Source organism: Phalacrocorax carbo, unplaced genomic scaffold (genome assembly GCF_963921805.1).
Source record: "Phalacrocorax carbo unplaced genomic scaffold, bPhaCar2.1 SCAFFOLD_36, whole genome shotgun sequence".
Taxonomy (NCBI): domain Eukaryota; kingdom Metazoa; phylum Chordata; class Aves; order Suliformes; family Phalacrocoracidae; genus Phalacrocorax; species Phalacrocorax carbo.
This window is the reverse complement of record NW_026990495.1, coordinates 2,066,537-2,194,000: the sequence shown is the minus strand read 5'-3', so window position 1 is coordinate 2,194,000 and position 127,464 is coordinate 2,066,537. Positions and strand designations below refer to the sequence as shown.

Genomic DNA, 127,464 nt, shown 5'->3' with positions numbered 1-127,464 from the left:
GCAGGGGTCCGGGGGGGTTTGGGGGGGTACGCAGGGGTCGGGGGGGGCTGGGGGGTTACGCAGGGGTCCGGGGGGGCTGTGGGGGTACCCAGGGGTCCGGGAGGGGGCTGGGGGATTACGCAGAGGTCCGGGGGGGGGCTGTGGGGGTACCCAGGGGTCCGGGGGGGGCTGGGTGTACGCAGGGGTCCGGGGGGGGGCTGTGGGGGTACCCAGGGGTCCGGGGGGTTTGGGGGGGTACGCAGGGGTCCGGGGGGGCTGTGGGGGTACCCAGGGGTCCGGGGGGGGCTGGGGGTACGCAGGGGTCCGGGGGGTTTGGGGGGGTACGCAGGGGTCCGGGGGGGCTGTGGGGTACCCAGGGGTCCGGGGGGGGCTGGGGGTACGCAGGGGTCCGGGGGGGCTGTGGGGGTACCCAGGGGTCTGGGGGGGGCTGGGGGTACGCAGGGGTCCGGGGGGGCTGTGGGGGGGTACCCAGGGGTCCGGGGGAGGCTGGGGGTACGCAGGGGTCCGGGGGGGCTGTGGGGGTACCCAGGGGTCTGGGGGGGGCTGGGGGTACGCAGGGGTCCGGGGGAGGCTGGGGGTACGCAGGGGTCCGGGGGGGCTGTGGGGGTACCCAGGGGTCCGGGGGGGTTTGGGGGGGTACGCAGGGGTCCGGGGGGGCTGTGGGGGTACCCAGGGGTCCGGGGGGGTTTGGGGGGGTACGCAGGGGTCCGGGGGGGCTGTGGGGGTACCCAGGGGTCCGGGGGGGGGCTGGGGGTACGCAGGGGTCCGGGGGGGCTCACCCAGGGTCTGGCGCACGGCAGCCAAATCCTTCTGGAGCTGCTCCTGCTGCCGCTGCACGTCGGCCAGGGCCTGATCCAGGCTCCCTGGGGGGGCCGGGGTGCTCAGACCCCTGGGGGGGCTTGGACCCCCCCCAGACGGGCTCAGACCCCCTAAAATGGGGCTCAGACCCCCCAAGGGGATTTGACACCCCCAGGAAAGGGCACAGACCTGCAAAAATGGGCCCCAGCTCCCTCCCCAAAATGGGGCTAGACCCGCCCCAAAGGGGCTCAGCCCCCCCCCCCCAGTTGGGACCAGAGGACCCAGAAATGAGGCTCCAACCCCCCAAAGTAGGGCTCAGACTCCCCCAAATAGGGTTTGACACCCCCCCCCCCCAAAATGGGGCTCAGAAAGCCCCAAACGGGGCTTAGTCCCCCCCAAAATGGGGCTCAGACTCCCAACAATGGAGCTCAGACCCACCTAATGAGGCTCAGACCCCCCAAAATAGGGCTCAGACCCCCCCCAATGGGACTCAACCCCCCCCAATGGGGCTCATCCCCCCAAAATAGGGCTCAGACCGCCCAAAATGGGGCTCAGACCCTCCCCCAATGGGACTCAACCCCCCCCAAATGGGGCTCAGTGCCTGTAAACCAGGCCAGGACTTGGGGGGTCCCACAGGGCCTTCGCACAGGGGGTTGGGGAGGGGGTGTCTTGCAAGAGGGGGTGTCACTTGCGGGGGGGTCTCATTTGGGGGGGGGTCTCGCAGGGCCCCCCACTCACGTGTGCCCAGGCCGATGCCGAGGGCGCCGGCGGCCGCCAGGACCCCCAAGGCCACGGCCACGCCCAGCAGCCACCGCCCCGGGGGGGTCCCCCCGCCCCCCGCCTCCTGGGGGGGCACAGCGGGGGGTGGGCTGGGGGGGGGGACCTGCCGTGGGGAGGGGAGACCGGGTAAATAACCCCCCTCAGGGCGGAAACACCCCCCCCCGGGGTAATTCCCCCCCTCCCTCAGGGCAACCCCCCCGCTGGGGCAAATAATCCCCCCATGGGGAAAAGGCCCCCCCGGGCAAATCCCCCCCCCTTGAAGCAAATGCCCCCCCTTGGGGGACCCCCCCATGGGGCAAATAAATCCCCCCCACTCCCCCCTGCTACAAGTGACCCCCCCCCCATGGGGCAAATCCGCCCCCGGGGTAACTCGCCCCCCCCCATAACTCCCCCCCCATACCTGTGCCCCTGCCGTGGGGCGCGCACGGGGGGGGCTGGGGGGGCCCTAGGGCCTTGAGGGGCAGGTGGGGGGGCAGGGGGGGCAGCACGTTCTCATAGTCCTCGAGGTCCTCGGACGGGTGCCCTGGGGGGGGAGGGGAGCCCCAAAACTGCCCCGAATTGCCCCAAACCCTGCCCCCAGACTGCCCAGACCCCGCCCCTTCCCCTTAACCCCGCCCCTTCCCCTAACCCCGCCCCTTCCCGTTAACCACGCCCCTTTCCCTTAACCACGCCCACAAACTGCAAAGACCGCCCCTTCCCTTTAACAGCACCCTCCTCCTTAACCCCACCCCTTTATCTTAACCACGCCCCTTTCCCTTAGCCCCGCCCCTTTCACTTAACCCCGCCCCTTCCCCTTAAGCCCGCCCTTTCCCTTAACCCCGCCCCTTTCTTGATCCCTGACTCCTCCCCTCTAGCAGCCTTTCCCTTTAGCATCACCCACTGCCCTTAACTCCGCCCCAAATGCCCCACCTCCCTTTAACCCCGCCCCTCCCGGTAACCCCGCCCCTTCTATAGCCCCACCCTCTCAACCTTGCCCCATAGCCCCTCCCATAGCCACGCCCCTGTACAAAGCCCCTCCTGTGTCCACGCCCCCTTCCAAAACTCCACCCCATCCAATAGCCCCGCCCCGTGGCCCCGCCCCGTGGCCCCGCCCCGTGGCCCCGCCCCCAGTACCTCGGGGCTTCATGGCGGGGGCAGGGCTGTAGGGGGGAGGGGCTGGAACAGGGAGAGGAGGATGGGGGGGGGTTTGGGGGCGGAACCCCTGGCCACCATCTTGTCCCCGGGTCCCCCAGCGGTGTCACCAGTGACATCACGCGGTGAGGGCATGTCCCCAAGTGCCCCCCTGTGACCCCCCCGTGTCCCCCAGTGCCACCCCCTGTGACCCCCCCGTGTCCCCAAGTGCCACCCTGTGACCCCCCCGTGTCCCCAAGTGCCCCCCCGTGACACCCCCCGTGTCCCCAAGGGCCACCCCCTGTGACCTCCCCGTGTCCCCAAGTGCCACCCTGTGACCCCCCCGTGTCCCCCAGTGCCACCCCCTGTGACACCCCCTGTGTCCCCAAGTGCCACCCTGTGACCCCCCCCGTGTCCCCAAGTGCCCCCCCGTGACACCCCCCGTGTCCCCAAGGGCCACCCTGTGACCCCCCCGTGTCCCCCAGTGCCACCCCCTGTGACACCCCCTGTGTCCCCAAGTGCCACTTCCCCCCATGACCCCGTGTCCCCAAGTGCCACCCTGTGACCCCCCCGTGTCCCCCAGTGCCACCCCCTGTGACACCCCCTGTGTCCCCAAGTGCCACTTCCCCCCATGACCCCGTGTCCCCCGGTGCCACCCCCTGTGAGGACCGTGTCGCTGCCCCCCCCGCCCCATCCCTGTCCCCACCCCGTGTCCCTTCCCCAGTCTTGGGTCCTCATGTCCCCTTCCCCCCCTGGTGTCCCCCCCTGGTGTCCCCATCCCATGTCCCCGTCCCCCCCCGTCCCCCCCCGTCCCCCCATCCCGTGTCCCCCCCCGGTGTCCCCATCCCATGTCCCCATCCCTCCCCCGGTGTCCCCCCCCGGTGTCCCCATCCCATGTCCCCATCCCTCCCCCGGTGTCCCCCCCCGGTGTTCCCATCCCATGTCCCCATCCCTCCCCCGGTGTCCCCCCCCGGTGTCCCCATCCCATGTCCCCATGTCCCCCCATGTCCCCCCCCATGTCCCCCCCGGTGTCCCCCCCCCCCAGTGCCCCGTCCCCACCTTGGCCCCGTCCCTGCCAGGTCCTGCCACCCTCCCGTCACCGGCCGCCACGTCCCTGCCACGGGCCACCGCAACCCCCGCCCTGTCCCCAGGGTCCCCCCGGGTGGAACCGAAACCGCCCCCGGGCGCCGGGGCGGTGACACAGCTGTCCCCAACGCCCCGGGGTGCCAACGGCCTCTGCGGGTGCCCCTGAGGGTCCCCAGATGTCCCCAAACACCCACCGATGCCCAGCGGCCTCCCCAGTGTCCCCAAAGGTCCCCAAAGGTCCCCAAGGGTCCCCGACACCTCCAAGTGTCCCCAAAGGTCCCCAAGGTCCCCAAGGGTCCCCGACACCTCCAAGTGTCCCCAAAGGTCCCCAAGGTCCCCAAGGGTCCCCAACACCTCCAAGTGTCCCCAAAGGTCCCCAAGGTCCCCAAGGGTCCCCGACACCTCCAAGTGTCCCCAAAGGTCCCCAAGGTCCCCAAGGGTCCCCGACACCTCCAAGTGTCCCCAAAGGTCCCCAAAGGTCCCCAAGGGTCCCCGACACCTCCAAGTGTCCCCAAAGGTCCCCAAGTGTCCCCAAGGGTCCCCGACACCCCGAAGTGTCCCCAAAGGTCCCCAAAGGTCCTTGATGGTCCTGATGCCCCCTGTGTCCCCAAATGTCCCCAAGTGTCCCCAAAGGTCCCTGACAGCTCCAAGTGTCCCCAACACCCCGACCCTCCCCGTGCCCCCCCCATGTCCCTCGTGGTTCCAAAACATCCCCGACCCCCCCTCAGGGTCCCCACGAGGGTCCCCACGAAGGTCCCCACGAGGGTCCCCAGAGGTCCCCGGCCCCGCCCGGGAAGGGGAGGGGGAGGGCCCCGCCCTGGCACCCATGGGTGACGGAAGGAAGGGGGGACACGCTCGGGTGCCGTCTGCAGCCAGGCTGCGGGGGGGGTGGGGGGTGACACCTGGGGACGTGGGGACAATGTCCCCACCCCCCAACACCCCCAGTCACCTTTGCCCTCCCAAACCCTCCAGCACCCCCAAGCACCCCAAAACCCACCCAACACCCCCAAACCCCATGAGCTCCCCAGCACCCCAACCCCCACCCCACCCCCTGATGACACCCAATCCCCCCCATCTACCCCCCTGTGCCCTGGGGGCCCCCAGCACCCCAAACCTCCCCCACCCCCTGATGACACCCCCAGCACCCCCCAACCCCCCATGAACCCCCCAGCCCCCTCCAGCACCCCAAACCCCTCCTGCACCCCTAACCCCCCATGAGCCCCCTGGCCCCCCAGCACCCCAACCTCCTGATGACACCCAATCCCCCCCCACCCCTCCCTGTGCCCTGGAGCCCCCCAGCACCCCAACCCTCCCCCCCAATAACACCCCATCACCCCCACCCCCCCCATACCCCCAACCCCCCAACCTTCCCCTGGATCCCCACCCCCCCATGAACCCCCCGGCCCCCCCAGCACCCCAACCTCCCGATGACACCCAATCCCCCCAACCCCCCCCGCACCCTGGAGCCCCCCCAGCACCCCAACACCCCCCCACACCCCCGATGCACCCCTTCCCTCCCAACACTCCCCTGGCCCCCCAACCCCCCCAAGCCGCCCTGGCCCCCCCCAACCCCCCCAATGTCACCCCAGATCACCCTTGGCCAGTTTGCAGATGGCGCCCAATGGGGCGGGGGCGTCGCTCTGCCCGAGGGTCTGCGGGGGGATCGGGCCGATGGGCTGAGCTCAGCTGGGTGAGGCTTAACAAGGCCGGGTCCTGCCCTTGGGTCACCCCAACCCCAGGCAGCGCCCCAGGCCCGGGGCAGAGGGGCTGGGAAGTGCCCGGCGGAGAAGGCCCTGGGGGGGCTGGCTGACAGCCGGCTGGGCATGAGCCAGCAGTGCCCGGGTGGCCAAGGAGGCCACCAGCCCCCGGGCTTGTGTCAGCGATGGTGTGGCCAGCAGGAGCCGGGCAGGGATGGGGCCCCTGTGCTGGGCCCTGGGGAGGCCCCACCTCGAATGCTGGGCTCAGGTTTGGGCCCCTCGGGACAAGAAGGGCCTGGAGGGGCTGGAGCGTGTCCAGAGAAGGGCAGCGGGGCTGGGGCAGGGTCTGGAGCACAAGTGTGCTGGGGGGCGGCTGGGGAGGCTGGGGGGGTTTAGCCTGGAGAAGAGGGGGCTGAGGGGAGCCCTTCTCGCTCTCTGCAGCCCCCTGAGAGGGGCTGGAGTGAGGGGGGGTCGGTCTCTGCCCCCAAGGAACGAGCGATGGGACGAGAGGGAACGGCCTCGAGCTGCGTCAGGGCAGGTTTAGGTTGGGTGTGAGGGGAAATGTCTCCCCTGCCAGAGCGGTCAGGGAGTGGCACAGGCTGCCCCGAGAGGTGGGGGAGTCGCCGTCCCTGGGGGGGTCAGACACCGCCCAGACGCGGCCCCTGGGGACGTGGTTTTGGGGGGGGGGTTGGGGCTGGATTTGATGACCCTCGAGGTCTTTTCCAACCTCAGTGATTCCGGGATTCCATGGCACCCCCAAACCCCAACCCTCCGCCCCACAAGGCGGCGCTAGAGGCGGAAGCGCCGCTCCGCTGCCGCCTCGATGGTAGGGGGCGGGTCGGCGCCACTTCCGGTTCCGGCGGGTCGCCGCGCCGCGGGTCCGTGCGCGCAGCGCTCCCGGTGCGGACGGTCCGTGTGTGGCGGCGGGGCCGGGCCGGGCCATGGGCGCTCACCTGGTGCGGCGCTACCTGGGCGAGGCGGAGACGGAGCCCGACCCGCTGCAGCTGCCGACCTTCCCCGCCCAGCTGGGGCTCTCCGACCGGCCCCCCCGCGGTCAGTCCCGCACCGCGGCTGGGGCACGGGGAGTGGGGGGCACTGGGGGAGGGCGGGCGCACCGGAGGGGGGCACCGGGAGGGCGCTGACCCCGCTCGGGCCCCGGTCCCGCCCCGCAGGACCCGTCCCGGTGTGTCCTTGGAATGTCCCCCGGGACCGGACCCTCGCGTGACCCCTGTGTGTCCCCCCGCCGTGTGTCCCCCCCCTTCCCCGGTGTCCCCGCAGGCCCTGACCCGTGACCCCGCGGTGCCCCCCCCCCCTTTTCGATATCCCCCGGTGTTTCCCCTTGCCCGGGTCCCGGCGGGCGCTGACCCGTGACCCCGGTGTCCCCCCCGTTCCCCAGTGTCCCTGCAGGCCCTGACCCGTGACCCCTCCGGTGTCCCCCCTTTTCCCGGTGTCCCCCCTTTCCCGGATCCCGGCGGGCGCTGACGCGTGCCCCCGGCTCCCCCCCCCCCCTTTCCCGGCTCCCCCCCCCCCCCCCTTTCCCGGCTCCCCCCCCCCCTTTCCCGGCTCCCCCCCCCCCCTTTCCCGGCTCCCCCCCCCCCTTTCCCGGCTCCCCCCCCCCCTTTCCCGGCTCCCCCCCCCCCCCTCGCCCGGCGCCCCCCCTTGCCGGGCCCCGGCGGGCGCTGACGCGTCCCGTGCCCCCCGGGACAGCGATGGTGGCCACGGCGCAGCAGCTGGCGGGGGGCCGGGTGCCGCTGGAGCAGCGGGATTACTGCGCCCACCACCTGCTGCGGCTGCTGCGCTGCCACCGCGACGCCTTCCCCGTGCCCTGGCACTGCCGCCACCTGCGCCACGCCTGGGACGCCTGCCAGCACCGCGAGTACGGCGGGGGGACACGGGGGATACGGGGGATACGAGGGATGTGGGATACAGGGGGATACGGGATATGAGGGGGACAGGGGGGACGGGGGGACACGGGGGATACGAGGGACGTGGGATACAGGGGGATACGGGATATGAGGGGACGGGGGGACATGGGGACACGGGGGATACGAGGGACGTGGGATACAGGGGGATATGGGATATGAGGGGACGGGGGACAGGGGGGACATGGGGACACGGGGGATATGAGGGACGTGGGATACAGGGGGATATGGGATATGAGGGGACGGGGGGACAGGGGGGACGGGGGGACACGGGGGATACGAGGGACGTGGGATACAGGGGGATACGGGATATGAGGGGACGGGGGGACAGGGGGACATGGGGACACGGGGGATACGAGGGACGTGGGATACAGGGGGACATGGGATATGAGGGGGACGGGGGACAGGGGGGACGGGGGGACACGGGGGATACGAGGGACGTGGGATACAGGAGGATACGGGATATGAGGGGACGGGGGGACGGGGGGACACGGGGGATACGAGGGACGTGGGATACAGGAGGATATGGGATATGAGGGGGACAGGGGGGACATGGGGACACGGGGGATACGAGGGACGTGGGATACAGGGGGATACGGGATATGAGGGGACGGGGGACGGGGGGACGGGGGGACACGGGGGATACGAGGGATGTGGGATACAGGGGGATACGGGATATGAGGGGACGGGGGACGGGGGGACGGGGGGACACGGGGGATACGAGGGACGTGGGATACAGGGGGATACGGGATATGAGGGGACGGGGGGACGGGGGGACACGGGGGATACGAGGGACGTGGGATACAGGGGGATACGGGATATGAGGGGACGGGGGACGGGGGGACACGGGGGATACGAGGGACGTGGGATACAGGGGGATACGGGATATGAGGGGACGGGGGACGGGGGGACACGGGGGATACGAGGGACGTGGGATACAGGGGGATATGGGATATGAGGGGACGGGGGACGGGGGGGACACGGGGGATACGAGGGACGTGGGATACAGGGGGATACGGGATATGAGGGGGACGGGGGGACACGGGGGATACGAGGGACGTGGGATACAGGGGGATACGGGATATGAGGGGACGGGGGACGGGGGGACACGGGGGATACGAGGGACGTGGGATACAGGGGGATACGGGATATGAGGGGGACAGGGGGACAGGGGGGATACGGGATATGAGGGGGACGGGGGGACGGGGGGACACGGGGGATACGAGGGACGTGGGATACAGGGGGATACGGGATATGAGGGGGACAGGGGGGACATGGGGACACGGGGGATACGAGGGACGTGGGATACAGGGGGATACGGGATATGAGGGGACGGGGGACGGGGGGACGGGGGGACACGGGGGATACGAGGGACGTGGGATACGGGATATGAGGGGGACAGGGGGGACATGGGGACACGGGGGATACGAGGGACGTGGGATACAGGGGGATACGGGATATGAGGGGGACGGGGGACATTGGGAACGGGGGGGACGGGGGTACATGGGGGGGACACGGGATATGGGATACGAGGGGGACGGGGGACATGGGGACACGGGAATGCGGAGGACGGGAGTCACGGTGGACACAGGGGATATGGGATATGAGGGGGATGGGGGACATCAGGGACGGGGGACATGGGAACGTGGGGGTCAGGGGTCTCACAGGGGACATCAGGGACGGGGGGACATGGGAACATGGGGGTCAGGGGTCTCACAGGGGACATCGGGGACATGGGAACATGGGGGTCAGGGGTCTCACGGGATATTGGGGACATGGGAACATGGGGGTCAGGGGTCTCACAGGGGACATCAGGGACAGGGGGGACATGGGAACGTGGGGGTCAGGGGTCTCACAGGGGATACAGGGACGGGGGGACATGGGGGAATGCGGGAGGTGGGACTCACAGGATACAGGGGGATGGGGGGGACATGGGGGGGACACGGGATATGGGATATGAGGGGGATGGGGGGACACGGGATATGGGATATGAGGGGGATGGGGGGGGACGTGGGGGGATGGGGATATGGGGACACGGAGGATATGGGATGTGATGGGGACGGGACATGGGGGATGGGGGATGCGGGGGATGGGGACACACGGGATACGGGGGGATGGGGGGACACGGGGGACATGGGAGGATGGGATACAGGGGGGATGCAGGGATGGGGACGGGGGGACATGGATACGGGGGGATGGGGGGGACATGGGGGACACAGGGAGACATGGGATGAAGATGTGCAGGGGTGGGGGGACAGGAGGGGACGTGGGGGGACACCGGGATGGGGTGGGGGGGGGAGGGGGGAGATGGGGACAGCAGGATACAGGGGGGCTGTGGGGACAGTGGGACATGGTGGGGACACGGGTACGGGGACACTGGGATTTGGGGGGGATGTGAGGACACTGGGACATGGCAGAGGGAAACTGGGATGGGGGGCAAGGGGACACCAAGACATGGGGGGGGACATGGGGACACCAGGCTACTGGGGGCATGTGGGGACAGCAGAACACAGGGGGGGTGACAGGGACACCGTGAGCGAGGGGACAGGGCAGGGGGATGGCGCTGGGGACACCGCAGTGACCTCTGGGGCTCCCTGTCCCCGCGGCGGCTGCGGTGACGCGCGGGTGACGCGCGGGTGACGCGCCTGTCCCCAGCTACGTCATGCGCATGAAGGAGTTTGAGCGCGAGCGGCGGCTGCTCCAGCGCCAGAAGCGGATCCAGCAGCGGGAGGCGGCCGCTGCCACCAGCAAGTGACGGTGACACGGAGCGACGGTGACACGGGAACACCCGGTGACACCTGCCACCCAATAAACCTGCGGAGGTGACGCTGCGCTGGCCTGTCGCTGCGCTCGGGGACGCCGGGGACGCCGCAGTGGCTTGTGCCGGGGGTGGCTGTGACCCCCCCACCACCGTGTCCCCTCTGGTGTGACAATGACAGGCCACGTGTAGGGCGGGTGACATGATTTATTGCCGCCTGTAGGGATGGAGGGGACGCACACACACGCGCCAACAGGTCACGTGTGGGTGACGCACGTCGTTCCCGGCCACCGCGGGTGACACGGGCCACGGTCACGCGTGGGTGACAGCCGTTTGTCACCGCCGGCGCCAGCCCCACAGGTGACAGTGTCGCTGGGAGGGGGGATGGGGGCGGGACCCTGCGGGTGACAAGGGACAGCAGGGCCACGTCCCCGGGGGAGGACCAGCGGCTGGTGTCCCCTGCCCCGACCGCCGGCGCAGGGCGATGGCAGGGTGTCCCCACGCGGTCCCCAAGGCTCGGTGCAGGCGGGGGGGGGGCGAGGGGCGGGTGTGTGACGAGGTCGGGGTGTTGCGGGGGTGTCCCCGCGGGGTGTCACAGCAGGAAGGGGACGATGGGGGAGCGCAGCGGGGGGTAGTCGCGGAACTCGCGCAGGTAGCTGCGGTGCTTGCCCTGCGCCCAGATGGCCATCTGCACGAAGCCCACCAGCGAGAAGAGGGCCACTGTGGGGCCACCGTCACCGGGGGGGCAGTGGGTGGGGGGGGGCCACTGACCCCCCCCCCCCCACCAGTAGGACAGAGCCACAGGGGACATGGGGACAGCCCAGGGTGACACTCCCCCCACTACTGGGGTGGCCCCGCCCCCCCATCGGGGAGCAGCCCCCCCAAGAGTGACATGCCCCCCCAGCCCCCCATCAGGGTTCCCCCATCAAAATGGCCCCATCACAATGTCCCACCCCCAAAAGGGCACCCTCCCCCCCCGTGGGGTGTCCCCTGCCCCCCATGCCAACCTCCCCCCCCAGGGTCTCTCCCCAACCCCCCCAGGTGACTCCCCACCCCAGGGTCTCCCCCCAACCCCCCCAGGTGACACCCTGCCCCCCCTAGGGTGAACCCCCCCAGGTGACCCCCCCCCCCCCCCCCCAGGGTCTCCCCCCCAGGCGCCCCCCCCCTCACCGGGCAGACACTGTGTCATGATGGTGAAGCCGATCCATGACCCAACCTGGGGGGTGGGGGGCAGCACCCATTAAGGGGGGGGGCAGCACCCCCCCAGGGTGGCTGCCCCCCCCCACCCCAATGCCACCCCTGGAGGCTGCCTTGTTGCGGTGCCCCCCCCCCTCCAGCGCAGCAGTGACACCCCCCCCCCCCACACCCAGTACACCGACCCCAGCAGCCCCCCCCAAACCCAGGGCAGGGGAACCCCTACAGCACTGCCAGCCCCCCCCCCCCCCCCAATTGCCCCCCCCCGGCGGTGCCCCCCCACCTCGTAGGTGTAGTTGGGGCAGGAGACGAGGAGGAAGAGCCAGGTGAAGGGGTTGCGGGTGGGGTAGGGGATCTTCCGTGTCTTGGAGCCTGCGCAGCACACGCGTGTCACCCCCCACACGCATGTGTGACACCCCCCCACACATAACCCCCCCACGCATGTGTGACACCCCCCACGTGCGTGTGACACCTCCCCACACACATAACCCCCCCACGCGTGTGACACCCCCACACACATAACCCCCCCACGTGTGTGACACCTCCCACACATGTGACACCCCCCACACATAACCCCCCCACGCATGTGTGACACCCCCCACACGCGTGTGACACCCCCCACACGCGTGTGACACCTCCCCACACGTGTGACGCCCCCCCCACATATAACCCCCCCCACGTGTGTGACACCTCCCACACATAACCCCCCCACGCATGTGTGACACCCCCCACGTGCGTGTGACACCTCCCCACACACATAACCCCCCCACGCGTGTGACACCCCCACACACAACCCCCCCACACGTGTGTGACACCCCCCCACACAACCCCCCCCACGTGTGACACCCCCCCACACGTGTGTGACACTCCACACACGTGTGACACCCCCACACACGTGACACCCCCACACACATAACCCCCCACACGTGTGGGACACCCCCCACACGCGTGACACCCCACACTCACATAACCCCCCACATGCGTGACACCCCCCACATGCACAACACCCCCCCACACGTGTGCGACACCACACACACACGTGACACCTTTCCACACGTGCGACACCCCCCCACGCGTGACACCCCACACACACGACACCCCCACACGTGTGTGACACCTGTCCACACGCGTGACACCCCCACACACGCAACACCCCTACACGTGTGTGACACCCCCCACGCGTGACACCCCCAACGCACGACGCCCCCCCACGCACGTGACACCCCCCATGTGCGACACCCCCCCCCCGCGCGTGCGACACCCCCGTATGTGGGCGCCCCCCACGGCGCACGCGTGTGCGCCAGCCCCGGCGCGTGCCCGCCGCGTGCCCCCGGCCCCCCCCGCACACGCGCGCCCCCCCGCGCCCCCTCACCGGCCGGGCGCAGGTTCCGCAGGGCCACGTGGATGGAGAAGTTCCCGAGTTGGCAGAACTGGGGGGGGGGGGACAGGGATGGGGGGGCCCCTGAGCTGTGGATGGCAGCCGGGCCACCCCCCACCTGCCCCCCCCCCGCGCCTAACTGCTCCCCCCAGCACCCACTGGGACCATCCTGCACCCAACTGCCCCCCCCCCGTGCCCACCTGCTCCCCCCAGCACCCACTGGGACCATCCTGCACCCAACTGCTCCCCCCAGCCCCCACCTGCCCCCCCCCGGCACCCCAAAGCCCCCCCGTGCCCCCCCAGAACCACCCCCAGCCCCCCAGAACACCCCCGTGCCCCCCCAGAACCACCCCCAGCCCCCCAGAACACCCCTGTGACCCCCCAGAAGCACCCCCAGCACCCCAGAGCCCCCCCGTGCCCCCCCAGCACCCACCAGGAAGACGGCCAGTGCCAGCTTCACCTGCTCGTCACCGTAGGCTGGGGGACACAGTGGGGGTCAGGGACAGCCGCCCCCACCCCAGATGACATCGGGGGGGTCAGGGACAGCCGCCCCCCACCCCAGGTGACATCGGGGGGGTTCAGGGACAGCCGCCCCCCACCCCAGGTGACATCGGGGGGGTTCAGGGACAGCCGCCCCCCACCCCAGGTGACATCGGGGGGGTTCAGGGACAGCCGCCCCCCACCCCAGGTGACATCGGGGGGGTTCAGGGACAGCCGCCCCCCACCCTGGGTGACATCGGGGGGGTCAGGGACAGCCGCCCCCCACCCCGGGTGACATCGGGGGGGTCAGGGACACTGACCCCTCCTGTCACAGTGTCCCCATGGGTGACAGGGGATGTGGGAGGACCCGAGTGGGGACAGGGGGGTGACAGGGGACAGGGTAGGTGACAGTGACACTCACCGGGGGGGGTGACAGCGGGTGACTGATGCAATGGGTGACGGGACAGGGACAGTGACACCGGGGGGGTGACAGTGGGTGACTGATGTGCTGGGTGACGGGACAGGGACAGTGACACCGGGGGGGTGACAGTGGGTGACTGATGTGCTGGGTGACGGGACAGGGACAGTGACACCGGGGGGGTGACAGCGGGTGACTGATGCGATGGGTGACAGGGCACAGGGACAGTGACACTGGGAGGGTGACAGCAGGTGACTGATGTGATGGGTGACAGGGCACAGGGACTGTGACACCGGGGGGGTGACAGCGGGTGACTGATGTGCTGGGTGATGGGACAGGGACAGTGACACCGGGGGGGTGACAGCGGGTGACTGATGTGCTGGGTGACGGGACAGGGACAGTGACACCGGGGGGGTGACAGCGGGTGACTGATGTGCTGGGTGACGGGACAGGGACAGTGACACCGGGGGGGTGACAGCGGGTGACTGATGTGATGGGTGACGGGACAGGGACAGTGACACCGGGGGGGTGACAGCGGGTGACTGATGTGATGGGTGACGGGACAGGGACAGTGACACCGGGGGGGTGACAGCGGGTGACTGATGTGATGGGTGACGGGACAGGGACAGTGACACCGGGGGGGTGACAGCGGGTGACTGATGTGATGGGTGACGGGACAGGGACAGTGACACCGGGGGGGTGACAGCGGGTGACTGATGTGATGGGTGACGGGACAGGGACAGTGACACCGGGGGGTGACAGCGGGTGACTGATGTGATGGGTGACAGGGCGCAGGGACAGTGACACCGGGGGGGTGACAGCGGGTGACTGATGTGCTGGGTGACGGGACAGGGACAGTGACACCGGGGGGTGACAGCGGGTGACTGATGCGATGGGTGACGGGACAGGGACAGTGACACCGGGGGGGTGACAGCGGGTGACTGATGTGCTGGGTGACGGGACAGGGACAGTGACACCAGGAGGGTGACAGCGGGTGACTGATGTGATGGGTGACGGGACAGGGACAGTGACACCGGGGGGTGACAGCGGGTGACTGATGCGATGGGTGACGGGACAGGGACAGTGACACCGGGGGGGTGACAGCGGGTGACTGATGTGCTGGGTGACGGGACAGGGACAGTGACACCGGGGGGTGACAGCGGGTGACTGATGCGATGGGTGACGGGACAGGGACAGTGACACCGGGGGGTGACAGCGGGTGACTGATGCGATGGGTGACGGGACAGGGACAGTGACACCGGGGGGGTGACAGCGGGTGACTGATGTGCTGGGTGACGGGACGGTGACGGTGACACTCACCGGGGGGGGTGTACAGCGGGTGGTTGATGTAATAGGCCATCCAGGCGGCGAAGCCCCAGTAGTAGGTGCAGTTCTGGGGGGAAGCGGTTGGGGACACGTTGGGGACACACACACGCAGCGGCCGGGTGACACCGGGGGACACCCGAACGCCAGCGCCCCGGCGTTCCCGCGTGGGTGCTGGGGGTGGGGGGGACGTGGAGAGGGGGTGCTGGGGGGTGGCCCGGCCACGGTGGGGAGAGGGAGGGGACAGCGGGGGACACACGCGGGTGTCACCTTGAAGATGTTGCGCAGAGGCATGGTGCCGTGGGAGAAGCGGTGGACGAAGAGCGTCTCCAACAGGCGCTTGATGTAGTGGAAGGAGTGACAGCCGCACGCCAGGCTGGGGGGGACACGGTGGGGGGGACATGGGGACACGTCCTGGGGGGGGGGACACGGGCCCCGGGCCCCCCACACCCCCCTGTCCCCAGCTACGCTGGTGATTGTCCCCCTGAGACCCCCCAGTGCCATCCCTGGGGGTGCAGGACCCACCCCCCTCCAGCCCCCAGAGCCCCCCCCCGGACTGTAGGACCCCACCATGCAGCCCCCCAAAGTCTCTAAACTCCAGAGGGCAGCCCCCCACCCCCCCGAGCAGCCCCCCCCCCCAACCCGAATTCAGCCCCCCCGGGCCCCCCAGAGCAGCCCCCCCCAGCCTCACGACCCCCAATTCAGCCCCCCTGGCCCCCCCAGAGCAGCCCCCCCAGCCTCACAACCCCCAATTCAGCCCCCCTGGCCCCCCCAGAGCAGCCCCCCCAGGCCTCACGACCCCCAATTCAGCCCCACTGGCCCCCCCAGGCCTCCTGACCCCCAATTCAGCCCCCCCGGGCCCCCAGAGCAGCCCCCCCAGCCTTACGACCCCCAATTCAGTCCCCCCCGGCCCCCCCAGAGCAGCCCCCCCGAGCAGCCCCCCCCAGGCCTCACGACCCCCAATTCAGTCCCCCCCGGCCCCCCCAGAGCAGCCCCCCAGAGCAGCCCCCCCAGGCCTCACGACCCCCAATTCAGCCCCCCTGGCCCCCCCAGAGCAGCCCCGCCCAGCCTCACGACCCCCAGTTCAGCCCCCCTGGCCCCCCCGGCCCCCCCAGAGCAGCCCCCCCAGCCTTACAACCCCCAATTCAGCCCCACTGGTCCCCCCAGGCCTCACGACCCCCAATTCAGCCCCACTGGCCCCCCCAGGCCTCACGACCCCCAATTCAGCCCCACTGGCCCCCCCAGGCCTCCTGACCCCCAATTCAGCCCCCCCGGGCCCCCAGAGCAGCCCCCCCCAGCCTCATGACCCCCAATTCAGTCCCCCCCGGCCCCCCCAGAGCAGCCCCCCCGAGCAGCCCCCCCCAGGCCTCACGACCCCCAATTCAGCCCCCCCCGGCCCCCCCAGAGCAGCCCCCCAGAGCAGCCCCCCCCAGGCCTCCTGACCCCCAGTTCAGCCCCCCGCCATGTGCTATGACCCCCAAATCAGCCTCCCGGTCCCGAAGCAGGCCGCCCGCCCCCCCCCGGCCCCCCCGTGCCCCCCGAGTCCCCACGGACTGGACGACGGGGTGGCGGCTGGCGGTGAAGTCGTAGCGGGGCCCGTAGAGGAAGGGGACGCGGAAGTAGAAGAGCAGGTAGATGAGCAGCGGCCCCGTGTACTCCGTCAGGAAGACCTGCGGACGGACGGATGGACGGACGGATGGACGGATGGAGGGGCACACAGAGGGACGGGGGGACGCGCGGAGGGACAAGGGACGGGCAGAGGGACGCCGGGACGCGCAGAGGGAGGCAGGGAGGGACTCACGGACAGAGGGATGGGCGGGTTGAGGGACCGACGGACGGACAGAGGGACGCGGGGAGGCACGGAGGGATGAGGGACATGCAGAGGGAGGCAAGGGTGGGCACACGGACAGAGGGACAGACAGAAGGACACGGGTGCACAGAGGGAGGCAGGGACAGACACACGGACAGAGGGGTGGGGGCTTGAGGGACAGAGAGACACAGGACAGGGACGGACAGATGGACAGAGGAATGAAGAGACAGACAAACAGACGGACAGAAGAACACAGACACAGAGGAGCAGATGGAGGAACGGACAGAGGGAAAGACACGGATGCAGGGAAGGACAGAGGGGACGGAAGGATGGATGGAGGGACAGAGGGACATGGATGGATGGAGGGCGGGAGGGACAGACGGACAGATGGAGGGCTGGAGGTGCCCAGGGACAGAAAAGCAGATGGAGGGAGGAACAGAGGGACACAGGGAGGGACAATGGGGTGGACAGAGGGACAGGCAGGAGCAGACAGACAGAGGGACAGAGAGACAATGGAGGGCTCAGCCAAGGGACACAGGGCTGGACAGACAAGCGGAATGACATGGGGAGACGGACAGACAGACAGAGGTCATAAGCAGGGGGGGCAGAGGGATGGACGGACAGCGGACGGGCTGGGGCGGCAGAGGGGTAAACAGCGGGATGGCGAGAGGGAGGGACGGAAGGACGGGTGGACAGAGAGATGGGCGGAGGGATGGACAGACGGACACCTCACCGTCACCCAGCTGATCTGGGCCCCCAGGTCGCGGAAGTAGAAGGTGGCGGTGGTGCCCACGGGGAGGCTCTGCAGCACGTCCTCGTCCTTCAGCGACCTGCCCTCTGCAGGGGACACGCGCCCTGGTGACCGACCCCACCCCCCCAACGGCGTCGGGGAACCCCCGGGGACCCCCAGGGACCCCCCCCAGGGACACACACCCCCACCCCCCCTCGCGGTGGCACTCACTGGGGTCCAGGCGCAGCGACTGTCTGGCCGGGTACCACTGGGGGTCTGCGGGAGAGAAGGGATGGTGACGGTGGCGCTGGGGTGACACGGCCATGGCGGGGCCAGCGATGGCACCAGGACGGGGTCCTTGTCATGAGGGGGGTCCTCGGGGTGCCACGACAGGTCCCTGGTGACAACGGGGGTCCCCAGGGCCCCCGCAATGGGTCCCTGGTCACTATGGGGACCACAATGTCCCAATGACGGGTCCCCAGCCACAGCGGGGACCTCCACAGGCCCGTGAGGGGTCCCTGGTCACAGTGGGGGTCCCCACATCCCCATGGAGGGTCCCTGGCCATGACAGGGGTCCCCACCCATGACACGGGTCTCCATGGCCCCACGATGGGTCCCTGACCATGACAGGGGTCCCCGTGGCCCTGTGGAGGGTCCCCAGCCATGACAGGGGTCCCCACGGCCCTGTGGAGGGTCCCCAGTAATGACGGGGACCACGATGGCCCCATGGAAGGTCCCCACCCATGACAGGGGTCCCCACGGCCCTGTGACAGGTCCCTGGTGACAACGGGGGTCCCCAGGGCCCCGCGATGGGTCCCCGGTCACTATGGGGACCACAATGTCCCCACGGCCACAGGACAGGTCCCAGCCACAAGGGAGGTCACCACGGCCCTGGGATGGGTCCCCACGTGCGGCGGGGGTCCCCAAGGCCCCCTGACAGGTCCCTGGTCGCTATGGGGGTCCCCACAGCCTCATGACAGGTCCCCCAGCCACCACAGGGACCATGACCGCCATGAGATGGGCCCTCGGTCACGACGGTGACCTCAGTGGCCCCGTGACAGGTCCTCAGCTGCAACGAGGGTCCTCGAGGCCCCACGACAGGGACCTCCGTGACCTCGTGACAGGTCCCCAGCTGCAACGAGGGTCCCCGAGGCCCCACTACGGGGGTCTCCGTGGCTCCGTGACAGGTCCCCAGCCACGACGAGGATCCCCACGGCCCTGTGAAGGCTCCCTGGTCATGATGGTAACTGTGATGGCCCTGTGATGGGTCCCCAGCTGCAATGAGGGTCCCCACAGCTCCATGACGGGTCCCCACCACCCTAGGAAGGGTCCCCAACTGCCACGAGGGTCCCCAGTGGGACCCGTCCCCATCCGTACTTACGGGCCTTGGTGAAGAGGCTCTTGATCTCAGCGACGGTGGCGTTGGGCTCCACCTGCGGGCAACCGAGAGGCCGTCAGGGGGCTGCCGGGGAGCCCGCGCCTCAGTTTCCCCTTCCCCCAGCCCCCCACCCAGGGGGACAGGGGACAAGGGGGAGGGGACACGTCATCCCCCCCCTCCTCCACGTACCTTATCGAGGAAGCAGAGCTTCTCCCGTGTCCGGGCATCCAGGATCTCCACCTCAAAAAAGAGAACGGCTTTCTTCGTTTTCTTGATGGGGGGAGCCTGGCGCCACAGCCCCAGGATGGGGGACGGGGACACCTGGCCCCCCTCGCGGGGCAACCCCACTCCCTCCATGTCACCGGCACCGTGGACGCCACGGGGACGCCGCCGGCGCACCCAGCCGAAATCTGATCGGTCCCCGGGGAGCTGCTAAATATAAACCTCCCCCGCCCCCGGGGTGGCTCTTGGCCCTGGTGGCCCTGAAGGTGGCCCCGGAGGTGGCCACGGGAGGGACAGAGTCACCCGGCGCTTGGGGAGGGACGGGGACCAGCGGCTGGTGGGGACTGGAGCGCGGCATGGGTGGGAGGTAAGGCTGGACCCCCCTCCCCAACACCCCCAGGTTCTTGAGGCCCTCCGTGGCACGAGGGTGGGGACAGACCTGGCCAGAGCGCGGCCACACGATGGGGTGTCACCACTGGGTCACCCTGGGGGGGACGGGTCTACCCCGCCCTGTGACATCGAGAGGGGGACAGGGGGCTGTCACTCCTGGGGACACTGCGATGGGGACGGAGGTCTGACACGCTGAGACACCCTGACGGGGGTCTGTCACCCTGTGAAACCCTCTCAGGGACTGGGGTACGTCACCTCGGGGTCACCCCCACAGGGTCAGGGGTCTGTCACCCTGTGACACCCCTTCAGGGACAGAGTCTGTCACCTCAGGGTCACCCCCACGTGGTTAGGGGTCTGTCACCCTGCGACCCCCCCTCAGGGACAGGGGTATGTCACCTCGGGGACACCCCAACGGGGTCAGGGGTCTGTCTCCTTGGGGACACCCTGACGGGGGTCTGTTACCTTGTGACACCCCCTCAGCGACAGGGGGTATGTCACCTCTGGGTGTCACCCTGATGGGGTCAGGGTCTGTCACCCTGGGGCCGCCCCGGGAGGAGGTGGGGGCGTGACAACCCCGAGGGCTACCCTGGACGTGCCTGACGAGGCGCGAGGGTGCCCCAGGCATGGTGACGGCGACGGAGCCGGGGGGGTGGGGGGAAGGTTTATTTTGGCTCTTCCCCCTCCCCGCCGGGGGGCCGCGTCCCGCCCGCGGCAGCGGCACCGTCACCGCCGAGCTATGAGAGGCATCCGCCCGCGGCCCCGGCCCCTCCCGCCGCCTCCGCCGGGGCCAGCGCGGGGGTCCCACCTGGCACCCCACCTCGGGCGGGGGTGTGGGGGCCCTGGGGCTGTGACAGCGCCACAGCCGGCCCCCGGGGGGATGGGAGGGGGATCCCGGGCGGGGGGACACACACACCGTGCCGGGACCCGCGCTCCCAGTCCCCACCGGCCGCTGGTCCGCCCCGGGGGGGCGAACAGGTGGGTCCTGCCGGGGCCGGGCTCTCCCCGCCGGGGCCGGGCAGGGACCCCCAAGGAGCCCCCGCCACCCCGCGAGTGGCACCTCGCCCGCCTTCCCACGCGGGACGGGCCGTGGGCGGCCGCCGCACCCGTCGGCATCACCGCTGCCGTCACGGCTGCCGTCACCCCCTCGCGGTTGTTGCGACACGGGGCGAGCGGCGCCGGCGGGGCGAGGCGAGGCGCGGCCGCGACAGGCCCAGGCACTGCCCGGCGGGACGAGCCCCACCGGCGGAGCCAGGCCGCGCCTGGGCCCCGCCCCCGCCCCTGCGCATGCGCGCCCTCGCCACCGCCCTGCCACGCATGCGCGCCCCCCGCCCGTCCTGCTGCGCACGCGCAGCGGCCCCCGCCCAGGGCCGCCCTAGAGCGCATGCACGCACCGATACCCCCTCCGAGCCGCCGCACGCATGCGCGCTGACGCGCCGCCGCCGTACGCAGGCGCAGTGGCGCGGCTCCGGAGCCCGGCGCATGCGCCGACGGGTCGCGGCGGCCCGCAGGGAGCAGAGAGGGGTCGACGGGGCCGGGCCGTGAGGGGGAGCCGGGGCCGCGGCCGGGGCCGGGGCCGGGGACGGGGCGGGTGGCCCCGCCTCACCTCGTAGTGCTTCATGGCCGCCGCTGCTCCGTCGCCGCCGCTCCCGCCGGTCGCCCGCTCCCCCCACGTGATCCGCCCGCTTCACCTGGCGGGCGGGGCCCGCACCGCCGCCAATCGCCGCGTCGCGTGTCGTGGCAAGCAGCCAATCAGGGCCTGGGGGCCCGGCGGCCCCGCCCCCGCCCACTTCTCTTCCCGCCCCGCTAGTTTCCGGGGCAACAGGAACGCCTGACAGCGCCGCGGCCAATAGGAGGCGTAGGCGCTGCGAAGAGTGACCGTTGCGGCAGCCAATGGACTTTGCGGCGGAGGCCAGCGGCGTCGCGGTGGGGAGGGGAACACCTCTGCGTGGGGCCGGGGGGGCGGGGCCTCGGGGAGGAAGGCGGGGCTTGCGGCATGGGGTGAAATGGAGGCGGGGCTTCGGCAGGGCCTGTGGGGGGTGGCTGGGGGGGTCACGGGGTGCTGGGGGTGTCATGGGGGGCCTCTGCCCCAGCGACCCCGTGTCCCCTGTCCCTCCATCCCCCTGTCCCCATGGCAACGTGTCCCCCTGTCCCTGTGTCCCCACACACCCCAGACACCCTGGCAGCCCGCCGGGGGTTGCCCAGGGGTGTCTGTGCCCCGGGTGTCACCTGAACCAGGGACCCCCACGGGGACACGGTTAGGGGACACACGGGGGAAGGGAGGCCCCTGGCGGTGTCACGGCGGTGACACCCTGCGGCTGTCACGGCCAGGGACGGGGGCTGGGGATGGTGGGGTGGGGCCGTCACCCTGGTGACAAGGTACTGTGGGTGACAGAGATGGGCTGTCACTGGCTGACAGTCACTGTGGGTGGCAGGAGGTGTGGCTGTCACCAAGAGTGATGAGGGCAATGGGTGACATGGGACAGGCTACTGGTGTGGGTGACAATGTCTGGGGGTAACAAAGACTGTCATCCTGGTGACAATGGCCACGGGTGACAGTGGCCACGGGTGACAGTGGCCACGGGTGACAGGACAGGGTGTCACTGTGGGTCATGGTTGTCGTGGGTGACAGGCTGTCTTTCAGGGTGACAGTGGTCCTGGGCGACAAGGACAGGTTTTCACCGTGGGTGAGACTGGCTGCGGGTGACAGGGACAGGCTGTCTCTTAGGCTGATGATTGCCTCCTGTGGTGCCAGTTGCTGTGGGTGACGGGGACAGGCTGTCTCTCAGGGTGACAGAGACAGGTTATCACTGTGAGTGGTGGTTGCTGTGGGAGACAGGCTGTCTTTCAGGGTGACAGTAGCTGTGGGTGACAGGAGCAGGGTGTTGCTGTGGGGGACAGTGGCCGTGGGTCACAGGGACAGGCTGTCTCTCAGGGCGACAGTGGCTGCGGGTGCAGGGACAGGCTGTCGCTGCGGGTGGTTGTTGCCGTGGATGACAGGCTGCCTCTCAGGGTGACGATGGCCTCCCGCGGTACCGGTTGCCATGGTGACGGCGACAGTCCCTCCCGTTCCCCCGGCAACAGCCGGCGGGAGACGGGAAGGGGGCGGGGCGCAACGCCACCTCCCGCCCGTCCTCCCGCCCCGCCGTGGCGCCGCGCGCGCGGATTGGCGGAGGGGCGCGGGGGCGGGGCGAGGCGGGCGGCGGGCTCTGGAAGGTTCCGCCATCGCCTCAGAGGAGCGGCGGCGGCGGCGGGGGGCGGCGGGATGGGGAAGGACTATTACCGCACGCTGGGGCTGTCCCGCGGCGCCTCGGGGGAGGACGTGCGGCGGGCCTACCGCCGGCAGGCCCTGCGCTTCCACCCCGACAAGAACAAGGAGCCGGGGGCCGAGGAGCGCTTCAAGGAGGTGGCCGAGGCCTACGACGTCCTCAGCGATCCCAAGAAGCGGGAGATCTTCGACAAGTACGGGGAGGAGGGTGAGCGGCGGCCCCGGGGGGCGCGGGGCGGGCCTGGGGGGGGTCGGGGGGAAGGTGGGGTTGGGGGTCTGGGAGGGGAAAGACGAGGGGCGGGTGTCTGAGAGATGGCAGGGGGCTTGGAGGGGCAGGCAGGGAGGGTGGGGGTTCGGGGTCTGGGAGAAGGTGTGGGGGGTCTGGGGAGGACAGGGAGGGTGGGGGTCGGGGGGGAGGGGAGGTGGGGATTTGGGGGGGCCGGGGTGGGTCTAGGGGAGTCAGGCAGGGAGGGTGGAGGGCTTGGGGTGAAGGTGGGGTGGGGGTCTGGGAGAGGGCAGGGAGGGGTGAGGGTCTGGGAGAGGGCAGGGGGAGTCTGGGGGGCAAGCAGAAAGGGTGGGGGTCAGGGTGAAAGTAAGTGGGGGTCGGGGAGAAGGAGGAGTGGGGGTCAAGGTGAAGGCGGGGGGTTTGGGGGGCACAGGCTGGCGGGGCGTTTGGGGGGCTGGGGCGAAGGCAGGCTGTGGGTGATGGGGGTTTTGGGGGACAGTGGGTGTGGTGGGTCTCGGGGGGTAAAGGCAGACAGGGTGACATGGGACCGGGGGGTCAGCGTGAAGGCTGACAGGGTGACAGGTCTGGGGGAGGGGGGTCACGATGAAGGCAGGCAGCAAGGTTTGGGGGGGGACAGGCCGTGGGAACGGGGGGCCGGTGTGGTGGGGCGGCCAGGCAGGGGGTGCCGAGCGTGGCGGGGCCCGGGGGGTGCTGGGAGCCGCGCTGGGGTGTGCCGGGGGGTGGTGATGGAGCCGGCTGGGCCTGTTGGGGCCTGGCCGGGGCCGTCAGCGGCGTCTGTCTGTGCCGCGTCCTCCGGCGCCCGAGCAGAACCGGTTCCTGCTCCCGGCGCTGGGGCTGTGCCAGACCGCCGCCACCCACCCACCTGCCCCACGCCCTCGCCTGCGTCTCACCCCACACCCTGCCCCGGCTGGTGACGCGCTGGGGTGCTTCAGCGACCTGCCGGGGCCACCTCTGGCATGCGGCGGGGCTGACGGGCGCCTCCCCCCCACCCCTCTCTAGGCCTGAAAGGGGGAGCCCCAACCTCTGGCCCGGGGGGTTCCAATGGACCCACGTTCACCTACACCTTCCGGGGCGACCCCCACGCCATGTTCGCCGAATTCTTCGACGGTCGCAACCCCTTCGACACTTTCTTCGTCCAACGCAACGGGGATGATGAGGACGGTGACGATACCTTCACCACCTTCCATGTGGGAGGTTTCAGTAGCGTCGGCTTCCCCCGGGGTCGCGGGGGGCCGGAAGGCACCTGCCGTAAGCAAGACCCCCCGGTCCTCTACGACCTGAAGGTCTCCCTGGAGGAGATCTACACCGGTTGTACCAAGAAGATGAAGATCTCCCACAAGCGTCTCAACCCTGACGGGAAGACGGTGCGTAACGAGGACAAGATCCTCACCATCGAGGTGAAGCGGGGTTGGAAGGAGGGCACCAAGATCACCTTCCCCAAGGAGGGCGACCAGACCCCCAACAACATCCCCGCCGATGTCGTCTTCGTTCTCAAAGACAAACCCCACGGCGTCTTCCGCCGGGAGGGCTCGGACATTGTCTACCCAGCAAAGATCAGCCTCCGTGAGGTGGGTGGGCCGTCAGAACGGGTGGGTTGGTCTCGGTGGCGGCGGTGGGGACGTGACGGGTGCTTGGTTTGGGTGGTGGGGACCAAGGGTGGTTGTCTAGGTGGTTGGTCTTGGTGTAGAAGTGAGAGGTGGTTGGTCTTGGTGGTTGTCTGGGCTGTTGGCCTTGGTAGTGGGTGGTGGAGATGTGGTGGGTGGTTGTCTGGGTGGTTGGGACCAAGGGTGGCTGTACAGGCTGTTGGTCTTGGTGGGTTGGACGTGGTGGGTGGCAGGAATGTGATGGGTGGGTGTCGGGGTGGTGGAGATGTGACGGGGGTTGGGTGGTTGGTGGGGACGTGATGGGTGCTAGATCTTGGTGATGAGGACTAAGGGTGGTTGGGTCTGGGTGGTAGGTGGTGGTGGTGAAGACCAAGGGCGGGTAGTTGGGACGTGATGGGTGGTGGTAGATGGTGGTGGGTCTGGGTGGTTGGTTGGGTGGTGGAGACGTGATGGGTGGTAGATGGTGGTGAGGACCAACGGTCACTGGTTGGGTGGTGGGTCTGGGTGGTTGGGTGGGTGGCGGGTGACAGCGGGGTGCCACGCCCTCTTCCCCCAGGCCCTCTGCGGCTGCACGGTCAACGCCCCCACGCTGGACGGCCGCACCATCCCCATGGTCTTCAAGGATGTGCTGAAGCCGGGGGTGAAGCGGCGCATCCCGGGCGAGGGGCTGCCCTACCCCCGCACCCCCGACCAGCGCGGGGACCTCATCATCGAGTTCGAGGTCAAGTTCCCTGACAGGATCCCCCCCTCCTCCAAGACCCTCCTGGAACAGATCCTGCCCGTCTAGCCCCCGCCAAACCCAGTCTGGGGGGGCTTGGGGGCAGGGTCACATCTTTTGGGGACCACAGCGGGGGGGTGGGGGCCTGCACGTGGTCTGCTGGGCTGAGGCAGCCCCCCCCCAAACATCTCTGGGCTTGGAGGGGGTGTGTCTTGGTGTCCTCACCCCCCCAATCTTGGGGGTCATGGGGTGTCCTTGGTGCACCCCCACCCCATCTTGGGGGGGGGTCTGGGGGCGGTGAGGTGCCCTCATCCCCCTGTCTGAGAGCTTGGAGGAGTCATGGGGTGTCTGTGATATGTGTGCCCCCACCCATCTTAGGGGTCATGGGGTGTCTGTGATGTGTCCCCCTCCTCATCTTGGGGGTCATGGGGTGTCCTTGGTGCCCCCCCCACCTCATCTTGGGGGTCCAGGGGTGTCTGTGTCCCCCCCACCATCTTGGAGCTCTAGGGGCCCCAGGATGTCCTCATCTCCGCAGCCCATCTTGGGGGTCCTGGGGTGTCCTCACCCCCCATCTCTGTGCTCTGGGGGGTTTTGGGGTTCCTCACCCCCCCATTTTGGGGCTCTGGGTGTCCTTGTCCCCCCATCTCTGTGCTCTGGTGGCCCTGGGGTGTCCTTGTTTCCCCCCCCCATCTTGGGGCTCCCAGTGTCCTTGTGCATCCCCCCCATCTGGGGGTTCTGGGGTTCGTGGTGTCCTTGTCTGTGTGTCCCCCCCATATTCTGGGGGTCCCTGGGTGTCCTTTCCCCCCCCCCCAACCCCCCATGCTCTGTGGGTCCTGGGGTGTCCTCGCTCCCCTTGTTTTGGGGCTCCCCCTGTCCTTGCTCTCCCCATTTTGGGGAGGGGTCCCCTTCTGGTGGCTGGGGGGGTCCCGGGGTGCCCTCATCCCTCCCCAGTCCCCCCCCCATGGACAGCAGGGACCCCTCCCGGGGTTGGGAGGGTGGGGTGGGGTTTGGGGTCCGGGGGGGCCGCGGGCGGCTCAGGGTGGGGCCGGGCGGGGCCCCTTTTATCCTTTGGGATAAAACCACCCAGAAAAGGGTCTGTTCCTGCAACAGGAGCGCACGTGTACGGCTTTGTATAAAGCGCTGAAACCTCTGCCCGCCTCCGCCGATTTGTGGGGGGGTGGGGGGGTGGGCGCGCCTTGGGGCCCCCCCCAAATCGGCGCCGTGGGAACGGGGGTGGGTGGGTGATCCCCTCCCTCATGGGGTGTGCTCGCCCCGCGTGGTGCCCGTCCCGTGTCCCATCCCCCAAATGCGGGCTGTGTCTGTCCGTGTCGTTCGTTCACCCGTCCGTGTGTCCCCGCCCCCCCCCCCCCCCCCCAGCCCACCCGTGGGGACCCCGGGGGGGGGGGGGGTGGGTGTCCCCTCTCGTCGCTCTGCCCCGCCCCTCCGCCGGCTCCCTTCGCCCCGCCCCCCGCCGCCTGCGCTCGCCCGACCCCGCCCCCAGCCGGGCCCCGCCCCGACTCGCAGTCCTCGCCGCTGATTGGCTGCGGCCAGCCCCACCCGCGCGGGGGTGCGGGGCCGGACGCACCCATCGCCCGGGGGGGGGGTTGGGCCGGAGCCCTTTCCTGCCCTCGAGCCCCTCCCTCCCCTCCGCCGCGCGTCCCATTGGTCGGCAGGGCGGGGGGGTGGCCATGATTGGTTCGAGGGGGTTTAGCCCCGCCTTCCCGGAAGTGTCGCTCCGGCAGCAGCGCCCGGCGGGAGGGTCCGGCCGGTGAGCGGGGGCGTCCCGGGGGGGGGTGGGGGTGGGGGTGGGTTGTGTGTGTGTCTGGGGGGGGGGGGGGGTCGCGGGGCCGGGGTGGGGGTGTGTGTGTGTGTTCCGAGGGCTGTCGCGGGGCCGGGACCCGCGTCGTTGCTTTCCGGGGGAGGGGGTCCGGTACTGGGTGTCCCCCGGGCCCTGTCCTGGGGGGGGCGGGGAGCTCGGTCCCCCCGTGCCTCAGTTTCCCCGTCTCATTCCAGCGCGCAGCGAAGCCCCGCAGGACCCCCCTCCTCGGGGAGGGGGCGCGTACCCCCCCCCCTCCATGCCGCTGGGCCTGGGCCGCCGCAAGAAGCCCCCGCCGCTGGTGGAGAACGAGGAGGCGGCGGGGGGTCGCGGCGGAGCTGCCGGCGAAGCCCCGGGGGTCGCGGCGGGGGCTCCTGGGGGGCCGCCTACCCCGGGGCTGCCGCCGCCGCCCGCCGCCCTCCGGCCGCGCCTGGTGTTCCACACGCAGCTGGCGCACGGCAGCCCCACCGGCCGCGTCGAGGGCTTCACCAACGTCCGGGAGCTCTACGGCAAGATCGCCGAGGCCTTCCGCATCCCCCCGGCGGAGGTGGGGCACCCCGGGGGGCGGGGAGCACCGGGGGGGGCCTGGGGGCACCCCTGGGGGCGGGGGGGGGTGAGCACCGGGGGGGTTGGGGGCACCCCGGGGGGCGGGGGGGGGTGAGCATCTGGGGGGTTAGGGGTACTCCGGGGGGTGGGGAGCACTGGGGGGGGCTTGGGGGCACCCCTGGGTGCTGGGGGGGTGAGCACCGGGGGGGTTGGGGGCACCCCTGGGGGTGGGGGGGTGAGCACCGGGGGGGTTGGGGGCACCCCGGGGGGCGGGGGGGGGTGAGCACCGGGGGGGTTGGGGGCACCCCTGGGGGTGGGTGTGAGCACGGGGTGGGGTTTAGGGGCACCCCTGGGGGTGGGGATGAGCACCTGGGGGGTTGGGGCCACCCCTGGGTGCTGGGGGGGGTGAGCACCTGGGGGGTTGGGGGCACCTCGGGGGTGGGTGTGAGCACCAGGCAGGGTTTGGGGGCACCCCGGGGGGTGGGGAGCACTGGGGGGGGCTTGGGGGCACCCCTGGGTGCTGGGGGGGTGAGCACCTGGGGGGTTGGGGGAACCCCTGGGGGTGGGGGGGGTGAGCACCTGGGGGGTTGGGGATACCCCTGGGGGTGGGTGTGAGCACCGGGTGGGGTTTAGGGGCACCCCTGGGGGTGGGGGTGAGCACCTGGGGGGTTGGGGCCACCCCTGGGTGCTGAGGGGGGTGAGCACCAGGCAGGGTTTGGGGGCACCCCTGGGGGTGGCGGATGAGCACCAGGTGGGGTTTGGGGGCACCTGTGGGTGCTGGGGGGGCGGGGGGTGAGCACCTGGCAGGGGTTTGGGGCACCCCTGGGGGTGGGTGTGAGCACCAGGCAGGGTTTGGGGGCACCCCTGGGGGTGGCGGATGAGCACCAGGTGGGGTTTGGGGGCACCTGGGGGGGCGGGGGGTGAGCACCTGGCAGGGGTTTGGGGCACCCCTGGGGGTGGGGGTGCGTGAGCACTGGGCGGAGCATGGGGGCACCCCTGGGTGCTGTGGGCACAGGGAGCACCTGGGTGGGTTTGGGGGCTTCCGTGGGGTGGGGCGCACCAGGCGGGGCTTGGGCCACCCTTGGGTGCTCGGGAAGCAGGGTGTGAGCACCTGCGAGGGTTGGGTGGCACCCGTGGGAGTGGGTGTGAGCACCAGGCAGGGTTTGGGGGCACCCCTTGGGGCGGGGGGTGAGCACCAGGTAGGGCTTGGGGGCACCCCTGGGTGCTGAAAGAGAATATGGGGTGGGGGGGCTGAGGGACAGGGCACCTGCAGAGGGATTTTGGGGCACCCCTGGGTGCTGGGAGTTTTAGGGGGCTGAGAGACAGGGCACCCACAGAGGTTTGGGGGCACTCGTGGGTGCTGGGGGATGTGGGGGGCTGAGGAACAGGGCACCCACAGAGGTTTGGGGGCACTCATGGGTGCTGGGGGATGTGGGGGGCTGAGGCATATGGGGAGCTGGAAGGGGTTGGGGGGGTCACTGGGGCCCCCTGCGGGGGAGGGGACAAGGAGAGGGGCCCCCCAGGCTGGGACAGAGCTGGGAGGGATATGGGGAAGGCTTGGAATTGGGGTGGGGGGACCCCAGGGGTGTACGGAGGGGTCCCACATGTCCCTTAAGAGCATTCTGGGTGCTCTCAACGGGGGTGGGGCGGTGTCCCATGTGTCCCCAGGGGGGTCCCGTGTGCCCTCACGAAGCGAGGGAGGGGGACCCTCGGTGTCCCCCCGTGAGGGTCCCACTTGTCCCCGGGGTCCTTTCCACCGTCGTGTCCCTGAGGGGACGTTGGCGCTGGGGGTGGGTGGGGGGGTGTCCCCTTGGTGTCCCCCTGGTGTCCCCCCCGGGGCTCTGACACCGCTGCCCCCCCCCCAGGTGATGTTCTGCACCCTCAACACGCACAAGGTGGACATGGAGAAGCTCCTGGGGGGCCAGATCGGCCTCGAGGACTTCATCTTCGCCCACACCAAGGGCCAGCGCAAGGAGGTCGAGGTCTTCAAGTCCGAGGAGGCCTTGGGGCTCACCATCACCGACAACGGCGCCGGCTACGCCTTCATCAAGGTGCCACCCCCCGGGGGGGGGGGGACACACACGCCGTCAGCGGGCAGGGAGAGACGGGGGTGCTCGGAGAGGGTCCTGAGCCACCCTGGGGTTGTGGGGGGGGTGGCTACGGGGACGGCCCGGGTGGTGGCCGGGTCAAGGTGGGGATGGGGAAGGGGGACGCCAAGGGGCATCCCTGATCGTTGTGGGGGGGGACGTGGGGGCTCCTGGGTGGGCCCTGGGCTTGAAGGTGATGTCTCTGACTGGGGGGGGCCACATGGGAACTCCTTGGGTGGTCCCTGAGCTGCCCTGGGATTGAAGGTGACATCTCTGACCATGGGAGGGGGGCACATGGGGATCCCTTGGGTGGTCCCTGAGCTGCCCTGGGCTCGAAGGTGACATCTCTGACCATGGGAGGGGCTCATGGGGACCCCTTGGGTGGTCCCTGTGCTGCCCTGGGCTTGAAGGTGACGTCTCTGACCATGGGTGGGGGGCACATGGGGACCCCTTGGGTGGTCCTTGCACTGACCTGGGATTGAAGGTGACATCTTTGACCATTGGGGGGGCACATGGGGACCCCTTGGGTGGTCCCTGCGCTGCCCTGGGCTCGAAGGTGACGTCTCTGACCATGGCGGGGGGCACACGGGGAGACTTTGGGTGGTCCCTGGGCTGCCCTGGGATTGAAGGTGACATCTCTGACCATGGCGGGGGGCCATAGGGGGACCCCTTGGGTGGTCCCTGCGCTGCCCTGGGCTCGAAGGTGACATCTCTGACCATGGCGGGGGGCACACGGGGAGACTTTGGGTGGTCCCTGGGCTGCCCTGGGATTGAAGGTGACATCTCTGACCATGGCGGGGGGCCATAGGGGGACCCCTTGGGTGGTCCCTGCGCTGCCCTGGGCTCGAAGGTGACATCTTTGACCATGGGGGGGGGCTCATGGGGACCCCTTGGGTGGTCCCTGCGCTGCCCTGGGCTCGAAGGTGACATCTCTGACCATGGGTGGGGGGCACATGGGGACCCCTTGGGTGGTCCTTGCACTGACCTGGGATTGAAGGTGACATCTTTGACCATTGGGGGGGCACATGGGGACCCCTTGGGTGGTCCCTGCGCTGCCCTGGGCTCGAAGGTGACGTCTCTGACCATGGCGGGGGGCACACGGGGAGACTTTGGGTGGTCCCTGGGCTGCCCTGGGATTGAAGGTGACATCTCTGACCATGGCGGGGGGCCATAGGGGGACCCCTTGGGTGGTCCCTGCGCTGCCCTGGGCTCGAAGGTGACATCTTTGACCATGGGGGGGGGCTCATGGGGACCCCTTGGGTGGTCCCTGCGCTGCCCTGGGCTCGAAGGTGACATCTCTGACCGTGGAGGGGGGCACACGGGGACCCCTTGGGTGGTCCCTGCACTGCCCTGGCACTGGGGGGGCACAGGGACAGCCCAGTCAGTCTCCAAGTCAACATGGGGGTGGGGAAGAGGAACACCAGGGCTCATCCTGGGTTATTTTGGGGGGACGTGGGGACTCCCTGGGTGGTCCCTGAGCCATCGGGGGCTGGGGAGGGGGGACATGGAGACATCCCAGATGGAGCCCAGGTCACCGTGGGGACGGGGAAGGAGAACACCAAGGGTCATCCCAGACCATCGTGGGACCCTCTGGGGGGTCCCCACACTGTCCTGGGGCTGGGGGTCACCAGGAACACCCATGACCATTCTGGGGGGATGGGGGGTGGCCCTTGGGTGGTCCCTGAACCACCCTGGGACTGGGGGGGACACACTCACGGGGACATCGCAGATGGAGCCCAGGTCACCGTGGGGATGGGGAAGGAGGACACCAAGGATGTCATGGCTTGTTTTGGGGTGACACGGGGACCCCCGGGGGGGGGTCCTCAGCTCCCCTGGGCTTGAAGGGGACATCTCTGACCATGGTGGGGGGACATGGGGACCCTCGGGTGGTCCCTGAGCTGCCCGGGGAGGGGGGGGGGAACACGGGGTTCCCAAATCAGCATGGGGACGGGAAAGAGGACACGGAGGGACATCCCGGATTACGGTGGTGTTGGTGGGGGGGGACACGGGGACTCCGGGGCTGGGGGAGACCTGGGGGCACCCCGACTGTGCTGACCCCCCGCCCCGTGGTGATCGTGTCCCCGCAGCGGATCCGCGAGGGCAGCGTCATCGACCGCATCCCGGTGATCGGCGTCGGGGACATGATCGAGGCCATCGACGGGCGCAGCCTGGTGGGCGCCCGCCACTACGAGGTGGCCAAGATGCTGAAGGAGCTGCCGCGGGGACGCACCTTCGCCCTCCAGCTCACCGAGCCCCGCAAGGCCTTCGGTCAGCCCCAACTGGGAGCACTGGGAGCCCACGGGGGTCCCCATGGCCCCCCCTCCACCGTGGGGCTGGGGGTGGGGGTGACCCCAGGTGTTGTCCGGGGCTTTGCTGTCCCCATCCTAGGCTGGAGGGTGGTGCCCTGGAATACTGGGAGCACTGGGAGCCCTTCCAGTAAGTGTGGGGGGGGGCCCCCCAGGCGTCTGGTGATATTCGGGGACCCCCACCACCCCCAGGGTGGGGACAGCCCCACTGCTGGGAACCCCAAAACCTGGGGAGATGGAGGGGGAACCCCAGAACCCCCCAAAACAGAGGGGGGGCCCCATAGCCCTGAGTGGATCCCTGAGATCCAAGGGGGGGGCGGGCTGGCGCAGAGCCAGTAGCCTGGGGGAACCCCAAAACCTTGGGGGAGGACTAATGGGGAACTGTAGTGCTGGGGGGGAACCCCAAAAGGCAAAAGGAGGCTGATGGGGACCCCATAACTCTGGGGCAGGCTGGTGGGGATTTATGGCGCTTGGGGGGGGGCACCCCAAAATCCAAGTGAGGGGTGGTGGAGACCCACAGTGCTGGGGGGAACCCTAAAATCCGAGGGAGGGTTGATGGGGAGCTGTAGTGTTTCGGGGGACCCCAAAACCTGGCGGGGGGACTGTTGGGACCTATCATGCTGGGGGGAACCCCAAAACCCAAGGGGAGGATGATGGGGGCTCCAAAACCTTGGAGGGGGCTTATGGGGACTTGTAGCACTGGGGGGTGTCGTGGGGGAACCCCAAAACCCAGGAAGGGGGGCTGTATCCCTGGGGGCATTCCCCAAACCAAGGGGCAGCTGAGGGGTCCCCCATATCCCTGGGGGGGGATGGAGGGACCCCAATATCTGAACAAGGAGGTGGTGGGGACCCCGTACCTTGGAGGATGCAGATGGGGGGGCCTCCCAAGACTGATGGGGGGACACTATAGAGCCCCCCCCAAACCTTCCTCCTCCCACCCCTTGGGTCCTGGGGGGGGTGTCTGTGGTTGGCTTGGAGCCCCCCATCCATGCTGAGGTGGGGGGGGTGCCCCAATAATTCGCAGCCCCCCTAACCTCCCCCCCCCCGTTGCCTTTCAGACATGATCGGGCCGCGGGGCGGGGGGGGGCCGCGGCGGGGGCACCCAGCTGGGCACCGGCCGGGGCACCCTGCGCCTCCGCGCCCGGGGACCCGCCACCGTCGAGGAGCAGGTAGGGGACCCCGCGAGGGGTTGATGGGGGGGGGTGGGGATGATGTGGGGGCCCCCCCCCCATCCCCCTGACCCCCCCCCGATGCCCCCCCCCAGCCCTCCGCCTTCGAGGAGCGGGCCGTGGCCAAGGTGGACAATCTGCTGGAGAGCTACATGGGCATCCGGGACAGCGAGCTGGGTGAGCCGGGGCTGGGAACCCCTCCGGGGCGAGGGGACCCCCCCCGGGCCAAGGGACCCCCCCCCGCGGTGCTGGGGACCCTTCTGACCCACCCCCTGCAGGTTTTCCCTCCACCCCCACCAGGGTGCTGAGGAGACCTGTCCCACTGCAGGTTGCCTCTCTTGGGGTGCTGGGGACCAACTTGGGGACCCCCCTGGGGTGTTGGGGACCCCCCCTCACCCTGCCCTATTGCAGGAGCCCACCCAGGGGTGCTGGGAGACCCCACCCCTAGGCCACTCTCAGGGTGCTGGGGACCCCTCTGGGCACCCCTGGTGTACTGGGCACCCTGCTGCACTGCGGGACCCCCCCTCAGGGAATGCTGAGGGGGGTCTCACTCCCCCCAGGGGTGCTGGGGACCCCCCCAGGCCCCTCCCAGGGTGCTGGAGACCCCACCCCAGGACCCCTGGTGTACTGAGGAACCTGCTCAGGAGTATTGGTGACCCCCTATAGCTCCCCCTGGGGGTGCTGGGGACCCCCCCCCCACTGCAGGGCCCCCCTCAGGGTGCTGGGGACACCCCTAAGCCCCTCTCCAGGGAGCTGAGATCCCCCAACCCACTGCAAGGCCCCCCTCCCCCAGGGCGCTGGAGACCCCCACCCTACCCCAGCCCAGGCCTTATCCCCCTGCCCCCAGGGGAGCTGGGGACCCCCCTGGACACCCCCCCGCCCCCCCCCCCCCCCCCACCGAGGCGCCGGCCGCCCCCTGAGCGTCCCCAACGTCCCCGCAGCCGCCACCATGGTGGAGCTGGGCCGGGACGCGCGGGACCCCGACGCGCTGGCCCAGGCCCTCGACTCGCAGCTCGGCGACTTCGCGTTCCCCGACGAGTTCGTCTTCGACGTCTGGGGGGCCATCGGCGACGCCAAGGTGGGGCGCTGCTAGGGGGGGGCCACCCCCCACCCCCCTGCCAGGACCGGGAACCCCCCCCCGGGATTGGGGGATCCCTCCCGCACACCCACCCACTGACGGACCGCCACGGATTGGGCCCCCCCCACCCCCCTGGCTCTGTCCCATGACTGGGGACACCCCCCATTTGCAAATGGGGCCTCCCCCCAAAGCTGGACCCCCCCCCAAAGCTGGACCCCCCCCAAAAGATCAGCTGGAGATGAGGGACCCTCTGGCATCCCCTGAGGATCGTGGTGCCCTCAACCCCACTGGGGAGCCCCCACCCCCAAAGTCCCCCCACCCCAGACCTACCAATAGACCTGGGTGCCCCCACCCCAACTCCAGACCACCCCCCCCCCCCAAATGCCTGCCCCATCCCTTCTCTGCTAGAGCCCCCCCCCAGCCTGGGACCACCACTACATCCTGGGACCCCTCCCTGCAAGGAACCTGGGTGCCCCCCCCCTCGACCCCCCCCCCAAATTACCAGCCTCACCCCAACCTGGGACCATCACTACATACTGGGACCCCCAAAGGACCTGGGTGCCCCCCCTGCCCTGCCCCATTACACCCCCCCCATTCTCAGCCAGGGCCCCCCCCAACATGGGACCACCACTACATCCTGGGACACCCCCACCTCCCCTTGATAGCCCCCCCCCCCCCCCCAAGTGGCCTGGGACCCCCAACAGAGGTGAGCGGCACCCTTGATTTCCTGGGACCCCCCCTCTGTGGGCCAGGGTGCCCCCCCCCCCCCCCAAACACCCCTGGCTCAAAAGACCCCCCCAATCCCCACCCCCTTACCCAGGGCTGTACCCCACTACTGGGGGGTGCCCCAGCACCCCCCCACCCTTGGGTGACCCTCAGTGCGCCCCATAACACTAGTGCCCGCCCCATAACACTAGTGCCCCCCCCACAGGGTGTGGTATGAGGGTCCCCCACTCCCCCCCCCCCCCAAGGGGTTTTTGGGGAGGGACCGGAGCAGCCCTGTGTCCCCCCAAAATATGAGACACCCCCCCGGTGCCAATCTGAGCCTGTCACACACTGTCACCCCCCACCCCCACCCCCCCAAAACATGCTGTCCCCTCCCCATCGCACTGACTACCTCGGGGGGGGGACACAGCACAGCCCCCCCCCCCCACCCGTCACCCTGTCCTGTGTCACTTGGGGGGTCCCTGGAGCTGGGGAGGGGTCGTAGGGGGCTCCCCCCCACCCCCACCTGGGGCATATTTTTGTATTTGACACGTAAAGTGATTTTAACATAAAATAGAGAGAAATTGGGAGTGGTGGCTGCTGGGGGGGGGGGGATGGGGGGGGCTCGCCTCAGGGGCGGCTGAGCTGGGCCTCGCACACCCCCTTGCACACCCCTTCCTGCCCTTGCACGGCCCTCGCTGGCCTTGCACGCTCGCACGCCCCCCGCCCCCTCCCCCGCCCCACGCGGGGCCCGGCAGGGTGTGAATGTGGGGGCTGGGGGGGGAATTTGCACACCTGTGTGCCCCCCCCCATTTGCACGTGTGAGGCTGCGTGGGGTCCCGGATGCCTCGTTCCCCCCCCCCGGGGGGGAGGGGCGGGGGTCCCGGACGCCTGGGTCCCCGGTGGGGGGGAGGGGCGGGGGTCCCGGATGCCTCGTTCCCCCCCCCGGGGGGGAGGGGTGGGGGTCCCGGACGCCTGGGTCCCCGGTGGGGGGGAGGGGCGGGGGTCCCGGATGCCTCGTTCCCCCCCCGGGGGGGAGGGGCGGGGGTCCCAGACGCCTGGGTCCCCGGTGGGGGGGAGGGGCGGGGGTCCCGGATGCCGGGCTCCCCCGGGGGGGAAGGGGGTGCTGCGGCTCCGCGGCGGGGGGGTGGGGGTCGATGGGGGACACTAACCCCGGAGGGGGGTCGGGGTCAGGGTTAGGGACGGGTTTAGGGGGAGGGTTAGGGTTAGTGCTGAGATTAGGACTAGAATTAGGGTCAGGCTTTGGGTTAGGGTCAGGTTTTGCATTTGGGTTAGGGCTGGGGTTGGGGGTTAGCGTTAGGACTAGGATTAGGGTCAGGATTAGGGTTCGGGTTAGGGCGTAGGGTTGTAGGATTAGGACTAACATTAGGATTAGGGTTTGGGTTAGGGTTTACATTAGGGTTAGGTTTAGGACTAACATTAGGGGTTGGGCTAGATTTTGGCTTTGTGTTAGCGTTAGCTTTAAGGTTAGGTTTACTGTTAGAGGTAGGCTGAAATCTAAGATTAGGGTTTGGGTTAGGGTCAGAATTAAGTTTAGGACTGGGATTAGGGCTTGGTTTACTGTTTGGATAAGGGCTAGGCTTTGGGTTTGGGTTGGGATTAGGTTTAGGCTTAGGTCGTGCCCCAGGAGACCCTCCCTCCAGCAGGGTCGGGCCCCTCCAGCTCTCCCCGAGGGCCGGCGGCTCCCCAGGCCCCCGTCACCGGCCTGGGGGTCCCCAGGGCCTCCCCCCTCCTCCCGGACCCCTCCTCCCGCCCCAGTGCCTGCGGGACCCCTCGTGCCCCCCTGCGCCCCCTCCCATCCTCATCGGCGTCTCCGCGGTGCCGGAAGGTCCCTCGGGGGGGGTGTGTGTGTGTGTGCGTGTCCACGACACCCCCGCATTCGTGGACCCGCAAAACGGGGGTGCAAAAAGGCTGGGGGAATTTGGGCCGGGGGCTGGGCGGGGGGTGGGGGTGGGCACCGGGATAAGCCACAGCTCCTCGCGCAGGCGCTGGAAACGGGGCGAGAGAGGGCAGGAATGGTCGGGGGGCGGCGCTGCTGGGGGGGGGCTTTACCTGCTAACAGTTAGGAGAGAGTCGGAGAACGCCCTGAGCCGGGAGGGACCCGCAGGGACCACCGAGCCCAGCTCCTGCCCCTGCACAGGACACCCCAAATTCACACCGTGTCTCTGAGGGCCGTGTCCAAGTGCTCCTTGAATATCGCTGGGCTGGTGCTGCGATGCCTCCCTGGGGAGCCTGTTCCAGGGCTCCACCACCCTCTGGGGGAAGAGCCTTCTCCTAAACCCAGCCTAACCCTCCCCTGGCACATCTCCCTGCCGTTCCCTCGGGGCCTGGCGTTGGGCACCAGAGAGCAGAGACCAGCCCTGCCCCTCCTCCTGCCCTCGGGAGGGAGCTGCAGAGCGCCATGAGGCTGCCCTGAGCCTCCTTCTCTACAGGCTGAACAAACCCAGGGACTTCAGCCGCTCCTTGTACCCTTGTACGCTTCCCCAACCCCGTGTCCCTCCTCTGGACGCTCTCCAGTCGCTTTACACCCGTTATATTCACTATATCCTTTATAGATCATTGACATCCCACACCCTGCGGCGCCCAAACCTGCCCCACAGTCGCGGTGAGGTCCCCCCTAAGGAGAAGGGCGGGGGACTTGGAGGCATCCCTTACAATTCCATGATCCCAGAGGGGCAGAGCTGATCCCTCGGAACCGAAGCCCAGCCGCCCCCGGCCCCCGCCGGTACCTGAGGACCGGCCGGATCTCAAGGGGGGTTTATTTTCTGCCAAATTTATATATTAATGCAATGGAGTGACAAAATGATTCGCCTCTTCGTGGCCCTGTAAGAAAACGCAGATTTGGGCCGCGGGAATCGGGCACGAATGCGGTGCATTTTCCCACTCCTGCCTAGGGCTTCCCAGGCATTTAAACCTCCGGTTTAGGCCCGGCTCATGGGCACAGAACCCACAGAGCGTAGTTTGGCCGTGAGGGCTGCCCCTGTTCTCCGTGGGAACTGGTCCCTGTGACCCGCAGGCGTGGGGTGTCGCCCCTCAGTGGCCCCGTAGGACAAAAGGCAGGAAATTTTGCATTCCTGTAAGTCCCCTTGTAAGGGCTCACGGCCCCCCCGCGGCTGCCGTTCCCTTTCCCCGGGTACCCAAAGGTGGGTGCGGGCGAAGGGGCCTCTCTCTGCCACACCCGTTACTCCTACCGTATTTTGACGGTTTGCTGCCGAACTCCGAAGCCTGTGGCTTATTTAAACCACTGATCTGGGCCCCTGTGTCAGCTCCCGATTCCACACTTATTCTCCGGACCCACAGGAATGTGTGAGTGAGGTTCCTCACCAGTGGGTGACCTGGGGGGGCTCAGGCTCCCGGGGCAGGGAGGGGCCATCGCGGGGGAGGCTTGTGACAGGTCCGAGGGACCCTCCCGTTCCCACCGGACCCTCTGGTTCCCACCGGACCCTCCCATTCCCGCCGGGCCCTCCCATTCCCGCTGGACCCTCCTGTTCCCACCACACCCTCCCACTCATATTTAAGTGGAATTTCTTGAGTTCCAGCTTGTGCCCGTGGCCCCTCGGCCTGGCGTTGGGCACTGCTGGAAAGAGCCCGGCCCCATCCCCCTGACACCCACCCTTCAGATATTTATAAGCACTGATGAGACCCCCCTCAGCCTTCTCTTCTCCAGGCTGAACAAGCCCAGGTCTCTCAGCCTTTCCTCCCACGGGAGATGCTCCAGCCCCTGACCATCTCCGTAGCTCTCCGCTGGCCTCTCCCCAGCAGTTCCCTCTCCTCCTTGACCTGGGGGGCCCAGAGCTGGGCGCAGCCCCCCAGATGTGGCCTCAGCGGGGCAGAGCAGAGGGGGAGGAGAACCTCCCTCGCCCTGCCGCCCACACGCCTTTCCGTGCCCCCCAGGTACCGCTGGCCCCCTCGGCCCCACGGGCCCGGTGCTGGCTCGGGGTCACCTCGCTGCCCCCCAGCACCCCCAGCACCCCCAGCCCAGCCGCTCTCCAGCAGGTCCCCCAGCCTGTGCCGGTGCGGGGGGTCGCCCCTCCCCAGGGCAGGACCCCACGCTTGCTCTCGCTGCGGTCCCTGAGGCTCCCCCGGGCCCAGCTCTCCAGCCTGTCCCGCTCTCGCTGGGGGCCGGCACAGCCCCCCGCCGCATCAGCCGCCCCTCCCGGCTTGGGACCGCCAGCGAGGATGATGAGGGGACGCTCCGCCCCTTCGTCCAGGGCACCGATGGATGCGTTGACCGGGGCTGGAGCCAGCGCAGACCCCTGGGGGGCACCGCTAGTGAGGGGCCTCCAGCCAGACCCTGCCCCGTCGCTCAGGACCCTCGGAGCTCGGCGGTTCAGCCAGGCCTGAACCCCCCTCGCTGCCCTCCCACCCAGCCGCCGCTTCCTTGGCCGCGAGGGTGCCCCGGGAGACGGTGCCGAGCGCCCCGCCGAAGCGGTTCCTTATCTCTCAGCTCCCCCCGCCGGCCGCCAGGTCCTCTTTGGCAGCGCCCGCGGGGTTCCGTGCTGTCACTTAGCGGGAAACGCCGTATTTTCTGCAGGGTAGCATTTCCCGCCCCTCCTTTGAGACTATGAGCCCGTTCCCATGAGGCTCATAAGGCTCACGCCTTTCCATCAGCGGTCTGTAATTCCCCGTAACCGCGTCACTACCGCGCTGTTAATCCACCCAGCCAACGCGGAAGCAAAGCCCTAATTACGGCTTTGTACCAAGCTGGGCGGCCACCCCGCCGGGCAGAATCCAAGCGTGTGCAGCATTTTCTTTAACCGCCCCACCTCCGTTAAAGCCCTCGGGTCCTGCCTTGACCTTGCCCCTTGTTTTATTTTGCCGAATTGGTCGCCTGGAGTTTCAGTCGTGGCTGCGGTGTGAACACAAGGATCCCGATCGCCTGCGTTTATACGCCCGCAAGCCCCACGACCGCGCAAGGACGTCCGAAGGCGATCGCTTTCCCTCCTGCTACTGGAGACGGGGCGTTGCGGAACGATGAGCTGTTGAGTTTTGAAAGGTTCGATTTACGCTGGAGCTAAGGTCCCCCGGTGTGGGGGGGTTGCGGCGCACTTTGGGAGCGGCAGACATGCGGGCGTGCGGTCGGACTGCTGCTGCTGTGGGTCCTGCCGAGGGACTGGCTCAGCCGTGAGATTAAGTGTCCTTTACGGGCAAGAAACACCGAATGGACGACTATAATATTTCCAGTTTTCACCTTGGCACAGTTAGATGAACAACGCTTTCCGCGGGGGCTCTGTAACTGTCCCCGTGGGGAAAACAGGCGTTTAAGCTCGAACTAGGCAAGGCCTGTGTCCTAAGCACGGTTCGCCGAGGGTCTTCCTGGAGAAGTTTCTTCCTTAGCAGCTGGGTCCCGGTTTTGGTTCGATCTTTATCAGAGCCACGTCCTTGGCTCGTCCCGGCGTTCCCGACGACCGCACCGTGGGTATTACCGTACCTAATCCTTCCTCCGGAATAGTTCCTTCTCCTGCAGGATCCTTCTCGGCTGGCAGGCATGTCTGGGCTCTCCGTGCGTTCTCGGGGGGGATATGTAATGGGACAGGACCTTCAGGGGAGGTTAACGGCGCGTTTGATGTACAGGGTAAATCCCGTCCAAGCCATGGTAAAGGCCACTCTGGCATACGCAGGACTTTGCGTGTAATTTCGTATCCCCAGTGGTGAGCTCCATAGGCTGTAGAAAGAGCCCAAAAGGCCTCTTCCCGGTAGCCCCACCGACACCTATAACCAGTTATAACCCCCTCTGGCTCTGACGGCGGGGCACTGCCTTGTCCAAGCTCGCTCCGTTTCTCTCTGCGGCTGCAGTCACGGGCTGTAGCGAGGCCGGCGCTCCCCGCGACAGCCGCACGTCGATACCTCTCGTTCCTGCTGCCCTGGGCGGGCTGAATCCCGCCACCCCCGCCTCGGCCGTCGCTGTCAGCAGGGTGTTCCCAGGCGCAGCAGGGGCCGGGGAGGAGCGGTACGGCAGGGCAGCAGAGCAGCCGCCGACAGCCCTCATTTGCAGAGGGGCAAGCGAGCCCCGCGGCAGGCGCAGGAGCCTTCGGGAGCCGAACAGCAACGGCAGCTGTAAACTCGATCCAGCCGGTCGTTACCGCAAAGCCTTTGTGCCCCACATCGGACCCCAGAAAGGGCTGTCATGGTTTAACCCCAGCCGCCGACGCAGCCCCGCACGGCCGCTCCCTCCCTCCCTCCCTCCCTCCGGAGGGACGGGGGAGAGAACGGGAAGGGGAAAAGTGAGAAAGCTCGAGGGTTGAGATAAAGGCAGCGTAACAGGGAAAGCAAAAGCCGCGCACACAAGCAGAGCACAGCAGGGAATCCCTCCCCTCCTCCCCACGGGCAGGGGGTGCTCAGCCCTCCCCAGGACAGCAGGGCTCCGTCGCGCCTAACGGCGACCTGGGGAGGCCGACGCCGTCACCCCCAGCGCCCCCCCTCCTCCTGCCCCCGCTCCCTGTGCTGAGCGTGACGTCCCGTGGCGTGGGAGCTGCGGTGCTGGAAAGGGGCTGATGACACGCGAACGTTGCGGCGGCGGCTGACCGGTGCCCGCCCAACACGGAGGCCGCCTGTGCCACTCTGCGCCGCGGCGCGCGGGATGCGGGTGGGCAGGGGCCTGGGAGGGGGCACGGCCAGGACCTCCAAAGACCATCTAGTCCCGCGCCCCGTCGTGAGCAGGGACGTCTGGCACTACGTCGGGTTGCTCAAAGCCCCATCCAACGTGACGCTGAGCGCTCCCAGGGATGGGCCCCACAGCCCCTCCTGGGACCCCACAGCCCCTCCTGGGCACCCACAGCCCCTCCTGGGCACCCACAGCCCCTCTGGGCACCCACAGTCCCTCTGGGCCCCCACAGCCCCTCTGGGCCCCCACAGCTCCTCCTGCGCCCCCACAGCCCCTATGGGGCACCCACAGCCCCTCTGGGCCCCCACAGCCCCTCTGGGCAGCTCGTTCCAGGGCCTCACCACCCTCCCCCCAGATAACGTCCCGCTCAGCCACCAAAAGCGGGGTCAAAGCAGACGGGGTGCGGGGCTGTTTCCCGAGGTAACTCTGAGGCTGCCTGGGCAGCTGGCAAGTGGGGAGCGTCTGCTTTGCCGCCGCTGGGCGCCTCTGCCCCTTCTGTCGCTTATTGCACCCCTTTTCTCTCCCGGTCTGGCGCTCAGCTGCTGCCGGGGACAGACCGCGGTCACGGGTGGGGTTTCCTTCCTCCTCCCTGTGTCTGACTTTCACTTTCAGTCTCTGACTCGCCCTGGTTTCCCAGCAGAGGAGGAGAGGGAGCCGGCCGAGGGCACAGGGCAAGAGGCAGCGCAGGAGCCAGACTGCAGCAGAGCTGTTGCAGCCCAGGCCGGGTGAGGACGACGGCGAAGGTGAAGGGGAGCCCCCTCCCCCGATGCCCCCTCCCCACCCCGTGCAAGCAGCCCTGGACCCCGGGGCTGCAGAAGGACTCCTTCCGAGCCCAGCAGGCAACAGGGAGCCCAGCAAGGGCCAGGGACCCCCCCCGGGTGGGGGGAGGGAGGGCTCCGAAGGTCTCCGCGGGCTCTGGGGTGGAGCAAGGGGAGCGGGTGGCTGGGAGCCTGTGTCCGACCCCCCCCCCCCGCCACGGCTTGGGGCGCGAGTTAGGCCTCGCCTAAGCTCGGGGCGCGTGCCCTAACCTTTCCTCTGGCCCTGCCTGGGCTGGGAGCGCCCGTAGCGGAGGGGCAGCCTCTTGTCCCACAGCAGCAACCCCCGCGGCGCCCCCGGAGGAGGGAAGGGCTTGTGAGCCCCCCGAGGGGGCTCGAAGCCCAGAGGTGGGCAGTGTCGTTGGAGCTCACCACCGCTGGAGCAAGTCCCAGGCTGCCCGGGGGGCTGCAGTGGGGCAGCTCCCGGGCCCGGGCACGGGAGGAGCCGCCAGACGGGCTTCGGCGGACCCTGGCAGGGGACGGGTGATGGCGGGGGCTTGCTGTGCTTTAAGCGCAGCCCGAAGGCCCACCCGGCCGCTCGCTCGCCCCCCGAGTCGCTGTCAGGCAGCCCGGGCTTGCAGCGGAGCAAGCTCGCTCCGTCCCAGCCGCGGGCGCCGAGCTGCCGCCCCCCGCCCCCTCGTCCCCACCGCGTAGGGCCCTCGGCTCCCCCTCCTCCCGCCCCGCCATCGCCCCGTCCCCGCTCGCAGCCCCCACCCGCGCGCTTCCCCTGCTCCCCCGCTCACGGCCGTGTCCCCTCTCTCTCACCCCCCGGGGGTCCTGCTGCTCGCCCACGCGGGCATCCCCCCCATCGCCCCCCGCGGACACGCCGGCGCCCCCGAGAGCCCTCCCCGCGAGGGGCTGCCCAGCGCTACCCTGCTCCGCCCCGAACCCCCTGCGCCCCAACACGCCCCCGCCTCCCCCCGCCCCCCTCGGGCAGAGGCGCCCCCGGTCCCCTCGCGCGCCCGGCCCTCGTGCCGCCCCCTCGCGAGGACAGACGGTGCCGACAGACAGACAGACACCTCCTCCAGCCGAAAGGGATCCCCATTCGCCCCAGTGGCGGGCACTGGGATCCCCATTCGCCCCAGTAGCAGGCACTGGGATCTCCATTCACACCAGTTGCCGGCACTGGGATCCCAGCTCCTCTGGGCACCCACATCCCCTCTGGGCACCCACAGTCCCTCGGGGGCCCCCACAGCCCCTCCTGGGCCCCCACAGACCCTATGCGGCACCCACAGCCCCTCTGGGCCCCCACAGCTCCTCCTGGGCACCCACAGCCCCTCTGGGGCCCCCACAGTCCCTCGGGGGCACCCACAGCCCCTCTGGGCACCCACAGCCCCTATGGGGCACCCACAGCCCCTCTGGGCCCCCACAGCCCCTCTGGGCCCCCACAGCCCCTCTGGGCCCCCACAGCCCCTCTGGGCAGCTCGTTCCAGGGCCTCACCACCCTCCCCCCAGATAACGTCCCGCTCAGCCACCAAAAGCGGGGTCAAAGCAGACGGGGTGCGGGGCTGTTTCCCGAGGTAACTCTGAGGCTGCCTGGGCAGCTGGCAAGTGGGGAGCGTCTGCTTTGCCGCCGCTGGGCGCCTCTGCCCCTTCTGTCGCTTATTGCACCCCTTTTCTCTCCCGGTCTGGCGCTCAGCTGCTGCCGGGGACAGACCGCGGTCACGGGTGGGGTTTCCTTCCTCCTCCCTGTGTCTGACTTTCACTTTCAGTCTCTGACTCGCCCTGGTTTCCCAGCAGAGGAGGAGAGGGAGCCGGCCGAGGGCACAGGGCAAGAGGCAGCGCAGGAGCCAGACTGCAGCAGAGCTGTTGCAGCCCAGGCCGGGTGAGGACGACGGCGAAGGTGAAGGGGAGCCCCCTCCCCCGATGCCCCCTCCCCACCCCGTGCAAGCAGCCCTGGACCCCGGGGCTGCAGAAGGACTCCTTCCGAGCCCAGCAGGCAACAGGGAGCCCAGCAAGGGCCAGGGACCCCCCCCGGGTGGGGGGAGGGAGGGCTCCGAAGGTCTCCGCGGGCTCTGGGGTGGAGCAAGGGGAGCGGGTGGCTGGGAGCCTGTGTCCGACCCCCCCCCCCCCGCCACGGCTTGGGGCGCGAGTTAGGCCTCGCCTAAGCTCGGGGCGCGTGCCCTAACCTTTCCTCTGGCCCTGCCTGGGCTGGGAGCGCCCGTAGCGGAGGGGCAGCCTCTTGTCCCACAGCAGCAACCCCCGCGGCGCCCCCGGAGGAGGGAAGGGCTTGTGAGCCCCCCGAGGGGGCTCGAAGCCCAGAGGTGGGCAGTGTCGTTGGAGCTCACCACCGCTGGAGCAAGTCCCAGGCTGCCCGGGGGGCTGCAGTGGGGCAGCTCCCGGGCCCGGGCACGGGAGGAGCCGCCAGACGGGCTTCGGCGGACCCTGGCAGGGGACGGGTGATGGCGGGGGCTTGCTGTGCTTTAAGCGCAGCCCGAAGGCCCACCCGGCCGCTCGCTCGCCCCCCGAGTCGCTGTCAGGCAGCCCGGGCTTGCAGCGGAGCAAGCTCGCTCCGTCCCAGCCGCGGGCGCCGAGCTGCCGCCCCCCGCCCCCTCGTCCCCACCGCGTAGGGCCCTCGGCTCCCCCTCCTCCCGCCCCGCCATCGCCCCGTCCCCGCTCGCAGCCCCCACCCGCGCGCTTCCCCTGCTCCCCCGCTCACGGCCGTGTCCCCTCTCTCTCACCCCCCGGGGGTCCTGCTGCTCGCCCACGCGGGCATCCCCCCCATCGCCCCCCGCGGACACGCCGGCGCCCCCGAGAGCCCTCCCCGCGAGGGGCTGCCCAGCGCTACCCTGCTCCGCCCCGAACCCCCTGCGCCCCAACACGCCCCCGCCTCCCCCCGCCCCCCTCGGGCAGAGGCGCCCCCGGTCCCCTCGCGCGCCCGGCCCTCGTGCCGCCCCCTCGCGAGGACAGACGGTGCCGACAGACAGACAGACACCTCCTCCAGCCGAAAGGGATCCCCATTCGCCCCAGTGGCGGGCACTGGGATCCCCATTCGCCCCAGTAGCAGGCACTGGGATCTCCATTCACACCAGTTGCCGGCACTGGGATCCCAGCTCCTCTGGGCACCCACATCCCCTCTGGGCACCCACAGTCCCTCGGGGGCCCCCACAGCCCCTCCTGGGCCCCCACAGACCCTATGCGGCACCCACAGCCCCTCTGGGCCCCCACAGCTCCTCCTGGGCACCCACAGCCCCTCTGGGGCCCCCACAGTCCCTCGGGGGCACCCACAGCCCCTCTGGGCACCCACAGCCCCTATGGGGCACCCACAGCCCCTCTGGGCCCCCACAGCCCCTCTGGGCCCCCACAGCCCCTCTGGGCCCCCACAGCCCCTCTGGGCAGCTCGTTCCAGGGCCTCACCACCCTCCCCCCAGATAACGTCCCGCTCAGCCACCAAAAGCGGGGTCAAAGCAGACGGGGTGCGGGGCTGTTTCCCGAGGTAACTCTGAGGCTGCCTGGGCAGCTGGCAAGTGGGGAGCGTCTGCTTTGCCGCCGCTGGGCGCCTCTGCCCCTTCTGTCGCTTATTGCACCCCTTTTCTCTCCCGGTCTGGCGCTCAGCTGCTGCCGGGGACAGACCGCGGTCACGGGTGGGGTTTCCTTCCTCCTCCCTGTGTCTGACTTTCACTTTCAGTCTCTGACTCGCCCTGGTTTCCCAGCAGAGGAGGAGAGGGAGCCGGCCGAGGGCACAGGGCAAGAGGCAGCGCAGGAGCCAGACTGCAGCAGAGCTGTTGCAGCCCAGGCCGGGTGAGGACGACGGCGAAGGTGAAGGGGAGCCCCCTCCCCCGATGCCCCCTCCCCACCCCGTGCAAGCAGCCCTGGACCCCGGGGCTGCGGAAGGACTCCTTCCGAGCCCAGCAGGCAACAGGGAGCCCAGCAAGGGCCAGGGACCCCCCCCGGGTGGTGTCACCCCAGTAGGAGGCACTGGGATCCCCATTCACCCCAGTAGGGGGCACTGGGATCCCCATTCACCCCAGTAGCCGGCACTAGGATCCCCATTCGACCCAGTAGCGGGCACTGGGATCCCCATTCACCCCAGTAGTGGGCACTGGGATCCCCATTCACCCCAGTAGGAGGCACTGGGATCCCCATTCACCCCATTACTGGGCACTGGGATCCCCATTCGCCCCAGTAGCGGGCACTGGGATCCCCATTCGCCCCAGTACTGGGCACTGGGATCCCCATTCGCCCCAGTAGCTGACACCCTCTCCAGTACAGTGGTCAGGGTCTCCCTCCTGACTTGCAGTCCCAGCAGTCACCAAGTCCCTGCCTGTCCTCCTGCCAGCGGCCCCTGCAGCCGCTCGATGGCGCGTCGGTTCCCGGGACTGGTGAGGGCTGGCTCGTGTGCTCCCCTTCCTCTCTTTCCTTCTCATCCCCGTGTGTGCGCGGCCCTCGGCCCGGGAACTCCAGGAACAGCCATCCTGCACCTGCCCTTGCCGGCCTCGATGCCTCCTTGCCCTGAGCAGCAGGGTCTCCCGGGCCCCTGGGCGCTGGGCTGGGCTGGGCGGTGGCTGAGGCTTGGGTCCCGGCTGTCAGGAGAGCGCCCGGCCTGGAGAAGGCCGTGGGCGTGCAGGGCTGACGGCGGCGGGGCTGCGAGACAGGGCCGGTGCCCCTGCGGGCGGTGGGCTGCCGCGCTGGCCGTGCCGGGGGCAGCGCCCGTGCTCTGGGCAGCAGCCGCCGCGGGGCAGGTTCGGCTCTGTGCGGACGGCGGCGCCCGTGGCCCGGGGGCGTTCCGGGGCTGAGGCGCGTGGAGGGCAGGGGGGCGACGCGAGGCAGCCGGCACGGCTTCGCCGGGGGCAAGTCCTGCCCGACCAACGCGGTGCCCTTCTCTGGTGGAGCGAGGGCATCGGTGGGCGCGGGAGGAGCGGCGGGTGTCATCTGCGCGGGCTTCTGTGGGGCCTTGGGCACATCCCCCACAGCGCCCTTCCCTCTGAACGGGGGAGACACGGGTTTGCTGGGGGGACGGTCCGGTGGGCGAGGCACCGGCTGGGTGGTGGCACCCAGAGGGGCGTGGGGTGTCCCCACCTCGCTGACCGGCCCCTCTCGCCCGCTCCTTTGCAGGCCGCCCTTGCTGCCCACGATGGCGTCCGAAAGGCACATGCCGGTGCCCGTCTGCCTCGTTGAGAACAGGCCGGCGGAGGGGCTGGTGGTCCGGCAGGAGGCCCTGCGGGTGCTGTCGGAGGTCACGCAGCCGGTGGTGGTGGCGGGCATCGCCGGGCTGTACCGCACCGGCAAGTCCTACCTCATGAACAGGCTGGCCGGTCAGAGGCGAGGTGAGGGCGGCGCCAGCCCCGCGTGGCCAAGGCACCTGGGCTCTCCTAGTGCGTGCGGAGCGCCGGTGAGAGCCTTGCGTCCTCCCCGCAGGTTTCTCCCTGGGCGCCAGCGTGCAGTCGCACACCAAAGGCATCTGGCTGTGGTGCGTGCCTCACCCCCGCCGGCCCGGACACACGCTGGTGCTGCTGGACACCGAAGGGCTGGGCGACGTGCAGAAGGTGCGGAAGAAGCACAAGCTCCCTTCGTGCCTTCCCAGCACTTTGTGGAAGGTGTTGAGGGCCCAGCCGGGGGGCCCAGCGCGCGGGTGTTCCCACGCCCCGTGGCAGCCTTCAGCCCGTGTGCCGGGAGAGCCGGAGGCCGTGGGGAGGGAGGCTGGGGGAGGCGCGTTGCCCCATTCCCCTGCTCTTCTGGAAGGGAGCAGCCGAACGGGGAGGAGGAGCTCCGGGAGCACTTTGGGGGAGCCTGAGAACCGAGGATAAGCCCGGCTACGGACAGGCGTGGGGGTGGGCCGCTCCAAAAGCTGCTCTTGCCGTGGCCTGTTGGTGTGGGGCGTTCAGGGCCTGGGGACTTGGGGCTTTGCTCATACTTGGGGGGTCTTGCTGATCCGAGGGTGGTTGTTCCAGGGCGACAGCAGGAACGACACGTGGATCTTTGTGCTGACCGTGCTGCTCTCCAGCACCCTGATCTACAACAGCAAAGGCATCATTGACCAGGACACCATGGAGCAGCTGCAGTATCCTTGCTGGGGCAGCAGCACCGGGGATGCCCTCCTCTCCCTGTGGGGTGGGCTGGGCGTTGACACGTCGCAGTTCCCCAGAGAGATGCAGAACCTTCTGGTAGCGCCCGGTGACGTGCCCCGAGCCCTTGGGAGTCCCCCGTGGTGGCGCTCGGGGCCGAGGGCTTTCCTCCCTCCTCCTCTGGTGGTCCCAGGCTGTTCGCTGTCCCCGCAGAGTCTCCCCTCTTCCCCGTGAAGTGCTGAGTGGCTGCAGGGTGGCCATGCCCCCGCATTCAGAGCCGAGGGCCCCGTTTCCTTAGCCCGCTCCCTAGCTATGTGGTGACGCTGAGTGAGAAGATCAAGTTGAAAGCAGCACCCAAGAAGAGCGCAGATGAGCTGGACGACTCAGAAAAATTTGCCCTCTTCTTCCCAAACTTTGTCTGGGCCGTCCGGGATTTCACACTGGATCTGGAGGTGAACGGGGAGGAAATCTCCGAGGACGAATACTTGGAGAACGCGCTGAAGTTAAAGGCTGGTAAGGGAACGGAGCCCTGCTGCTGGAGACCTCCACCCCGGCCACAGCAGCGGTCCGGTGTAATTCAGCAACAGCCCAAGCCCGGTGACCTTGCTGCGTGTCCTCTTACCCCACAGGCAGCGGCCCCGAGACCCAACACCACAACGAGCTCCGGGAATGCCTCCGCCAGTTCTTCCCGTGTCGCAAGTGCTTTGTTTTTGACCAACCGGCCACCAGGAGGCAGCTGGCCCACTTGGAGGAGCTCCAGGATGAGGAGCTCAGTCCTGAATTCCTGCAGCAGGTGGAGAAATTCTGCAGCCACATCTGGGAAAATTCTCCACCTAAGACCACCCTTGATGGGCACATCGTGACAGGGACCTGTGAGTACCGGCGCCCGGAGGGCTGCATGGCCAGCAGCTCTTGGGACTGTGTTTGCGGAAGGATGAGGTGCGGAGTCAGAGGATGCGGTGGGGAAGGGAGAGCTTTTCCGCTGGCTGCTGACCCTGCCTGTGGATTTAGAGCTCCCAGAAGTTACAGGTGGGGTGGGGGAGGCTTAGGTGGGAGAGCCTGCGCTCTGTTCAGGCTACGGCTCATCCCTGGTCCTCCTTGGCAGCGCTGGGGAAACTGGCGGAAATCTACGTCGAGGCCATCCGGAGCGGGGCTGCGCCGTGCGTGGAGAGCGTGATGCTCGCCCTGGCAGAGATTGAGAACAGGGCCGCGGTGAAGGAGGCGGTGACGTTGTACCAGGGTCTGATGAAGGAGCAGGCAAAGCTGCCAACGGAGACTATGCAGGAGCTACTGGAGCTGCACACCCGGTGCGAGCAGAAGGCGCTAGACCAGTTCATGGAGCGGGCGTTCAAGGACGGCATCTGGTCTTTCCAGGCGGAGCTCATAGTAGGTGGTCCCCAGCCCGGCCAGGATTTCCCCAGGGCCACCGTCATCCCCTCCGCTCTGGGGAGGTGGCGTGGGTCTAGGGGGCAGGGGTCTCCTCGCCCCCTGCCAGAGGACGCTGCCGTGCCCTCTCCAGAGCAGCCTCGGTGCCAGCACCGGCTCCCGCACCCTGCAAACCGGCCGCTGTCCCTGCTGCAGCGCCTCTTCTCCCTCGGGCCGAAAGCTGTGCTGCGACGGGGACAGAGCTGGGGCCTGGCCCCCCTCTCGCTGCAGCCCGGAGGGGTCTCTGCCCTGGCTGGCAGCCTCCGGCCTTCCGTGCTTCCCCTGCCCTGCTGACTAATTCCCCTCCCTGCGTTCCGGGGCGCCCGTGGTCCCCGTCGCGCTCCCTGCTCCTGCGCACCTTGGTCCGGAGACGTCCGCGGGTGCGGGATGCCCCCCACGCCCGTCGCCTCCCGGCTGACCCCGGTTGCCCTGCCGGCCCGGCCCGCCCTGTGCCCAGCGTGAGCGCGGCGGCTGCGGCTCAGCCTGGGCTGACGCCTTCCCTCCGCCTCTCTCCGCGCAGCGGCAGGTCGAGGCAGTCAAGGTGAGGTTCTGCCAGGACAACGAGCAGGCGTCCCGCGCCAAGTGCGAGGCTGCCCTCAGGGACCTCTCCCAAGCCGTGGAGAGGCGGGTCAGCGCCGGTGCCTACAGCGTGTCCGGGGGTTACGAGCTGTTCAGAAGAGACCAGCAGGCACTGGTGGAGAAATACCAGGAACTGCCTGGCAAGGGGGTGATGGTAGGAGCAAGAGCCGGGCTGCGTGTCCCGTCCCCTTCCCCCCACGATACCGTTTCCCCCCCGCTGCTCTTTCTCCTCTTGCCTCCTCCTCTGCCTTGGTTCTACAGGCTGGGGCTGTGCTCCAGGAGTTCCTCCAAAGCAGGAAGACTCTGGCCAAAGCCATCCTCGACACAGACTGCGCCCTGACAGCGAAGGACAGGGAGCTGAGACGTAAGCTCTGGGCGGAGGGACGCCACTGCCTGCAGAGGGCCAAGCGTGACGGCGGGGGGCACCGGCCCTCCCTGGGGGGCTGTGCGCTCAGCTCCCGCCCTTGCAACAGCCCTGTTTCTCTGTCACCAGTTGAGCAAGACCAATGTGAGCGAGCTGAGTGGGAGAGGGAGGTCCAGAGGATGAAGGAGGCCGAAGACAAGCAGAAGAAGCAGAGCCAGTTGCGCAGCCGCGGAGAGCACACCCTTCGGCTGAGGAAGAAGCTGGAGGATTGCTCTGAGAGGCAGCTGGAGGTGTACCGGAGGATCATCGGTTATAGATCAGAGGTACCGAGTGGGCGCGCGCAGGTGCCACGGGGTGGCTAGCGGGCGGGAATGCAAAGGGGTCCCGGCCGGGTCCCCCCCCTCGCCGCTTGGCGCCGTGCCCCTCTCGCTGCACGCACGGTGCCCCTGCTGGCAACCTGGCTCTCTTCGCAGGAGGAGAGCATGTTGCTCCAAGACGGCTTCCATGAAAGAGCCATCCGCCAGCGCATGGTGATCCACACCCTGCAGGAGGAATGCCACAGCACAACCAGCAGGATTTTGCACTGGGTGCAAGTACTGGTACCGGTGGTGTTAGTCGTGGCGTTTGTCGCGCTTCGCCTTTTATAGGCCGTGAAGATTTTCTTTACAACCCCTGTAGTGACGAAGCAAGAGAGGTGTGTCGTGTCCCCGCTGGCAACTCTGCTAAACTGCGCGCGTCCCCGCTGCAAGAAGCTTCCAACAGCGCGTGGAAGTGACCGCTACCTTCCCTCGAACCACGCAATCGAGTGCTTTCCTGCTAGACCCAGTCCTAAAGCCGAAGGGCCCGAACATTTGGGGCGCCAGGCAGTTGGAGAGGAAAGCAGCCTTCTGGGCTGGCCAATTTTAGGCAAATTAGGAGGGCCTGGTTGTTGTGATGGTCTTGCTCAGGAAATTGTGCTCTTGAGCCCTTGCTTTAAAAGTGCCTTCCGTGTCGACAGGGGTTTGGAAAATGCTGATGATTGCGCATGTTTCATAATTGTTGTGTAGTGCTCCTCAGAATATTAACCAAACAAACCTCCCGGGGATTTGGGGTGGGTGGAATGATCACGCAGGGCAAAAGCTTTAATCTTGATGGTTCTTCAATAAACCTCGGGCCTAAATGAACGGATTTCCCCCTGTTACGTTTGAGACTTGCTCTGAAAGGCTTGGAGGCTGAGACAGCCCCAAGGAGCTGCATCTCCACGTGGCGCGGGTACAGATCAGGATCAAGGGAAGTGAACACGAGCTGAAAAACCCAAAGCACCCTTGGCAAGAGGGTTTTTTTAAGTCAGCCCCTACCTATGTGGATGCTTTGGGGTTCTTCACTGCACTGGAGGTAAGGTCAGGAGGACAAGTCTCCTCTTTACCCCTAAGGCTGGAATTAGAGCCCCCCTGTGCTGCACAGTCCAGTGCACTGAAAAAAGCCCAGCCTGCCTGCCCTGTCCCCTTCCCCGTGCGGAGGAGAGAGGCTGCGCCGAGGCGACGCCGCGTTGTTCTAAAGCAAACGGCTGCTTTAGCCAGGGCTTCCTTTATGCAGGAAAAGCTTGCAGGCAGGGGCGGGGGGTGAGGCTGAGGGTGACCCTAAACGAGGACATCCTCTTTCCTCCAGGAGAAGATGTTCTCCTCTTCCCTCTCAGGGCGCCTGGTCTCTCGCTTCATCTGAAGGCACGGGGAACATCTAAAGCCAGGGTGGCCCGGGGCGCAGAAGGGCCGTAATGCCAGCGGGCAGGTCTGGGGGCGTTTTGCCACGCTCAGAACATGTCACGGGGGGCTGTAACCCGCCCCTCCTAGAGCCCTCCTCCCCGGGGCTGCGGGGGACGTGCCCAGGAGAGCTTTAAGGCCACTCGCCGATATCCTGGGGCCACGCTCAGCGCGGCAGCACGAAGCGGCGCGGAGGCTGTGAGCAAAGGAGGGCTCCACGTGCTGAGTGCCACCTGGTTTGCTCGGCATCCGTCCTGGGCAGAGCCACCCAGAGGAGTGAGCCCTCCGGCCAGGGAGCAGGGGGTGAAAGCCAGCCTCTGCTCTGCAGCTATTCCCCCGCCGGGCCTTAGCAAGGCTCTTCTCCCTTGGAAGGTGTCGGGAGGTTCCCCCCACAGCGCTGCCCTGCTCTCGGCTCGCTCACCCCATCGCCGCGCTGCGCCCTCTTTCCTTCCTCCAGCCCGAGAGATCCCCGCGCGTCCCTTCCCAAGGGTGTCCGGGCTGACGCAGCAGGAGGTGGCGGCGGCAGGTTCACGGGCGACGTGTGTCCCATCGTCCCGCGTTGGGCTGGGATAGGGTTAATTGTCTTTTGTGCCTTGGATTTGTGACCAAAACAGTGTGGATGGCACCCCCCTGTTTCAGCCGTCGCTGAGCAGCGCCCGCACAGCGCCCAGACCTTTCCTGCTTCTCTCCCGCCAGCAACGGGTCTGGGGGTGCACGAGAGGTCGGGGGGAGCCGCCGCTGGGAGGGCTGACCCCACCTGGGCAAAGCGATATCCCAGACCACGCGACGCTGGGCTCGAGCAATGAAAGCTGGGGGGAGGAGGAGGAAGGGGGGGGGCGCTGGGGGTGATGGCGTCGGCCTCCCCAGGTCGCCGTTAGGCGCGACGGAGCCCTGCTGTCCTGGGGATGGCTGAGCACCCCCTGCCCGTGGGGAGGAGGGGAGGGATTCCTTGCTGTGCTCTGCTTGTGCGCACGGCTGTTGTTTTACCTTTATACCGCCTTGATCTCAACAAGGGCGTTGTCTCACTTTTCCCCCTCCCGTTCTCTCCTCCACCCCCCAAGACGCGTGGGGCTTAGGTGCCTACGGGTTTGCTGGGGGGACGGTCCGGTGGGCGAGGCACCGGCTGGGTGGTGGCACCCAGAGGGTCGTGGTCAATGGCCGATGGCCAGATGGAGACCGGTGGCGAGTGGCGTCCCTCAGGGCTCCATCTTGGCTCCAGCACCGTTTAATATCTCCCTCGATGACACAGACAGCGGGATCGAGCGCACCCTCAGCACGACTGAGGAGGCACCAGCTGCGGGGGGCAGGTGACGCGCCAGCAGGACGGGGTGTCACCCAGAGAGACCTGGCCAAGCTGGAGAGGGGGGCCTGGGAGAGCCTCCTGAGGTCCAGCAAGGCCAAGTGCAAGGTCCTGCCCCTGGGTCGGGGCAGCCCCGGTACCCGCACAGGCTGGGGGTGGGGGGATGGGAGCAGCCCTGCGGAGAAGGACTTTTCCAACTTTAATGATTCTGTGATTCTATGATTCTGTGAAATACGGACATGCCATAACCAGACTGCCAGGAGTGATCCCACACGCGTGCTGAGATTGCTCAAGGTGTCATGTCTTTTCCACCAGTCCCCTCTTTCCCCAGGACCACAATTATTTCATTTACGGCCTTGGGTTGGGGCTCTTACGAGTAGTGGGAGCACCACGAAAGCACCCCAGAGCCCGTCGCTCCCACCCAGATCAGGCGTCTCGCAACGACTTCACCTTATTGTGTGCACTGTGTGGTGACTCCACAGGCGCGACCTGCCTCTCAGCAGGGATTCACAGCCAGGCCAGGAGGAGCAAGGGGGGAAGTGAGCAGCTCAGGTGTCTGATGGTGGGAACAGAGCCTGCTCTACCGCAGCAGGGAGGGACAGTTTGTGTTTACACCAGCCGGTGCCGTGGGGCAGGTTTGCCTTCTGGCCTGTATGGTGCCACCTGTTGCCTCGAGACACGTGTGAGCCCGGGGGTTATAGACTCATCGAGTCATCGAATCATCGAGCCTGGAAAAGGCCTGAGGGTCATCAAGTCCAACCACCAACCAAACACCCCCAGGCCTCCTCAACCACGTCCCCAAGGGCCACGTCTGCGCGGTGCCTGACCCCCCCAGGGACGGCGACTCCCCCACCTCTCGGGGCAGCCTGTGCCACTCCCTGACCGCTCTGGCAGGGGAGACATTTCCCCTCACACCCAACCTAAACCTCCCCTGACGCAGCTCGAGGCCATTCCCTCTCGTCCCATCGCTCGTTCCTTGGGAGCAGAGACCAGCCCCCCCCTCACTCCAGCCCCTCTCAGGGGGCTGCAGAGAGCGAGAAGGGCTCCCCTCAGCCCCCCCTTCTCCAGGCTAAACCCCCCCAGCCCCCTCAGCCGCCCCCCAGCACACTTGTGCTCCAGACCCTGCCCCAGCCCCGCTGCCCTTCTCTGGACACGCTCCAGCCCCTCCAGGCCCTTCTTGTCCCGAGGGGCCCAAACCTGAGCCCAGCATTCGAGGTGGGGCCTCCCCAGGGCCGAGCACAGGGGCCCCATCCCTGCCCGGCTCCTGCTGGCCACACCAGGGCTGACACAAGCCCGGGGGCTGGTGGCCTCCTTGGCCACCCGGGCACTGCTGGCTCATGCCCAGCCAGCTGTCAGCCAGCACCCCCAGGGCCTTCTCCGCCAGGCACTTCCCAGCCCCTCTGCCCCAGGCCTGGGGCGCTGCCTGGGGTTGGGGTGACCCAAGGGCAGGACCCGGCACTGGGCCTTGTTAAACCTCACACAGTTAAGCTCAGCCCATCGATCCAGCCTGCCCAGGTCCCTCTGCAGAGCCTTCCTGCCCTTGAGCAGACCTACACCCCCACCCAACTTGCTGTCACCTGCAAACTTACTGAGGGTGCACTCAAGCCCCTCAGCTGCATCACCGACAAAGCCACTAAACAGGAGGGGCCCCAAAACTGAGCCCTGGCAACCCAGTCGTGACCGGCCACCAACTGGGTTTAGCCCCGTTCACCACTGCTCACGTTCCAGCCACTCTAAGGTGGGATCCTGGCTTGCGCTGAGGGGAGAAAAAGCAAGGAAGGGATGGGGGAGAGTGAAGCCAGTGAAAAACTGGAGGTTGAACAGTTCTGCCTCTGAGACCCTTCACTTGGTGCCAAAAATGGGTCTCCTGAAGCCCAGCATGGGCCAACACCCCTTGATGGAAAGCAGACCTGCCGAGATCACATCCAGGATCCTGGCAGAGGCGAGGGATGGAGAGACCCACGCCCCGCTGGCTCCCAGCTCTACCGTGGGTGGGTTTCACCTGCTCTTAAGCCAATTCCAGAAGGCTTCGGCTCTGCTAAGCTCCATTGTTGGGTGCCCAAGGCTGCCCTTGAGGCTACCTGCAGCCTCTCCACCACCTCAAAGACCGCCCTTAGGTGACACTTTCACTTCAGCATCCAACCTCTAGACCTCATCGGTGGTCATTTATTTTTCTGGAGGAAGCCAAGCAGCTGTAAACCTCTGCTCCAACTCACTGGCTTGAAAAAGGGGCTTCCCCCCTCTAAAAAATCCAGCTTTTTCACATGAAAATATGCGGGTTTTTAAGCAAATGTGGCCTCTTTCAGCTCGAAACCCAGTGAGCAGGTATGGAGAGGATAACAGGTTTTATTTCAGCCCAGTGAGCAGGCATGGCGTGGAATTGAGTTTTACTTCAGCGCAGCAAGCAGACTTGGAGGGGAAATCGGGTTTTGTTTCAGCATTTTAGCCTTTGGAAGAACAAGGTTGCCCCATGGAAATGCAACGAGATGCATCACCCACCAAGAGTAAAGCCCCTCTGAAAGAAACCTGCACTATCCCTGTAGCTTTTAAACAAGGGTGGAGGATCTAAACCAGGTTTTGCAGGCTAGCTTAATTAACAGGGTGCAACCTCGGCAGGAAAAAAGGAGACTTGCACAAAATCAAAGCCAGCCCTACTGGGTTTGTGTGGGTTTTATCCCCCAAATGGCCACAGTGTCTCACCCCGGGTCATCCCTCCAAGGTTTTCAGGGCTCTCTGCAGCCCGCGACAACGTGCGCTCTCCCGCAAGGCAGTTTGATCTGGGGAAGGAACCCCGCGGAGCAATGCCCGATCTCATCCCTGTCGCAGTATGTCTGCAAGCCCCGGCGGGGGAGCCCCGCAGGTAACCCCCTTCCCACCCGGCTCTGCTGGGAGGTGCTCAGGTGGGACCTTTGGTGGGGTTTCCCTCCCACCCCGTCGCAAGGACGCCCTTGGGGATGCGCGTCCACCAAGGGTTCTTTGGCAGAGAAGAGCGTTGCAAGGAAGAATGATTTTTTTACATGCAATTTTTGCTGTCCCCTCTTCCACGGAGGAGCAGGGTCCACTCTTGGGGGGCAGTTCCTCACCATCCTTCCCCCACCTCAATCAGCCTTTAGTGTCCTTGTGGTCACCCAACCGCCGTCCTCTTCCTCCTCTCCGGTGGCTGAGGAGGAAGAACCACAACCATGTGAAAAAACTCAAGGATGGGGAATGAGCTGGGCTGTGGGAATGGGGAAGCCCTTGGTTGGGGAGGACTTTGACCACCCTTTGGGGTGTCTCATGGCTCTTTTTCCTCTTCAGCCTGCGCTGGCTGCAAGCTGTGTCCCCAGGACTGGCAGCGCCATGGGGAAAGATGCTACCAGCTTCCCAAGGAAAGGGGTAGCTGGAGCCAAGGCAGGACAAACTGAAGTTGGAAGTCTGATCTGGTAGTGCTCCAGGACAAGAAAGAAAAGATAAATACAGAGGAGAAGGCTTGAAAAGGACCTGAAGTCCTGTTTGTTTTTTAAGGTGGGCAGGGGAGCAAAAAGAGCCTGGCAGCAGGAGGGTTGGGGGCTGCCATGGTGGCTCTCACTCAGGAACTGACCGGGAAGGAAGAGGAGCTGAATCATCACCTAAAGCCTCCCCATGTCCGCCCACCCACCCGTGACACGGGAGGAAGAGGAGGGATGCAGAGCTCAGATGGAGACCTCGGTGTCTCAGGCTCCAAATCTAAGCTATCTTCACCCCAGAGCTGCCGTTACAGGCGCCGCACAGCAGCGTTCAAGGCACAGGGGGCGTTTGTGTCCCACCTACTTGGGGATGAAACAGGTCAGATTTACTCCATGGCTTTGCACCCCACAAAAATGTCCACAGAGGGATTTCGGAAGCAACTGGCCACCCTTATTTCCCAGGAGTGCATCAAGAACGTTACAGGTGGACGCACGCAGGCGGCGTGGATCGGATTAACGTCATCCCAGGGGAAGCGGAGATGGGTGGACACCACGACCCTCAACACCAGAACGTGAGCGCATCTGCCAGCCGTTAGCGCGAAAAGCGGCTTTGCTCCGTTTCAGACCCAGCGCCTGCCCCAGCCCATCCCTCCAAGATTTCGCTGTCTGCGCAGTGGTCTCGTATTCCCCTCACCCAAGCTTTGCAGACCAGGAGCTGGGTTTGTGGAGCACGGTAACCCACCACAGCCACGCAACCGGCATGGCTTTTAATGGCCCACGCTGCAAGACCTCGCTGCGAGGACAGCAAGCTGCACTCAAACTGGGCAACCCAGCAGCAAGAAATCGATTGTAGCATGATCAGATGGTGCAGAAAAATGGCAGGAGAAACCCCCCACCTCCCCTTTTCCACAAGCCTGGAAGAGTTTGCTCCTCTCAGGCAATAAAACTTTTGTTCTGCATGTTTAGCACCCTGAAGGCGATGGATGAAGGCTGCTGGACCCTGAAAGGTGAGGTGTGGGAGGCCAATATCTGCGATGACCAACACAAGTGGGTTTGCCAGAAAGACCCTTTCCAGCTCTCGCCATCGGTGGCAGGAGATGGAGAGAAATGCGATGCCTCTGACGCATGCGCACCCCGAAACGCCCGGCCCGTGAAGTGTTTGCCGCCAATCTTTGGGGCGAAGCCGGCCCCGCCTTCACCGTTATGGCTCTGCGAGAGATTTCGGGCTTTGCAAATGCGTTTCCCACGTGGGTCAAGACAATTTTTGGGGGGCACTGATGAGCCCCCAAGCTGGGAAACCTGAAACGTCCGCACCCCGGGTGCTGTGTCGATAGAGCTACAGCATCAGTAAAAGCCACGAAGGCTGGTTTGCTTCAATATGTGGAAGTAACACACATTTGCAAATAAGAGTACAGGCGGCATAAAAGGTGTTTTAAATACTGCAGAATTGAGTTAAGCAAAGTTTCCCTGAGCGGTGGCTGTGCTAAGGGCTCTGCTACGAGGCAGGGATCTCCCTGGGCACAGCTGTGAGCGCCAGCACATGCGTCACTGCAGGCAGCTGGGGTTTGGCTGGGTCGTGGGTTTGTTGGTGGTTTGTCTTTTGGAAGTCTTTTTTGTGTTCTTAGTGTTTTGTAGGGGTTTTTGCGGGGTTTTGGTGGGCTTTGAGCGTTTTTTTTGTGGTCAAGTTAGAGGATTTTTTTTTCTTTTCTTGTGATTTTGGTTGCTTATGTTTCCTTCGTATGGTTTTCATTTTAGTTTGTTTTGGGGTTTTCTTTTTTTGTTGTTGTTTTTTTTCTTTTAAAAAAAAACCCACCCAACTCTGAAACACTCCGCGCTGGGGCGGCCTCACCTCGAGTGCTGTGGGCAGTGTTGGGCGCCGCAGGGTGTGGGATGTCAATGATCTATAAAGGATATAGTGAATATAATGGGTGTAAAGCGACTGGAGAGCGTCCAGAGGAGGGCCACGAAGTTGGTGAAGGGTTTAGAGGGGAACCCGTACAAGGAGTGGCTGAAGTCCCTGGGTTTGTTCAGCCTGGAGAAGAGGAGGCTGAGGGCAGCCCTCATGGCGGTCTGCTGCTTCCTCACAAGGGGAGGAGGAGGGGCAAGCGCTGATCTCTTCTCTCTGGTGACCAACGATAGGATCCAAGGGAATGGCAGGGAGATGTGCCGGGGGGGGTTAGGCTGGGTTTAGGGAAAGGCTCTTCCCCCAGGGGATGGTGGAGCCCTGGAACAGGCTCCCCAGGGAGGCATCACGGCACCAGCCTGGCGATGTTCCAGAAGCACTTGAACAAGGCCCTCAGAGACACGGTGTGAATTTGGGGTGTCCCGGGCAGGGCCGGGAGCTGGGCTCGATGGTCCCTGTGGGTCCCTCCCAGCTCAGGACATTCCATGACCCTCTCAACGGGCAGCCCAAGGACCCAGTCCAGGCAGCCACATCACAGCTTCCACAGTGTCTCCCCTTCCCACAGGTTCATCTCCCCCAGAGCTGGTAGTGAGCTGTTGCTGACACCAGGAGCAACCTGCAGCAGCAGCTGAGGTAAAAGCATTCCTAAGCTATCCTGTGCTGGTGGAAGAGGTCCATCAGTGAGACCCCAGCATGGGCAAGGTCCTTCCTCCACCACCTCTGTCCCGTCACAGCTTGGGGCTTGCTGCAGAGATAAGGGCACAGCTGTGAGCAGTCGGTACTCCCGAGATCATGGTCGTTCAAATAGAATCAGAATCACAAAATTACAGAATCACAGACTGGTGGGGTTGGAAGGGACCTCTGGAGATCATCTTGTCCAACCCTCGTGCTTGAGCAGGGACACCCAGAGCAGGGGGCACAGGGCCGCGTCCAGGTGAACACTCTCCTTGGCCCCGCACTGGGAACCTGCAACAAGAAGGGAAGACACCGCTGGGACCCTCGCGGTAGCGCCGTCCCCTCAAGCAGCAGGAGACCCGCGCTGCCTGCGAGGGACAGGCCCAGCAGCCATCGCCCACCAGCCCCCTGCCCCTCCCACAGCAGGAGGGTCACCCCACAGCCCCGGCTCGCCACGGGACCCACGTCTCATTGAGGCTGCTGCCATCCACCCACTCCAGCCGCTCGCCCCGTCTCCGCAGCCCGAGCCAGTAATCAGCATTACCCTTGAGGCGCCGGAGAAACTCCTGCGGAGGAAAGAGAGGGGCCCACAGTCAGGAGCTGCTGCCAGCCCCACGCCACTCACTGCCCCAGCCCCACGCCGGGCCCTGCCGGCCTCGCAGCCAGCCCCGGCCCCGCACCGCTGCCACCGGCCGGGGCACAGCACCAGCTCCCACCCCACGCCTGCTCCAACAAGCTCCAGAGGCTCCTGGAGGAGCTCACCAGCCTGCCCAGCGGGGCTGGTCCTGCTCTGCAGGAGCTCTGCCCTGCTCGGGGTCCGGCCCAGCACCGCGGATGGAGGGAGGGACAGACGGACGGGGAGACATGCTCTGGGCTCCACGCCGCACCCGGTGCCTCCCTCCCTCCAGGGCCCCAGGGCAGAACTGCATCTCTGTCCCTACAAGCACCTCTCGCCTGCCCAGCGCCAACCCCACCCCAGAAACCCCCCTTCGCCCCCCCCGCACCCACAGCGGCCCCTCACTCACTGATTCCCACCTCCTCTTGGGCACAGCCAGCGAGGCCCCAAGTGAGGAGCGCTTTTCCTGGCCCTGCTCCCAGCTCCCCTCCTCCGTCGAGAGGCAGTAGCAGACCCTCTGGTACCCAGCCCAGCCGTCAGGACAGGCCAGCACCGGAGCCGCTGCCAGAGCTGGGTTCCCTTTAGGCTTTCCCGCTCGAGAGGGAAGGGGAGAGGGTCGGGACATTGTGCTCCACGCGGACCGGGGCACACAGCTGCGTGGGGCAGGGAAGGAGGCAGCCCCAGGCTCCCCACACAGGGGTCCCACATTCGCTGCCAGGGACCTGCAGGGCACAGACACCCCACGCCTTAACAGCCTGCCCCACGGCACGGCTGGGGGTGCCCCTGCTCCTCCCCAGGGCCCCCCAGCACCCCCAGGGCAGGGGCACAGGCAGCCCGAGGGCCTGGCCCCGACACGCTGCCCCCGCCGCCCTCGGCCTCACACACCATCGCCTGCCCCAGCCCGCAGGGGAAGGGGCCGCATCCAGCCTGGCACCGCGCCGTGCCGGCGGCACCCCCAGCTCTGCGCCGAGGGGACGGGCGGAGGCGGCCGCTCCTCCCTTGCCTGACACTGCGGCAACAGCCACGCACAGAGCCCCGACCCGGGCCACGAGCACCGCCGGCACCAGGGCGCAGCGCCGATGGAGCTCGCGCCGCTCGCCTGCGGGAGGAGAAACCCACCCAGTGAAGAGGGTGCTGTGCCAGAGCAGGCACGGCCTCGCATCCCCGCCAACCCCAGCTGCCCAGGGAAGGCGGGAGGGACCCCCAGGGCACAGCCCGCAGCAGGAGAGCTGCCAGAGGCACCGAGGGGGGGGGCGGGGGGCTGCTACACACCACCCCACGGGGACTGAGCGGAGGACGAGCCCTTTCCGGGCAGCTGAAGAAGCCTCACACTTGGCAGCCCCAGCCCTCCCGGGGTGACGCTGCCACAGGGACGCGCTCCCCTCCCTGCAGGCCGCGGGGCTGGCCCTGCGCTCACCCAGAGCTCTGCAGGGTGTCCTTTCGGGGGCGTCCCCAGGCACCTCTGGGTGGGGGGATGCCCCTCCCGCCTGGGCACCCTGGGGCTCCTCCACACTCCCGTTGCTGTTGGGAAATCCCTTCAGCTCCACTTCTCCCACGGAGCACTGGAAAGAGGAATCTCTTTGCTTGCGACGCGCAGCATCTTGAGGCAAAGGCAGCATAGCTGCTAACAAAGCCCGTTTCAAGCCAGGCCTAGACACAGTTTAAACTCCGCAGCCGCCGCTGTCGTACCGGGAGAGCGCAGAGAACGCGGTGACAGCACAGCAGGTCGGGGTCGTTAATTCCGTACACTGACGGGGCCGTGCCTGGCTTTCACAGGTCAGCCCTGGCCCCGCGGTGACACCCAGGCTCAGGAAGGCGACACCAGCGCAGTCCTGCCCCGTCCCTGCTCCCTCTCTGACACCGCAGCCCGGCCCAGCACCCACAGAGCACCTGCGGGGACAAACACAGCGTCGCTGAGCTCAGGGGCCGGCCCTCGGCCCCCAGCACCCTCCCCCCCACCCCCACGCACCCTTCCCAGACTGGCCACGGGGCACTCGCCGGCTGCGAGCATCCCCCTCCCCACCGCTCAGCCCCCCGGCTCCACCACCAGCGGGGGCCCGGGAAAGGCAGTGGGGGCCCAGGGTCCCCCCAACACCTCTGCAGGGCCCTCCTCCGCTCACCGCAGCTGCTGGACGCCACCACCAGCAGCCCCCGCACCCAGGGCTGGGACAGGGGAGAGACCTTGAGACTTTGGTGCCAACAAGGGTCTGGAAACGCCGCTATCCTGGGACGGGGGTGTGGATGCGGGGCGCCTCAGTAAAGCTTCTTACGGGGTGCTTAGGAGAAAGGCTGAAGTCAGGACGAGGGAGGGAGCAAGGCGCACTGGGGAGGAAAACGTGCAGGGTAATTTTTGGATGTATTTGCAGGTGCTGAAGGAGCTCAGTGCCAACGGGGGCACAGACCGAGGGCAGAAGCAGCCGCTTCCCTCAGCAGACACACAGGACAGAAGCGCCTTCGCCTGCAGAGCGAGGAGGGAACGGGCTTTACCCAGCGGGACAAGGCCCAGCCCCAGCCCCCAGACACCCGCTGCAGCGGGGCGAAGAGGAAGAGGGAGGCAGGCTGACCTGCACAGGGCAGTGGGTTTGTAGGGCGATGGATACACAAGGACCTGGAGCGTTGCGGGAAGGCTGCAGAAGAGCAGCCGAAGAGGCGAGATGATACGGGGCGGGAAACACCCGAGTCGTACGAGCAGCCGAGGCAGGTGTCCTCACAGCATGGAAAGGGGCCGAGCGAGCACCACACAGGAGCCGGAACCATCACTCTTAACCAGGCCTGGTTATGACTTGCAGAGAGAAGATTAGAAAGGCAAAAGCCCAGCCGGAACTCAGCCTGGCCGGTGATGTAACAGAAGTGTTTTGCAAATACGTTAACAACAGAAAGAGAATGAAAGAGAATCTCCGTCCTCTGTTGGACGCAGAGGAACATCGACACCGACGATGAGGAAAAGGCTGAGGTACCAAATCCCTTCTTTGCCTCAGTGTTTAACAGCCAGACCAGTTATCCCCAGGGCATTCAGCCCCTGAGCTGGAAGGCCGGGACGGGGAGTGGAACAAACCCCCCCCATAACACAGGAGGAAGCAGTTTACGACCTGCTGCACCATCCCGACACTCACAACTCTGTGGGGCCGGATGGGATCCATCCAGAGCACTGAGGGGGTGGCGGGGGAGCTCGCCGAGCCACTCTCTGCCATGCACCGGCGGTCCTGGGGAGCAGGGGAGGGCCCAGATGACTGGGGGGAGCCGGGGGGGGAAAGCGGAGTGCCAAGGGGGGGCCGGGGCAGCCAGGGTCCCCTCACCACCGCATCCATCCCCTCCCTGCCCCGCAGCGACCCCTGAGCCTGAACAGAACCGACGGCAGGTCCCTACCCGCGTACGGCACTGATGGCGATGACGACGACGATGATGATGATGATGATGTGGAGGCGGTGCCTTTACTCCTCCCTTACTTTCACTGTGTGCCCGGACCCAGGCGATCTGTTTTCGGGGGGACTTGGCCATTCCCAGCCCACCCTCGTCTGGCCAGGGTTCCAGGGCAGCAAGTTCCCTCCCTGGACCCCCCTCAGACCCCTCCCCTCCCGCCTCCAAGGAACCCCCCTGGAATTCCCTCCCACCTGCCTCCCAGGACCCCTCCAGATGCCCCCCACGCCTCCCAGGCCCCCCGACTCCCCCCCCCTCGCTCGCTGCAGTTAATGCTCCTCGCTGTGGCTCCCAGGGGCTGGGGTTCGGGTTTGGGCTGGACCCAGCGCTGATAACGCCGAGGGGCTCCAGCTGCTGTTGAGCGGGGCTTACGCCGGGCTTTAAGACATGCTTCAGGCTTGCCCACCGCTCTCTCGCTCCACCCTCTAGGTAACTGGGAAATTTCTCTTGAAGAGTTGTTTCCTCTATTTTTTGGTACATAAGCTTTGACACTGTCTCCCACAGCATCCTCCTGGAGAGGCTGGTGGCTCATGGCCTGGACGGGTGGGCTCTTCGCTGGGTAAAAAACTGGCTGTTGGCTGAGCCCAGAGAGTGGTGGTGACCGGAGCTAAACCCAGTTGGCGGCCGGTTGCGGTCAGGGTTGCCAGGGCTCGGTTTTGGGGCCCCTCCTGTTTAGTGGCTTTGTCGGTGATGCGGCTGAGGGGCTCGAGTGCACCCTCAGTAAGTTTGCAGGCGACAGCAAGTTGGGTGGGGGTGTAGGTCTGCTCAAGGGCAGGAAGGCTCTGCAGAGGGACCTGGACAGGCTGCATCGATGGGCTGAGGCCAACTGTGTGAGGTTTAACAAGGCCCAGTGCCGGGCCCTGCCCTTGGGTCACCCCAACCCCAGGCAGCGCCCCAGGCCTGGGGCAGAGGGGCTGGGAAGTGCCCGGCGGGGAAGGCCCTGGGGGTGCTGGCTGACAGCCGGCTGGGCATGAGCCAGCAGTGCCCGGGTGGCCAAGGAGGCCACCAGCCCCCGGGCTTGTGTCAGCACTGGTGTGGCCAGCAGGGGCCGGGCAGGGATGGGGCCCCTGTGCTCGGCCCTGGGGAGGCCCCACCTCGAGTGCTGGGCTCAGGTTTGGGCCCCTCGGGACAAGAAGGGCCTGGAGGGGCTGGAGCGTGTCCAGAGAAGGGCAGCGGGGCTGGGGCAGGGTCTGGAGCACAAGTGTGCTGGGGGGCGGCTGAGGGGGCTGGTGGGGTTTAGCCTGGAGAAGGGGGGGCTGAGGGGAGCCCTTCTCGCTCTCTGCAGCCCCCTGAGAGGGGCTGGAGTGAGGGGGGGTCGGTCTCTGCCCCCAAGGAACGAGCGATGGGACGAGAGGGAACGGCCTCGAGCTGCGTCAGGGCAGGTTTAGGTTGGGTGTGAGGGGAAATGTCTCCCCTGCCAGAGCGGTCAGGGAGTGGCACAGGCTGCCCCGAGAGGTGGGGGAGTCGCCGTCCCTGGGGGGGTCAGACACCGCCCAGACGTGGCCCGTGGGGACGTGGTTGAGGAGGCCTGGGGGTGTTTGGTTGGTGGTTGGACTTGATGACCCTCAGGCCTTTTCCAGGCTCGATGATTCGATGACTCGATGAGTCTATAACCCCCGGGCTCACACGTGTCTCGAGGCAACAGGTGGCACCGTACAGGCCAGAAGGCAAACCTGCCCCACGGCACCGGCTGGTGTAAACACAAACTGTCCCTCCCTGCTGCGGTAGAGCAGGCTCTGTTCCCACCATCAGACACCTGAGCTGCTCACTTCCCCCCTTGCTCCTCCTGGCCTGGCTGTGAATCCCTGCTGAGAGGCAGGTCGCGCCTGTGGAGTCACCACACAGTGCACACAATAAGGTGAAGTCGTTGCGAGACGCCTGATCTGGGTGGGAGCGACGGGCTCTGGGGTGCTTTCGTGGTGCTCCCACTACTCGTAAGAGCCCCAACCCAAGGCCGTAAATGAAATAATTGTGGTCCTGGGGAAAGAGGGGACTGGTGGAAAAGACATGACACCTTGAGCAATCTCAGCACGCGTGTGGGATCACTCCTGGCAGTCTGGTTATGGCATGTCCGTATTTCACAGAATCATAGAATCACAGAATCATTAAAGTTGGAAAAGTCCTTCTCCGCAGGGCTGCTCCCATCCCCCCACCCCCAGCCTGTGCGGGTACCGGGGCTGCCCCGACCCAGGGGCAGGACCTTGCGCTTGGCCTTGCTGGACCTCAGGAGGCTCTCCCAGGCCCCCCTCTCCAGCTTGGCCAGGTCTCTCTGGGTGACACCCCGTCCTGCTGGCGCGTCACCTGCCCCCCGCAGCTGGTGCCTCCTCAGTCGTGCTGAGGGTGCGCTCGATCCCGCTGTCTGTGTCATCGAGGGAGATATTAAACGGTGCTGGAGCCAAGATGGAGCCCTGAGGGACGCCACTCGCCACCGGTCTCCATCTGGCCATCGGCCATTGACCACGACCCTCTGGGTGCCACCACCCAGCCGGTGCCTCGCCCACCGGACCGTCCCCCCAGCAAACCCGTAGCCAGCTAAGCCCCACGCGTCTTGGGGGGTGGAGGAGAGAACGGGAGGGGGAAAAGTGAGACAACGCCCTTGTTGAGATCAAGGCGGTATAAAGGTAAAACAACAGCCGTGCGCACAAGCAGAGCACAGCAAGGAATCCCTCCCCTCCTCCCCACGGGCAGGGGGTGCTCAGCCATCCCCAGGACAGCAGGGCTCCGTCGCGCCTAACGGCGACCTGGGGAGGCCGACGCCATCACCCCCAGCGCCCCCCCTCTTCCTCCTCCTCCCCCCAGCTTTCATTGCTCGAGCCCAGCGTCGCGTGGTCTGGGATATCGCTTTGCCCAGGTGGGGTCAGCCCTCCCAGCGGCGGCTCCCCCCGACCTCTCGTGCACCCCCAGACCCGTTGCTGGCGGGAGAGAAGCAGGAAAGGTCTGGGCGCTGTGCGGGCGCTGCTCAGCGACGGCTGAAACAGGGGGGTGCCATCCACACTGTTTTGGTCACAAATCCAAGGCACAAAAGACAATTAACCCTATCCCAGCCCAACGCGGGACGATGGGACACACGTCGCCCGTGAACCTGCCGCCGCCACCTCCTGCTGCGTCAGCCCGGACACCCTTGGGAAGGGACGCGCGGGGATCTCTCGGGCTGGAGGAAGGAAAGAGGGCGCAGCGCGGCGATGGGGTGAGCGAGCCGAGAGCAGGGCAGCGCTGTGGGGGGAACCTCCCGACACCTTCCAAGGGAGAAGAGCCTTGCTAAGGCCCGGCGGGGGAATAGCTGCAGAGCAGAGGCTGGCTTTCACCCCCTGCTCCCTGGCCGGAGGGCTCACTCCTCTGGGTGGCTCTGCCCAGGACGGATGCCGAGCAAACCAGGTGGCACTCAGCACGTGGAGCCCTCCTTTGCTCACAGCCTCCGCGCCGCTTCGTGCTGCCGCGATGAGCGTGGCCCCAGGATATCGGCGAGTGGCCTTAAAGCTCTCCTGGGCACGTCCCCCGCAGCCCCGGGGAGGAGGGCTCTAGGAGGGGCGGGTTACAGCCCCCCGTGACATGTTCTGAGCGTGGCAAAACGCCCCCAGACCTGCCCGCTGGCATTACGGCCCTTCTGCGCCCCGGGCCACCCTGGCTTTAGATGTTCCCCGTGCCTTCAGATGAAGGGAGAGACCAGGCGCCCTGAGAGGGAAGAGGAGAACATCTTCTCCTGGAGGAAAGAGGATGTCCTCGTTTAGGGTCACCCTCAGCCTCACCCCCCGCCCCTGCCTGCAAGCTTTTCCTGCATAAAGGAAGCCCTGGCTAAAGCAGCCGTTTGCTTTAGAACAACGCGGCGGCGCCTCGGCGCAGCCTCTCTCCTCCGCACGGGGAAGGGGACAGGGCAGGCAGGCTGGGCTTTTTTCAGTGCACTGGACTGTGCAGCACAGGGGGGCTCTAATTCCAGCCTTAGGGGTAAAGAGGAGACTTGTCCTCCTGACCTTACCTCCAGTGCAGTGAAGAACCCCAAAGCATCCACATAGGTAGGGGCTGGCTTTAAAAAACTCTCTTGCCAAGGGTGCTTTGGGTTTTTCAGCTCGTGTTCACTTCCCTTGATCCTGATCTGTACCCGCGCCACGTGGAGATGCAGCTCCTTGGGGCTGTCTCAGCCTCCAAGCCTTTCAGAGCAAGTCTCAAACGTAACAGGGGGAAATCCGTTCATTTAGGCCCGAGGTTTATTGAAGAACCATCAAGATTAAAGCTTTTGCCCTGCGTGATCATTCCACCCACCCCAAATCCCCAGGAGGTTTGTTTGGTTAATATTCTGAGGAGCACTACACAACAATTATGAAACATGCGCAATCATCAGCATTTTCCAAACCCCTGTCGACACGGAAGGCACTTTTAAAGCAAGGGCTCAAGAGCACAATTTCCTGAGCAAGACCATCACAACAACCAGGCCCTCCTAATTTGCCTAAAATTGGCCAGCCCAGAAGGCTGCTTTCCTCTCCAACTGCCTGGCGCCCCAAATGTTCGGGCCCTTCGGCTTTAGGACTGGGTCTAGCAGGAAAGCACTCGATTGCGTGGTTCGAGGGAAGGTAGCGGTCACTTCCACGCGCTGTTGGAAGCTTCTTGCAGCGGGGACGCGCGCAGTTTAGCAGAGTTGCCAGCGGGGACACGACACACCTCTCTTGCTTCGTCACTACAGGGGTTGTAAAGAAAATCTTCACGGCCTATAAAAGGCGAAGCACGACAAATGCCAAGCCTAACACCACCGGTACCAGTACTTGCACCCAGTGCAAAATCCTGCTGGTTGTGCTGTGGCATTCCTCCTGCAGGGTGTGGATCACCGTGCGCTGGCGGATGGCTCTTTCATGGAAGCCGTCTTGGAGCAACATGCTCTCCTCCTGCGAAGAGAGCCAGGTTGCCAGCAGGGGCACCGTGCGTGCAGCGAGAGGGGCACGGCGCCAAGCGGCGAGGGGGGGGACCCGGCCGGGACCCCTTTGCATTCCCGCCCGCTAGCCACCCCGTGGCACCTGCGCGCGCCCACTCGGTACCTCTGATCTATAACCGATGATCCTCCGGTACACCTCCAGCTGCCTCTCAGAGCAATCCTCCAGCTTCTTCCTCAGCCGAAGGGTGTGCTCTCCGCGGCTGTGCAACTGGCTCTGCTTCTTCTGCTTGTCTTCGGCCTCCTTCATCCTCTGGACCTCCCTCTCCCACTCAGCTCGCTCACATTGGTCTTGCTCAACTGGTGACAGAGAAACAGGGCTGTTGCAAGGGCGGGAGCTGAGCGCACAGCCCCCCAGGGAGGGCCGGTGCCCCCCGCCGTCACGCTTGGCCCTCTGCAGGCAGTGGCGTCCCTCCGCCCAGAGCTTACATCTCAGCTCCCTGTCCTTCGCTGTCAGGGCGCAGTCTGTGTCGAGGATGGCTTTGGCCAGAGTCTTCCTGCTTTGGAGGAACTCCTGGAGCACAGCCCCAGCCTGTAGAACCAAGGCAGAGGAGGAGGCAAGAGGAGAAAGAGCAGCGGGGGGGAAACGGTATCGTGGGGGGAAGGGGACGGGACACGCAGCCTCCCCCCTTGAAGAGGAGCGGCTCTTGCTCCTACCATCACCCCCTTGCCAGGCAGTTCCTGGTATTTCTCCACCAGTGCCTGCTGGTCTCTTCTGAACAGCTCGTAACCCCCGGACACGCTGTAGGCACCGGCGCTGACCCGCCTCTCCACGGCTTGGGAGAGGTCCCTGAGGGCAGCCTCGCACTTGGCGCGGGACGCCTGCTCGTTGTCCTGGCAGAACCTCACCTTGACTGCCTCGACCTGCCACTGCGCGGAGAGAGGCGGAGGGAAGGCGTCAGCCCAGGCTGAGCCGCAGCCGCCGCGCTCACGCTGGGCACAGGGCGGGCCGGGCCGGCAGGGCAACCGGGGTCAGCCGGGAGGCGACGGGCGTGGGGGGCATCCCGCACCCGCGGACGTCTCCGGACCAAGGTGCGCAGGAGCAGGGAGCGCGACGGGGACCACGGGCGCCCCGGAACGCAGGGAGGGGAATTAGTCAGCAGGGCAGGGGAAGCACGGAAGGCCGGAGGCTGCCAGCCAGGGCAGAGACCCCTCCGGGCTGCAGCGAGAGGGGGGCCAGGCCCCAGCTCTGTCCCCGTCGCAGCACAGCTTTCGGCCCGAGGGAGAAGAGGCGCTGCAGCAGGGACAGCGGCCGGTTTGCAGGGTGCGGGAGCCGGTGCTGGCACCGAGGCTGCTCTGGAGAGGGCACGGCAGCGTCCTCTGGCAGGGGGCGAGGAGACCCCTGCCCCCTAGACCCACGCCACCTCCCCAGAGCGGAGGGGATGACGGTGGCCCTGGGGAAATCCTGGCCGGGCTGGGGACCACCTACTATGAGCTCCGCCTGGAAAGACCAGATGCCGTCCTTGAACGCCCGCTCCATGAACTGGTCTAGCGCCTTCTGCTCGCACCGGGTGTGCAGCTCCAGTAGCTCCTGCATAGTCTCCGTTGGCAGCTTTGCCTGCTCCTTCATCAGACCCTGGTACAACGTCACCGCCTCCTTCACCGCGGCCCTGTTCTCAATCTCTGCCAGGGCGAGCATCACGCTCTCCACGCACGGCACAGCCCCGCTCCGGATGGCCTCGACGTAGATTTCCGCCAGTTTCCCCAGCGCTGCCAAGGAGGACCAGGGATGAGCCGTAGCCTGAACAGAGCGCAGGCTCTCCCACCTAAGCCTCCCCCACCCCACCTGTAACTTCTGGGAGCTCTAAATCCACAGGCAGGGTCAGCAGCCAGCGGAAAAGCTCTCCCTCCCCCACCGCATCCTCTGACTCCGCACCTCATCCTTCCGCAAACACAGTCCCAAGAGCTGCTGGCCATGCAGCCCTCCGGGCGCCGGTACTCACAGGTCCCTGTCACGATGTGCCCATCAAGGGTGGTCTTAGGTGGAGAATTTTCCCAGATGTGGCTGCAGAATTTCTCCACCTGCTGCAGGAATTCAGGACTGAGCTCCTCATCCTGGAGCTCCTCCAAGTGGGCCAGCTGCCTCCTGGTGGCCGGTTGGTCAAAAACAAAGCACTTGCGACACGGGAAGAACTGGCGGAGGCATTCCCGGAGCTCGTTGTGGTGTTGGGTCTCGGGGCCGCTGCCTGTGGGGTAAGAGGACACGCAGCAAGGTCACCGGGCTTGGGCTGTTGCTGAATTACACCGGACCGCTGCTGTGGCCGGGGTGGAGGTCTCCAGCAGCAGGGCTCCGTTCCCTTACCAGCCTTTAACTTCAGCGCGTTCTCCAAGTATTCGTCCTCGGAGATTTCCTCCCCGTTCACCTCCAGATCCAGTGTGAAATCCCGGACGGCCCAGACAAAGTTTGGGAAGAAGAGGGCAAATTTTTCTGAGTCGTCCAGCTCATCTGCGCTCTTCTTGGGTGCTGCTTTCAACTTGATCTTCTCACTCAGCGTCACCACATAGCTAGGGAGCGGGCTAAGGAAACGGGGCCCTCGGCTCTGAATGCGGGGGCATTGCCACCCTGCAGCCACTCAGCACTTCACGGGGAAGAGGGGAGACTCTGCGGGGACAGCGAACAGCCTGGGACCACCAGAGGAGGAGGGAGGAAAGCCCTCGGCCCCGAGCGCCACCACGGGGGACTCCCAAGGGCTCGGGGCACGTCACCGGGCGCTGCCAGAAGGTTCTGCATCTCTCTGGGGAACTGCGACGTGTCAACGCCCAGCCCACCCCACAGGGAGAGGAGGGCATCCCCGGTGCTGCTGCCCCAGCAAGGATACTGCAGCTGCTCCATGGTGTGCTGGTCAATGATGCCTTTGCTGTTGTAGATCAGGGTGCTGGAGAGCAGCACGGTCAGCACAAAGATCCACGTGTCGTTCCTGCTGTCGCCCTGGAACAACCACCCTCGGATCAGCAAGACCCCCCAAGTATGAGCAAAGCCCCAAGTCCCCAGGCCCTGAACGCCCCACACCAACAGGCCACGGCAAGAGCAGCTTTTGGAGAGGCCCACCCCCACGCCTGTCCGTAGCCGGGCTTATCCTCGGTTCTCAGGCTCCCCCAAAGTGCTCCCGGAGCTCCTCCTCCCCGTTCGGCTGCTCCCTTCCAGAAGAGCAGGGGAATGGGGCAACGCGCCTCCCCCAGCCTCCCTCCCCACGGCCTCCGGCTCTCCCGGCACACGGGCTGAAGGCTGCCACGGGGCGTGGGAACACCCGCGCGCTGGGCCCCCCGGCTGGGCCCTCAACACCTTCCACAAAGTGCTGGGAAGGCACGAAGGGAGCTTGTGCTTCTTCCGCACCTTCTGCACGTCGCCCAGCCCTTCGGTGTCCAGCAGCACCAGCGTGTGTCCGGGCCGGCGGGGGTGAGGCACGCACCACAGCCAGATGCCTTTGGTGTGCGACTGCACGCTGGCGCCCAGGGAGAAACCTGCGGGGAGGACGCAAGGCTCTCACCGGCGCTCCGCACGCACTAGGAGAGCCCAGGTGCCTTGGCCACGCGGGGCTGGCGCCGCCCTCACCTCGCCTCTGACCGGCCAGCCTGTTCATGAGGTAGGACTTGCCGGTGCGGTACAGCCCGGCGATGCCCGCCACCACCACCGGCTGCGTGACCTCCGACAGCACCCGCAGGGCCTCCTGCCGGACCACCAGCCCCTCCGCCGGCCTGTTCTCAACGAGGCAGACGGGCACCGGCATGTGCCTTTCGGACGCCATCGTGGGCAGCAAGGGCGGCCTGCAAAGGAGCGGGCGAGAGGGGCCGGTCAGCGAGGTGGGGACACCCCACGCCCCTCTGGGTGCCACCACCCAGCCGGTGCCTCGCCCACCGGACCGTCCCCCCAGCAAACCCGTGTCTCCCCCGTTCAGAGGGAAGGGCGCTGTGGGGGATGTGCCCAAGGCCCCACAGAAGCCCGCGCAGATGACACCCGCCGCTCCTCCCGCGCCCACCGATGCCCTCGCTCCACCAGAGAAGGGCACCGCGTTGGTCGGGCAGGACTTGCCCCCGGCGAAGCCGTGCCGGCTGCCTCGCGTCACCCCCCTGCCCTCCACGCGCCTCAGCCCCGGAACGCCCCCGGGCCACGGGCGCCGCCGTCCGCACAGAGCCGAACCTGCCCCGCGGCGGCTGCTGCCCAGAGCACGGGCGCTGCCCCCGGCACGGCCAGCGCGGCAGCCCACCGCCCGCAGGGGCACCGGCCCTGTCTCGCAGCCCCGCCGCCGTCAGCCCTGCACGCCCACGGCCTTCTCCAGGCCGGGCGCTCTCCTGACAGCCGGGACCCAAGCCTCAGCCACCGCCCAGCCCAGCCCAGCGCCCAGGGGCCCGGGAGACCCTGCTGCTCAGGGCAAGGAGGCATCGAGGCCGGCAAGGGCAGGTGCAGGATGGCTGTTCCTGGAGTTCCCGGGCCGAGGGCCGCGCACACACGGGGATGAGAAGGAAAGAGAGGAAGGGGAGCACACGAGCCAGCCCTCACCAGTCCCGGGAACCGACGCGCCATCGAGCGGCTGCAGGGGCCGCTGGCAGGAGGACAGGCAGGGACTTGGTGACTGCTGGGACTGCAAGTCAGGAGGGAGACCCTGACCACTGTACTGGAGAGGGTGTCAGCTACTGGGGCGAATGGGGATCCCAGTGCCCAGTACTGGGGCGAATGGGGATCCCAGTGCCCAGTAATGGGGTGAATGGGGATCCCAGTGCCTCCTACTGGGGTGAATGGGGATCCCAGTGCCCCCTACTGGGGTGAATGGGGATCCCAGTGCCCAGTAATGGGGTGAATGGGGATCCCAGTGCCCACTACTGGGGTGAATGGGGATCCCAGTGCCTCCTACTGGGGTGACACCACCCGGGGGGGGTCCCTGGCCCTTGCTGGGCTCCCTGTTGCCTGCTGGGCTCGGAAGGAGTCCTTCTGCAGCCCCGGGGTCCAGGGCTGCTTGCACGGGGTGGGGAGGGGGCATCGGGGGAGGGGGCTCCCCTTCACCTTCGCCGTCGTCCTCACCCGGCCTGGGCTGCAACAGCTCTGCTGCAGTCTGGCTCCTGCGCTGCCTCTTGCCCTGTGCCCTCGGCCGGCTCCCTCTCCTCCTCTGCTGGGAAACCAGGGCGAGTCAGAGACTGAAAGTGAAAGTCAGACACAGGGAGGAGGAAGGAAACCCCACCCGTGACCGCGGTCTGTCCCCGGCAGCAGCTGAGCGCCAGACCGGGAGAGAAAAGGGGTGCAATAAGCGACAGAAGGGGCAGAGGCGCCCAGCGGCGGCAAAGCAGACGCTCCCCACTTGCCAGCTGCCCAGGCAGCCTCAGAGTTACCTCGGGAAACAGCCCCGCACCCCGTCTGCTTTGACCCCGCTTTTGGTGGCTGAGCGGGACGTTATCTGGGGGGAGGGTGGTGAGGCCCTGGAACGAGCTGCCCAGAGGGGCTGTGGGGGCCCAGAGGGGCTGTGGGTGCCCCATAGGGGCTGTGGGGGCCCCATAGGGGCTGTGGGTGCCCAGGAGGAGCTGTGGGGGCCCAGAGGGGCTGTGGGTGCCCAGAGGGGCTGTGGGGGCCCCATAGGGGCTGTGGGGGCGCAGGAGGAGCTGTGGGGGCCCAGAGGAGCTGTGGGGGCCCCAGAGGGGTTGTGGGGACCCAGAGGAGCTGTGGGGGCCCCATAGGGGCTGTGGTGGCCCTACAGGGGCTGTGGGTGCTGCATAGGGGCTGTGGGTGCCCAGAGGGGCAGTGGGTGTCCCATAGGGGCTGTGGGGGCGCAGGAGGAGCTGTGGGGGCCCCAGAGGGGTTGTGGGGACCCAGAGGAGCTGTGGGGGCCCCAGAGGGGCTGTGGTGGCCCTACAGGGGCTGTGGGTGCTGCATAGGGGCTGTGGGTGCCCAGAGGGGCAGTGGGTGCCCCAGAGGAGCTGTGGGGACCCATAGGGGCTGTGGGGGCCCAGAGGAGCTGTGGGGGCCCCAGAGGGGTTGTGGGGGCCCAGAGGAGCTGTGGGGGCCCCAGAGGAGCTGTGGGGGCCCAGAGGAGCTGTGGGGTCCCCATAGGGGCTGTGGGTGCCCAGAGGGGATGTGGGTGCCCAGAGGAGAATGGGGATCCCAGTGCCCGCCACTGGGGTGAATGGGGATCCCAGTGCCTGCCACTGGGGCGAATGGGGATCCCAGTGCCCGCCACTGGGGCGAATGGGGATCCCAGTGCCCGCCACTGGGGCGAATGGGGATCCCTTTCGGCTGGAGGACGTGTCTGTCTGTCTGTCGGCACCGTCTGTCCTCGCGAGGGGGCGGCACGAGGGCCGGGCGCGCGAGGGGACCGGGGGCGCCTCTGCCCGAGGGGGGCGGGGGGAGGCGGGGGCGTGTTGGGGCGCAGGGGGTTCGGGGCGGAGCAGGGTAGCGCTGGGCAGCCCCTCGCGGGGAGGGCTCTCGGGGGCGCCGGCGTGTCCGCGGGGGGCGATGGGGGGGATGCCCGCGTGGGCGAGCAGCAGGACCCCCGGGGGGTGAGAGAGAGGGGACACGGCCGTGAGCGGGGGAGCAGGGGAAGCGCGCGGGTGGGTGCTGCGAGCGGGGACGGGGCGATGGCGGGGCGGGAGGAGGGGGAGCCGAGGGCCCTACGCGGTGGGGACGAGGGGGCGGGGGGCGGCAGCTCGGCGCCCGCGGCTGGGACGGAGCGAGCTTGCTCCGCTGCAAGCCCGGGCTGCCTGACAGCGACTCGGGGGGCGAGCGAGCGGCCGGGTGGGCCTTCGGGCTGCGCTTAAAGCACAGCAAGCCCCCGCCATCACCCGTCCCCTGCCAGGGTCCGCCGAAGCCCGTCTGGCGGCTCCTCCCGTGCCCGGGCCCGGGAGCTGCCCCACTGCAGCCCCCCGGGCAGCCTGGGACTTGCTCCAGCGGTGGTGAGCTCCAACGACAATGCCCACCTCTGGGCTTCGAGCCCCCTCGGGGGGCTCACAAGCCCTTCCCTCCTCCGGGAGCGCCGCGGGGGTTGCTGCTGTGGGACAAGAGGCTGCCCCTCCGCTACGGGCGCTCCCAGCCCAGGCAGGGCCAGAGGAAAGGTTAGGGCACGCGCCCCGAGCTTAGGCGAGGCCTAACTCGCGCCCCAAGCCGTGGCGGGGGGGGGGTCGGACACAGGCTCCCAGCCACCCGCTCCCCTTGCTCCACCCCAGAGCCCGCGGAGACCTTCGGAGCCCTCCCTCCCCCCACCCGGGGGGGGTCCCTGGCCCTTGCTGGGCTCCCTGTTGCCTGCTGGGCTCGGAAGGAGTCCTTCTGCAGCCCCGGGGTCCAGGGCTGCTTGCACGGGGTGGGGAGGGGGCATCGGGGGAGGGGGCTCCCCTTCACCTTCGCCGTCGTCCTCACCCGGCCTGGGCTGCAACAGCTCTGCTGCAGTCTGGCTCCTGCGCTGCCTCTTGCCCTGTGCCCTCGGCCGGCTCCCTCTCCTCCTCTGCTGGGAAACCAGGGCGAGTCAGAGACTGAAAGTGAAAGTCAGACACAGGGAGGAGGAAGGAAACCCCACCCGTGACCGCGGTCTGTCCCCGGCAGCAGCTGAGCGCCAGACCGGGAGAGAAAAGGGGTGCAATAAGCGACAGAAGGGGCAGAGGCGCCCAGCGGCGGCAAAGCAGACGCTCCCCACTTGCCAGCTGCCCAGGCAGCCTCAGAGTTACCTCGGGAAACAGCCCCGCACCCCGTCTGCTTTGACCCCGCTTTTGGTGGCTGAGCGGGACGTTATCTGGGGGGAGGGTGGTGAGGCCCTGGAACGAGCTGCCCAGAGGGGCTGTGGGGGCCCAGAGGGGCTGTGGGTGCCCCATAGGGGCTGTGGGGGCCCAGAGGAGCTGTGGGGGCCCAGGAGGGGCTGTGGGTGCCCCAGAGGGACTGTGGGGCCCCAGAGGGGCTGTGGGTGCCCCAGAAGGACTGTGGGGGCCCCATAGGGGATGTGGGTGCCCAGGAGGAGCTGTGGGTGCCCAGAGGGGCTGTGGGGGCCCAGGAGGAGCTGTGGGGCCCCAGAGGAGCTGTGGGGGCCCTACAGGGGCTGTGGGGGCCCAGAGGAGCTGTGGGGGCCCCAGAGGGTTTGTGGGGGGCCAAGAGGAACTGTGGGGGCCCCAGGGGAGCTGTGGGGGCCCAGGAGGAGCTGTGGGTGCCCCAGAGGAGCTGTGGGTGCCCAGAGGGGCTGTGGGTGCCCCAGAGGGACTGTGGGGGCCCAGGAGGAGCTGTGGGTACCCCAGAGGAGCTGTGGGTGCCCAGAGGGGCTGTGGGTGCCCCAGATGGGGCTGTGGGAGCCCCATAGGGGCTGTGGTGGCCCAGAGGGGCTGTGGGTACCCCAGAGGGGCTGTGGGTGCCCAGGAGGAGCTGTGGGGGCCCAGAGTGGCTGTGGGGTCCCAGGAGGAGCTGTGGGGGCCCTGTGGAGCTGTTGGGGCTCAGGAGGAGCTGTGGGTGCCCCATAGGGGCTGTGGTGGCCCCAGAGGGGCTGTGGGGGCCCCAGAGGAGCTGTGGGTGCCCCATAGGGGCTGTGGTGGCCCCAGAGGGGCTGTGTGGGCCCCAGAGGGGCTGTGGGGGCCCAGAGGGGCTCTGGGTGCCCCAGAGGAGCTGTGGGGGCCCTACAGGGGCTGTGGGGGCCCAGAGGGGCTGTGGGGGCCCAGAGGAGCTCTGGGGGCTCCAGAGGAGCTCTGGTGGCCCCAGAGGGGCTGTGGAGGCCCCAGAGGGGCTGTGGGGGCCCATAGGGGCTGTGGGTGCCCCAGAGGAGCTGTGGGGGCCCAGAGGAGCTGTGGGTGCCCCAGAGGGGTTGTGGGGGCCCAGAGGAGCTGTGGTGGCCCCGGAGGAGCTGTGGGGGCCCAGAGTGGCTGTGGGTGCCCAGAGGAGCTGTGGGGGCCCCAGAGGGGTTGTGGGGGCCCAGAGGAGCTGTGGTGGCCCAGGAGGAGCTGTGGGTGCCCAGAGGGGCTGTGGGGGCCCAGAGGAACTGTGGGTGCCCAGAGGGACTGTGGGTGCCCCAGAGGGACTGGGGGGCCCAGAGGGGCTGTGGGTGCCCCAGAGGGACTGTGGGTGCCCCATAGGTGATTTGGGTGCCCAGGAGGAGCTGTGGGGGCCCAGGAGTAGCTGTGGCGGCCCTACAGGGGCTGTGGGGGCCCCAGTGGAGCTGTGGGTGCCCCTGAGGGACTGTGGGGGCCCCATAGGTGATGTGGGTGCCCAGGAGGGGCTGTGGGGGCCCAGAGGAGCTGTGGGGGCCCCAGAGGGGCTGTGGGTGCCCCAGAGTGGCTGTGGGGCCCATCCCTGGGAGCGCTCAGCGTCGCGTTGATGGGGCTTTGAGCAACCCGACGTAGTGCCAGACGTCCCTGCTCACGACGGGGCGCGGGACTAGATGGTCTTTGGAGGTCCTGGCCGTGCCCCCTCCCAGGCCCCTGCCCACCCGCATCCCGCGCGCCGCGGCGCAGAGTGGCACAGGCGGCCTCCGTGTTGGGCGGGCACCGGTCAGCCGCCGCCGCAACGTTCGCGTGTCATCAGCCCCTTTCCAGCACCGCAGCTCCCACGCCACGGGACGTCACGCTCAGCACAGGGAGTGGGGGCAGGAGGAGGGGGGGCGCTGGGGGTGACGGCGTCGGCCTCCCCAGGTCGCCGTTAGGCGCGACGGAGCCCTGCTGTCCTGGGGAGGGCTGAGCACCCCCTGCCCGTGGGGAGGAGGGGAGGGATTCCCTGCTGTGCTCTGCTTGTGTGCGCGGCTTTTGCTTTCCCTGTTACGCTGCCTTTATCTCAACCCTCGAGCTTTCTCACTTTTCCCCTTCCCGTTCTCTCCCCCGTCCCTCCGGAGGGAGGGAGGGAGGGAGGGAGGGAGGGAGCGGCCGTGCGGGGCTGCGTCGGCGGCTGGGGTTAAACCGTGACAGCCCTTTCTGGGGTCCGATGTGGGGCACAAAGGCTTTGCGGTAACGACCGGCTGGATCGGAATGTGCTGGATCGAGTTTACGGCTGCCGTTGCTGTTCGGCTCCCGAAGGCTCCTGCGCCTGCCGTGGGGCTCGCTTGCCCCTCTGCAAATGAGGGCTGTCGGCGGCTGCTCTGCTGCCCTGCCGTACCGCTCCTCCCCGGCCCCTGCTGCGCCTGGGAACACCCTGCTGACAGCGACGGCCGAGGCGGGGGTGGCGGGATTCAGCCCGCCCAGGGCAGCAGGAACGAGAGGTATCGACGTGCGGCTGTCGCGGGGAGCGCCGGCCTCGCTACAGCCCGTGACTGCAGCCGCAGAGAGAAATGGAGCGAGCTTGGACAAGGCAGTGCCCCGCCGTCAGAGCCAGAGGGGGTTATAACTGGTTATAGGCGTCGGTGGGGCTACCGGGAAGAGGCCTTTTGGGCTCTTTCTACAGCCTATGGAGCTCACCACTGGGGATACGAAATTACACGCAAAGTCCTGCATATGCCAGAGTGGCCTTTACCATGGCTTGGACGGGATTTACCCTGTACATCAAACGCGCCGTTAACCTCCCCTGAAGGTCCTGTCCCATTACATATCCCCCCCGAGAACGCACGGAGAGCCCAGACATGCCTGCCAGCCGAGAAGGATCCTGCAGGAGAAGGAACTATTCCGGAGGAAGGATTAGGTGCGGTAATACCCACGGTGCGGTCGTCGGGAACGCCGGGACGAGCCAAGGACGTGGCTCTGATAAAGATCGAACCAAAACCGGGACCCAGCTGCTAAGGAAGAAACTTCTCCAGGAAGACCCTCGGCGAACCGTGCTTAGGACACAGGCCTTGCCTAGTTCGAGCTTAAACGCCTGTTTTCCCCACGGGGACAGTTACAGAGCCCCCGCGGAAAGCGTTGTTCATCTAACTGTGCCAAGGTGAAAACTGGAAATATTATAGTCGTCCATTCGGTGTTTCTTGCCCGTAAAGGACACTTAATCTCACGGCTGAGCCAGTCCCTCGGCAGGACCCACAGCAGCAGCAGTCCGACCGCACGCCCGCATGTCTGCCGCTCCCAAAGTGCGCCGCAACCCCCCCACACCGGGGGACCTTAGCTCCAGCGTAAATCGAACCTTTCAAAACTCAACAGCTCATCGTTCCGCAACGCCCCGTCTCCAGTAGCAGGAGGGAAAGCGATCGCCTTCGGACGTCCTTGCGCGGTCGTGGGGCTTGCGGGCGTATAAACGCAGGCGATCGGGATCCTTGTGTTCACACCGCAGCCACGACTGAAACTCCAGGCGACCAATTCGGCAAAATAAAACAAGGGGCAAGGTCAAGGCAGGACCCGAGGGCTTTAACGGAGGTGGGGCGGTTAAAGAAAATCCTGCACACGCTTGGATTCTGCCCGGCGGGGTGGCCGCCCAGCTTGGTACAAAGCCGTAATTAGGGCTTTGCTTCCGCGTTGGCTGGGTGGATTAACAGCGCGGTAGTAACGCGGTTACGGGGAATTACAGACCGCTGATGGAAAGGCGTGAGCCTTATGAGCCTCATGGGAACGGGCTCATAGTCTCAAAGGAGGGGAGAGAAATGCTACCCTGCAGAAAATACGGCGTTTCCCGCTAAGTGACAGCACGGAACCCCGCGGGCGTTGCCAAAGAGGACCTGGCGGCCGGCGGGGGGAGCTGAGAGATAAGGAACCGCTTCGGCGGGGCGCTCGGCACCGTCTCCCGGGGCACCCTCGCGGCCAAGGAAGCGGCGGCTGGGTGGGAGGGCAGCGAGGGGGGTTCAGGCCTGGCTGAACCGCCGAGCTCCGAGGGTCGTGAGCGACGGGGCAGGGTCTGGCTGGAGGCCCCTCACTAGCGGTGCCCCCCAGGGGTCTGCGCTGGCTCCAGCCCTGGTCAACGCATCCATCGGTGCCCTGGACGAAGGGGCGGAGCGTCCCCTCATCATCCTCGCTGGCGGTCCCAAGCCGGGAGGGGCGGCTGATGCGGCGGGGGGCTGTGCCGGCCCCCAGCGAGAGCGGGACAGGCTGGAGAGCTGGGCCCGGGGGAGCCTCAGGGACCGCAGCGAGAGCAAGCGTGGGGTCCTGCCCTGGGGAGGGGCGACCCCCCGCACCGGCACAGGCTGGGGGGACCTGCTGGAGAGAGGCTCTGCTGGGAAGGGCTGGGGGTGCTGGGGGGCAGCGAGGTGACCCCGAGCCAGCACTGGGCCCGTGGGGCCGAGGAGGCCAGCGGTACCTGGGGGGCACGGAAAGGAGCGTGGGCGGCAGGGCGAGGGAGGTTCTCCTCCCCCTCTGCTCTGCCCTGCTGAGGCCACATCTGGGGGGCTGCGCGCAGCTCTGGGCCCCCCAGGTTAAGGAGGAGAGGGAGCTGCTGGGGAGAGGCCAGCGGAGAGCTACGGAGATGGTCAGGGGCTGGAGCATCTCCCGTGGGAGGAAAGGCTGAGAGACCTGGGCTTGTTCAGCCCGGAGAAGAGAAGGCTGAGGGGGGTCTTGTCAGTGCCTATAAATATCTGAAGGGCGGGTGTCAGGGGGATGGGGCCGGGCTCTTTCCAGCGGTGCCCAACGCCAGGCCAAGGGGCCACGGGCACAAGCTGGAACTCAAGAAATTCCACTTAAATATGAGTGGGAGGGTGTGGTGGGAACAGGAGGGTCCAGCGGGAATGGGAGGGCCCAGCGGGAATGGGAGGGTCCGGTGGGAACCAGAGGGTCCGGTGGGAACGGGAGGGTCCCTCGGGCCTGTCACAAGCCTCCCCCGCGATGGCCCCTCCCTGCCCCGGGAGCCTGAGCCCCCCCAGGTCACCCACTGGTGAGGAACCTCACTCACACATTCCTGTGGGTCCGGAGAATAAGTGTGGAATCGGGAGCTGACACAGGGGCCCAGATCAGTGGTTTAAATAAGCCACAGGCTTCGGAGTTCGGCAGCAAACCGTCAAAATACGGTAGGAGTAACGGGTGTGGCAGAGAGAGGCCCCTTCGCCCGCACCCACCTTTGGGTACCCGGGGAAAGGGAACGGCAGCCGCGGGGGGGCCGTGAGCCCTTACAAGGGGACTTACAGGAATGCAAAATTTCATGCCTCTCATCAAACTTGCCCCGAGTATGAAAACTCCCACTGAAGCTTTTCCTGCTTCATCGCTTTGCTCCAGCTCAGTATTGAGCTCCGCGGCGGCGGCTCCCGCTGCCGCTGCCGCTCGTGCCGTGCCGGAGGCGTGCGGGCGGCCTGGGGCTCCGCCTGGGGCCCGGGGCTGGCGGCGGGGGGCGGCGGGGCGGCGGCGGAGAGGAGCGGCGGGCAGCCGGCAGGTAGGGCTGCGCGGCCGCGCACACGTGCTCCGCGCTGGGGCGGCGGGACGGGGGGCGGCGGCGGCGGGGGATGGGGTGAGGGCTCAGGGCCGCGAGCCCCCCCCTCTCGGAGAGCGGCAGCGGGGCGGGCGGAGACCGCCGGAGCCGCCTGCGGAGCGGGGCTGGGAACGCGGCACCGCGCCGCGGGTGACCCTGCCCTCGGCAGCGGGGAAGAGCCGCTCCCGAGGCGGTCGCTGTCCCCCGGGAGCCCTCTCCCAGCCGGGGCAGCGCATGCAGCAGCCGGGATTCCGCCCGTGCCTGCGGCGGGGAAGGAGAGACGCCTCCGCCCGTGCGTGGGGCGCGTCGTGGGCTGCATCAGAAACGGGGCGGCTGCGGGTGCGGGTGGGAGAAGGGAGGGGGGTCGTTTCTAGCCGCATCTTGGGCGCAGAAGTGGAGTTGGGCGAGCTCTGGGTGCGCACGTGCGGGCTCACAGCGTAATCACCGTGGCTGTGCTTGGAAGGGAGCAACGTTTTCCTGGGTAAAAAAGTGGCTGTCGGCCGAGCCCAGAGAGTGGTGGTGACCGGAGCTAAACCCAGTTGGCGGCCGGTCGCGATGAGGGTTGCCAGGGCTCAGTTTTGGGGCCCCTCCTGTTTGTTGGCTTTGTCGGTGATGCGGCTGAGGGGCTCGAGTGCACCCTCAGTAAGTTTGCAGGCGACAGCAAGTTGGGTGGGGGTGTAGGTCTGCTCAAGGGCAGGAAGGCTCTGCAGAGGGACCTGGGCAGGCTGGATCGATGGGCTGAGGCCAAGTGTGTGAGGTTTAACAAGGCCAAGTGCCGGGTCCTGCCCTTGGGTCACCCCAACCCCAGGCAGCGCCCCAGGCCTGGGGCAGAGGGGCTGGGAAGTGCCCGGCGGAGAAGGCCCTGGGGGTGCTGGCTGACAGCCGGCTGGGCATGAGCCAGCAGTGCCCGGGTGGCCAAGGAGGCCACCAGCCCCCGGGCTTGTGTCAGCACTGGGGTGGCCAGCAGGGGCCGGGCAGGGATGGGGCCCCTGTGCTTGGCACTGGTGGGGCACTGAATGTTATGTTCAGTTTTGGGCCCCTTGGGACAAGAAGGACCCTGAGGTGCTGGAGCGTGTCCAGAGAAGGGCCACGGAGCTGGGGCAGGGTCTGGAGCACAAGTGTGCTGGGGAATGTCTGAGGGAGCTGGTGGGTTTAGCCTGGGGAAGAGGGGGCTGAGGGGAGCCCTTCTCACTCTCTGCAGCCCCCTGAGAGGGGGTGGAGTGAGGGGGGGGTTGGTCTCTGCTCCCAGGGAAGAAGCGATGGGATGAGAGGAAATGGCTTCAAGCTGCATCAGGGGAGGTTTAGATTGTATATGAGGGAAAATGTCTTTACTGCAAGAGTGCTCAGGCATTGGCACAGGCTGCCCAGAGAGGTGGGGGAGTCACCATCCCTGGAGGTATTTAAAAGACGTGTAGGCGTGGCACTTCAGGGCATGGTTTAGGAGACTTGGTAGTGTTGGGTTGATGGTTGGACTTGATGATCCTAGAGGTTTTTTCCAACCTTAACAGTTCCGTGATTCTATATTCAAGTATCACTCACCATGTTTTAAGTAGCTTGCAGTAAAATGGATGTTCTGGATTTGGGGATTTTTTGTAATGAATCTTCTTGACAATTGAAAAGTAAGCTGTTCAGGTGACCTAGTTGAAAAGAAAGCGATTAAGTAGAAGGAGAAAGGCTGGTAATTTTTGCCTCTGAAAGGTCATGGTCATGAGAATGACTTTTGTGATGAGGCAGATGCCACGGAAACACTGGTGGTCTTGTACCTAATCTTAGGGCTTTTCAAGGCTTCGGTGTCAAATACTACCATGTCATGCCATAGCAAAAAATATCAGCTGTGAGAAATAACGATTAATTCTTGCATTGGTGAACTCTGAAGGCTGCACTTGGAAGCAGCTCAGAAAAGTCTGGCTGCAAAAGCAATTCCCTAAAGTGTGGTGGTAGTTCCTCACTCAGTGCTGGTGCTGGCACACCAACATCTATTTAGAAGGTGAGATTTGATCTCCAGACGTAAGGTCTTACTTCATTTTTCTCCCTCAAGCAAGTGAAACAAGCAGCGCCTGTGAGGACGAATGGCCCTCTTCCATCTCTAACCAAATGGGCAATATTGCCCTGGCTCTCTGGGAGAATTTTGTTTAACCTTGACCGCCACAGTTCCTGTCTGTGAGCAACAGCTGTGTCTTGTTCTCTTAGTCACACCAAGCACACATAAAACACGCGGCGCGACAGAACGTCAGCTGTGCACAGTGCAAACATAGAAGAGAACCCATGAGCCTAATCTGAGAAAGAAATTCTGTATTTGCTTGTATCCTGCTGACTTCTAAATGCCTGCAAAGTGTTTCTTGGATGGGATTGCCTCTCTGGAGTAGGGCCTTCTGCCAGAGAGATCTAAAGGTAACGGATTTAACTAACTCCTCCGTTTTTCCCTTCTTTTTCTCCCTTCCTTTCTGTCTTTCCTGTGTGCCACTGAACTGTTTTCTCCTCTGTTCATGTAAAACTAGGTCTCATCTAATACTTTGCAGCTGTCGAGTCCTGAGCCAGTAAAGCACTGTGGGAAGTCAGCACGCTTCCAGCTGGCAGAGGGAAAGCTATACCCATTAGTGTCACAACGGGAAGGTGAGTGTATCTTTTCCCCCCCAAAGAGTATGAGTTGTGTAAGGTTTGCTCTAGTACCAAATTTAGTAATTCCAGAACATAAATCGGTAAATAACGGGATAGTAAGAGAATTAGGCAGTGGCAATGGCCCCAGGGCCCTAGCTTTTCTTTATACGCCTGTTAGTGTGCATAGTTAATGTGCGTTCTGCTTTCACGGGGAGAAGGAGAGAGAGAGGACTCGTCAAGAGAGATGCAAGGCTTCCACCCTGCCTATGCCTACCCACAACCCAAAGCAGGTACAGTCAGAGCAAACAAGAAGGGAATGGCTGTGCTTTGTCTTTCATTGACTTTAATTAGTTCTAACTAACACTGAGTCTCCCCTCCTACTCCAGGAGTATTATTTTTCTTATTTCCTACTTATTTTTGAGACATCTCTGTTAGCTCATGGTGAGACGCTAGTTAGAAATGTAACACAGACATGCCAGGGAACACACGAGGCTAAAAGAGTGTTAACTTTATTGATGAACATGCGATTTGTGTTTATACAGGTGCGAGTAAACAAAGAGAACAATAGCCATGCAATTGCCCGTATTCCAGAAATGGCTCTAACTTGGCTGATAAGGCACTCCCCTTCTATCCTCCCAACTAGCAACTACTCGCTGCAGGACAGCATCAAAACACCCTCATCCTTTCAAGAGGAAGGTGTTTTAACACTGCCTGACTTTGGCTAGTCCTCCTTTGCCTTTTTCGCAGGAGGTTCCAGTCGAGGACATTTGTCACGACCCGTGTCCACCTTCTCGTTGGAACCTTCAGCTGGTTTTACTGTATTGTCCGTCTTAGGAGGAAGAGCCACTTCTACTTTCCGCTTGGCCTTGTCAGTCTTTGCTTTTGGCTTATCCTTCTCTTCTTCCTCCTTTTCAGACCCCAGTCTGAAAGCACTAGACTCTGTTTCCATAGGCTCATTTCTCACAGGGGTGGCATCGTCTCTGCTTGGGAGCCTGAAGACAGACTCCGCTGTAACACCTTCTGCTGCAGCTGCCTCTCTTGGTTTTCTCGCACCTTCCAACAACTCAGCATTTGGAAATCCTTCATTCCGGTGCTTTTTATCTTTATTGCCTTTCTTGTCTCCCAGTGGTTTTTCCACCTCTTTCTTTTCTGATGTTTCAGGATCTTTGATGCCACGGCTCTCTCTTCCACATGGTTTTTCAGGGCAATTTCCAGCTGTATGATGGTTTCTGTGCCTCTGCCCAGCAGGATAATCCTGCCTACGTCCCTGAGCACATGGCAAATTCTCTTGTGTGGTGCCAGGTGGACCAAACGTACCTGGAGAAAAGTCCTCTCTGTTTTGTGGAGGTGGAGGTTGACAGCCAACAGCATAGCCCTTGTAAAACTTCTCACTCCGGTGCCTAGAGTTCCCTCGCCGTTCTCTGTATCTTTCCTTTTCAAATGGATCCCTCCAGTCACGGGATCTGCCCTCGTAAGCTTTCCTATCATATGGTGGAACCTCTCTGGACCTGTTAAAACACTCCCTTTCTCCTTCCCCTTGAGGTAGAGTCCGTTTAGTTGGAGACTGGCCCCTAAACACCGGAGACCTTGACCGTGAATGGTATCTTCTGTGCGGGGGTGACCTTAGCCTTGAATGGTGAGAGCCGCGTGACCTTGACCTGGAGCGATAGTTACGACTCTTCCCTTTGCCTCTTCTTGGATACGGCGGCGATCGCGGGGAGGAACGAGACTGGGAACGACTGAATGATCGAGAGTAGGAGTGAGTGGGGGAAGAACTGGATCTTGACTTGGTGTAGGTATACGAACTTCTACAGTAAGATGAAGCACTGCAGGGAGACTTGGACCTGAAAAAAAACCACACAGAAAAAGAAAGAAAAAAGGGTCACACTCCCCAACTTTTTTCCTCTCAAATTTGGTTTGCTTTGTTTGGTTTGGTTTGGTTTTTTTTTATCCTCTCTCCATGTGTTTATGTAATGATGCTACTGCAAATTGAAGAACTTGTTAGCATGTAAAGTTTCTGCTTCCAAGTTTCTAGCCTGGCTTTCCACTTGATCCTATAATTATATTTAATTTTCGTATGTGATTACGGTTTCCCCAGAAAGTGTTGGTTTTTGGCAGTCCCCTTGTCAGTCCTGTGCTGATGTTTTATTTTAAATAATCTTAGTGCAAGCACAGATCCCTTTGTTAAAGGCAATTCAAAGTAAGCCATTTCAAAATTAATTACCGCTTGTGTTCCCCACAACTACCTGTGCGTACTTATTCATTGCAAATCAGCTGTTGCAGGAGTTACGTGTTACGGCCTCCTTTAACCAGGAGTAGTAGTACAGTTACCGGTAGTAATGCATTGAATTTCTGTGGGACACTTACAGTTCGCAGCCTGATCCGCCACCTGCTGAGCGAATTGTAGTGGCTCTCACTGGATGACCTGTTGCAGTGGGGAGGGAAAAAGAAAAAAATCCCATTCAGTTTATCTGAAGATAAGACTTTTAAAGGAATTCTAAAGTTAGCGTTACTTACCCGTTGTGGGTATTGATTGTCCTTGGGGGCCCAGACGACTCGGCAGTGCTGCTTGTCTTAGTAGCGGAACCTGACGGCCCTTGGCAAAAAACGGTTGGAAAGAGTTGGAAACGAAGCTCTGCTAAAAGACAAGGATCAGTGCCTATGCTGAAATCAAACTAACCTTCTCCTCCAACAACCCGCCGATTGGCTGAGAGGAAGGTTTAGAAAGGTTAGCGGCCGTCACCAGCGCGGCGGGAGGCCCGACAGTCAGGAGTGGTGGTGGAGGTGGTGGCGGTGGCGGCTGCTGCGGCTGCTGCTGCCGAGGGTAGCCAGTTCCATTTTGGAAGTTGTTCACAGCCTAGAGGCAGAAAAACACGGACAAAAAGGGGATAGGAAACTTCAGGAGGCACACAAACAAAAGGCTCCACAGAGGAACATCACTCGCCTATTCCTGTAAATGCTATCAATCCTAAAATAAATCAGCAGGCAGGGGTAGGAACACATCGCATTAAGCGCCGGCATTAATGACTGGTAACTCAGGGTGTCTGTATTTAAAGCACTTCAGTGTCAACACCGAATTTGAAAGGGAGGCAATCACGTTAAAACTGTGACCTGAATTTGCCAGACTGTCTCTAAGGAGTTGTAAGCTTCTGTAACAAGGGATCATGCACTGGAGGAGTAAATAAATGTAGCCTTGTCCAATTTAGCCCTGCTTCAGGAGCTGCCGATTCATGTTTTCTTCCCTTTCAGCTTTTCAGGAATAGACTTCTCTTACAAGCAGTTCACGGAAAAGCCATCACGTTACCTGGCGTAGGATCTTGTTGGCAGCTAAAGCATCAGGAGAAACATCGCTCTGATGACACGTTGGGCAGGTATGATCCTCAGAATCCAGTAACGCTGTTCTAATACCTGTGTGCAATTAGAGGCATCAAAATAGATTTTAGCCAAACTAAGGACGTTTTTGGGGTTCTCATCAGTTAGAAAACCATGTATATGATTAATGGGTGAAGATGATCTTGAATTGGGAACATGAAGCTCAAGTTCAGTAGCCTAATAATTTTCTAGTATGCAGCCAATAACGGTACAGCCCTGATGTTTCACTCCTGTAACATCTGGAGGTGTGGAGTAGGCGGTGTCTTGATGTCTTGGCTCACCTTTTTTCCACTCTCTAGTACAGTGAGAAGTCACCAACCTCAGGGCTAGTGAATAAAAGAGACCTCAAAAACCCGTTAGCAGGTGTGAGTTCTGAAGGTTTCAGCCAACTGTCCCGTGGAGGAGAATGTGCATTAAATGCCCAGGTACCCGATTGCTGCAGACCACAGGAAGTCACCAGCGTTGGCTCTGTAATTTTGTAGGAGGGAAAGGGCTGTGGACAAACGAAATGCATTCGCTATCTAATAGTGTCATCGCCTGCGCAGTTACGCCCTCTTCTCATACTCGTCCTTCCACGTGCGAAGGGGATTTAACGAGATACATAAAAAGGAGGAAAAAGCTTTCGGCCTTTCTTTTGCCCTTTATAGGAGAAGAGTCCTTTCCTATTCAGGCTGGGCTTAAGTACTACATAGAACCGGTGAGACAGTAATTTCCTGATCTCCTGTTTCTGCTTTCAGAGGATCAGAGGTGATGTTTTGAATTAACAGCCATGGGGTCACACTTACATTCGTCACAATAACTGTTTCCACAGCAGGGAATAACAGCTGCGTCGGTCATTATATCTTTACAAAGGGGACACAGGAGCTCATCTGGAATAGGCTCATCGGAGGGGGAGGAGGAGGCCGGCTCTTCCGGTAGAAAGGGAGGCTTTTCCTTCTTTCCTCTGGCATAAGCTTCCCTGGAGGGGGGTGGGGAAGGAGAGAGCAAAAAGTTAAAGGTGGGTCAAGGAGAACTTTTCCAAGCTTTGGCTTTTCTCAGGGGAAGAGAACAGGTGGAATTCTTCTCACTCCACATTAGCCTTCTAAAACGTAGGCCGCTAGTTGAAAGTCCTTTTCTACAGCCACAGGATGAGAAGAGGGAGGGGGAACAATTTTCCTGCTGCAGACCTCTCCCATTCATTGGGTCAATGGAGAAATCAGCTCAGACTAGGCAAATAATTTTTTGACAGCTAGAAATCATGTGAAATGAATCCCACCTCTCCTCTGTTGCCAGAGGGTAAAAGTAAATGGCAGGCTGAGGATCAAGTCAGTCTCCGAGTAATTAAGTTTTGGAAATGGAAGAAGTCTATGTTAGAGCTTCTACAAAAGGAGGTCCATGGCAGAACACCAGAAGTGCCACCGAGTGCATTTTAGAGCAGCCGCTCTTGTCAGCACACAGTAGTATTTTCTTAGTTTATAGCAACAGGAAAACTGCAGCCTCTTTCACACAGGGGAGGTGATAAAAGTCAGAGGGGGAGGAAACCTCACTCCCACAGCAACTTGTTAACTTTTGCAAGGAGCCTTTGCAGCATCAGAGAGAAGCAAAACGCGCTTTCAAAGAGAACGACTCCACTGCAAACACCTCGGAAACCTTTTGCAGAAATACTGATTCTTAGCACGCCACAAGTTTAAGCAGCTTCCAGGGGCATGAACAGGAGGAGCGTCCTATTTTAGGGCCTTGGGATTAGAAAGTATCACGGGTGTTAAGGTTAAGATGCAATGCCAGTGCTTCCTCCCCCGTAACTAGAGGTGCTGGCCCACTCGGCTGCATTGCCGCCCAGGCATCGACGCACGGTTCCTCTCCTTCGCTCCTGGGTCAGTCCCGTTAGTCCCATACTTACGCATTAATAATTGGTATGGCATATTTTCCCGTGCTGGTCAGCATAGCACCCTTTGTGTTGGGATCTTTCACCTCCACCATGAAACTCCTTGGAATGCCCGTGCTCCTCCTAATTCTGGGAACAGGCTCAAAAGTCTTGTCCTGGCAGGAAAAGAAATGCAGGCGTATCTCAAGACCCACACTTAAAACGACATCTCCGTGATTGTTGTTAAATGGCAGGGACGCTCAGCCAGAGGCTTGTGTCATTACACCAGGCAGATATCCAATAGATGGGGCCAGCAGAAACATCCTGGTTTTGTACAAAATACTAAAAACTGTGAAGTGTCTTTAGAAAGGGTTCAAACCCAAAATAAATTTCCAGTCATATTGAAATACAGAAAAATATGCATGAAAGTTGACACAGAAAGATCTCTGGCTATGTTTGTTGTGGTGGCCTGGAAAAAAGAAAATTTTGCCTTGGTAATTGCAGGTGTCCCTTGAATTTTGAAGGGCTTTGCAACTTTGCCATGTAACCTCTCTATTTCACCCCAAGAGAAACACGTCTTAATATGCGTGTTCATGTGTCTGTTACCTCACTGCCAAGGTCAAAAACAAAACCAAAGTAACACCAGAAGTCCCCCCCCAACCTTACCCCGTTTGTTGGGCAGTTCTTTATATAGTGGCCAGGTTTTCCACAACGAAAGCAAGTATATGATGGCGGAGGTAGACCCAGGCTGTTCTTCATGTAACTAGAAGGTTTTTGGGAGAAAAAGAAAAAGGGGTGCATGTATCTCTCTTGTTAAAACAACCATCTCTAGCATTCCTCCGTAATCGTTGGGGAACAGATCTGGCGTTATCAACACTTACTTGATTGGATCATATGCACGGCAAGACTGTATCATCATCGCTTTTATTTTGTCTTCTTCGGAAGCGCTGGCTTCAGCCAGACTGGCAGTCTGTGTAACAGGCCGTTAGTCGACACACACGTTAGAAACACTTTAGAGCCCCTGCTAACTTCTTCGTGTTAAGTGAGCTAACTACGGTAAGCAAAACCTGCAGGTTTCTCCAGCTGGCCGTGTCCTTTTACCATGCAAATTGTAATACAAGCCTTACGCAGAACTAGATCTTCATATGAAGGAAACCAGCTGATTTCTTGGTTTTTGAAGTACTATTTGTTCAAACGTTTTAATTACACACTAGTGCAGATACCAGCAGGGTCTAAGGGAGGGACTGTACATTCTTTGGACCGTCCAGCACCAAGCCTTCAGATCAGCCACTCCTGTCTTTGCTTTTAGATGCATTCCTTCGCAAGAGCAACCAACTACTTTCAGCATTTTATTAAATGGTTGTTTCCTATACACAGTTTTTCCTCAACTGTAACATAATGCAGATCGACACCTATGAAATCATTTCCATTAACCGTGACAGGAAACTTCACAGACACTTGACTGATTTGCTTGAACCCAAGAGATGTACAAGACACATCCAAAACCCACAAAACATTTCTAGGGATAGGCGAAAGTTCAAATATGGCATTTCATACATAGCAGTAATAAACCAGAGGACTTTTTACAACACATTGACTCCCTGCTGAGCCAGTCTGCGCTACAGAGGGTAGAGTAAGTCACAGTTTTGAGCTGCTCTGAGGTGTTGTTCCTGTATTGTTCTGAAATACTTCAATGTTCTCAAAAGCTTAAATGGACGGCTTCTCACATTTTAGAGTAAAACTTCACCTAAGTTTACAGAACCAAGGACACGTTTAGGGACAGCACTAATGCAGACCAGTTTCTTCTGGTGGCTACCTTCCAAATGAATTATTTTTTCCAATATTTTTGCCACGTGTCCACAATTTCATGTCTGTGGTGAGAGAGGGAAGAAGTGGCTAGTGGGGAGAGGTTTCTCTGTCTTGGGAATGAACTCCAGCCTTTCTTTTCAGAAGAAAGAACGAGCTCCTCTGCCTTAGGCCCTGCCTTCTCTGAGCTTTGTAACTTTAAAGCCCAGGCACTGAATTGGCTAGCACTACGCCTTCTCACAAGGCGCAATGACTAGTGCTTTCCCAGCCAAAGTTACACATTCCCGGGCAAAAACCGCCAGCAGCTCCACAGCAAAACGCGGCGTGGCAGGAGTTCCAGAAGGTCACCTCCGCCAGCATGCCACACACACGCGTGGGTGTGTTCCTAGACACGGTTAGGGACATAATCACAGCGTACGCAGTCTGCGTTCAAGGAAATCAGATTGTGTTGCCCACTGTATCTATACGACAGCTGATGAAATTGTGCAGCGGTCAAAGAATGGATCTGCAGCTCTGAGGACTAGAAATTCAGAAATAGCCCTGCAATTGTCCGTGTTCCAGGCACGCCTCTAATTTGGCTGCTCCACACCCCCTGGAATGTCCGTCCCGTACAGCCAGTGACATGCTTCTGTAAAAATAGCGCTCCTCCCCAAAGCAGAACTAACGGAATGTATGAAAAAGGGCAAACAGCCTCTGAAGTGCTTCTCCTTTGTGTCTTGAAGATGAGCACTAGTGCAACGTGACGTTGGTGCTGGTAAGGTTCTCCCCTTCTATCTCCCCAAAGTGGCAACTGCTCTTTACAGGAGAGGATCAAAGCATACACACATTTTAGAGTTAACATAAATACTTGACATTATTAAGAATTAAAGTAAAGCATTGTTCGCATTACTACAGTTATACAGCTCTGGATCACAGTGCAAGATTTAAAAATATGAAGCAAACACTTTTTTTTTTTTTTTTTTTGAAGTATTTGGTAAGAATATAGATATACCTGAATAAGCTGGGACAGAGAAGCAGATGCAGAGGAGTCATCCATCTGTTCACAAAAAATTAAACACATATTCAAGTTGTACAGTCCAAACATAGCAATAGTTAACCTCTACCGTAGTCTGAAAGTCTGCACGATGCGCTCCGAGTGTGACTGCAAGAGGCATTTCCGACCTCGTGTCATTTGCATTTGCTCAAGGCAAAGTCCAAAGCTACGCCAGCTTAAGAGTGCCCGTGCGGTTAATGAGAAGAAACTAGACTAACCAGACCCGCTTGAGATCAGCTTGTTGCTCCAGAGTATCTCAGAGAGGGAACCTTGTCAAATGGGTCAGGAAGGGTAACTGATGTACTGTTCAGCACGTTTGCCCAACGGCCACCTTCCACGGCCCTCCAGCCCTGGGTCTTTTTTTGTTTCCTTTATATTTCTACTGAAGTATTTCCTGCCAGTCCCTCCAACCAGTCAGTTAGAACCAACACCTCCATGAAACTTGTTTGCCACCCTAAGGCAATACTGCAGAAGAACTGGGGAGGGGCGGGGACACGACTCGACAACCCCCAACCCCCAAATAATCCAAAATCCAGAATCGACAGTCAATGTATGAACTGCCATTTCAAACGGAAGACTAATCAGAAACTAAAGGGAACTAAAGCAACTGAACAGAAGACTAAATCAAAATCCAGGCTATTACCAGTCAAGCATTTCCTTCTGTTACTTATTTATATTTCAGCAGCAGAAGGACAGTGTTTTCCAACCTGATGAAAAATGCCCCACAAAGGCCCCAGGCTCTAACCTTGTGCCAAAATTTGTACACTGGGTTTCAGGTATTTTCATTTGCGGACAAGCTATTAGATGAAGCTGCTGCATCAGAGAAAGCGGGAAGAGCAAATGCAGAACTTTAGAATACCACTTTGTGTAGCAACGATATTTACATTCAGGGCAATCTGTTAAAGACATTCATGTACTTGGAGGAGCCCAAACAATATCACTGCAATTAAACAGTTCCAGGAACAAATACCCAGGTATTCAAAGGCACGGAAAGGACTCGTTTAGCTGCCCAGAACTGTCCTCAGAACGTAGGGCGTATGTCAGTTTTAGTTTTTGTTTGAACCCCCACGTCAAAGCCAGAAACAGTACCAAGTTTAACAACAATGGTTTCTCAGTGTTTTTTATGAACGTTTTCAAAAACTGTTGGGCAAAGCAAGCAAAAACCGAAGCTAAGTGATACAAGGTGAAAATGGCAAAAATACACTCCGGAGCATTTTCATTGCAAGAAACACAAAGCGCACAAGCAGCTACGCCAACAGACACGTTACTAGCTGTAGACAGACAGATGGAGAGCACGGCACCACGTCCAGTTGTGCAAACCTTGAACCTACATCGCCTATAACCAATCGTACCTTATCTGTACAACACAAAGCCATTCAGGAAATAGCCTCGCATATTCAGGATGAAATACAATGCGTGACTGGGCACAAATACCAATAGTCCCATGAGAACTGTGCAAATGATGGCATTACGCAGTTCTTACTATGCTGAATCAAATCCATTGTCTTTGCAGCATAGGCTATGTTTTACTGGAAGAAATTATATGAAGCTACTGTTTGGAAAATTTCATACAAGGCTACGTTGTTCAGAATTCAGTGCAGTGTGCAGAAAAAGGTGTGACCCTGTGCTTTTACATACTGCTTTTGGTGTTCCGCTCACTGGCTCCGTTCGACTTCTGGAAGGAGAAAGAAAGGAAGATGATCAGAGCTTAAAATAGAGCACTTGTGCCCCACATCAAGCAGTGAAACAGGTTATAAAACCTGCCCATCAGGACATTGTTCGGATAATCTAGTGAATGTGGCCATCTATTCATACACATAAACTGTTCTCATTCTCAAATTCTCACATTCAGTGCAACTAAAAAAAACCCCAAATCCCACAATGACCACAACAATCCTGTAGGCAGGATCACGTTTGAGTAGCTGTAATCTCAACCAATACACCCCAGATCTGGGGCCTCAGAGTACCTGCCATACCCTGCCTCCTCCCGCAAATGCAGGAAATAGCCAAACACTGACAATCGGGCTCCTCTGGGATGGGAACAAATTCTAAGCGTACACTACGGTGCGTATCTGTCTTTACTCTGAAAGCAATACAAGCAAGCCCGTAGCATAAGGCATCTCTCCACCTGGAGGAAACAGCATCTACAGCTCGGGTCTCAGAACAATCAAGCCCAAGAACAAACCCAACAGAATCATCTTAGAAGTTACCGTTGTTGGAGCCTGAAGCCCATGTCCCAGCAGGCCTAAAAAGGTCAGTCTGCTTTGGGACAGGTCCATTGAAACCTACCCCAGGACAACAAAAACTAACAGCCGCTTTAACAAGGGAGATGCAGTTGGAACGCCACTGGTAAACTAATATCCATTAAACCAGTGACCTCACTGAACCCCCTAGCAAAGACTACACCGCTTTACGGATACTCACGTAACAGAGGTTCTGCTGGTAGCTTTAACTCCTCCAGCAGGGATCCTTCTGACAATTACCGAGGAGTTCCTCGGAATCAGGGCGTCATCATCTGTGTATTCTGAAAACAACATCAGTACAGAAAAAAGCAGTAGTCAGTTTGTAAGAACGTATATCAGTATGTCATTACACAGCACTTCAGAGAATCCCTTTACAGAGAGAAAAGCAACCTTTTATAGGTAACACCGACTTTTATCGTCTCAACACACTCAACAAATGCAGATCAAATTAAAAGGAGGCACAGGCTTTTTGAAGGGACTTCTGCCTTTGCAGAACATGACTCCATGGGCAGATATTCCACTGATATTTAAAATCCTGTTTTCTTTTCGCTTAGGTTAGCATTGCTTCTGTTACTAGATCTCCATTATGGAAAGTTACAGTCCTGGAACTGTAAAAGGTTAGAGTGCTCAGAAAAATCTGAGCAAGTCGGCCATCTTCACTCAAGCTCCACTTTGTTCTTTCCAAGATCAGGTCAACATTTAGTCAGGGCTCCTGCACGGGCAAGGTTATAAAAGAACAGTACTCTGTGTGCACGTGTAAGGATTCCAGAGACGGGAAGCACAAAAACACCCCCCAAAAGTGCCCCATCCCCCCCCACTGGGGCAGGATGGGGCAGCTCACACGCTGGCATCGCAGGGCCACCCGTACTGGCTGCATCCCTTCCCCTTGGGCAGGAGATTCAGCTCCCTGCAAAAATATGCTTGGGAAGGGAAATTGTGGGCATGGGAAACCGTTGGGATAGGAAACCATCACGGGTCTGAGAAACCACCGTGGGGATGGGAAACCCTCACCGGGATGAGAAATGAGCATTGCGGACAGGAAACCATCAGCAGGATGGGACGTCATTGAGACGGGCAGTTGCTGTGGCATGAGAAATGAAACCCTGGCAGGGCTGGCTGAGGCAGGTGCTGGTGGAATGATCGCCATGGGGACAGAACCCCAGAACACTCTTTGCCCCAGACAAACCCCACACTGACCCGCCGCCATGGCAGGTACAGCAGCAGCTCCTGCTCCTCGTGGTGCTCCTGCCCTCCGGGTAACCCCCCAAGGGGCTCTGCCCACCAGTAGCTCACCCCACCACCCCTCTTTGCTTCCCCCAACAGAGAGGTTCCCTCTGCAGCTGCCGACGGCATCGGAGGTGTCCGACATGCGCTTCACCACCACGGCCATGCCGCCACCGGTCAGTGCCTGTGTGCTGCCCTCTGCCCCAGGGCTGCCGGTGTCCGGTGAGCCTGCCCGGCTCCACACCGTCACCTACCAGCGGGGCCAGCCCACCGTCTGGCAGGTGGTGCCAGGGCCCCTGGGGGCGCCGGGGCAGGTGGTGCAGGGCCCCTGCGGGTTGTCGCTTTCCACAGTGGTGCAGGTCCCCGCTGGGGTGCAACTCCCTACTGGGGTGCTGCTCCCCCCTGCAATGCAGCTCCCCGCCGGGGTGCAGCTCCGCACTGGTCCCCGAGGCCCCGCGCCCGCCGCCCCCACGCACCTTCTTTGGTCTGGGCGTTGGAGATCTGCAGGTCGCTCCTGGTCGCCTTCAGCTTCTCGCGGCCCATGATCTGGCGCTTGAGGTCGCGCAGGGTGATGTGGAGGCCGCTGAAGGTGACCGTATCATAGTTCAGCCTGGAGAAGAACTTGTAGTGGACACAGGACATGGTCGGGGCCAGGCGGTGCCTGCTCTGGGATGGCGCCTACTGCAGCACGCGGTGTCATGGTCCTCTTATATGCTCAGCACATTATGAAGAAAGTCCTGCATCATGTGGGTGTGGCAGCCCCGCCCTCGTTGCCCTAATACCGAGTGGCCCTTAGGGGAGGGGGTTCCAGCAGCCTGCTGTCCTGTCACCCACCAGGTCTGTCGCTGCCCGGTGTCCTGTCACACCCTGAGGTCTGCGCTGTCCCTCCCGCCACCCCCTGGGCCTTCGCCACCCAGCGTCACCTCCCATCAGCCCCGGGGCCCGCGCTGGCTCTCCCAACAGCCCTGGGCCCATCACCGCCCCATGTCCTCTCACCCCCACGCCTCTCACCGCCCGCTCTCCCTCCTGTCACCCCCCCAGGCTGACACCACCCACTGCTCCCTCCTGTCGGCAGAGAGACAGGGCAAGACAGCCTGGGGGAGAGGCAGCGGTTTGAGTGTATCTTGTTGCATTTATGGAAGGTTCCGCCAAAGAAGGCAATGACCATGTACGGTTATTGCCATAACCCAACGTAATTCCCCACAGTGGCACATCCGCACTTGCTTGAACTCTGGAGGGGAGGACAAGGAAGTAAGGAATGAACCCTTAGCCTTAGGAGGTGCCCCAGGACACTATTTCTTGCTTTCTCCACCACCACAGCTGCTGCTGCAACAGCCTCAGTCCATGAAATCAGGCCCTGAGTTACGAGGTCTAGTTCTCCTGAGGAACATGCTGCGCCTTGCTGACCTTTTGGGGCCAACCGGCTGTCCCTCCTGTTCAGGGAAATCTGATAGAAACTGATTGTTGTAGCCTGGCAGGGCTAACGCGGGAGCTTCCACGACTTCTTGCTCTAGATCTTTCAGTGCCTTCTGGGTTTCCAGAGCCAGGAAACCCTTCTGAGTTCAGGGCTGCCCTCTATATCCAAGGGATGGTTATTGTTGCTCTCGGTGTCTCTTTGCTTCTCCTGTTAATGGTGCGTGGGAAGCGTAGGTTTTAATACGGTAGCCTTGCTTATAAGCCTGTGGTGGAATAGGGATTATACATATTCAGCCCATAATCTGGCCATCGCCACAGGGCAAACTACAGCAGCAGGGGCAAACAAGCCCCACTGTTGGCTATGCACTCAAAGCCCACCCGCTACCTGAAACCAGCTCTCCCGGGTGTCTGTCATGTTGAATTCTCAGTGGTACAAGGACAGGCATCTACGTGATGAGTTTTCACTGAAGAAAGGAAGGATACCGCCCTTGCACCAAGAAGGGTTTGTCGCTAGTCTGAAGGGAGAGCCCTGCCTGTGCTTGGAGAGCAAAGCTGTTGACAAGCTTACTCACTCTGTAGGGGCCGGGAACTGGAAATGCCAATAGAGCCTTCAAATTAATAGGATGGGTGGACGTGGACCATTCAGCCCTTAGGACCATACAGACAAAAAGGGGAGCCTTATGCCTGGAACGTTCCATGGCTCTGTGTGGAATAATTGCTGGAGGTGACTTAGAAATTAAACCAATGTTTTTAGAGATGGTGCAGCATTGAAGAAGCTGCCAGGGTGAAGTGCAGCTGCTATGTGAGGAATCCATTCCACGGCAGTTCCCTTGTAACCATAGATGTCGGCAATGCCAGGAGAACTTGGCGTACTGACTGTAAGAGGAGTTGTCCGGAGGGTGGAGCGGTGCGGGGCCATCGTGGCCAGGCTCAGTGATAAATGGGAACTCGAGGTACCCTGGAGCTGGCACGCTGCATATTTGCCACCCTGGGCCAACAGTCCATCATACTTTTGACAAAATGCTGTCCTTTTGGTGAACTTTGGTCATTCGGTATAATACCAAAACACACCTCCATCCCCAAAGTTACTCGCCTCTAAGGTGCAACCACCCCTCACTGGGCATGCACTTTGAATTTCTTCTAGTCTATCCTTTTAAAAGTAAAGCGAGGAAATTCTACACCAGTCATGATAAAGGTATGCATGACTAGAGTCACTCAGCTCCACCTGAAAGGTAAAAAATAGTATAAAATGTGTGAAGAGAAAGAGGGTTTTGGGGAAGATACCATCGCGTACCACTCTGACTTCTGGGACCAGTTGACGGGCTGAGCCTCCTTCCCCCCCTACTGGATCGCCTTTGGGTAAGACCAAAACATCTGGGTATCCCATCTGTTTCCCCGGGAAAACTTAGAAACCTCTCTGTAGCTTCACTTTAAATCTCCAATGCTTCATACCTGCTTAAGCCGTTTGTAGCCTAGCAGCGTTACTCATCTTCTTAGTATTTGTGTGTGTCTTGTAACCAGCAATCCTATCACCGGTAACCCAAAGAACCTGTGTATCTGTTGCTTTAATAAATTGTACTGCTCATTAATCTAGCCATGATCGTTCTCATTGAACGCCACCGGCTGGGGCATCTGGCAAACAGGTTACTAACAACAAATACTCTGATGAGCGGTCACTTCCAGAACCCTTAGAAAGTAAACCGTTGACCAAGTCTGAGACTAAGACTGGACTCAGCCGCACCTAGACTCCTCTCTGAGCAGGAGTTCAGAAAGCAAGGGGGTCATCTCCGAACCTCGTGACTCAGCGGTAGGGTCTCCCCCTAGGCACTCCTCAGACTCTTACCATTCACGCACCAGTGAGTTAAATGGAACATATCAGGTCGTAGGAGAATGTATTGTCTCACGCCAGTTCATTTTAGAGCTCTGAAAGTTTAGGAAAGTTGGGGAGAAAGAGGTGTTATCAATTTTTGCATTGTAGGGGAGACGATTTGACTGGCTGCTGTATTTGGAAAGACAGTATTTCAGTAAATGTGTACTTAGAAAATGGTGGTCTCGGAGGCTCAACACAATCCTGCTGGAGTCTCTGTAGGTCTCAAAGTAGTTGGCTGACGCTGTAGTAATTTGTGATCCTAAACGCATTGCCCATGTGCATCCCACGTTCGCCGTGCCGTTTTGCTGTTGGCTGCGCTTGGTGAAGGAGCGGAGGGATATTTCACCCCTGAGTCTCTGACAAGATGAGAGCAGGAGCTGGTAGGAGCTTACGCGGTTTCCCTGGAGGTATTTAAAAGACATGCAGACGTGGTACTTTGGGACGTGGTTTAATGGTGGACTTGGCAGTATTAGGTTCACAGTTGGGCTCGATGATCTTAAGGGTCTTTTCCAACCTAAATGATTCTATGAGCCTATGATCTGCCTGTCCATTCTGTCCTCTCTGTAGCTACTAGGTTCCTACACCTGCAAGGTCTCAAGGCAATAACTTTATCTTTCCTTGTCCGTATACACAGTTCAAACTCTTACGGTGTCTTTCATGATCTTGCAAGAATTAGATATGCATCTCTGGCTTTACAGATTCGGTTATGCTCTGACCATATCTTTGAGCCTGCGGCAGTGATAATTTTCATAGCCTTTTGTTTGGGTGCGTGATTCACCTTCCCTCTCTTCTTACTGGCCTTAACTTAGGTCTGGCGTTACAAAGAAGACACTTGCGTCACCTTTCTAGGCTCTTTCTGTTTATTAGCTTGACTTAGTCCTGAAGAGGCAACTTCCCCCTCTTTTGTGGTGCCATCCTCTATCAACAGCGTGTCAAAATCTAATAAGAGCACCTTTGGATTTTCTCCACTTGTGTCATGTTTCTGGAGAGCGTGCCTTCTAAAAACTTGTTAAAACCAAACAAACGATACCCTCCCCACCCCCCCAAAAAATAACCACCCAAAACCAAATTCCAAAAACAACAGCAAAAAAGCCCCTTTCTGTCTCCTTTTCATGAAGTGCGAGGCATGGAGAAATACCTGTCATTTTTCTGATGGTTTCTAATTAGCCTTTATTCAGAAACTATTCAAGTGCAAGGCACACGTGAGCTTCTGTTGGATGTGGATTGAGGTTAGCGATGAAGCCGGCTTCAGAATTATGACAAGAATTGATACCCTCAAAGGCAGCTTCAGTGGCTGACACAACCAAAAGGGCACAGACGTTCACAATGAAACATCCTAAAGCGTGGGAGGGTCCCTAAGCAGTAATGAAGAATTCAACAGAGAACAGAGAAACATTTTGCCAAATGAACTGCCTTCTTGTTCCTTCCTCTGTCAGGGTGAATGATGTGCCACGTACTTTGCTTACATCTGGAGAAGGCATCCTCCTCAGAGAGACAGACCGTCCCCACTTCTTGAGAGAACTCGAGTATAACACTGCCAATGGTTTATGTTAACATCTTTATTCCGATTGCCCTGATGTAGACTCCTACATTCAAATTGGATGACCTGATGTCAGCTTCAGTTTTCTGGCAGCTGTTACAGTTCAGTAGCTGAATTTTGACTCTACCATTCAGAGGCTTGTTAGGCATTTGAGCAGGGTTTTCTTTTGAATGTTAGTAAGACAAATTTGAGAATTAGGGACAAGAAGCTTCATTTGGAGTTTGGTTTGCCGATGCTTTTAGCCTCGCAGTACAGCTTTTGTAGCTGCTGGGTGCTCCCACTCCATCAGCATCCTTCTGCGCTTGTAGTCCCGTGGATTCTAGCATTGCTGTAAGCAGAAAGCTTCGCTCCGGTGCAGGAGTGCCTTCAGTCTACAAAAATACCACCCTGATGGCTGAAGGCTGCTTGTGATTTACTCCCGTGATCCTTCCCTTCAGAAAGAGCACTTTGTTTTCCCTAACCAGCCTCCCCAGCTCCGTGCCACCACAAGCCATGCAGGGATGCCACCTGCAAACAGGTTTCTGTTTGCCTTTGACATCAGCCACTGTGCGCCCCTGGAATAAACACAACAGTGAAAACGCATTCCTTCCCATCTCGCTCGCCGTATCAACATGGAAATGCAAAGCCCCCTTTGAAGCCAAGTCACTCCTGTTACAGACAGTTCTTGTTGCTTGGACAGGGGAAAAAATCACAGCATAGACTCATGGGATCAGAATGGTTTGGGTTGGAAGGGTCCTTGAGAGGGCATCTAGTGCACCCCCCCTGCAATGAGCAGGGACATCTTTAACTACTCATATCCTGGCTCTTTACTTTCACTTTTCATTCTTAACCATAGGCTTACTCTAACAGAATAGGTTTCTTTTTGAAGTTAGTGTCCTCTCTGCCGCTCTCTCCCCCACTCCAGGAGCGGGGCTGGGCAGACCCGGGGAGGCGGCCGTGGGGCCTGCGGGGGGCGGCTGGCTGGGGCTGGGGGTACGTTGCCCGCGCAGGGTCAGGCAGCAGGAAGGCGCGGCCCGGGCCATGCTGGGAGCTGGAGCCCTGGGGCAGGGGCTGCCGGGCGGCCACGTCGGCTCCCAGGGCACGTTGGCGGGAGCTGCCATTCCCCACACTCCGCTTCCTGACAGCCACGCGGCGGTGAGGAGGCGCAGTCTCTGCTCCAGCTGCGGCCCCGCTGAGGTGAGGGCTGGGGCTGCCCGGGGGAGGTGGCCTTCTCTGGGGCCGGTGGAGGGCTCTTGGGCACAGTCCAACCGCGGGACTCCTCCCTTTGCCCTGCAGCTGTGTGAGGATTGCGCTAGCCCATTCAGGACCCCTCCTGAGGCCTTCCTTAAGACCCCAGACACCTCTGAGGACCTCTAGCACCCTAAGAAACCCCATGAGCCTGGGGCCTGGCCCCCGAGACTCTACAGTACCGCTTCAGTCCCCTCAGCACTCCTCCCTAGGTGTTTGTTATGGCCAGGGCCTCCTATTGCTCGTCCAGCCTTCTTAGGAGCCCTCTGGTCCCCTGAGGACCCCTTTCTTTCTGAGGCCTTCATGGTGACCAAGGACCGCTCTTTCTCCTCTAGCCCCTCCAGGACCCCTGCAGTTGCCCTCTCGCCCCCTTAGCACCTCTGTGCTCTGCTTGGAAACCCTCCGGAGTCCATTGCGGTGCAGGGAAGTGGCGATGCAGCAACAGCAGATGCTGGGGCCTCGCTGGGATGGCTGGAGACCTGCAGGGAGGCTGGAGCTGACCACCCTTGAAAGGGGGAAGGGGCTTTTAGGATGCAAAACCAAAAGTTAACTGTTCTGTTGTTGAACGCTTATCTGGCTGCTGTGTAAAATGATTAGCAAGGAGGCCCGGAATCCCCCAGTGAAGGACAAGGTCTTGATAAGGACAGAAACTTGTCTCAAGAACCAGCTAAAACCGACTTTGCAGTTTGGACAAGAGACAAGAGTAACTGAGTCTGCATCAAAACAAGGGGTTACTAGCGGTGACGAGGAATCGTCAGCCTTCATCCCCAAGACCCCTAGCGACCACCACTAGGAGGCACTGCGCAAGCGCCGTTGGGAAAGATTTATGGAAATAACTCTTTCAGGCTAATTTTAATGCAAAGCGGGGAAAGGTCATGCATATCTATAGGCGTGTTGGGAAATCTTATGTATATGTAATGCTTTACTGTATCAATCCAAGACAAACTATCATGCGGGCGCGCACAGCTTTGGTGGGAGTATCCCCCGTGCTGCCCAGCACTGAATAAACATACCTACTTGACAATCTTATGGACTGTGGAGTCTGTTTTCCGCACGTCACCCTTCCTGTGCCCTACCCTCGCTGCGTGTCAGTTACGCACGTGAAAGGCACCAGGGGTTTGGGGTTTGTTGCTCCAGCTTTATTGAAACAAAGCCATTTTCCTGAGGAAGGTTGCGTCTCTGCCTGGCTTAGCAGCACCAGCAGCAGAGCGCTAGCAGGGTGCATCCTGCTCTCGGCTGCGCCCTTGGAGCGCTCAGGATGAAGATGGTTTGAGTTGCCAGGGAACAGATGGAGAGTTTGCTGTCTTCCTTCAAGGACTGAAGGGCTGTGACAGAAACAGAGCCGAGATGAGGGGCTGTGTCTGCAGAGACTTTCAGGCATGCCCTCCAGACCATGGCAGCCCCACCCGCCACTTTCCCTGGCCAGGAGAAAGTTGCCGCTGCTGCACAGGAATGGCCCAAAAGCCCCTGCCACGCTCCCCTGGCCCTGAAGTGTTTCCCTGGAGCGGGTCAAGGCATGGCAGCACCCTGCCCAGGCTCTGTCCCCTGCCCCTCCAGCCCCGGCCAACACAGCACTGCCCCTACTCACCGCTGCACATCTCGGCCAGCTTATTGCTTCGGTCCCTCAGGTGCCGCGCGGCAAGCCCTAGACACAGAGCTTTGTTAGTCCCCCCTGCTCCCCAGTACGCTCCCAGCAGCACAGCCCCCCGCCCTGCCGGCTGGGCCGCACGCCCTCCTCCCCCTCATCAGGGCTGAGCCCAGGGAAGAGCAGCAGCTCAGCGGGGTTGGACTGAGCAAGGTGGCCACCAAGGCCACCTGCGTGGGCAGGGCTGGGAGAGGGAGGCCAAGGCCCTGCGTGGGGGCAGCTGGGGCTCGGGCAGCCGCAGGGCTGTTCCTTGGCACCAGTGCAGCGGCGGGGACTGGGGCCAGGCTGCCCAAAGAGGGACTGTGGGGGCTGTGGCTCACCGATGAATCTCACGGCTGCCTCGCGCAAGGGGGCCTGAGCATTCTTCAGGTATGGCAGGCTCTGATGACAGTATTCTTCGGCCTTGCTCCTGTCCTGCTCCAGCTGGAGAGAGCAGAAGGGTATGGGCATGCCACAGTCCCTCCCCAGTGGGCTGGAGCCGTCCCTCCTGCTAGCACCTCCCTGCTCCCCCTCCCCCCACCCCGGCAATTCCTCTCTCCCAGCCAGGAGCCCTGTGGGACGGAGGCTGAGAGAGAGCCACAGGCAGAGGGGTCCCAGCGGCGCTGAGACCCTTCCCTCCTGCAGGGCACGGGGAGGGGGAAGGGGCGTGGAGAAGAGCCCTTGGGCGCTCTGTTCTTGAGGACAGGGAAGAAGGCTGCGGCTCACAGCTGTGGGCTCTGGGCTCCAGCAGGGCAGGTGAGGCACATGTGCAGAGCCCACAGCCCAGACACGGCGGGCAGCTCTCATCCGGCCTGGGCCCTGGGGCTCAGGGCTTGTCCTCACCAAACACTCTCCAATCCTCCATGTCTGCTCTGTCTGCATCAGGTGTTTGAGCCATTTCCACTTGAGGAGTTCTGCTCCAGCAAGGAGGGCTTCCCTGGAGGCCTGCAGAAAAGCAGAAGCTGGGAGATGGCACTACGGCCTGGGGAAGGAGAGCTGGCATCCCCTTTCCTTGTGGCTTTGTTCCTGGGGTGATCCTGGCCTTGGGAAGCTGGGACATGCTCTGTCCCAAACTCTTGGCACAGTCTCTTGGTCTCTTGGGCACAGTGCTGTGGGAGAGGGACTGAGGCTCAAAGCCCTGGCCTTCCACACCTGCAGGGGCAGCAGGGAAGACCATAGGGATGCACGTATTCATGCCTTGGGCCATGGGCTGCTGCTGAGCCCTGCTGGAGCAAGCAAGGCTCCATGCCTTGGAAATGTCCGCACCAGCTTCTCTGCCCCTGCTTGCACTGGGTGTGCAGGGACCCTCCCTATGGGCTGTGCTGGAGGAGGGCTGAGCGGTGGGAGCGTGGGTGGGAGGGGATCCCACCTCCCCTTCCAGCTCTGCAGCAAGAGGCACTGGGGGACGAGGAAGATAGTGGTGGGACCAGTGCAGGGACAGATGGGAGCTCTGCCCTGCCTGCAGTGCCTCAGGCAGCTGGACCCCAAGGTGACACACGCTCCCCAGAGTCCAACTGCCAGCAACTCTTGCCCCTGCGCCCAAGGGCTCATCACACCCTTCCCTGTGTCATGGGCCAGCTTTGAAATCTCTACCCTGGCCACGGTGTCTGCCTCATCATGCGTGTGAAAGAAGAGCAGGAGCAGGCATCCTTGCACTTCCTTCTTCATCCTCCGCTTGCCATTCCCCACCACAGTCTGCACCACGTCTCTGAAGAGGCTGATGGAGAGCTCTCTCATCTGGCTGGACTCCTGTTAGGGAGTAGGAGAGGGGGACTTGAGAAAGAGCCACTCCCAGCTTCCTGTGAGCATTAGCCCAAGGGCATGAGCATGGCAGGTGTGATGGGAGACGCTCTGGGGTCAGGCTCTGCACACAAGAGCTATAGGAATCTCTGGTCCTGCCTGGCGGCGCAGCTGGGGAGCCCTCGGGGCTCTGAGAGCAGCTCTTGGCCTGCAGGTGCTTTGCACAGGGGCCGGGCTGGGCCCTAGCACAGAGTGCTCGGGCCGCCCGGCGGCACCAAGCTCTCAGGGGAAGCTGTGCTGGGCTGCAATGCCCAGAAGCCATCCCACGAGAGCCCAGGGGAGCGAGGAGGGCAGAAGGCTCTGCCCGCGGGGCTGCCCGCAGGTCTGGGCTGAAGGGCAGCTCTCATTGCCCAGTGCCCCTCTGCGGGGCTCAGTCTCCCACATCAGCCTTACATTGTCAAAGAGGGGTGGGAGCTTCTCCGCCAACTCCAGAGCGAAGGTGCTGGCCTGCCTCCTCTTCAGGTGAGGCATCATGTTTCTGAAGACCAGCAGGGCCTTCATCTTGATTTCCGTGTTGCCATCACTGAGCATCTTCATGAGGTGTGGCATGAGGGCCTGCATTTTTCTTGCCTGTATGAAAGACAGAGTGCCCTTTTTGTGAAACGGTCAAAGAGCACCCTGGCAAAAACGCTCTGGTCACTGAGCAGCAGCCTCCTGCCCGGCTTGCAGGCAGGTGGTGGCACAGGCATCTCTGCGGCAGCCCCCTGGTACGCTGGCACGCTGACCCCCGGGGACGTGGGAGAGCAGGGGTAGGGCAGGAAAGCAAAGACTCCTTGTTCCCTGCTGAGCCCCCCCTTTTTGCACAGGCCCGCAGGGGCAGATGGCTCAGTAGCCCTGCGTGCCTGGAAAGCTCCCCAGGCAGCCACCAGGCCCCACCGTGGCAGGGAGGGCATTTGGAGCACTCACCCCACCGCCTGACTCCCAGGCAAGGCCAAGCCACCACTCTACCCAGCGCCCCAGCCCCCGGCTGCCAGCACGGCTCCCCTCGATGACGTCCTGCTCACCATGTCAGGTCCTTGTGACAGCATGATGAGGCCTCCGAGAAACAGGGAGACCGTCACCAGGCTTGGGTGCCTCTGATAGGTCTCGTCATGGGACTGGTCACCAAAATCCTCTGACTGAAACTCGCTGGAGGCCTTTGGCTGAAGGAAACACAGCAGTGAGATACTGGCAGAATCTGCAGGGCTCGCTGGAGGGGATCAAGGCCTTCTCTGGTAACTCACAAGCAGGGTGGAGCTGTAGGCATCCTCTGTGGCCGAGGTGGACAGGCTGTGTAATGTCATGCTCCGGAGATTGCTGAGGAGCTCCTTTAAGATGGTCTCCAAAGCCTGGGGGATGGAATGCATCACCTCCCACATGGCCATGCCCGTGCTGCAAGCGAGAGCGCTGGGTGAGCAGGGCTGCCGCAGCCTCAGCAGCGTGGCCTGGGAGGGGCCCGGCCCGCAGGAGGCAGAGCCTGCCCCTTGCTTGGGATGCCCCGGGCAGCAGGAGAGGGCTGAGGGGGTGCTCCCCGCGGGGCTGGGAGGAGCGTGGTGGCAGGGCTCGGGGCTGCCTGGGCCAGCTTTGGCTGCTGCAGGCCTGGCGGAGCCAGCAGGGCTGGAAAGCGTGCTGGGGTGGAGGGCCCTGCTCCTCGGGGGTGTCCCTGCAGCATTCCTTGGGTCTGGCAGCCAGAGGGGCTCCGTGTCCCTCCCCCCTCAGGGAACCAGCCCTCATGGCTGTTGGGGCCGGTACCTGTGTCCTGGTGGAGAGAATGTCACCAGGCTGATGGCCACTTGTGCGGGGTAGCGGTTGGTCAGCAGGAGAAGCAGTGACTTCATGCTCTGCTGCTCTGACTCCCGGTTGATGCCTTCCAGGTTTTCCTGGAGGCACTTCATGATCTTTGGCACCTGGAGGGGACACAGGGGAGGATGGTGCTGCCACTGGAGCACAGCCAGTTCCTCAGCTGCCCTTCCCATCCCTCCCTGCTGGCTTAAGGTGGCTTCAGGTGCTGGAGACACCTACACCTGGGTTTGGGAGGGAGGGATGGAGGGAGGAGCAAGGCCTGACAGGGCTGAAGGGCAGGGCAATCTAGCCATGGGCCACCTACATCTGCCAGCCAGAAGTCAGGGTTTCTCATGATGACATTCAGTATGTTTCTTGCCTCCCCCTTGTCAAAGATGCTGGAGTCTCTCATCGCCTCGATGGCCACAAGGACAATATCTGTCCTTTCAGAAGGTAGGAGGTATTTTGCAAAGGTCTGTGGGAGGAAGGAAGGGAGGGAAGCCGTGTCACACCGAGTGCCCTGGGGGTGCTGCTTCGCGGGGCAGTGCGAGCAGCCCTGGCCAGAGATGCCCGGCAGTGGTGGCGGCAGCGCCTGCAGGAGAGCTGGCAGCAGGGGTTGCAGTCACTGCACGGGGGAGGATGAGAAGAGAGGGTCCTCAGGGTGAGGGAGGAGGGCTGGGCTCATGGGCAGAGTGTGCTGTCCCTACAGAGAAGCGGGGCTCGCTGGTGGCCAGGAGGGCTGGAGCTGCTGCTGGGACGCTGGAGAGCAGCCCTCGCATCGTCCCTGCATGGGGACAGCAGGAACCCTCTCACCAGGGAGGGTGAGGCCGCACCAGCCCCACTGATTCTGGATGCCTTTTGCTTACACAAGTCCCCTGCTGATGCCACGGGCAAGGGTCCCAGCAAGGGGGGAGCTCATTACCATGGTAAATTCTTCAGCCGATCGAGGTGAGAAAGGTATCTTAGTTCCCCTGAGGAGCTGTTCTGCTTCATCCTTGAGCATTGCCCTGCCTAAGCAACGGGGGAAACACGAAAGGGTCAATAAGACACAATAGCTTTGCCAGCAAGCTTAACCAAACAGCCCTGAGATCTGCTTGTGAGATGGCAGGACACAAGCAGTCCGGGAGGTTTGTGGAGGGCATCAGGAATAGCTTCTTGCTGCAAGCACTGGAGGGACCATCCAGGGTGATGCACAGATGGATCTGCTCTTCACTAACTGGGAAGACATGGCAGTGGTAGCTTTGGCTGTGGGCTCCACAAAAGAGCGCGGTTCAAGGTTCTGAAAGGAGGGTGGAAGGAGAGCAGCAGAGAACAGATCCTGGACTTCAGGAGAGCATTCAGCTTCTGCAGCAAAATGACAGCATGGGTGCTATGGGAAGCAGCTGTGAGGGGCAAAGGAGGTCAGGGAGAGAAGTAGACCTATCAGGAGATGTGTGTTTGCGGAGCGATGAAGCCCACCACAACTTCTCTTACCTTCTTGCTTCTTGATGAACTGAAGGAGGCAATAAAGAACACCGAAAGCTGTCTCTTGCTTGGAATATTGGAAAAGCAAGACACGTCCCAGCAGCTGTCCCAGGATTGGGATCTGGATGTCTCCATAGTTGTCAGGGGCGTACATGCCTCTTCCAAAGCGGCTCCAGCCCTGGGCGAGGGAGGCAGACCAGCAGAAGGGTAGAGGGCAGGCAGCAGGCGCCAAAGCCCTGAACCCAAGAGTGCGTCCAGGGCTGGATCCCTGGTGCGTCAGGGCTTTGCAGGGCCGTGCCGGCCGTGGCTCCCAGAGCAGCTGTGTGGGCAGCAGCCCCGCGCGGGGAGAGCTGCAGGCTGCTCTGGTGCACAGGGAGGGGGACATGGCCTGGCTGGAGGGTGCCTGGCTCCTTACCTTCAGTGTGTGATGTTTGGCCAGCACACCGCTCAGCACCTTAATCCTCCCCAGGGCTCTCTCCCGCACAACTGCTCTCTCAGACGTGGTGTAGTTGAGCAGCACCTGGGAAGAGAGAAGCTGCTGGTGTGCCCTGGGAGCAGACACCTGCTCCAGCAGAAGCAGCACTGCTGACCTCCGGGGCAGGACTCTGCCCTCGTGCAGTCCATTGAGGCTTCCTGTGATGTCGAGCAAAGCCTGCAGTGGGGTTCCTGCCCTAGGAGTCTCGCAGGCTTGCAGGCTTGGGACAAACACCGCTGGCCAACCTTGTGGCCAGGCAGGAGGGCAAATGCCACCCTCTGCCACCACTGTGCTCTGGAAGAGCCTGGTGGACAGCCCCTGGTTACCCTGGGGAGGTGGGCAGCCTCCCTGCAGCGTGCTGTCTCTGCATGGCACTGGGGTGGGGGCCATGCACTCAAGAGTGGACAGTCCCTTCCCCCCAGCGGGAGGAACAGCCCCTGTGAAGCCCCTTCTTTGCACATGCCAGACCTGAAAGATGTTCTGCAGCTCCTCACTGACTCGGGAGGCAGCAAAGCTGAGCACCACCCTCTCTAGCATCTTGTCCATGGCTCTCAGGGTCTGCAATGAGGACAAAGAGTTGTGGCAGCGTTTCCTGCTGTCCCCCTCACCCCCAGGAGCTTGGTCTGAACTCCTGGAGTCAAGGGAGGACTCCCGTGCTGCCTCGTGGTTCCCAGGAGAGACCCCAGGGGCAGACAATGTGCTGCGGGCAGAGCAGCCTGCGCCACTGGATGTGGCCAGGCCCACGGGAAGGGCGCGAAGGGATAAAGGTGGGAGAGCAAAGCTGAGATGCTTCACTGCCTTGGAACTCTGGACATAGCGCAGCACAGGGTGGCCCGGGAGCAGCCCAGAGGGACTGGGGGCTCCTGTAGCTCACCCAGCACTTACCAGAAGATAGTAGTAAAGGTCGTGGAGGGTGCTCCTTTCCTCTTTTGGAGGAAGCAGGAAGACACTTGAAAAGCAGGCTTCTAGAAGGCTTTTCTCTTTGCCTTCCAGCACAGTCTGTACTGAGCTGCAGAGAGAGAGCGCAGGGCCCATCAGAGACTGGTGCTGGGAGCAGAGCCTTGCGGCCTCATGCAGGTGGACATGGACCTCTGGGGCAGAGGTCCCCAGGAGGGATGGGCAGGTACCTCAACTCGGCGATGGCACGCATGGCTTGCAGCTGCACTTCTGTTTGCAGTTGGTCCCTGGGCTCCTCTTGCAGCAGGTCCTGCAGAGCAGAAGCAGGATGGGACCTGGCAGCTGCCAGCACCCAGTGCCACCAGACCCTCGCCCTGCCCAAGACCCTCTTCTCACAGGGAGCCCAGGGAGCCATTGCCGGGCAGACTTGCCCCCTTCCCCAGAGCTGCCAGGTGTCCCCTCACCTTGATATTCTCTACCAGCTCGTAGCTGTGGCAGAAGACATCCAGTCCCTCTGACAAGCCACGGCATCTGGCAGTTCTGCACAGGATGCAGATGCTCTCAAGAAACTTCAACTTCTGGCCCTTCTCCTGGTAGCCGGGGGAACAGAGAGACAGACAGGGAGCGTGAGAGGGGGACACAAAGCCAGCGGGACTGGACCACTGCGGGTGCAGTGCCGTGCGGGCAACCTGGGAGCAGCACCTCTGCTCAGCCAGCACGCCTCCGGCAGCCCGGCAGCAGAGCCCCTGTCAGCAGACGCCGGCACAGCCGCGTTCAAAATGGTGACAGGTACCTTTTTTGTGCTGCTGACAAACGCCTGGATGAAGTCCACGGTTTCCTTTTTGTCTTGGTACAGAGGTAACCGTGAGGCATCTAATAGAGGAGGAGAGCAGGGAAGGCTGTAGGGGGGGTCCGGTGGCAGGAGAGAGCAGAAGAAGGAGCTCTGTCCTCTGTCCAGCCCTGTGCCTGCTCCCCTGGCGCGTTCGTCCCATGCACGGCAGGGCTGGAGGGTGCCCGGCAGACGGGCTGCCATGCTGGAGCACAGCACAGTGGACAAAGCCCCCAGTGCGTGGGCTGAGGAACTTGCTTGCAGATGGGTGGGAAAGGTCCCCGTCCCACAGCATCGCTGCCTCCTGCCAGCCCAGCTGCCCCTCGCTGCCCGTGCCCCGGAGCAGGAGCTGGGTCCCCTCTGCTCTCTCCCTCCTTGGGGGAGGCTGTGCCGGGGCCAGCTCCCAGCCCTGAGCATGCCCTGCATTCAGGCAGCATCATGGCCACCGCCCATGGGAACCCCGCTGCCAGCGTGCCAGGGAACGTGAGCCTGGCGTCGAGCAGGGTGCGCTGGCTGGCCCCAGCCGTACCCAGACCAACAGGACCCCCCACTCACCAATCTGCAGTGGCTGCACCGTGCACACCTCGTAGGGTTCCGGTGGAGAGCTCCTCTCCTGGGGAGCCCTGTCCTCCTGCCAGGCCACCCTGGGGCGGCTGGGGGGTCTCTCTGCCATCCTGCGGGACGGAGGAAAGGGGTAGGAGTGGGGAAGGGGGAGGCTTTGGCAAAATGCCTTGGTGCCACGGGGCTGCCGGGGGTGGCAGGGAAAGATGTGGGCTGCGCTCGGGGGCTCCTCGCCGTCTCCGTGCTCCTGCCCTGTCCCGTCACTGTCCTGCTGGACACTGCGGGCTGGGGGCCGCAGCCGCATTTATCACATGCAGCGCAGTGGGGTGTCACAAAGGGCCCCACTGTGACCCGCCACCTGGGCGGGGGGGGGGGGGCAGGGCGTCCCCTGGGGAGGCACGGGACCGGCTCATCCCTGGGCACGGGGGTGCTCTCATGGTGCCTCCAGGCCCCACTTTGCCCTCATGTCTGCGTGGGACCTCGCTGTCACCCTCCGGTGTGTGCCCATGTTCAGACACCCCGGCACGCCCCCAGGACTTCCCTGTCCTTTTGGCACACTGCAGAGCGCTGCCCCTGCCCCTCCATGACATTAAATGTGTAAGATTCACCCAAGCTTTACAGAAAGTCACCTCAACTCTTGTCTACCTCCCAGCAAAGAGGAAGACCTCGTGCAGAAAAGAGGAAAAAGGAAATGAAACGTCTTCCACCCAGATTGCCCTGTTAGGATTTGGAAGCTCCCAGAAATGAAGATTCCGGTCTCCCTGGTTTTCTTCTTCGTCTATTTTGTGACCGTGATGGAGAAGACCTTCTTACACTTACAGCCTTTCCCCCACTCTGAAAATCTCTTCCAGCACCGGCCCACTCGGGACTCCCTGGGAGGCCTTCCTTGCACCACAGACCCCTCCGCGGGACCTTGAGCTGCCCCCAGGGGATGGCTGTGTGGTATCGCCGGGGCACAGGAGCCCTGGGCTGGTGCGGCAGGGCTGGTATAGTGCTCTGTATGGTGCTGTGCTTTGGACTTGGTATGAATATAATGCTGATAACACACCGATGTTTTGGTTGTTGCTGGGTAGTGCTTGTACTAGTCAAGGGCTTGTCTAGCTTCCCATGCTCTGCCGGGTGCACAAGCGGCCGGGAGGGGAGGGGGCACAGCCAAGAGAGCGGATTCAAACTGGCTAAAGGGATATTCCATATCATGTGACGTCATGCCGAGTATATTAACTGGGGGAGCTGGCCGGGGGAGGGAAGGGGCAATCGCAGCTCGGAGACCAATGGCACTGGCTGGCAGGTGGTGAGCGGTTGCATCACCTGTTGTTTGGCTTTTTGTTTTTTCCTCCTCCCGAGGTTTCATCTCTCTCTTTCTCTCTCTTTCTCTCTGTGTCGTTAGTTTCATTTTCATGCTATTACTACTATTATTATTATTGTTATTACTGTTTTATTGTAATTATTAAACTGTTCTTATCTCAACCCACAAGTTTTCTTACTTTGGCCCTTCTGATTCTCTCCCCCATCTCACAGGGGTGGGGGGAGTGAGCGAGTGGCTGTGTGGTATTTAGTGCTGACAGGGCTAAACCACAAGAGCACCTCTCAACAGTCCACTTGCTGCTTTCAGTACCAGGGAGATAAAAGCCTGACTATCTCTCCGTAGTCTGTCTAAATCTGTCTTTAGTCAAATCTTTAATTCTGTTTACTTTATCAGCTCCTTTCTGTTTAAAAGATTTCCTGCATGATTATGCCTTGTAGAAGGTGAACCTCATCGGTGGCAGCTTGTACTTGGCATACAGTGGAGGAGAGTGTTTTATTTTAATGGTGAACCTTATCGGTTTTATTTTGTTTGTTCAAAAAAAAAAGAAAAATCCCTCTTTGTGTGTGTGCAGCCAGTTCTCAAGGGAAAGCAGGTGGGAGCTGGTACAAAGGAGCTGTAACATCCAGCTGCAGACTGCAGAGGAGAAGTCTCCTCTGATGTAAGGAAGAGGGATGCAAGGGATGAGAGACGTGATGGCTCTGGGGAGGTGCGGTGGGAGGTTGTCCATACTGTGTCAGACCTCAAGGGACACCTTCTCCGACCAGTCCAGATCACCTTAGGAGAGACCCTGGATCAATACCTATTGGAGAATGCTGCCATCACCTCTTCTTTAAAATGAAAAACAATAAAATGCACCCTTGAAAATAAAACCTCATATTTATTAGGAGCTCTTTCAATCTTTTCTCCATAAGTGTAGTAGGAAACTTCTCTAATTAACTCTACACGACTAGAAGAAAATTAGAGGAAGAGACAGAGCTCATTAGGGCTTGCTTTATTTTCATGAGACCCATGGTGTATTTGGCACCGGTTCCTTGAACCTCACGTACTGAGAGGAGATTGAACAAACCTTTCCATAAATCAAAGTCAGAAGAAGAAAACTGACGTACCTTGAAGCATTAGTGTGTCCCACTGAGGAGGGCCGTTACTGAGAAAGGCTCCCCAGGGACTCGTTAGGGCAGATAATTGGAAGCTGTGATTGCAGGGAGGCCAAGGTAATGTGCCGGCAGCTCAGATGCTAAGAAAAGCCTGCGTTTGATTCATGAAGCAGAAGGGCCAAGCCCTGAGCCCCAGCCCGGGGAAGGCAGATCCTGTCCCTCACACAGCGCTCAGGGCCCTTCCTGGGGCAGGGGGCTGTGGGGTGTGTGATGGTGAGTGACAGTGCCCAGCCTTACTGGGGTGTGCAAGGGGACAGGAGGCCCCAGTGCCTCAGGACAGCACGTCTCCTCATAGGCAGAGACGATTGCCAGAGCCACGGGGATAAAGCTTGGGTTCTCTTGGCGACTTCCAGCCTTGCCAGAGCTCTTTGCCAACTCTGCCGTAGGTTGTCCTATGCTGTCCCACAGCTGCTTCTTTTTCCCTGCAAGCTGGAGACACCCACCTCGCTTCCCCACCTTGCTCTCACCTGCCATTGCCATACGGTCACTGACGTCTGCCCATCCTCACGCTCCGTCCCTTGAAACAGAAAGAGACGGGCTGATCTCATCCTCCTTCGGGAGGACTTCATGTACCACAGCGCAAGCCTCTGAGGGACATTTCTTCCTCCTCGTGGCAACTCTCCACCTCCCAAGCTGCACTGCGTGGCAGTGCTTCTCTCTCCAGCTGTTTCCTCCCTCCAAGGAAAGCTCCACCACCTGGGGAATAACCCTTCAAGCAGGCGTCCCAGCGCGGCAGCCTTCCTGTGGCCTTTCACCTGAGCACACAGAAGCAACCTCACCGTCATCCCCGCAGGCTGCAGCCTTTCAGCTTCTCGCATAGACACGGCCAAGCTGCGTGCCTGCTGCTGCCCCATCAGGCCCCCGCGCAGCAGAGTCATGTCAACCGCAATAGAAGCCCCCCCCTTCCTGGCGTGAGCCCGGCTCCTTCGGCAGAGGGGATCTCACAGTCGCTGTGCCAGCCAGGTGCCTCCTGCCGGCCTCTCGGAGACGCTGGCAGGTGTCGGCTTAAAAGCCCGTATCCCAGCCATGAGTCAAGGGCTGGCCCATCAGCTCTTTCAGAAAGACGTGACCTCACCGTCCCGTTCCCAGCCACGGTCCTGCTCTTGGCATGTCACCTCCAGAGGCAGAAGTGACCTCGCAGGTGAGTGCAGAGGCAGTGGGATGGGCTCTGTGAGCGCTGACAGGGAAAAGACATGGGACAAACACCTCTGAGGAAGAAAAGGTCCAGGCAGCAAGGGGTGGTCAGGGAATGAGGGGAAATTAAAACCAGAAAAGCTGTGGTAAAGAGGGCAATGCTGATGTCTGGGAGCTGGCGTGCACAGCTGGGGAAGGCTAACACTTTCATGCGTACTCGGTTGTCTCTGCCGTTGCCTCTCTCAGCCAGACCCTCTCTGCATTTGTCCTTGTTTCTCCACTAGCCTGTGATATTGTTCTTGTTCTCTTGTTCTTGCTGTCAGGCTCTCTGGGGATGGGAGTTGCAGCAGCCAAGTCAGGCACTGATCTTGTGATTCCTCCCATGCAAGTGTCTCCATGGGAATGAAGTGTCCGAGCTCTCCCCTAACTGTGGGGCTGTGGGCAAAGCAGTCTGTGTGGCTGGGGAATGAGCTCTGTGTACCTTACCAAGCTGCCCTCCAGCATGCAAAGCTTTCCTATAGCATCCTGGTGTTGTCTGAATCCCCCACGGAGAAGCAGAGAGCTGCTCCAGCTGAAGAAATGCTTTTGGGTTTGTGAAATGAACCATGTGTGTCCTTGGTGAGAAGAGGGGTGCTGAGACCTTGCTCAGATAGGTTAAGAAAGGGTGAGACATTTAGTGATCCCTCTGCTCTCAGCAGTGTCTGGTTTATTTTCAGGCTAACATGGGAGTGTGATTCTCCTCTGATACCCAAAGATGTTAGTGCAGGACACTTGGGAACAAGGTCGTCCAGCGACCCTCACTTTACCCTAAGCCACAGTGAATCCCTTTGCCTCTCGGCAGGTCTCGCAGTCACTAACTCCAAGTGCAGCAGAAATGCAGGGGAGTTCTGACGTCAGAGAAACAGGCAGGGTCTGTGGGAAGGAAAAAAATCTCTAAAACTCCTTCCTGCCACTCTCATTCCTTAGCACTGGGAGTGTAGGTGCAAACAATTCTTCTGCAATAGGAGTGCTGACACCTCACAAATTCTGCATATCTAGCCTACTCCCCCTGCCACATTCCCACGTCCCCTCTGCAGCAGGGCAGGGATGACTCCTTGAGAGGCCACACACACAGCCTGGCAGTGCACAGAACACTCAGCCAGCACACAATGAAGATCAAGTCCAGGATCTGAATGAAGTTTTCCCCCAGAGAGGAAAAAGGGTGGATTTGTCACAGTGGGAAAGCCTACATGAAATGGTGTAGGTTTGGATCAGAGAAGCCTGTCCTAACTTGTCACTGTCTTTTCCGCTCAGACCCATGCCAAGAGACAGCAGATGTCCAACAACAGCTCCATCACCCACTTCCTCCTCCTGGCGTTCACAGAGATGCGGGAGCTGCAGCTCCTGCACTTCTGGCTCTCCCTGGCCACCTACCTGGCTGCCCTCCTGGGCAACGGGCTCATCATCACCGCCGTCGCCTGCAACCACCGCCTCCACACCCCCATGTACTTCTTCCTCCTCAACCTCTCCCTCCTCGACCTGGGCTCCATCTCCACCACTCTCCCCAAATCCATGGCCAGTTCCCTCTGGGACACCAGGGGCATCTCCTACGTGGGATGTGCTGCGCAAGCCTTTCTGCTTGCCTTTCTCATGTTAGCAGATTTTTACCTCCTCACCATCGTGGCCTACGACCGCTACGTGGCCATCTGCAAACCCCTGCACTACGGGACCCTCCTGGGCAGGGTCCTTGCCAGGCAAACCCAACACTCAGGAAAAAGACACAGGACAGGGAAACACATCCCAGGGTGAAAATCTCCAGGCAGTAGGGGCATGAGAGGAAACCAAACCCCGAAATGTGGTGGGAGGGAGAATTCAGAAAACTCCATATTGTCCCCCGCCAAGGCAGAGACTTTCCTCTGAGAAAGCCCACTTGCCTCCTCTGCCACCCAGCAAAGCCTCTGCCCTCAGGGCTGTGGGGTCCAAGGCACGAACGACCTCATCTGCATCCAGAGCTCCAGCAAAGCATTGGTGCAGCTCTCCAGTCACATGCCCATTGCACTCTGGAGAGCACAGGGGCTGACAGCAACTGCTTGGCTATGTGATGCCTGGGCACTGGCGTGCACAGCTGGGTGAGGCTGTCCCGAGCGCTCGGCTGTCTCTCCGCTTGCCTCTTTCACCTACGCCACCACTGCATTTCTCCTGGTTTGTCCACTAGCCTTCGATATTGTTCTTGATATCTTGTTTTTGCTGTCGGGCTCTCTGCAGATGGGAGTTGCAGCTGCAGAGTCAAATGCTGATCTTGTGGGCCCTTTCATGCAGGTGCGTCCATAGGAACAAGGTAACCAGTGTCCCAGCTTCCCTCTAAGCTGTGGAGCTGTGGGCAATGTGGTCTGTGTCATTCCCTGGCAAAGGAGCTGACTCTCCCTTACTGAGAGACCATCATTAGGACACTTGGGGATCTCCTTGCTAAGTCCTTCCAAGCTCTGAGCTGCCCCCCATGTTGCAAATCTGTCCCATGGCATCCTGGTGGTACCTGAATGCCCTGTGGAGAAGCGCAGAGATGCTCCAGCCGAGGAAATGCTGTTGGGTGTGTGACATGAACCATGTGTGTCCTTGGTGAGAAGTGGGGTGCTGAGACCTCGGCAGTGGGTCCCTCTGCTCTCAGCAGTGCCCGGTGTCTTTTCAGGGTAACATGTGAGTGTGATTATTCTCTGTGTCAGAAAGGCACGAGCTCAGGGCAATCGGGAAAAAGGCAGAGGGACAGAAAACGTCCCCTCTCTCTGCGCTAAGCCACAGGCAATCCTCTTGCCTTGCAGGACTCGCTCTGTAAAACACCCCCTCTCTCTCACTTTTGTGAGTGTGGTTTCTTAGCACAGGGAGTGCAGGTACTGACAAGCCCGTTTCCATTAGGAGCGCTTTTATCTGACATATTTGAACACCAGGACTGAACTCTGCCCCCACAGTTCCCATGAACCCACTGCTGCAGTGCAGGGCTGACTCCTTGGGAGCCAGCGGGCTGAGGTCCTGCTCCTCACGGCACACTGAGCCAGCACCAACCAGAGCTCCAGCCGCAGAGCTGGACAGAGGTCGCATAGAAATAGAGAAGGGGTGGGGAGTGTGTAGTATGAGAAATGGCTTGGATTTCACTCGGAGAATTCTGCCCTAACTTGTCCTGTCCTCCTCGTTCAGTGCTCCACACCCAGAGGCAGCAGATGCCCAATGGCAGCTCCATCACTGAATTCCTCCTCCTGGCACTTGCAGACACGTGGGAGCTGCAGCTCCTGCACTTCTGGCTCTTCCTGGCCATCTACCTGGCTGCCCTCCTAGTTGAAGATGCCCGTGCTCGCTGCAGGGGGGTTGGACTAGATGACCATTAAAGGTCCCTTCCAACCCAAACTATTCTATGATTCTACAATACGCACATCTGGCCAGCGGGCATACGCACGCGCACACGCACAGAGCGGGCACACACACACAAAACGCACACACAGAGGCAGTGCATGCATGCCCTACAGCACGCCTGCCTGCGGAGTGCACCCACCCCCACACACCGCATGCACGCACGGAGTGTGCACCCACCCGTCTGCCCACACGCACACTCACAGCGTACACCCAGTGATGCAGGCGCACACAGAACGCCCCTCAGATCCGTTCCCTTCTTCCAGCCGCCAGGGGCTTCACCTGACTGCCTTGACTTTTCAGCTATCATGGAGAGTAGCTTGGCAGCTACAGCAGCCAGTTCCTCAGGCCTCTGGGATGCATCTGGCCAGGTCCCTCAGACTTATGGGTGTTCAGGTTCTTCAGGTGGTCGCGAAGTCGAGCTTCTCTTCCAGTGGGAGGGACTTTGCTTGCCCAGTCCCTGTCTTGCGGTGCCTGCACTCTAGAGGTGTGGGAAGAGAGGTTGCCAGTGAAGACTGAGGCAACAAAGTGGTTGAGTACCTCAGCCTTCTCCTCGCCTGTTGTTGCCCGTTGCCAGCCTTGTTGATCAAGGGGGGTACGCTTTCTTTGACATCCACTGGCTGCAGCGTGTGGTCATCCACAGTGCATGGGGGGCTGCTCTGGGAAAGAAGGGGTCTGATGGTGATTTGGTTAACAAATCATTCAAGGCACACCTTCCCTGAAAGGCCATACGCTGCTGCCGTATGCTGCTGTGGGTGCGCCGGGAACGTTGTCTTAACTAGGGTCTGCCTCTGTCAGGAAGGCTGCGTGTGTGCTCTGCACTGAGACACTCAGCGCCTGCGCCCCTCTGTCCAGGTACGCCAAGCAAGTGTAAAAAAGAGCGTAATTTCAGACAGAACGGACTTGAGGAACTTTTGCTAGCTTAGCCACGTTAGACAGGGACTGCAACTCCTGAATGCAAGAATAGTCGTGTTGGAGAATAACCCTAGGAGGTAGCTGGGTAAAGCGGCTCTAGTGTCAAATGCTGATGCGTGTTGGTCTTGTCTGTTTTTCATGTAAAGGGTAATGAAATCTATGGTGTGCATCAGATACTACATTTAATATCTTCCTTCTGAGACTCCGTGAAGAAAGCGGTGCTATTTGAACAAGGTAATTAAATCTGCCCTGATGAGTGCTCTTGAGTACAAGCATGCTTGGTCTGTTGCTTTCATGTTGCTTCCTATCATTTTGCTGTTCTGAGATGAGTTAGAGCAGCACAGACAGGGCACAGGTATTGCTCGTTGGGCTGTTAACTTCCAAGTGGTGAGTGGGAGTAAGGGTAAGCAAACTCAGGTAGATAAATCTGGCACTTGGCCACTGCCCATATGTTTTGAATTTATTCTGTAACTCCTCCTTCCACATTTATACATTACCTAATATAGGTTTTTAATCTGCCTGAGTGTTTCTCTGATTTTCACACTGATTCTTTTTAAAAGTAAAATGCAGATCGAATCTTAACTCCACTCTGCAGTTTTTGTCACTCCTGTTTTAAGGCTTTAATGAGCACCTTAATTTCTGGACTGTTTTCCATGTGGGTCTGTTGTGTGTGGGCAACTAAGTTGTACAGGTGTCGTGGTTTAGCCGGCAGCTCAACCCCACACAGTCGCTCGCTCCCTCCCCCACCGGTAGATGGGGGAGAGAATCAGAGGGGTAACGCTCGTGGGGCGGGATAAGAACAGTTTAATAATTAAAATTAAAAGAAACAACAACAGAAATGCAATGTAAAGGAGAACAACGAGAGGCGCAAAGCCCCGGGGGAGGGGGGAAGGGAGGGGAGAGGGGGAACGAACCGCCGAAATGAACCGCACGTGCTGCAGCCGCCCGCCGACCCGACGCCGCGCTGCTCCCGCGCTGCCGCTGCCCCCCCTCAATATACTGGTCATGGTGTCACGTGGTATGGAATGAACCTGCCATTGGCCAGTCGGGGTCAGCCGCCCCCACCACGGCCCCGACCCTCCCAGCCCCCCCCCCCCACGTGGCAGAGCGCGGGAAGCTGGAAAGGTAGGCGACCCCCACAGTGAGGAGAATTAACCCCTTCTCAGCCAAAACCAGCACAACAGGTTAGGACTGACTTAGAGGAACTCTGGTGCAAGGTGTCAAGCCGTTGGTGGATTAATACAGGGTATTTATCATGGCTGTCTGACTGCCTTTTAGTGTACAAGTAGATGCGTAGTCATTCAGAGAGTAAAGGAATGAGATTAAAAATGCCAAATTCAGGCTTAGAAAGAATTGGGGGGCCGGGATTGTGTTGTTCTTCTTGGTTTGTGGGTTTTTTTTTTGGTGGAAGCATCTCTGATTGCCCTCTGGATATGCATGTGACACGCAGCAGGAAACTGAAACTGTTAATGGAGTATCATTTGTAATGGATTCTTGTAAAAGCAAATCTGAATTGAAAACATTAATGGTATTAAATTGGTTTATAATGGATGGTTGCATGTTTCAGAACTCTGGAACGGTATTTTCACGGACCTTCCTGGTTTGTATGAGGCAGAAGGGTAGCATCCCGATTCAGTGAGCTGAGACAGGTTTCCTGTGTTCATTCCCAGAATGAGTGGGCAGTGGCCTAGGAGAATATGCAAAGCCAGTGCCGAGCGTCGTGGGAAAATAGGCGGTTTCAGGAGCTTCTACAGGGAAAACTGAAGCATGAAAACCAGGAAACCTTTTTGGAAGATGGTATGCAAAAATGGAAAAGGTTGATTTGGAGCCAGTTGTACAACAAAAAGTAAATCTTAAAAGGAAGTTTGAGCAACACTTGAACTGTGGCTAATTCTGCAGCACGGTATGGGCAGTATTTCTGCTTTCCTCGTAAGGGTCATCCAGACTTGGAGCAGCAAGAATTTGAATAATCAAAACGCTTTTGGTAGCACTTTGAGTAGCAGAGAAGGTTGGAAATTTAATTTGATTTCCAGGCAGTCGGAAACAATATAAAGTTGTCTAGGTTACTGTGGGCACTTCTAAGATGAGAGCTCTTGTAGCCAAGAGGAAAGGTAAATTCTGTAGTAGACTGCCAGGCAGCGCAGTCACAGCAAGTGCTTGATATGGGAGAGGAGAAAACTTTGGGGCTTAGGGGTTTGGGTATTTTCCCCACTTCTGGGGGGAAAAAAACAACGTAGGAAAAAAGGGATACCTTGTGATGCTCCCTTCTCTGTTTTATTGTTGTGTAAAACTTTGTTGTTGCTGTAAAGCTCCCTGTTGTCCCTGTGTTGCATTTTGCACGGAGGCTGAAGGACAGCCTGTGTTCTTTTGTTGTAGAGCTTTAGTACAGGCGTCCCCATGTGCCTGTACCTCTGCCCTCGCAGTCGGGGTTGTCCTGGGAGGGGTTGCAGGTGCTGAAAGGCCTGTCTTGCTAAAGACCTTGTAATAAAGCTGCACGCAGACGGCTTTGCGTGTTCCAGAGCAGCGTGCGCTTCTCCTCAGCAGGAGTTAGTTTTTTGTCAAACAGGCTGCTGTTGTTTTCGGGTGGCTTTTAAAATTTGTGTTCGCATTCACGGAAGTGCTGGTGTGCATTTAAAACTTTTTTGCTCTCCCTGGTTGCTATTTTGATTCTAAATGAGGACTGGTGACTTTTACTTTTACTTTTACTAAGCTACTATCTCCCTTCAACACTTTCTAAAAGCCTGTCCCACTGCTGATGGGCTGTGAGCAGTGGGAGGACAAGACTGAGTTTTGTCTTTTGTACGTAAGTCCAGGAAGTTTCTTGCATATAACTGATTTTCTATGTTTTCTTTGAGTTAATGGCTTCTACATAGGAAATGGCAATTGGTACGCTGGAATATTAGAATGCACCATTGCAGTTGAAGTGAACTCAGGTCAATAACTGTAGGAAATACAATAAACGCAGTGGCTACAGGTGTTGGTCATCTACTTCTGGTGGGCCTTTGTTTGGATGACCTACCTTGCAACCAGAGGGAAAATGAAGCATGGGGTAAGCTTGCAGGTTTTAAACTTGAATTGAAAAGTAGAAAAACTTGTGTCTTTTAAACACACAATATGCATCCCACTTTGAAGATACTAGTGTGCAGAGATTTATGACTAGTGATTACAGATGGTGGTTTGACATCATATAGTCCTGAAGAGATTAAAAATGGGAGTGGTTTAATACTCCTTCTAATGTCACAAATACCCCCCTCCCACCAGGATCCCTCTGTCACTGTGATTCTTGCTGGGGAGGTGTAGGAATTTTACCCTCCGGGTCAGTGCAGCAGCCTGAAAGGGAGATGTGATCGATGTGCCCTATTTCTTGGGAATGATCTCCTGCTTCCGTCAATTCTCTTGGGGCAAAGTTTAGGCTTGCCTTTTAAATGAAATCTGACTTATCAAACCCCACTTTTTTTCCTAATCATTTTTGAGACATCTCTGTTAGCTCATGGTGAGACGCTAGTTAGAAATGTAACACAGACATGCCAGGGAACACGCGAGGCTAAAAGAGTGTTAACTTTATTGATGAACATGCGATTTGTGTTTATACAGATGCGAGTAAACAAAGAGAACAATAGCCATGCAATTGCCCGTATTCCAGAAATGGCTCTAACTTGGCTGATAAGGCACTCCCCTTCTATCCTCCCAACTAGCAACTACTCGCTGCAGGACAGCATCAAAACACCCTCATCCTTTCAAGAGGAAGGTGTTTTAACACTGCCTGACTTTGGCTAGTCCTCCTTTGCCTTTTTCGCAGGAGGTTCCAGTCGAGGAGATTTGTCACGACCCGTGTCCACCTTCTCGTTGGAACCTTCAGCTGGTTTTACTGTATTGTCCGTCTTAGCAGGAAGAGCCACTTCTACTTTCCGCTTGGCCTTGTCAGTCTTTGCTTTTGGCTTATCCTTCTCTTCTTCCTCCTTTTCAGACCCCAGTCTGAAAGCACTAGACTCTGTTTCCATAGGCTCATTTCTCACAGGGGTGGCATCGTCTCTGCTTGGGAGCCTGAAGACAGACTCCGCTGTAACACCTTCTGCTGCAGCTGCCTCTCTTGGTTTTCTCGCACCTTCCAACAACTCAGCATTTGGAAATCCTTCATTCCGGTGCTTTTTATCTTTATTGCCTTTCTTGTCTCCCAGTGGTTTTTCCACCTCTTTCTTTTTTGATGTTTCAGGATCTTTGATGCCACGGCTCTCCCTTCCACATGGTTTTTCAGGGTAATTTCCAGCTGTATGATGGTTTCTGTGCCTCTGCCCAGCAGGATAATCCTGCCTATGTCCCTGAGCACATGGCAAATTCTCTCGCCTGGTGCCAGGTGGACCAAACCTACCTGGAGAAAAGTCCTCTCTGTTTTGTGGAGGTGGAGGTTGACAGCCAACAGCATAGCCCTTGTAAAACTTCTCACTCCGGTGCCTAGAGTTCCCTCGCCGTTCTCTGTATCTTTCCTTTTCAAATGGATCCCTCCAGTCACGGGATCTGCCCTCGTAAGCTTTCCTATCATATGGTGGAACCTCTCTGGACCTGTTAAAACACTCCCTTTCTCCTTCCCCTTGAGGTAGAGTCCGTTTAGTTGGAGACTGGCCCCTAAACACCGGAGACCTTGACCGTGAATGGTATCTTCTGTGTGGGGGTGACCTTAGCCTTGAATGGTGAGAGCCGCGTGACCTTGACCTGGAGCGATAGTTACGACTCTTCCCTTTGCCTCTTCTTGGATACGGCGGCGATCGCGGGGAGGAACGAGACTGGGAACGACTGAATGATCGAGAGTAGGAGTGAGTGGGGGAAGAACTGGATCTTGACTTGGTGTAGGTATACGAACTTCTACAGTACGATGAAGCACTGCAGGGAGACTTGGACCTGAAAAAAAACCACACAGAAAAAGAAAGAAAAAAGGGTCACACTCCCCAACATTTTTCCTCTCAAATTTGGTTTGCTTTGTTTGGTTTGGTTTGGTTTTTTTTTATCCTCTCTCCATGTGTTTATGTAATGATGCTACTGCAAATTGAAGAACTTGTTAGCATGTAAAGTTTCTGCTTCCAAGTTTCTAGCCTGGCTTTCCACTTGATCCTATAATTATATTTAATTTCCGTATGTCATTATGGTTTCCCCAGAAAGTGTTGGTTTTTGGCAGTCCCCTTGTCAGTCCTGTGCTGATGTTTTATTTTAAATAATCTTAGTGCAAGCACAGATCCCTTTGTTAAAGGCCATTCAAAGTAAGCCATTTCAAAATTAATTACCGCTTGTATTCTCCACAACTACCTGTGCGTACTTATTCATTGCAAATCAGCTGTTGCAGGAGTTACGTGTTACGGCCTCCTTTAACCAGTAGTAGTAGTACAGTTACCGGTAGTAATGCATTGAATTTCTGTGGGACACTTACAGTTCCCAGCCTGATCCGCCACCTGCTGAGCGAATTGTAGTGGCTCTCACTGGATGACCTGTTGCAGTGGGGAGGGAAAAAGAAAAAAATCCCATTCAGTTTATCTGAAGGTAAGACTTTTAAAGGAATTCTAAAGTTAGCGTTACTTACCCGTTGTGGGTATTGATTGTCCTTGGGGGCCCAGACGACTCGGCAGTGCTGCTTGTCTTAGTAGCGGAACCTGACGGCCCTTGGCAAAAAACGGTTGGAAAGAGTTGGAAACGAAGCTCTGCTAAAAGACAAGGATCAGTGCCTATGCTGAAATCAAACTAACCTTCTCCTCCAACAACCCGCCGATTGGCTGAGAGGAAGGTTTAGAAAGGTTAGCGGCCGTCACCAGCGCGGCGGGAGGCCCGACAGTCAGGAGTGGTGGTGGAGGTGGTGGCGGTGGCGGCTGCTGCGGCTGCTGCTGCCGAGGGTAGCCAGTTCCATTTTCGAAGTTGTTCACAGCCTAGAGGCAGAAAAACACGGACAAAAAGGGGATAGGAAACTTCAGGAGGCACACAAACAAAAGGCTCCACAGAGGAACATCACTCGCCTGTTCCTGTAAATGCTATCAATCCTAAAATAAATCAGCAGGCAGGGGTAGGAACACATCGCATTAAGCGCCGGCATTAATGACTGGTAACTCAGGGTGTCTGTATTTAAAGCACTTCAGTGTCAACACCGAATTTGAAAGGGAGGCAATCATGTTAAAACTGTGACCTGAATTTGCCAGACTGTCTCTAAGGAGTTGTAAGCTTCTGTAACAAGGGATCATGCACTGGAGGAGTAAATAAATGTAGCCTTGTCCAATTTAGCCCTGCTTCAGGAGCTGCCGATTCATGTTTTCTTCCCTTTCAGCTTTTCAGGAATAGACTTCTCTTACAAGCAGTTCACGGAAAAGCCATCACGTTACCTGGCGTAGGATCTTGTTGGCAGCTAAAGCATCAGGAGAAACATCGCTCTGATGACACGTTGGGCAGGTATGATCCTCAGAATCCAGTAACGCTGTTCTAATACCTGTGTGCAATTAGAGTCGTCAAAATAGATTTTAGCCAAACTAAGGACGTTTTTGGGGTTCTCATCAGTTAGAAAACCATGTATATGATTAATGGGTGAAGATGATCTTGAATTGGGAACATGAAGCTCAAGTTCAGTAGCCTAATAATTTTCTAGTATGCAGCCAATAACGGTACAGCCCTGATGTTTCACTCCTGTAACATCTGGAGGTGTGGAGTAGGCGGTGTCTTGATGTCTTGACTCACCTTTTTTCCACTCTCTAGTACAGTGAGAAGTCACCAACCTCAGGGCTAGTGAACAAAAGAGACCTCAAAAACCCGTTAGCGGGTTTGAGTTCTGAAGGTTTCAGCCAACTCTCCCGTGGAGGAGAATGTGCATTAAATGCCCAAGTACCCGATTGCTGCAGACCACAGGAAGTCACCAGCGTTGGCTCTGTAATTTTGTAGGAGGGAAAGGGCTGTGGACAAACGAAATGCATTCGCTATCTAATAGTGTCATCACCGGCGCAGTTACGCCCTCTTCTCATACTCGTCCTTCCACGTGCGAAGGGGATTTAACGAGATACATAAAAAGGAGGAAAAAGCTTTCGGCCTTTCTTTTGCCCTTTATAGGAGAAGAGTCCTTTCCTATCAGGCTGGGCTTAAGTACTACATAGAACCGGTGACACAGTAATTTCCTGATCTCCTGTTTCTGCTTTCAGAGGATCAGAGGTGATGTTTTGAATTAACAGCCATGGGGTCACACTTACATTCGTCACAATAACTGTTTCCACAGCAGGGAATAACAGCTGCGTCGGTCATTATATCTTTACAAAGGGGACACAGGAGCTCATCTGGAATAGGCTCATCGGAGGGGGAGGAGGAGGCCGGCTCTTCCGGTAGAAAGGGAGGCTTTTCCTTCTTTCCTCTGGCATAAGCTTCCCTGGAGCGGGGTGGGGAAGGAGAGAGCAAAAAGTTAAAGGTGGGTCAAGGAGAACTTTTCCAAGCTTTGGCTTTTCTCAGGGGAAGAGAACAGGTGGAATTCTTCTCACTCCACATTAGCCTTCTAAAACGTAGGGCGCTAGTTGAAAGTCCTTTTCTACAGCCACAGGATGAGAAGAGGGAGGGGGAACAATTTTCCTGCTGCAGACCTCTCCCATTCATTGGGTCAATGGAGAAATCAGCTCAGACTAGGCAAATAATTTCTTGACAGCTAGAAATTGTGTGAAATGAATCCCACCTCTCCTCTGTTGCCAGAGGGTAAAAGTAAATGGCAGGCTGAGGATCAAGTCAGTCTCCGAGTAATGAAGTTTTGGAAATGGAAGAAGTCTATGTTAGAGCTTCTACCAAAGGAGGTCCATGGCAGAACACCAGAAGTGCCACCGAGTGCATTTTAGAGCAGCCGCTCTTGTCAGCACACAGTAGTATTTTCTTAGTTTGTAGCAACAGGAAAACTGCAGCCTCTTTCACACAGGGGAGGTGATAAAAGTCAGAGGGGGAGGAAACCTCACTCCCACAGCAACTTGTTAACTTTTGCAAGGAG

General features: G+C 62.0%; 8 protein-coding genes across 20 annotated transcripts in view; 4 read left to right on the top strand and 4 right to left on the bottom strand.

Annotated features, from left to right (window-relative positions):
• The first annotated feature begins 6,304 nt into the window (after nucleotides 1-6,304).
• Nucleotides 6,305-10,219, top strand: NDUFB7 (NADH:ubiquinone oxidoreductase subunit B7). The gene is made up of 3 exons (XM_064440486.1): nucleotides 6,305-6,524; nucleotides 7,179-7,347; nucleotides 10,049-10,219. The coding sequence occupies exons 1-3, from the start codon at nucleotides 6,413-6,415 to the stop codon at nucleotides 10,146-10,148; spliced, it is 381 nt and encodes a 126-aa protein (XP_064296556.1). The 5' UTR covers nucleotides 6,305-6,412; the 3' UTR covers nucleotides 10,149-10,219.
• A 121-nt stretch (nucleotides 10,220-10,340) lies between these two features.
• On the bottom strand, nucleotides 10,341-21,205 carry TECR (trans-2,3-enoyl-CoA reductase). Its single transcript, XM_064440485.1, has 13 exons — nucleotides 21,078-21,205; nucleotides 19,052-19,102; nucleotides 18,866-18,917; nucleotides 17,716-17,760; nucleotides 17,488-17,591; nucleotides 16,499-16,614; nucleotides 15,215-15,320; nucleotides 14,942-15,014; nucleotides 13,157-13,200; nucleotides 12,718-12,775; nucleotides 11,629-11,717; nucleotides 11,322-11,367; nucleotides 10,341-10,871 (listed from the first exon to the last, which is right to left on the bottom strand). Exons 1-13 carry the CDS (start codon nucleotides 21,090-21,092, stop codon nucleotides 10,744-10,746), a joined length of 927 nt encoding a protein of 308 aa, XP_064296555.1. The 5' UTR covers nucleotides 21,093-21,205; the 3' UTR covers nucleotides 10,341-10,743.
• A 635-nt stretch (nucleotides 21,206-21,840) lies between these two features.
• Nucleotides 21,841-26,301, top strand: DNAJB1 (DnaJ heat shock protein family (Hsp40) member B1). 3 transcript variants are annotated; one of them, XM_064440481.1, is made up of 4 exons: nucleotides 21,841-22,187; nucleotides 22,249-22,933; nucleotides 23,986-24,554; nucleotides 25,147-26,301. In XM_064440481.1, the coding sequence occupies exons 2-4, from the start codon at nucleotides 22,516-22,518 to the stop codon at nucleotides 25,375-25,377; spliced, it is 1,218 nt and encodes a 405-aa protein (XP_064296551.1). In that variant the 5' UTR covers nucleotides 21,841-22,187; nucleotides 22,249-22,515; the 3' UTR covers nucleotides 25,378-26,301. The 3 variants fall into 3 exon arrangements, with proteins under 3 accessions (XP_064296551.1, XP_064296550.1, XP_064296552.1); XM_064440480.1 differs by having other exon boundaries at nucleotides 21,841-22,933; XM_064440482.1 differs by lacking the exon at nucleotides 21,841-22,187 and having other exon boundaries at nucleotides 22,737-22,947.
• Nucleotides 26,302-26,969: 668 nt separating this feature from the next.
• GIPC1 (GIPC PDZ domain containing family member 1) lies at nucleotides 26,970-34,456 on the top strand. Its single transcript, XM_064440483.1, is given in 8 exon segments — nucleotides 26,970-27,076; nucleotides 27,322-27,671; nucleotides 29,536-29,721; nucleotides 31,845-32,025; nucleotides 33,122-33,131; nucleotides 33,133-33,232; nucleotides 33,328-33,409; nucleotides 34,174-34,456. Coding segments are annotated over 7 exon segments (999 nt in total). The 5' UTR covers nucleotides 26,970-27,076; nucleotides 27,322-27,383; the 3' UTR covers nucleotides 34,326-34,456.
• Nucleotides 34,457-42,018: 7,562 nt separating this feature from the next.
• On the top strand, nucleotides 42,019-51,991 carry LOC104049179 (guanylate-binding protein 1-like). Of its 4 annotated transcripts, none has more exons than XM_064440476.1 (13): nucleotides 42,019-42,365; nucleotides 44,196-44,298; nucleotides 46,112-46,214; nucleotides 47,511-47,722; nucleotides 47,814-47,941; nucleotides 48,347-48,456; nucleotides 48,771-48,973; nucleotides 49,090-49,332; nucleotides 49,566-49,846; nucleotides 50,406-50,618; nucleotides 50,726-50,828; nucleotides 50,958-51,151; nucleotides 51,302-51,991. In XM_064440476.1, exons 4-13 carry the CDS (start codon nucleotides 47,530-47,532, stop codon nucleotides 51,473-51,475), a joined length of 1,842 nt encoding a protein of 613 aa, XP_064296546.1. In that variant the 5' UTR covers nucleotides 42,019-42,365; nucleotides 44,196-44,298; nucleotides 46,112-46,214; nucleotides 47,511-47,529; the 3' UTR covers nucleotides 51,476-51,991. The 4 variants fall into 4 exon arrangements, with proteins under 4 accessions (XP_064296546.1, XP_064296545.1, XP_064296548.1 ...); XM_064440475.1 differs by having other exon boundaries at nucleotides 42,019-42,383; XM_064440478.1 differs by having other exon boundaries at nucleotides 42,244-42,365; nucleotides 46,112-46,196.
• Nucleotides 51,992-58,203: 6,212 nt separating this feature from the next.
• On the bottom strand, nucleotides 58,204-62,105 carry LOC135311342 (C-type lectin domain family 2 member D-like). Its single transcript, XM_064440466.1, has 5 exons — nucleotides 61,904-62,105; nucleotides 61,490-61,585; nucleotides 60,896-61,080; nucleotides 60,336-60,436; nucleotides 58,204-60,161 (listed from the first exon to the last, which is right to left on the bottom strand). Exons 1-5 carry the CDS (start codon nucleotides 62,103-62,105, stop codon nucleotides 60,020-60,022), a joined length of 726 nt encoding a protein of 241 aa, XP_064296536.1. The 3' UTR covers nucleotides 58,204-60,019.
• Nucleotides 62,106-68,087: 5,982 nt separating this feature from the next.
• LOC135310079 (guanylate-binding protein 1-like) lies at nucleotides 68,088-76,292 on the bottom strand. Of its 8 annotated transcripts, none has more exons than XM_064440467.1 (12): nucleotides 76,140-76,292; nucleotides 73,817-73,951; nucleotides 72,375-72,588; nucleotides 72,156-72,283; nucleotides 71,641-71,750; nucleotides 71,124-71,326; nucleotides 70,765-71,007; nucleotides 70,251-70,531; nucleotides 69,479-69,691; nucleotides 69,251-69,353; nucleotides 68,928-69,121; nucleotides 68,088-68,777 (listed from the first exon to the last, which is right to left on the bottom strand). In XM_064440467.1, the coding sequence occupies exons 3-12, from the start codon at nucleotides 72,565-72,567 to the stop codon at nucleotides 68,604-68,606; spliced, it is 1,842 nt and encodes a 613-aa protein (XP_064296537.1). In that variant the 5' UTR covers nucleotides 72,568-72,588; nucleotides 73,817-73,951; nucleotides 76,140-76,292; the 3' UTR covers nucleotides 68,088-68,603. The 8 variants fall into 8 exon arrangements, with proteins under 8 accessions (XP_064296537.1, XP_064296538.1, XP_064296541.1 ...); XM_064440468.1 differs by having other exon boundaries at nucleotides 72,375-72,586; nucleotides 73,821-73,951; XM_064440471.1 differs by having other exon boundaries at nucleotides 72,375-72,586; nucleotides 73,839-73,951.
• Nucleotides 76,293-123,256: 46,964 nt separating this feature from the next.
• Nucleotides 123,257-127,464, bottom strand: part of LOC135311341 (E3 ubiquitin-protein ligase RBBP6-like) — an 11,463-nt gene continuing 7,255 nt past the window's right edge. Inside the window, exons 8-12 of the mRNA XM_064440465.1 lie at nucleotides 126,692-126,864; nucleotides 125,840-125,943; nucleotides 125,216-125,392; nucleotides 124,953-124,960; nucleotides 123,257-124,379 (exon numbers count right to left, since the gene is read on the bottom strand). Coding sequence (XP_064296535.1) covers nucleotides 123,257-124,379; nucleotides 124,953-124,960; nucleotides 125,216-125,392; nucleotides 125,840-125,943; nucleotides 126,692-126,864 — 1,585 coding nt within the window. The remainder of the gene's footprint in view (nucleotides 124,380-124,952; nucleotides 124,961-125,215; nucleotides 125,393-125,839; nucleotides 125,944-126,691; nucleotides 126,865-127,464) is intronic.

Coding starts and splice junctions, on each gene's coding strand:
- NDUFB7 (XM_064440486.1), top strand. CDS start 6,413: ATGGGCGCTCACCTGGTGCGGCGCTACCTGGGCGAGGCGGAGACGGAG. Junction 6,525..7,178: donor CTCCGACCGGCCCCCCCGCG/GTCAGTCCCGCA, acceptor CCCCCGGGACAG/CGATGGTGGCCACGGCGCAG. Junction 7,348..10,048: donor GACGCCTGCCAGCACCGCGA/GTACGGCGGGGG, acceptor GCCTGTCCCCAG/CTACGTCATGCGCATGAAGG.
- LOC135310079 (XM_064440467.1), bottom strand. CDS start 72,567: ATGGCGTCCGAAAGGCACATGCCGGTGCCCGTCTGCCTCGTTGAGAAC. Junction 71,751..72,155: donor GGCTGGGCGACGTGCAGAAG/GTGCGGAAGAAG, acceptor TGGTTGTTCCAG/GGCGACAGCAGGAACGACAC. Junction 69,354..69,478: donor TGCCTGGCAAGGGGGTGATG/GTAGGAGCAAGA, acceptor TTGGTTCTACAG/GCTGGGGCTGTGCTCCAGGA.
- TECR (XM_064440485.1), bottom strand. Junction 17,592..17,715: donor GTCGCTGCGCCTGGACCCCA/GTGAGTGCCACC, acceptor TGTCCCCTGCAG/AGGGCAGGTCGCTGAAGGAC. Junction 11,368..11,628: donor GCCCCAACTACACCTACGAG/GTGGGGGGGCAC, acceptor CCCACCCCCCAG/GTTGGGTCATGGATCGGCTT.
- DNAJB1 (XM_064440481.1), top strand. CDS start 22,516: ATGGTGACGGCGACAGTCCCTCCCGTTCCCCCGGCAACAGCCGGCGGG. Junction 22,934..23,985: donor AAGCGGGAGATCTTCGACAA/GTACGGGGAGGA, acceptor ACCCCTCTCTAG/GCCTGAAAGGGGGAGCCCCA. Junction 24,555..25,146: donor CAAAGATCAGCCTCCGTGAG/GTGGGTGGGCCG, acceptor CTCTTCCCCCAG/GCCCTCTGCGGCTGCACGGT.
- LOC135311342 (XM_064440466.1), bottom strand. CDS start 62,105: ATGCTGCCTTTGCCTCAAGATGCTGCGCGTCGCAAGCAAAGAGATTCC. Junction 60,437..60,895: donor CCAAGAGGAGGTGGGAATCA/GTGAGTGAGGGG, acceptor TTTCCTCCGCAG/GAGTTTCTCCGGCGCCTCAA. Junction 60,162..60,335: donor GGCAGCAGCCTCAATGAGAC/GTGGGTCCCGTG, acceptor TTCTTGTTGCAG/GTTCCCAGTGCGGGGCCAAG.
- LOC104049179 (XM_064440476.1), top strand. CDS start 47,530: ATGGCGTCCGAAAGGCACATGCCGGTGCCCGTCTGCCTCGTTGAGAAC. Junction 48,457..48,770: donor GACACCATGGAGCAGCTGCA/GTATCCTTGCTG, acceptor CCCGCTCCCTAG/CTATGTGGTGACGCTGAGTG. Junction 50,829..50,957: donor GAAGGACAGGGAGCTGAGAC/GTAAGCTCTGGG, acceptor CTCTGTCACCAG/TTGAGCAAGACCAATGTGAG.